General features: G+C 39.6%; 3 protein-coding genes and 1 non-coding gene across 4 annotated transcripts; 1 reads left to right on the top strand and 3 right to left on the bottom strand.

The window, feature by feature from the left end:
* Positions 1–16,717: 16,717 nt before the first annotated feature.
* Positions 16,718–62,131, bottom strand: LOC134646673 (tensin-3-like). Its single transcript, XM_063500536.2, has 22 exons — positions 62,051–62,131; positions 61,679–61,791; positions 60,742–60,802; positions 60,571–60,646; positions 59,870–59,999; positions 59,576–59,641; positions 54,983–55,087; positions 49,642–50,601; positions 45,403–45,530; positions 44,159–44,267; positions 44,004–44,072; positions 27,197–27,344; positions 24,934–25,367; positions 22,830–22,913; positions 22,554–22,682; positions 22,251–22,346; positions 21,933–22,010; positions 20,596–20,673; positions 20,335–20,503; positions 20,171–20,239; positions 19,183–19,212; positions 16,718–18,819 (listed from the first exon to the last, which is right to left on the bottom strand). Exons 1-22 carry the CDS (start codon positions 62,104–62,106, stop codon positions 18,678–18,680), a joined length of 3,330 nt encoding a protein of 1,109 aa, XP_063356606.2. The 5' UTR covers positions 62,107–62,131; the 3' UTR covers positions 16,718–18,677.
* Positions 49,063–49,190, bottom strand: LOC134616086 (U6atac minor spliceosomal RNA). Its single transcript, XR_010091427.1, has one exon. It is a non-coding gene; the product is annotated as a U6atac minor spliceosomal RNA (small nuclear RNA).
* Positions 62,132–69,898: 7,767 nt separating the features above from the next.
* LOC134646837 (PH domain leucine-rich repeat protein phosphatase 1-like) lies at positions 69,899–90,695 on the top strand. The gene is made up of 17 exons (XM_063500820.1): positions 69,899–72,347; positions 75,989–76,185; positions 77,547–77,672; positions 79,609–79,757; positions 82,111–82,257; positions 83,743–83,970; positions 84,307–84,509; positions 84,591–84,651; positions 84,753–84,848; positions 86,120–86,275; positions 86,394–86,594; positions 86,868–87,030; positions 87,341–87,471; positions 87,562–87,678; positions 87,788–87,982; positions 88,068–88,305; positions 88,904–90,695. The coding sequence occupies exons 1-17, from the start codon at positions 70,772–70,774 to the stop codon at positions 90,047–90,049; spliced, it is 5,130 nt and encodes a 1,709-aa protein (XP_063356890.1). The 5' UTR covers positions 69,899–70,771; the 3' UTR covers positions 90,050–90,695.
* Positions 90,696–92,771: 2,076 nt separating this feature from the next.
* Positions 92,772–103,467, bottom strand: si:ch211-191a24.4 (uncharacterized protein LOC100150331 homolog). Its single transcript, XM_063460291.1, has 4 exons — positions 103,377–103,467; positions 102,871–102,964; positions 95,687–95,796; positions 92,772–93,705 (listed from the first exon to the last, which is right to left on the bottom strand). The coding sequence occupies exons 2-4, from the start codon at positions 102,960–102,962 to the stop codon at positions 93,047–93,049; spliced, it is 861 nt and encodes a 286-aa protein (XP_063316361.1). The 5' UTR covers positions 102,963–102,964; positions 103,377–103,467; the 3' UTR covers positions 92,772–93,046.
* Positions 103,468–113,248: the final 9,781 nt, after the last annotated feature.

Genomic DNA, 113,248 nt, shown 5'->3' with positions numbered 1-113,248 from the left:
GTTACAAGTCAGACTGATACTGTAAATCTGTTATCTAAGTGTCACATCAGGAGTCATATTTACAGTAATCTCATCTGTAATCATGGCAACATGCCCAAACCAGCACAGCCGCAAAGCAGTTTTTGATCTGACATCTTCCTGTCCAACAATTTTACGTTATTTTTTGCATCATGTCCATCTTACATCACTGTTAGAAGAATAAGTATTTGGATAACCACAAGATGTTGCATGTCAGGGATGTGCAGCTGAAGGCGTTGCAAGTATGTAAACATAGAATTGCTGCAATGTAAAAGGGCTATATTATCATTTTATCAGACTACAGCATGTCCTGCATTAAATTTGCATTTTTATTTATTAATTATGTGGATAATGGGGATGTTGAAAGCAAATTTTAATTTTGCTAGACTTCAAATTTGACACCTTCAGCAATGTCGCCCAGCATAAGTTCATAGAGATTAATGTGAAGCACATACCAAAATAACGCTTATGAGGTATGCTTGCAATATCTTTCCTTTTCCACAATGTGAAAGTTATGTAATTTACACAGCATAATGTACATGTATGCACACAGCTCATCTTACAGACACAGAGATACAGATATATCACACACCCTGTAACACATAATCTTCCCAGTAAGTGTAACCATGCAAAACTGAAGGCTTTACATTCTGCAGAGGTCTCCAGTGCCATGACTCCCCCGTCAGCAGCGCCTGAATTTACTCAGTTACTTTTACAACGGAAACAAAAACATGGCCTTGGGACTTTGTGACAATATATAACACACAGCAGTGGGTCTCAGTATGTGTTTCCCTCCTTTGAATACATGTTTAAACATGTGTGTGTGTGTGTGTGTGTGTGTGTGTGTGTGTGTGTGTGTGTGTGTGTGTGTGTGTGTGTGTTTCTGTGTGTTTGAATTTGAAGGATAAAAGGTAGTTAAGAGTTATATTATTTATATAAGCTAGTGTAGATTCCTTGGAGTGAGATATGTATGAAAAAGTAGGCCATGGGATAATAAAAGATACCAAAAATGGACTAAGCAAACAATTGAGAAAATGAGAGGCAGAGTCATCTGGTGGAAAAGAAAAGATATTAACAAGAGCCAACAGGGAATGGCTACACGATACCTATTGCTCTGTTTTTAGTCTGCTGAGTTTCTAACTTTAAGTAAAAACACCAAATAAGCTCACTAATACTTCCTTGCAACAAAGGCACCTTCTTAAATGCAGTGAAACATTGGCTTTAAAGCTCTGTGTCCTTATAAGGGACTATCTGGATGGTGCAGAACTGTGCAGGGGTGTGGCGAGGTTTATCAGATTACTTTTGTGCCACTAGCAAAAACACTGTAAATCTGCCAGAAGTAAGATGACTTCAGAATAAAAAACAAAAGGCTTTATGACACATGACTTGACGTGGATAGAAATCACATGACTTGAAAGGTGTGATATATATTTTCTGAGCTTAAAGAAGAAGAGTCTTTGCTGGTGCACAGGGTCTGAGCATACACTGCTGATGGGTCAGTGCTCAAGCTGCAGAGTGATTAGTACTTGGGTTGATACATAAAGGAAAAATTACTTACAGCTACTTATACACATTTTAATTACAAGTTAGCTGTGTGAGGTTTATCGAAGGAGGAAAATAAAAGGAAAAATTGGTTTATAGTGAAAAACAAATTGCAATTTTTGTACAAAATACATAACGCAATGTCAATTAAATCAGTTTTTAATTTAAAATTGTTTTATTAATAAAGCAATAATAATAAGAATAAGTGCACTGAATCTTACATTTGTTGAATTAATATTTTTTGTTGTGTCCTTCTGTAACTCCGCAGTTGCCGGTCCCAAGCCCGGATGAGAAAGGAGGAGGGTTGGGCGTGGGGCTAGCAACCCCACCCTGTAAAACGACTGCTACGGAATCAGCAAACGAATCTCAGTATCAACTGAACCAGGGCGAAGATGATCGGCAACCCTTGATGACAGCGGTGGAGAAAAGCTCTCGGGTCGTCCATTGCCCGATGCGTCAATCAATTCTCGACCCAAAAGAAACTACACGTTATGGAATATGGAATGTACGGACTCTGTACCAAACGGGTAAAGTGGGCCAGCTTCTACATGAATTCGACTCGTACCACCAGTGTTGGGCAAGTTACTTTGAAAAAGTAATTCAATTATAGTTACTAATTACTTCTTCAAAAAAGTAACTGAGTTAGTAACTGAGTTACAATATTCTAAAAGTAATTAATTACTTGAAAAGTAACTATTGCGTTACTTAAAAAAAAACCGTTTAACCCTGGGGCCCAGGGTATTATTGGCCATTTTTTACTACTTTTGATTTTTCCTCCACATTTTACCTTTAAAGACTATTTACTTTGCCTTGTTTGGTATCATCCTTTTCAGCACAACCTCATGTGTCTGAATTTACAGTTATGTTTTCATTTTGACATACTGTATTAACACAATTGATCTAAAATCAGACAAAAACCATAAAATCAGAGTAGAAAAAGTAATTTTTTTTACTGTAACAACCACAAACATGTTTAATGAATCATATTTCATAACTTTAAATGCAAATATAAATTGTCAATTTTAAAATCCTATGCACAAGTTTTGCAAACAAAAAATGTTATTTGCAGCCATTTACCTTTTACCCTTTTTTAAAATAACCATTTCAAACTATTTACAGAACAATCAGCTGTTCTGCATTCAGTAAGATGCCACACAAATTATTTGTGCCACTCCAAAAAAAATAATTTCTGTCCACTATAAAGGAGAACATCACAGCCTGATACCTGCAGGTCTGACAGCAGCAGGTGTATCACTCCTGTTTCTGCCAGCAGTCGCCTCATTGTTCTGACACACAACACAAAACTATCCACAACACTACACACTAACTACACAAGACAACACATTAACTACACACTCCAAACACACTAAATGTCACAAATCTCCCACATCTCAAAACTCGCTCTCTCTCTTTTACTGCTCTCTCTCTCTCTCTCTCTCTCTCGCCGTCAATCTTAAAACTTCCCGTTTTTTTTTTAGGTCACTCTAGATCGACCTAACAGACGATCTAGAGTGAGAGAGCTGCAATCGATGTGTCAGTGCTAGCGCTAACGTGACGAAACTATTGAGGAAAAAACGCCGCGTATATATTGTTTATCATAACTCTGGTTTTACGTGGCCTATCAACACAATTTAAAAACTGGTATATATCACCTTGTTGCTTTGTCTTTAAGTGGTCATGTGATTGGCTTACCACGACTACTTTATTCTTCCTCAGTCAAACAGCAGCACTCATGCGATTGTTTTGCCCCCTTAGCTCCAGGTGTTGTGCTAGACAGTAGAGCAGGGCGATATGGCCAAAAATATTTATCACGATATATATTTGAAAATTTGCGATAACGATATAACTGACGATATAATTGATGCGAGACAAAATACAACTCCACAACATTACTAGCGCAAAAAGACAACCTTCCATTTATTTTCACTTAAACAAGAAGCTGGTTTTTATGTGCATTAAAGCTATATAAAAATTTAACAGTGTAAATGCAAATTCCTTGCTGAAAGTTTAACCAAAAGGCATTTCCAGTAGAAATGGGCTGACATATCCTGAGCATAACCATGTATAATATCCACTGCAGTTAAAAAGAGGTGCTTTGCAACATTAAACTGCAGTGTGCAGTACGTATTTTTCGGACCATAAGGTGCACGGGATTATAAGGCACATTAAGCGAAACAAAGCAGTTAGATAAATCAAACTTTATTAAACTCAATCTTCTTGCTTCCTTCACTTCTGTACCATTGATTCATTAATGCTGTATTCTATCACAGCTGCTCGATTCCCATGTTGTTGCAGTATATTAATGACTAACCTCGTATTGTGGATGGATTATCTCAGTTGATCTCCTGACTGAAGTTTGGTCCGTTTACAGCATCCTGCCATGCGATTGCATTTGTCTCTAACTATCAGGAACCTTAACGTTAACTTTTATAAGTGGAAAAGTGTTAGTGTTCATCCTCCAGCTTCACTGTTTATGTTATGCTAACATAGCTGTGTTGCTAGCGATCACGTAGCACATCATTATATACCAGCTAGCCCAACTTCAGTAACCCTACAAACGTCACTGCTGTTTAGTTTCCTGTCTTCATTTATGTTGGAAGTGATAGCAGAGCTGTACGTTTGAATTTTTTCAGAAATCTCTCAGTCAGAACATGCTATATCATGCTTAGGTAACTAGCGAAACTAGCGAGCTAACTTCCGCTAGCTTCCTGCTAACTTCTAACTCCGTTAAATGTAATAAATTATGTTTTCATGGATGCCTGGAAGTTAAACTTCATAGTTACACCTGGTAAAGCAGCAACGCTGATCGTTTTATTAAAGATGAAAGAATTTAGACAGTTTTTAACTCTCAGTGATGCTGCAGTGTTCGTTTAAACTGAAGCATACGGAGTTTAGGACCCAGATTACTCCCAGATTTAAGAGCATCTTAGTCCGACAAATACGGTAATAACGACGGCCCGCTTGCATGTTCTGCAAAAAAATGTGCTTTGTCGTGTATCTGACGGACAAACACCAAATCAGTTCCACATCACTGAAGTTGCACCATTTTTACAAACCAATTCTGGTTCATCTGTTTCACTCAACAATCGGCCATGTGCGTATGAAAACAAAGGCACTGCGCATGCGCATTTTACTCATATTCTATCGCGATATTTCATTTTCCTATCGTTGCCTAACATTATACCGGTATTACCGTGAACGGTATAATATGGCCCAGCCCTACTAGACAGTGATCGTGATTACCGTCCGCGGGAGCGCGCAGCTGCTTAAAGCTGTACTTACGTAGTCAGCTACTTCCGTGCAACTGATATAAGCTGAACACAGCTTCAACCGTCTGATTGTTGAAAAATAGTAACGGACCGCATTTTCTTGTTAGTAACTGTAACGGCGTTGTAACGATAGGAATAGTAATTAGCTAGATTACTCGTTACTGAAAAAAGTAACGCCGTTAGTAACGCCGTTACTTGTAACGCCGTTATTCCCATCACTGCTCGTACCGGATGGACATCTTGGGCATCTCTGAAATGCGGTGGACATGAAGTGAGAAAATGGTAAGCAATGGAAAGACGGTGCTCTACCCTGGCCATTCCATTGACCATGTGCACGGTGTGGGCTTTGTTCTCTAGCGACGCTGTTGCTGGGCTGGAAGACCATCTCAGACCGCCTAATCTTGGCTCGTTTCCAAGCTGGGCATGTGAAAGTCACAGTTCTTCAAGTATACACTCCAACAGAAGAGCAAATATGGCAGCGGAATTTCAATTCAAATTGAGAAACCGCTTCCAGCTCCTCGCCAAGGAAGGAAAGGAAGGAAACAACAAAAATTCAGCTACCCTCTGGGATGAGCTAAAGGAGGCTGTTGTCGGTGCCGCAGAATCGAAGATTGGTCGCCGACAAGGTGGCTTCAAAGAATGCTGGATCTCCGACCGTTCATGGGACCTTATCGATCGGGGTCTTTTGGCAAAGTTGCTTCAGGACCAGGTGGCCTCCAATCCGCATACTCCTGCAGAGCAGTGTGAGAGTGCCATGGCTGGCACAGGTCAAACGCAGCTGCCGGCATGACAAGTGGATGGAAGCTAAAGGCATGGAAGACCAAGAAGCAGCCGATTGGAACAATGCCCAAACCTTATATCGCATTGTACGAGATCTAACCAGGGCTCATGGTGGCCACGGCGTCCCAATTCAAGACAAAAATGGATGAGTCCTCCTTACTGCAGCTGAGCAAGACCAACGCTGGGCCGAATACTTCCGTGATACTCTGAACCAACCCGAGCCACTCCACCTGTTCGAGGCCGAAGACCTGGCACCCTCCATTGACCTTCTTCCTGTCGATATCAGACAAATCAGCATTGCCGAAGTAAAAACAGCAATCCGACTCCTCAGGAGTGGAAAGGCAGCTGGCCTGGACGAGATCCTCCCTGAAATGCTGAAGCCCAGTTGGAAGCCGCCCTTACAAGACTTCTAAACACATGTTGTTTAACATCGCGTGTACCCGATGATTGGACAAAAGGCATCATTATCAAACTTCCGAAGAAAGGCGATTTGGACGACTGTAACAACTGGCGGGGCATTACGCTGCTGTCGGTACCTGGAAAAGTGCTTAGCATCGTTCTTTTGAATCAGCTACGACACGCAGTGGACAAACGATTGCGAGAAGAGCAGGTTGGCTTTTGGAGTGGCCGGTCGTGCGTTGAGCAAATCCTCACCCTCCGCATGATCGTTGAACAAACATTGGAATACCAAAGGAAAATTTCTATTAATTTCATTGACTTCAAGAAGGCTTTTGACAGCGTCTACCGGCCAACTCTGTGGGCTATCCTACGTCACTATGGAGCCCCCCAGCACTTTGTAGACGCCTTTTGTGATCTCTACTCCAACTCCCGCTGCTGCATCCGTATGGATGGTGGCTGCACGGTTTTCTTCGAGCTCAATACTGGTGTCCAACAGGGAAGCGTGCTATCCCCTTTCCTTTTCCTGTTGGTAATTGACTTCATCATGCGACGATCAATTGACCAAGCTGGCATCGGTGTCCCCTGACACAAAGCGCATAATCTCACGGACTTGGACTTCGCGGACGACATCGCCCTGCTGTAAAGTAACACGTTTTTTAAAAAACACTCAACACCGCTGACTTCATATCCCGCCCTTTTCTTCTTTGTGTCTTTTTTCCTTGTTTTCGTTTCTTCCCCTCATTTTGACTTTGACGTTCCTCAGTTTTTGTCCACTGTGCTTTTTCTTTGTAGCTTCTATAAGCATTACATTTGCAGATTTTCTTCGATCTCATTCTCAATAACACAATCGTCCAGGATGAAACTGCTTTGAATCTGAATTTGATCGTAAAAGGTTAAAGGGTGAAGTATGTGACCACTTTACTCACATTTTTAGCATTTGCTCAAGAATTCATGAGTATATTCACAAAATCTATAATAAATTTCAACAAACATGAAGAATGAAATGGTGAGATTTTTTTCTGTCAAAAAGGTCAAGGGTCAGTTTCATAATAACATCATGATGTGATCATTATTCAATAATGTAACTCAAAAACAGATTAGAATGAACTGTTGTCAGTTACCTTTCATGCTCCCCTTGACTTTGTCGTGACTGCAGAGACCTGCCCTTCGGAACTTGTGTGTGAAGGATGTTTTATAGGAGCCTCGACAGACTAGATGTAAACTGCAACTTGACTGACTGGCAGACATACACCTGCATGACGTTAGTTATAGTTTGTGCTCTTTTTCAACTTCCTTTGTTTGTCATCTACCTGCTCTTCTCTGTTCCATTGTCTTTAAAAAGGCATCAGGATATTGTTTTGAAATGAAGCCCATTTATTCATAGTTACCTTACTTTACGAGGTAAGAGGACAGTCTTTTCACTCCTCTTATCCCTCTTTCTGTCTTTTAACCCAGTGTTTAGTAGTCTGTTTGGTGCTCAGCCACTACCTCTGCCCTCCATCGTCCTGCTGGGCAGAACAGCTGAATAAGCTCATTGTCGACCCGTGGAGAGCGCAGGTGCGCCTCTTCTTTTTCACCTCCGACCCTCACCCCTCGACCCCACAAAGCCTTTTGTCAACTCTATTTACTGGCAACTCCAATGAAACTGCAGTCCATTACCAACATCTTCTCGCTGCCTTTCTCTCCCCATTTTCTACTCCTCTCAAGAAACTAATTAGCAACAATACAAGTAGGTTAGACTCTCTATTCAGAGTGGGCATTGTTGAATACAATACCAGGAAGCATTGTGAGCTAACAATTAGTGGCAATGGTGCAGTGTAGAGTGTCACTGACGTTGTTGGGAGTTGCACAAGGCTGGGATTGTTCCCAAAGAAGGAGTTAGACAGGGGTGGAGGACCAGAGCGGACGGTTTCCCAGGTGCTGAATTAGCCCAAACTCAGCCCATGATCTGCTTCACACAGGACGCTTATCAGTGGCACAGCTCAGGATACAGGATACAGGAATGTGTCCCTGAGAGGGAGCGTTGTTTTCTTTGGGTGTAGATGTTTATGTTAAAGGTAACTCTACCTGGGTGGGATTGCCTATGCATGCATGTGTTCCTGAATTTGTGGCTGAATAAATGTGTGAGTTCACATGAGTGAATGTGCATCAAGTTACCTGTTTTTCTGTTTTGTTTCCTGTTTTATGTGGAAATGCAGCTGACTGTATGCAGTCATGTGAGGACTCAGGAAAGGAAGTGTTGGCTGAGGGTCTTCCCTCAACCTTCTGGCCTTGAGGTCAAGCGCATGCTAATGCTAACAGCAGGCTAGTTGCCATATAAGGGATGGTCTGCTGAGAAGAAGCTCCACCTACCAGCTGATTCAGTGTTAGAGGGTCACGACAAGGAGGTCAAGGGTTCAGGCATCATTGTTACACAGCCCATGTGCCTTCCACCTCTAAAAGCCCCCACTGCAGCATTACATCATAGCAGAGTCTGAAGGAGGAGGGCCAAATAGCACTGGGGGACAAAACGTCTGACAGCTGACACTGGCTGGGCTCAAGCTGAAGGCTCAAGTTCAGTAAAGAGAAAAGAGATTTCATCAGTTCTTTCTGACATGATTAGCTGTTCCAGGTAGGTTAGATGAGCTCTAATCCAGAAGCCTCTGATAAGACTTTCTGACACAAATTAGCCATTTCAGGAGCACATTTGGTAATTCTCAGTATTTGATTATTTGTAGTGTTTTGGTGACTCATTTTCCTCTAACACTGGATGGCTTACAGAGGTTAACAAAGTGAAATAACGAGAATAACATCAGCTGAAGATCTGGCTTGACTCATCTTAAACAACCGTTGTAATTACTCACAGTCCTGCGAAGCCTAATTTGAAAACAGTTCGTTTGTTTGTTATTTTCATTTAAAATTACAGTTGTGAAGCAATAGTTAGTGTCACAGCAAGAAGGTTCTGGGTTCAAATCTTCTGGTCAAACTGGGCTTTTCTGTGGGTTTCCTTAGGTGTTTCAGTGTCCAAAGACAGGCTTCTTACAGTAGGTGAAGTAGTGATTCTAAATTGTCCACAGGTGTGGATGCGAGCGTGGGTGCTAGGCTGTTTTAATTTAAAGAGTGATTTTAGGAAACACTCCAACCTAATGCAAGTATCAGACTACACACATGTTTATCTTTCCATACTTTTCCTGTGTCACATATGGCTGCTATAGTGCCAGCAGCAGGGATCATGACTCAAAAAAAGTAATGTATTACAAATGACTGGTTACACTTCTTAAAAGTAATGCTGCACATTAATTACTATTAAGATAAAGTAATTTGTTACACTACTCATTACGTTTCTTTCTCATTATTACATAAATTGACCTGAAACACATTGTCTCATAATTACAGATAACAATATAAATCATAGGATTCAGTCCCACACAAATCCCTTCAGTGAGATCACCACATTGATTCCACCATAGAAACATGTACAGGGTCAGATAAAATCAGTAAAATCAGGCTCTGGCTGCTGAGCTAATGTCTGCATACATCACTGTGGGTTCTTTGCTAGCTTTGTATTTGCATACTATTTGTGCAGACGCTTGCAAATTTGTATTAACAATAATGATTCTATCCTGTATGCAATTTGCACTTTACCATCGTATTTTTGAAATGTTGTCCACAATTTCTAACAGTTAGCATAGCAATTTACTCAAAAAATAGCGGCAAAACAAGAAACACAGATGATCAGAAAAGTTGGCACCAAGTTTCTGTAATCTGTAATTTCACATGTCTGTCCAAGGTTATGGATAGACTTAGCCTGTAATTGCATAGGCAGGCCAACAAAAACAATCTGTCAGGGAACTAAGTCAGGTTCTTGATTGGTTCTCATCATGCCTTAAGTGCAGAATTTGTTATGTTTTAATTAGTACTTTGCATCTGCAGAAATACAAATTTAATCAGGGATTCTCGAAGGGTCGTTTCTCCTCAGCTCTACTCTTTTTAACCTCTACACACTCTTGCTTGGTACTATGATAAAGATAATAATGTCCTCCCATTCCTATGCAGATGATACATAGCTGTACATATTTTTCTCTGATGGTGTACAAACTAATGAGCTCCACTGCTTGACATTAACAGCTGGATGTCTTTCTAGAACTGAACAGAGGCAAGACATAAATACTGGTCCAGGTTCAGAAAGTCAGAGATAGAAAATGTGTCCATATTTATAATTTATCATCATCTATTTCTCTAAAACACAGCGAGCAGGTCAGGCACCTTGGCATCATTTTAGACAATGATCTCAGTTCAGTTCAATTCAAATGTATTTATATAATGCCAAATACTAGTAACAGTTTCTTCCATGCACTTTATATTATAATGTAAAGGCCCTGCAATAATAATAATTAAAAAATAAATATCAGTTTTGATAATCATATTAATAAGATTACCAGGATTTCCTTCTATCACTTAAGCAGGTTAGACTACTGCAACTCTTTATTTGCCACATTATCCAAAATGTCATCAGGATGACTTCAGCTTGCTCAGAATGCAGCCAGAGTTCTGACACGTACACAGACATTTGAACATAATACCCCCAGAATTGAAGTCACCTCACTGACTCCCAGTTCAACAGAGAATTATATTTAAAAAAAAAAAAATACTTAGATTACTTTGTAATGCTCTCACTAAGCACTGAGCACAAACTGACTGAGAATCTCTGACTACATTCAAAAACAGACTCAGAATCTTTTTAATCTCCCGGTAATAAATCTGTGTGTTTGTGTTGTATGTATATTTGTATTTATACTTGCATTAGATTTCTTTGTAAAGTTTTGTTTTATTATTTTTTATTCCCTTATGGAGCTACATAGATTTTTTAATATTTTGTAATGATAGGCAGATTATGTTTAATGCACATTTAATGTGTAATGAAATGTGCTAGGTAAACAAATGAAATCTGCAAACAGAACCTGGTGCTTGTCACCAAACACATCCTTTTTTTGTTTGTGTGGAAGTAGTGAAAACATACTTAAACATAATCTATTCGAGTATCTATGAAATATTTGTTTTATTTTGTTTGTTTGTTTGTTGTTTGGAAAAAACTCCAAACTCCAAAATTATGATAAGAAGTATTTCAACATCAGCTCATGTTGGGCAGGTAGTATGTATGAAGTGGTGACAGAAGGCTGAGGAGGACAGGAGCTGATGTTATCATGGCTATCATCCAGGTGGACTTTAGCGAGTGAATCTCATCTGCTTTATTAACTTAAATTTAAATAGATGTCTCCTGCCATTCATTTTGAACACCACATTCACTCTGCAGCAGGCCACCATAGTCCTCTACAGCAGACTTCATCACAAGCTTTAATTAGTTAGCTTTAATTTTTCAGTTTACCAAATATCACTGAGGGATCCTTACCTTTAAAAATAACTCTTTTTTTTTTTTAGTTCTTCTTCTTCTCATGTCCTGTCTTTGTTACATAGTTCTCAATGTCTAAGTTATCTCACATTCTTGTCTCCTTGGGAAACATAGAAGCTGCATCTTTAGCTAATAGATACACTTTGCAACAAACTACACAGAAACAGTTTGTGTGTTTGCTGATATGTTTTGAGCTGTTAGAAATATTGCATTTAAAATGACCTGTCATTTAAAGAAAAATGTTCTTCCCTTTATGCTCGCTCATCTTCTCCAATGCTAAGTAGCTGCTAAATTGCCACAATACAAGTTCTGGACACCTGCACCAAAAATAACATTTCAGATCATTCCGGCACACTTTAACCCCAGAGTATAGTACAACACATCATCTTGGTATGTGCGATAAGTACCAATGATGGCTACATCAACAGGATTGTCTTTGTTATTGTCCCTTCTTTTAGTTGAATTCAGTTTGAGGGCTGGAAGGCATGCAGTGACATGAAACAAAAACTTCCCTTGTATGCAAACCTAAAATAACAAGTTTGTTATGAAAGTGTAAGCAGTAGCAAGCACAGATGATTGTGTTAAAATTTAAGGAATACAAGTTAAAAGTTGCCTGAAAAATAAATGCCTAAAGTAAAGAACATATACCTCTTTTTAAGTACAGTAACAAATAGGCATGGGAATCGTAGTCACATTCCTTAGAATTGTTAATCTGCTCGCCTATCGATCCTGTGTGCTACAATCAGCTGATTTCAGTTCTTCTGCTGGAGGAGGAAATTAGTGGCACAATCTTCAGTGCAGATATGAAAAATATTTTAATTTTAATACACAAAAGTACGAGGGCGTGATGGTAAAGTGAAAACTGCATCAAGGACAGAAACAACTGCATGATGCTGCTAACACAACTTCAGCTCTTTGCAAGCGCCAAGCAAAGACAGCATGCTAATGCTAAGCTCGCCAAGAACCCAAAGTGATTTTCGTATCTTTTGTATATTATCGTATGCAGACTCCAGCACAGCAGAGCCTGATCTTCTGTGATTAAAAGGCAGTGATGAGTAGTCAGGCTGCAGCCTCCATTTCAGCCTGTTCATATTTCTAAACTAGAATCACTGTGGCGATCGTTTCCATCTTTGCTCGTGGTGTTAGTGGCTTCGTGTTCTTGCATAAATACTAAGAGAAAAAACATATTATATGTGTGTATTCATTAGGATATGTGTTGATGTGTGGGACTGTAGCCTCAGCTTTATTTTGTTAAATGCTAATTATGAAGTTATGAAATATGTGTTACAGGTCATTTTACACAGAAATGTGAAAGTAATGTAATGTGAAATGTGAAAGTAATGCACTGAATTTCTTTCAAGAAAGGTTTTCTGTGTAATATGAGTAACAATTACTTTTTCTGAATAACAACCCCAACACGGATCACAGGAAAGAGGGCAAATACCTCCTACATGCACAAACATTTGCATGAATGTTTTTATTGCTGCTTGATGGTGGTGATACTCAAAGCGGAGCCAATGAGAACCCAATGAGAATTGATACATGAATCAACAAGGAAGTTATATCGATAATGGAATTGAAATTGTACTTTTCAATTCCCATGCCTAGTAACAGAGTACTTTGTTGTTTCCCACCTCTGGTGCAGCTTCAGGGGCACACAGTCTACATGTTAAGATATACATCTGTGTGTGCTTCTTAAATTTGCACAGCTGAATGGACGCTGAATCAGCAAAAGTGAGTCATCGCATTTAATTAGTGATGCAATAGTGCCAGGAGAGCCGACACACACATTTACACACTCAGGCATATGGACATAATCCCTCCCTCATTAGGCGTATTGTGGAGATGCTGATGTAATGCAAGTTAATCTGTTGGCCTCTGGTTGGCTCAGCGGCCCAGCGGGAGCTCTTTGTGTGGGACATTACCCTAGCCCCGCCCCCTGGAGACAGGTTCATTAAGACTGACGCTGATACCCAAGTACCAAACCTTTTGTGTGTGCTTGCGTGCCTGTGTATGTGTGTGAAACAGTGTGTTTCAATCAGTTATACTGGAGACAATGCAATGAGGAGGACAGCCATAAAGGCACTGTTTTCTCAGCATGTGCCGGAGCTCACGTAGGCCACAAACCTTGATTGGTGTGCAAGTGGATATATCACTTTGTGTGTGTGTGTGTGTGTGTGTGTGTGTGTGTGTGTGTGTGTGTGTGTGTGTGTGTGTGCGTGTGTGTGTGTGTGTGTGTGTGTGTAGCTCATGAGACATAGCTGTGTGAAATCTGTGAAAGTGTGCCACACACACAAAATACTGACGCCTGGATGTCTCAGAGCCATAAATCTATGATGCATTCATGTTCTGTGTTCATCAAATGGGAATGCAAAGGGTGCATTGCCAGTAAGCCACTGAATAAACAATATGTAGTTCCAATGACCTGGTTTGCCGGGTTTATAAAGACATTTTCAGTATGCGCTTCAGACCGTAACTTCTCTAGTAGTTTAGAGGTGTAAGAAAATGTGAGACACAATTGTTTCAGCCTTCCTTTAACCTGCTAACTTACATGTAAAAGGTTAGAGTGATGCCAGGTTGCACAGCTTATAGCCTCCTGAATTTACTGCTACCGAATGTGCAGCCTCATGCAGCTTCAGGCAGCTGAACTGTTGAATCCTTATGGAGTATTTCCCATAGTAAGAAGTCATCAGCTGTGGAGTGAGAAAAGACAACAGTGGAAAATACTGCAAAAAAATACTGAAATACTGAAGTTCATGTTTAAAAATTGCTTAAGTGGCAAATCATAGGTCAAGGTTACTGGGTTTCACACTGACTGTGGATGTTGTTTTAAGATACACACTAAAACATTACAACAAGACTGTCTTCTTTATATGCATGCAAGACGCCAGTAACCTTACAGCAAGCTTCTTCTGGTGGTCTTCAGCTCACTGTAACACTTACGCTGCCAAAAACCTGACTAAGGAATGCTTTGTGCTCACGTTACCAGTATAAGGATCCTAACATCCTATAAAAGATACTAGTTTTAATTTCTGCTTCATCATTTACTCTCTACATCTACGCAGTGTGGGGATGCCCCAGACAGTTGAGAGTCAGTGCTAGCAATTTTTTACATTTACAGCCGGGGTGTTTGTCCTCAGTTGCAGGAACTGTTAGTAAAACCTGGACTTTACTGATGTGCCATGTTTGTTTCATTGTTACGTCTACACAGCTAGTCTAGTGATCGAATGATTACAGGTTGTTTTGTTTTGTTTTTAATTCAAAGGGTAAATTGCAGTTACCCTTTCAGCAGCAGTCAACATATCTTTACACCTTGAGCAGTCACCACACACCTATGCCAGGTTCTTTTCTAGAGTGCCCACTCGAAATTAGGAGCTAAAAAAACCCAATAAAGTGGTCAAAGTAATAAAGGGTTCCAAGTAATTTGATGGTTGGTAGTTCCTGTTACGTTAAAACACAAAGAAATGCACACTCCACTCTAAAAATGCCTAATGACTGATTCCCCAAGCTGATTAAAGACAAGTTTCTAAATATAATTCTACATTTGAATGATCAGAAAATTTAGTAAGCCAATGTTGTACATTTCTAAGTTGAATGTGTTCCTTATACAATATCTCTATTCAACATGTTACCATAGCTGTCAGATAAAAAACAAAAATAAAAAAGTCAATATTTAAATATTTAGTCATGTTGGTTACTTGACTTTTTTCCCCTGTAATTAGCTGCTTAGTTATTATATACCGTCTAATCAGCCAGGGATGATCATGAAATGACACATAAACAAAATCAGCCCATCTTTCCAGTCATCCCTGCAGGCTATATCCCTTCAGCCCTGCTCAAAATAAAAATAGGAGAGGGATTATTTGTGGTGTGGTTTTACCGTGCGAGATGGAGCGTGTGTTTGCTTCCCTGTGCAGCCAGCAGCACACTTAGCATGGGCTTTAAATAGCTAACTCAAATAAAGTGAGACGAGGCTGGGGATCAGAGGCTGAGAGGGACTCTGTGAGGGTGGCATTCCCCAACGGAAGCTGGTCTTTGGATTTCCAAACACCATTCGGGGCGAGCAATGCCAGGAATGTGGTGTCGTCCAGTAGCGGCGGCGGCGGCGGTGGTGGCTACTGTGAAAACCACCGTGCGACCAGGTGCCGGCGAGCTGTCTGACAGGAAGTGCAACAGGAAGTGCAAGCAGATGTCCAGCTGGGAAACAAAATGGCAGCAGGTGACTCAGCAAAGAGGGAATGAGAGCCGGGTTGAGGGTCGCTGCTGTGAGCGGAGTCTATGTCAGGCCTGTCAGAGTGAAAGCAGAGCCTCTATCAAGCCTCCAAATCTCTGAATTGCTGAAAAGGGAACACGAGTCCCTCTTCGACACAGCCTCTTTCTCATCCACTAACTGTTCTTCCGCACTTTGCCTCCTTTTTTACACACTGTGTTAAATTTCTATTCTTTCTCATCCTTTTTACCTTTTGACGGCCTTCTTTGTGTTCAGGCTGTGGGAAAGTTTCCCCTAATGGTGAGGTCATCCACCACCAGCAACTACCCCCACCCCAACACACACACACACCATAACTACCCCAACCCCCCACCCCCACCCTCCATGCTGTCCTTCCAAGCCAGGCAGGACTGCAGGACTGCAGGACGGCAGCGTGTCCCACTTCCAGTTCCTCAGCACTCCCCACTGAGCAAGAACTTGAATAGAGCCCGATTCAGAGCTGGTATCTGATGATCTGGCCTCCTAAAGCAAGGCGCGACATACAGACACAGACAGACATCAGTCAATCTGTGAGGCCCCCTGAGTCCTAACAGGCATGTAAAGCACCCTTTTATGACAAGTGTCCCAAGGATACTCCTCACCCTCTTGAGACGCAAGCTTGGACACACACTGGCATCGGCTGGTTTTCAGGAGGGTGGTTCCTCGCGCATTTGCGGACCTGCTCAGTTTGGTCTGCAGTATTCTAATATGAAAACGAGTGGAGTCAGGAAAACGAAACCAAGAAACATCAGAAAATTAAGCAATACTTGAGAGTTCTGGATTCAGTATAAGATATGGCGACTGACTGCTGCCATCTGTTGACAATGCTGCAAACTACACAATGGTTTTTAAAATCCTCACACAAAATTACTGAACATCGTTTTTCACATTATATACACCAAACACACTCTTTCTAGTTAAATAAGCAAAATAAACTAATTCGGGTTACATACATCAATGAAAAATTGCTCTTCCTTTTTTATAACAACGGTTATATGTATTCATCTATGCGCTCAACTCATCCATAAGGAGGCTTGGTAGAAATATTAATAAATAGTGAATGGCATTTAAATCATCTTTATTTAATAGTTTTTTACTGCTCAACTGTTTCTGATCAGTCACTCAATCATTCTCAAAGTGTTAAAAACCAAATTAAAACTTGATTAAATCAAGCAGAGGGAACATTATTATTGCTCCTAAGAATGAGAGGAAGAGGAAGCTCTTGTGGGATTTTATCATATTGTAAAATTCAGAAAAGGAAGGACATGGAATTAATCTCAAAAGGAACTTCAAAATAATCATCACAGTTAACTAGTTTTTGCTAAAAAAAAAAAAAGAAAAAAAAAAGAAAGAAATTTTAGTCAATAACAATATAGTTAAAGAAGAATGGCATTTCCATTCTTTTATACATTTCTGACACTCATCCAGACTCGGGCAGCTGTAGCTCAGAAGGTAGAGAAGGTCATCTGCTAATTTGAAAGTTGGTAGTTCAAATCCTTCCTGCTCCGGTCTGCATGCCAAATATCCTTGGGCACGATACTAACCCCAAGCTGCTCCCTGATGTGAATGTCAGATAGAAAAAGCACAGAAACAAGTGCTGGTGTGAATGAGGCAAGTTCTATAAAGCACTTTGAGTGCTCAGGAGTTACAAAAGCAGTGTGTAAGAATCAGTCAATTTACCACTCCACCATCTCCAGTTTGATTGCACTGTCCCCATTTAAATCACTTCCACCTGCAGTGATTAAAATTTTGCAGTGATCTAAGACTTCTCACATGAGGAAACCAGCACAGGGATGACAGTGATTAACTCAGATGGAGCTAGAAAGAAGGATCTGAGGGGAAGGTGGGTTGCAAAACGGCTTGCAGATACATAACTGTAGACAGGCTACAGGAGCTTAAATACTGTGACCTAAATGAGTGAGCCAATGTGATGACATTGAGATCAGTTGATCTGAAGTTACTTTCAGCTTGCTTAATCATAAGGGGTCACTACACCGGGTAGCTCTGCATGTCTGATTGGGCAGAGTTTGAATGGGCAGGTGAAACTGTCAAGGGACATGTGTCTGCTCTCAGGATCAAACTGTTAAGCTGCGGTGGACTGAAACGGTACACTCTATTTTTGGCTTTACATCAGAGCGACAGAAACAAACAAAAGTTAATCTTTGACATGCTCCAGTAATTGAATGGAAAAAACCATTTTGTAACATGGAAACAGTAACAATACATCAGAGATTCATCGACATTCATCAAAAGATCCAAAGAGAAAATTTAGGGCATAATAACTGTACACAAACTGGATCAATAAAAGACACATGAACAACTGTATATGTAATAGCTCACTGTGTAAAACATTACAAAGTATTTTTCCACAATTTGTAAGAAAACTCCATAAATTCTTAAGTACACTTCCTTTAATGCTAATGTACAATATGTGTTAATATACAAAAAATATATGACAAATATATTTTGGGAAAATAAAGACAATGACACATCTTTAAAATGGATAAATATCTCAACCAATACATAAACATGACATAAATGATTCATCTTAAGTACAGGGAAACCAAAATATTGCCTGTCATGCTAAAATATTGTTGGTTTCACTGAACATAACAATTAGTTTACACAAAGCTGATGATGAAACCTGTTTTGACTCTTTTTACAAGTAAAACACAGAAAAATCAGAATTGGAATTGTGTTTAGAAATATGTGTTTGTGTGCGGACTATCTAATATTCCTTGATTTGAAATAAGTGTGTTACAATGGGCAGTTTTCACTGTCTGCCACAAGCAAGATCAATGTCATAAGTGCGTTTAGAATAAGTTTCAAAATAAAGGTTCAATAAAATAGCCAAAATGTGAACTGACTTTCTAGCATCCTGCAGTGCAAAAGACAAATGTACTCCGCAGGTAGGAATAGGAGCTGAAGGCGCTGGAGTGTAAGGATTCAAAGTTTTTCATATTTATATGACTTTTGGGCAGGATTCCTATAAGTCCAAGTTCTTTACTCCACTGCTCAAGTCTCTTTCTCGCTACTTCTTGTGCGACCCGATCATGACCTTCGAGACAAAGTTGACAATGGCGCTCGCCGGCTGCTCAGGGTCGTGCTCAGCAAACAGATGGCACACATTTTCAGTCTCACTCTGAGATTTTCTTGCAACAAATCCAAAGATCCTGGAAGAAAACGAGAGAGACACACAAGAGAAATTTACACAACAGCAGGGAAACTTTTCACCTCTCAGAACAGAGACTTAACGCCAAACATGGATTAGATGGAAACGAGCTGTGGTCCTCACCAAAGTACAGTAAGACTCCATTTGTTTGACATTTTTAGCAATAGTTCAAAGATTAAACAAAACAACTGGATTTTCAAAATGAGTACCACTGATATTGATTGATATGGATATTGAACCTGCTCTACAGTTTAATCAGCTTTAGTACATTTACAAAAGAAATTCATATGATTTTTCTAACCATGATGCACACTCTGATTAACTGACAACATGCACGAGAAGACCCTTTCTAAAGCTGACTTACTTTGCAGTGGAGCCGCTGTCTCGTGTCCACCTGTTTGGGACAGAAGAAATTAAAATCATGACACTTGTGTCAGCTTTCGACACAATATGTTCAGTGAGTTGAGTTTAGATAAGGTAACCCTGATGAATGAAATTAAAGTCTCATTGATACGAAAAAGGACATTTCAGGTACAAACTGAGGATGTGTTTTTCACCACTTTTCCATCAAACGTCTCCCATTCTTCAGTAATATAACCTGTTCACTTTTTTGTACTCATTTTCCTGTAAACATTGGCCAGAGTCTGTTTCGATTCTTTAAACTCTGTGAATTCTTAAAAATTTGTTTGCTGTTTTGGAAAATATTGCATTCTTCCCAGGTATCCATCCGCACCCATCTTAACATGGCAGTAATGCTGGACTATTAGGCTTTTATAACTTCAGTTGCTTTACTTGTTTTATTTATTTTTTTAGTTTTCTTTGCAAGAAGTGATATATGGTTCTTCTCTTCTCTTTTTAGAATTAGTGTTGGAAACAGCATGGCTTAATTATCCATTTACATGAGAAAAATACTGAATTAAATAACAAATCATATTTTTCTTCAATCATTTTGAGAGACGTTTTAGACTTGGAAGTTATATCCATCTTATATATGCAGTTTATAGAAATGCATATGTGGATATGCACTGATATGCATGCTGCTACCATGGCTGAATTATACTAGTTGTGTTATTCCAAAGCACACTTTCTGTTCATGTTGTCTTTAGTAGCAGTTAGCATCCTATGTTTCTCACACAATGACTTTAAAGTGGGTCATGAAGGGATGTTAACAGTGACCCAAGAAGCTTTTTTTTCACAGTTTGAAAGCCATGTTTCAGCCATAGTCCTGTAAGTATCAGACGCCTACTTCATGAGTACAGACTGAACCTGGAGAAACCTCTCTTTGTTTTGTTACACAGATGCCTTGAAGTGTGTGCAAAGCTGCATTTTTGTTATCCATGTCCAGTACTCACTTCCTGCCCTGCGGGTCCAGAGAACAGAATATGACAGTGTTGACAGCGTAGTGTCTCCTGAAGAACAACCTGCAGGGTCAAACAAAGAGTCTGTGTGAACACATCAGATTTCTAATCGGTGTGTGTTTGTGTATGTTTGGCCTGCAGGTGCACAAAATGCTCACTTCCGCTGGTTGTCTGTGAGTGTGATTCCCTGCGCTGAGACTTTGAAATGTACGACAGTGGAGGGAGGTGGAGGATCCATGGAGAGCGTGACTGTGGTCGCCTTCTGGACCGCCTGGTGTCCCGTGAGAGATTCCAGCTCTACGGAGCCCAGGTACCACACATTGCACGCTACAACAACACAAAGAAAGAACAAGTCTGACAAGCTTCTGCTGAAAATAAATGAATATCCTGTGCGCACAAATTAATTTAAAATGTCGTACCTGCTCCTTGTTTGAGAAGCTCAGCTGCTGAGTTTGTTGCTGTCTGTGTAGAGGAGTCATTCAGCTCCTCTAGTGGATCTGCAAACACAAGATAGTGATGAGCTCTCTTGGAAAAACTCACAAATTACACCAGTGCGTTAACAAAACAAACTGCATTTGTAACCAAGCAGACATGAGGTACATAACTCCTGCTTCATCTCTAGTACATGGTAGTGTAAAAGTTTGTGAATATTCAGAAGTGTGGGGATAAACCATCTAACTGAAGTATTTTTCTCAGCTTGGGCTTTTTGAATATATCGTAGTCACATGTCGAGACGTCAGAAAGAGCATACAACGACTGTACATGGCAACATTCTTTAGCCCAATTGTGGCCCGTCCAGTTTTCTTTGGGCCATAGTCAGCCTTGACTGATGGAGTTGATTCAGGGTGAGCTTGGTGTAAATGAATCCCTAAAAATACAAGCGTACTGACACGCTGGGAGAATCTGTAACCATAACTGTACAAAAATATGCAAAAAGGAAAACAACAATTGGTTTTTAAAAATCAAAGTCTTGCTGTTTGCAAACAACGTAAAATCCACTCATAAAATTCAGTTCCTAATAACTATGACAAGCGTGTTCCAGATAAAATGATTTGGAAATCCGAGTGACTTTCAAAGACCAGGAACTAATTTGAAAACATTTGTCTTGCATATTTTGCAAAAAGTAAACAAAATGAATATATAAGAAAATATAGATGGAAATAAATGTAAGCCTATATCAGCAGATTCAGCTCCATCCAAGCAAAGTGTGGAGAGAAATTTAATAGCGTGAGATATGGCCCATGAGTTCTTCAGCAAAATGTATCAAAGCATTTTTCTTTTTGCTACACTCCATTTGGAAATGTATTTAGGTATTTACTGCACTGTTTTATTCATATACAGATGTCAAACAAAGAATGAAAACATTTAGGAAAAGCAGTGACTTTTTATGCTAGAATGATTTAAGTGGCTTCATAAACAAACAAACAAAAAACTTGCTCTGAAAATGGTCAGGGACGAGGCCTGGGCTGAAAAAAAGCAGCCAATGTCCAAAGTAAAACTTTCACAGCCAATCAAAAAGCCCAAAGAACTCCACTTCTACTGATCAAGACCATTTTGAAAATGACAAGAAAGTCTGGATCACTTGAACCAAATATACAGAAATTAGGGGTGGCTCAGGAGTTTTGCACAGTACTGTATTTAAAGCATCTTCATTGCAGTGCCCCTTTTGTAATATCCTGTGCTTAACTGACTGAGTTAATCGATTCCCAGCTCCACTTGTGTTCCCATTCTGTGATATAAATTCATATTTCGTTACCTTTGTCAGGCAGGATGAGTTTACAGGGCAGAGCCAGTGGTGTGATGGAGTGTTGACACACCAGCGCTGTGAGACTTCCTGTCAACAAAAATCATCATGCGCATGACTATTGAGATGAGTCAGCTGCACTCCAGTGTGCTGACCAGTAGGGAGCAGCATGGTGCTTGTCTGTTATGACCTGGGATGGACTTTAAACAGCTATGAGGAAGCATGCTGCTCTCCTAGCTGTAGTTAGACTTTGATCAGGTCAAGGCTGTTATGTTTTACTTTTATAAAAAAGGTATTTAATCTGGATCATAGCGTGTGCAGTGTTCTCACCAAAGTAAGGCTCATTGGGGCATCCTTTAAGCCGAACACCTTTCTGTGTGCACTCTATCAGGAAGTGTCTCACCAGCTCATTAGACAGATCTCCTCCTGCAAAACATGGCCTCATCAAAGGTTAATATTTAATTAACATGAACTGTAAATTAAAATAGTGATAAAAGTCCAAAATACAAGAAAGCACACTCCCATTTAGCTGACTCACAGTGCTGAGGTTTGCACCTTTAAATATCATTTTTGCAGTGCTCTCTTGGCAGCTCACAGAAAGTTTGTGTATGCAGAACATGGCATTCAACCCACCTTTTTTGCTCTGTACCACTGATGGAGGAGGTGTGGCCACCTTCATGGCCAAACCGTATGCGCCGCGAAATGAATGGCTGTCTCTGACAATGAACGAACCCGGCTCTTTGTCCTTCAGCACCGCGATGGCTGTTCAGTAGGTCAACAGAAGGAGGAAGCAGAGATAAGCTAAAGTTAGACTCAGTCTGCATTGTACATAGAGGAAACCTTTGCACAAGGGTGTATTATCTTCTCACAAGTGGCCATTAACCGCTGTGGTCCAAGACCAATATTTACCTTGGTCTCTGGAAATGTCGGGCTTGTACCAGAACTTGGAAGTGTCCTGAACAAACTTCACAGTGTCCTGCTTACTGCCAGAGTCTGCAAGACACAGGTTAAAGCTCTCTGTTAGGTTTCACACCTTTGAGCCAAATATGACCAGACTCACAGTTAAAGGGTGAGTACACCGTGTAGCCACACAAAAAAAAATATCTTCAGTTAGCCTGATTCGTGATTTTTGGTGCCACCACTTTACAACTCAGATTAAGATTTCTCTTAATCTTTCTGTAACAAAACCTAACTAGTGACCAACGGTAAGTTAACAGCCAACATGTGGTCACGTTTGAATCATGTTCCTAAATAGCCTTGATCATTTTAACATATTATAATATAAAACATGAAATTAGCTAATTGGATTGAAAAGGCAAAAGACCTGTGAGTGACTCAGCTTTTTCTCCCTGAAATTAAACATGACTATGGTTGTTGAACTGAGTGACTATGCTGGACAGACAGTAATGGGATATCATTCCCATTATGAAACAAATTCTGTCTTCCAGATTTGACTCTGAAAACAGCTTTACATTATACACATTATTATTTTGGGCTCTTTGTTATTACATTTCAAACACTCTTACACCTTAATTAGCTAGCTGTTCAAACATGCCTGTTTTGACATATTTGAGCTTTCGAAAAACACTTCTCATTGTAAATGAGGAGAAGTGCCCATCTTATCTTAAAGACCTCATAGTACCATAATATCACCCCAACAGAGCACAGACTGCTCTCAGACTTCTGGATTACTGTTGCTCCCTCTATTCCTACAGCATTTAAAAGAAGAATGGGAGGCAGAGCCTTCAGCTTTTAGGCTGCTCTTGTGTGGAACCAGCTTCCTTTTTGATAAAACATATAGTCAGAGCTGGATCAGATGACCCTGAATCCTCTCTTAGTTACACTGCAATAGCTGTAGGCTCCCGGGGGCTTTTCCTTAATGCAGAAGTGTTTCTTCTTCACTACCTTTCTCACCCGCTATGTGTTTACACATAGCGGGTGAGAAATTTATTAGTTATTAGTTATTATTAATCTCTGGTTCTCTTCCACAGCATCTGTTTTGTTCTGTCTCTCTTCTCTCACCTCCAAGTGGTCATAGCAGATAGCCACTCTTCCTTGAGCCCTGGTTCTGCTGGAGGTTTCTTCCTGTTAAAAGGGAGTTTTTCCTTCCCATCGTCACCAAGTGCTTGCACAAAGCGAGTCATCTTATTGTTGGATTTTTCTCTCTATTATTTGTAGGGTCTTTGCCTTACAATATTGGACTCATGAACAACAACCATATGACTGTTCGCACCACTAACACATGACCCTACACTGTGTTCACTGCATCATTCCATTTTTGCACTGATCACCACCTGCATTCATGTATATATCTATCTACTTAGCACTTTTAATTTTTATTTTTATGTTTATTTAAGCATTGTGTGACAGTATGTTTTGCACTAAGTACCGCAGCAATTTCCTAATGTTGTAAACCTGCTCAACATTTGGCAATAAAACCCTTTCTGATTCTGATTCTGATAAAGCACCTTGAAGCGACTGTTGTTATTTGGTGCTTTCCCTGATGTGTGCATTTAGCCTTTTTTTTCTCCTTCAACTGTTGTCAACTCAGTGAAGCATTTTCTGTTTTACTTTAATGTAAACAAAGATTCTTTTGATATTAGAATCCACCTTCAATCCTGAGGTGGAAGCATAAAATGCCCCACTGGATCAACTTTGTAATATAAATCTCTCCTGTTTTTACCATATCCTGTAACATCCCCAGCTCAATAAACCAAAAGGATAGTTTTGGATGTTTGATTTGACAAGGACAGTTCAAGAAAGCCAATTGGTGCAGTGCACAGTCTGATGTATCTGGTCAAGGAAATGAAAGTCATCTTCAGTTTAGGATGCTTGCTGCATTTGTGTGGTTCTGGTTCAGAAAGTTGTTAATAGTAAGACTGGGTTTGGGGTGGTGAGAAATTTCCATATGAAGTTTAATAAAGCTATCTTTATAGTTTGAAATGTTCATGTCAGGAACAGAGAAAATAAATTATCAGTGCCACATTCAGAGAATCTATGTGGGACAGTTTACCTGCTCCAGGTGACGAGGCCCCACTGATTCCTCTTAGGGGGTCAGGGGTCATGGAAGATGAGAAAGGGATGCTGAGACTGCTTCCACTACGAGGGCTAGAATATCCACTCAGTGAAGGGGAGCGGGAGCTAAGCTCTCCCCCTTCACCTCCCCTTCTTTTCTCAGGCAACAGTGGAGCAAGGCCCTCCTCTCCAAGCAGGTTAAAACTACCAAGGCCCTCCATTGCCTCCAGCAGGCTCTCCTCCAGGCCACCATTCCCCAACAATAATGAGGACAAGTCTGTGCTGTCCCTCCCCCTGTGGGCCCCTGCAGGCCCATGAGGAGAACTGTGGGCATTGGGAGAGTTGAGAGATAGAGGAGGTGATGGCTGGGAAGGATACGGGGAGTTCAGGGAGTTTGAAGTATGGTCGTGCCACACTGGAGGAGGAGTGGAGCTGTGGGAGAGAAGGTTATGATGTGGACTTAAAGGCATACACATAAAAAAGACAAAAGAAAAACACAAGGTCAGGCAATGCATCAGTGTGAAGTGTTACAGCCAACATATACTATATTGCCAAAAGTACTGGCTTCTGCCTTCACAGGCCTATGATCTGGAGTGACATCCTGTTCTTAATCCACAGCCTTTAAAATGTTGTCAGCCCACCCTTTGCAGATATAACAGCTTCAACTCTTCAGGAAAGGCTTTCCACATTTAGCAGTGTGTTTATGGGAGTAGTTGACAATTCTTCAGAAGCGCATTCATGAGGTCAGTGATGTTTGATAGGAAGGCCTGGCTCACAGTCTCCACTCTAATTCATCCCAAAGGTCAGGACTCTGGGCCAGTCAAGTTCTTCTACACCAAACACCCTCATCCATGTCTTGAAGGATCTTACTTAGTGCACTGGTGTGCAGTCATGTTGGAACAGGAAAGGGCCATCCCCAAACTGTTAGTCAGACAAGTACCATTCTACTGGTACCGCCAAACCCAGACTTGTCCATCAGAGTGACAGATGACAAAGCCTGATTCATCACTCCAGAAAACTTGGTGATGTAATGCATGGATGCAGCTCCTTTGGCATGGAAACCCATTCCATGAAGCTCTCTACGCATTATTCTTAAGCTAATCTGAAGGCCGCATGAAGGAGTTCTGTACTGACTGATTCCGCAGAAATTTGGCGTCCTCGCCATACTATGTACCTCGGCATCCACTGACCCCGCTCTGTGGTTTTTAAGTGACCTACCACTTCATGGCTGAGTTGCTGTCATTCCCAAACACTTCCACTTTGTTATAATACCACTAACAGTTGACTGTGGAATATTTAGTAGCGAGGAAATTTGATGACTGGACTGGACTTGTTGCATAGGTCGCATCCTATCACGGTACCATGCGGGAATTTACTGAACTCCTGAGAGCGACAGATCCTTTCACAAATGTTTGTAGAAGCAGTCTGTGTGTCTAGGTGCCGGATTTTATACACCTGTGGCTATGGAAGTGATTGGGACACCTGATTCTAATGATTTGGATGGGTGTGTGAATACTTTTGACAATATAGTGTAGGTTAAAATTAATAATTAATATAATTATTATTACTATCTCCCATGATCAGTTTAACAACGTAACATCATTAAGAAGATGAATTATTAACACAGCATGTTGTAACTTTCAAACCTTCTTGATGTGAGGTGACAGCGCTAACTGCCGTGCAACTATGCAAGATCTATCACACTTTTTTTTTTTAATCAAGTCCACACTTCATTTTTGAGGCTGTAAGGTACAAGTTCACAAGAGGGTAATCTCTACTAATCTAGATTTCTGCTGAGGCTGCAGATTTTAGAATTTGAATTTGGCATGAAGCGATCCATGACCCCAGCATGCCTTCTATCAACAGTCTAGCTTCTGCTCCTGCTGCTGATGGATTGGGGTGGGGAATGTTTACTTGGCAGAATTTAGGCTTCTTATCAACCAATCAATCATGTCTCAAAAGCCACAATCAGTTTGTTTACATTTAGCATGTATCGTTATTGACTATGTGCATCATGTTATATTGGCTATTTTCATTCATCCTAAACTGGTTCCTTGAGCATGAAAATGGGCTTCTGTGGCTGGACCAGATCTGAACTCAAAAGAACACCTTTGTGCTTTTGGGGTGTGGTAGGAACGGAGACTCACAGCATTTGCAGCTGTAAAACTTCAGAAATGATTCTACCCAGCATTCATATGGTCATTCAAAACTGCTCGTTGGAAACATACCTGGTGAGCATGGGTATGGAAGTGTCTGTGTACCTGTCTGCGTGTGGGAGGGGGCTGCCCGATGACACTGAGCACATGGAGCCAAAGATCCTCTGACAGGAAGCAGGAACATCTGATCTGAATATCTCTCCCTCTGTGGAGCTGCTGCCGTGGTTCATGCTGTCCAGGAAACTCCGGGAATCTGGAAAAAAAATAAGGAATACAAAATGAAGTGACTGCTATTCTACTGTGTTTAGTGTCCAAAACAAAACAAAAAAACATACCAGGGTTTGACGTAGTTCCAGAAACTAGCCCACAAAATCAGTGCTAACTGGTGCTTGTTTAAGCTTTTGTTTGGGCCCTACCTTTGTTTGGATTATAGACTGAGAGTTGAAACACACCTGTTGAGGTTTGACAGAAACTGTTCATTTAAGGAATAATTCTTTAAAGTATATTAAAGTATTTATTATTTATTTATTTATTTGTTCTCACCTTTTATGGAGACTTGCTTAGATTGTCTAGATTTCCGTTGTTATATTTTATTCTTGGACTCTAGTAGACTAGCTTTGCATGATTCATGATTCAAAATAATTTTTGTTTGTCCTAAACTGAATCTTGCGCAGCTCACGTCACACAGTATATTAAGATCACACAACCTTTAAGCCAACTTTATTCTGATTGGCTGCCTTTTGCAAACAGAAGGTTTGAACAGCACTTGGTTATTTTGTTGGACACTCAACAAATCCCAGTTAGAAATCTCTGGGAGAATTCTGCATTGATAAAGAGAAAGCTGACTCTCCTTTCCTTCGCCCAAGAGAACCAATCAACAGCTGAACTACAAAAATATATGAGCCAATTACATCGTTGCACAGACACATGCACACAGTTGAGGTTGTAGTTCACAACAGTTTGGCCAAGATACATACTGTATTTGTAAATGTCCCAGTCTATAGTTGTTGTGCTAAAGATGTAGGTAAGGTCAAACTTATGGTTTTTCTTGGTTGACTATCGATAATGTGAATTGGCAATTGCTCAGTACTGCTGGGATGGACTATCACCTTGGATTGCTAAATGGCCAGACTATCACAGAAAATGAGGAAAACATAACAGGCCCACATGGCTTCTGTTTTTAATTAGGTTGCTACATAAAAGAGCTAAACGTAAAGTATACATGACTGATATTTCAGTAGTGCTGACTTTACCAAACTGACCATTTTTTAAGCTTTGTTTAAGAAAAAATTCTGTGTAACCATCGGGACTAACATTCAGTTAAAACTCAAATCGCACATATAGAAGAGAGTTAGTGAGAGGTTATCGGAGCCAATCTGCCAAGAAAGTACATTTCTGTGAATTGACAGTGTGTGTGTGTCTGTGTGTGTGTTCCAGGAGGGATGGAGGTCACTCCAAACATCCATGCTGGGCATTCTGATCATGCAGTGTGTCATTCAGCAAACATGAGGGCAGGCTTCCTCAGGCTGCAGACAGGACTGTGAACTACGATGAGTCACCGTGAAAATAGTCAGTCACTATAAAGAGCTCCTTGTTTGGCTGGCTGCCCCCCCCCCCTTCCTCTCTTCCGCTCGTTCTCTCCATTCAAGTACTGGTAGACGGAGGCATTTTGACTGAGCTTTGTTTGTGATCATACTGGACAAGCGGCATCATCTCAAGTGGATTATATAATCCTACATGCTGACAGTGAGTTAATGAATTCAAAGAATTTGTTACAAAGAAGGCCCAGTGTGTAAAGTATACTGTGTGTGTGTGTGTAACAGAATAAACTGTGCAACAGTTTAAAGAGTAAAACTTAAAGTTAACTAGCTTACATTTTCTCTGTCCCTAAATTCCTAAGGTAACCTAAAAAACAATATCAACTCTCTGGGTGACAAGTCCTGTTATTATTAACTAACCGTGTCTGGATTCTGGTGCATATAAACAAAAAAACAAAACAAACAAAAAACATAGTGGTATAAAGGAACATTTCTAAATTAAATCCAGGAGTAATATAGCAAATAATGAGCGTATTTTTCATCAGCCACTAGTGAAATGCTATGGCTTCTTGCCATGATGCTATGAATTTCCCACAGCTTAATGTTCACATACATTTTTACAGTGCCAACACTCTGTATGGCATAACACATGTCCTAAAATTTAAATGCAAAGTTTCAATATAATGGCAGCTGCTGTGGTAATGACTCATTTCAAACATATCAAAAAGTTTCTTTTGTATGCTTTAAACTATAAACTGGTGCCACTTGAATTGGCACTTCTCTGGTCAGTTGGTGACTGAATTTCTAAACGCATCTGACAAATAACAAAATTTGAATAGAAGCTAGGTACAGCTACCTCTGCTTCTGCTAAAATGGCTTCCTTTTCTTACAGAGTTTTGAAGGACTTTTGTTTGTGTTATAGAGTGACTTTTACAGAGTCATATCTGAATGCTTATTCATCACAGCTATTTGTCTGCAGGTCTTAGAGAAAATAAATGGATTCTTGCATATGCAAAGATGCTATTTTTATGTTACAAGGAAAAGTGCATCACAGTCCAGAAAATATACTAATAAAAGTTAAAGATAAAAGTAGTTCATGCAAAAAAAAAATAGATTAGTGTTATAATATCATTACTTATTGCAAAAGCACCCACATCAGATACTTAGAGTCAAAAGGACCTCTTCAAATTAATTGTTCAGCACAACTAAGAACTTAAATATCTAAATTATTTTTGAAAAATTAAAAGACTGAAGGAAAAACAGTGAACCCTTCTTCCTGAAAACCTAACACCATGAAATAGTTGGTATGTTGCCTGAAAATTAAGAAACAATCTTCTGTGAATCAGTTTTGTAGAGGAATAAGTGCGACACCAATCACTGAAATGTGGTGCAGTATCAGAAATATAAGATGTATAAATATGTAAAGAAATGTACTTATTGACAAACACCACATTCCCACACAGTATCCGATACACCAAACAGTAACAGTTGACACTCAAATTGAACTCTCGAAGGTTAAAGGTCAAGAGCTCAGTGCACAAAAAGTTACATAAATAAAAGCAGGCGCACACAAACACACACACATGTACACACATAAGCGATAATGTGCAGTTCAGAAAGCAAAGATAATCCCGGGTTGTGTTGGTGTTGTTGTCTCTTACAGGGAACACACGCAAACTGAAGGGAGAGCAGCAGCCATTCCCACAGTCACTGTCTATATTCCTCTCTGGGGATGATTCCCAGAATGCAGCCGATTCTCATCTCCCCACCGTTCCCACGGTCGATTATCTTCACCGTGATTTTTCACATCTGTGGCTCATCGCGCCTCATCCCAGCACGTTTGCTTAATTACAGAACAGCCATACGTGTGGCAACACCAGCTGACCCCAACCTGACCTCTGACCTTAGATTCTGCTCTGTGACTGAATCCACAGCCTGCTATTACACCTTTCACTGGCAGTAGCTATGCTACACAGTATCCATAGCTACACACTTTCAGGCAGGTACAAATTAAAGATGAAAAAAAAACCAACCTGTGCTACGTATGAAAATAGAAAACTGATTTTTCTTGCAATATATTTCTTTACAAGTTTCTTATAAGACTGCATTGCAGGACAGGACATGTATTTTTAAGAGCATATATATATATTAGGGGTGCAACGATACTCGTATCGATATTGAACCGTTCGATACAGTGCTTTCGGTTCGGTACACATGTGTATCGAACAATACAAAATTTTTAATGTATTTTATCAACTTTTCTTCTGACGATGCTGTCTGTGTTGAGAGCTCAGTGGATCTGCGTTCGACTACTCCGCCTAGGCTGCACTGTCGAACGCAGATCCACTGAGCGCAGCGGAAGCTAGCAAGACAGAAGCTAAGCTCGTTGCAACATAGCAAATTGAACCTCCCCCTCCCTCATTCAGATCTGGCCTTTGGAACTATTTTGGTCTTCATGTGAAGTATGAGCCTAAAGGTAAGCACGTCATGGACAAAAGTAAAACAGTATGTCGGATGTGCCACGCAATGCTCAATTACATGGGTGGGAACTACTGCGTTAGCGCAGTTTGCTCGTTAACGTGTTGACGTCGTCCAGCCCCACGCACGGGGCGATCCGCGGTAACTCGTTAATGGAGATTTGCCTTGTTGTGGCATTAACGTCATTTCAACGAGATTAACGCTGACAGCACTAGTGGGAACACAATGAATATGACTGCACATTTACGCTGACATCATCCTAGTGCAAAGACAAGTGGAAGCAGACAAAAACAGCAAGCACGCATGCTACAAACTTTACCCGAGTCATTTAGACAGCCGTTAGCACATGATTCTCCTTATGGAGACCTGATATGTTTAATATGCTGCTGAGAATATACCCCAGAAGAAGCATATAGTATAGCTTTTATTTTGGAAAGAGCCATTTCTCTGTAATAAACTCTCTTTTCCAAAGATGAGGGATTTTTCCATGAGATATTTATTTTTTTATTACTTTGTCGTTTCAGCAACATTAAATTTAAAAACTGTACTTTTGAGTTAAAATATATATTTATAATTTTAATAAATGACAAATTAAAAAAGCATGAACATTTTTTTGTATCGAAAAAATATCGAACCATGACACCAAAGTATCGAACCAAACCGAACCGTGAATTTTGTGTATCGTTGCACCCCTAATATATATATATATATATATATATATATATATATATATATATATATATGCTCTTAAAAATAAAATTCTCCACTTAACAGTCTGTTATTACTGATCCTTTGCTTTGTCCATCTTTGCATGATTCTCAGTTCAAAATAAAGCTTGTTCATGTAGTACTGGGCTTTGGTGAATCTCCTCAGTTGTTTTAAAGATACAAAAATATAACACCTTAGACCAACTGTATTATTCTATTAGTCAAATCATAGGATATAACCTTATGTATAATTACATACAAACAGACTGGATAGACCGAAACTACAGAACCCAGAGCACAATTTCCAAGCAACAAAGGTGAGTTAATCTGCATTTATCTTTCCGGATAGACTGAAGTGCATGAACACATTTTTATTTGGATTGTGTCTCATTCAACATGGATTCACTTGAAGCATCTACTGAATAAATAAACATAAGCTAAAACACAGGTGCAGAAGGTATAACAAGAGCAGGCTTAGTGCTAACTGTAACAGAGTGTGTAGGCAGGAGGCTGCTTGAGCGCAAAAGATGCAGGAAGATGACATTTATAGATGTACAATGAATCTTGCCAGTCTAAAGAAGCCTGGAAGAAGGTAAAGCAGAAAGAAAAATAACTCCAGGAAAGAGCAGCTGAAAGGAATTATGTGTGAAACATCTGTCCACTGAATTTTGATAGACAGCTTTCATCCAAGTCCAGGAAGATCACAGCTATCATCCAAATAAAGGCAGACATAGACATACAATAGAAAAAAATGTATAAATTAATGGACTGAATGTTGCCATTGAAGTCTAGAGTCAAATATACTCCACAACAAACTAAATGGTAAAATAAGTAAAATGATAATAATTTGATGTTCAAAAAAAAAAGAAAAAAATCTGTTGGCATGTAAGACATCAACTTTTGTTAATAGTGTGGGTTAAAAGAAGAAGAAGATGTTTTGGGAAGGATAGTCACCTCTTCATTGGAAACAGAAAAAGCAACTAAATCTTTGCCAAATCTAAACTGCTGAGCCAACCTCCACTCTCAGCAACCTGTGGTTCACACTGTTTCATGTTTCTGCTCACAGTAAACAAGAGACACTATCAATGGCAGCTAGAAGTCTCAGTTATTTGCTGGAACTAATGATTTAATCAGATTCCTTGTGTCATCCTTACTCATGTTCAGGTGAAAAATGGTCTTTTGCTAATTTGCTAAATAAATCAATCAATAATCAAGTATACTTCTGACTAAAATCACCATTTAATAACGCTAGACTCTTGTTAACTACCATACAGTGCACATATTATTAGACCACCACCCAGTTTAAGGTTTATACCACAGCTTCCCTAAATAAACTGTACTGGTAATTACCAAAACAAATTCCAAATTTACAGTTTTACAACATAGGAGAAAAAAAACATAAAGTACATTATTATTTTTGATTAAGATGGTAAAATACAGTTATTTACCCTGAACTGCTGAACAGAAAAAATAGTTTTAGTCTTTGTTGTGCTTTATTAAAAAGAAGTCAGGAAACATGTAATTTCTAGCTGCTTAAAGTGTTGCATGAAAAAAATGTTTCTGTTCCTAAAACAGTAGCTCACGATACCAGAGTTATATTGGTGGGTCCATCACTTTGGTCCAGACCAAAAGAGCTCAAGTTTTCACATGACATTTTGTGTTTCAGTTCCTTTCCTGTTGCACTGTAAATTTGTTCATTTCATCAGTTTCAGCTCTTAGCGTGATATGCTAAACTTGGTTGGTAACCAATTGAGCGGCTGAACAAACTATGCATTGAAACTTTAGGATGATTTTTTTTTCCTTTAGCGTTTTCCTGTGCACTGTTTTGCTCTCACTTGAACAAAGCCTCTTCAGTTTACCATTAAACCATGCAAAACCTTTTCCAGATGGCACAAGCCCATGTGGGCACAACTGCCAAGCACCTCCACCCCTCCAACTCCAAATGCATGCACACACACACACACACACACACACACACACACACACATATATACACAGGCATACACACACTTTTCTGATCACAGTGAGTGATGGTTAGGTGGCTCAGACTGTGAATGCATGTACCGTATACCTTCTTGCTTAGAACAAATATGAATTCTATTCAATAAAATAAAACCTGATCTGGAGATTATATTTTCCTCAGACTGCAGAGCCTGCTGAATAAATTAGGAAAGATACAGCGGGCTAATGTTTTATCTGACAAAGAAGAACTTTGTGTGATGCATTATTAGCAGAGAAGGCTGAGCCTACGCACATACATAAACACAAGGATGCATGCAGCTCTGCTGGACAAACGGCATGCTGACCACAGGAATGCAGAGTGCAAGTATTCAATACACACACACACACACACAGAGTGACTTAGGCTGGCACGTCTGGAGTTTCACAGTATGTTACAGTACAGCTGTTCACTGAGATCACAGACTGCAGCTTCTCAGAGAAACAATGGGGGAGGAAGACACCTGCTGCTACCCATACACCCAGTGAGGCTATGTATTATGAAGAAATAATAATGTCAAAAATAGTTTAGCTTAAGTAAGGTTCTTGTTCATTCCGGTCAATTTAAAAGTTAAGCCCTGACAGCAGAAACCTTAACTTTAATGAGAACAAGTCAAACCCTGAGTTGAAGCTTAATTTCTATATATAAATCTGCCAACGTGAGTTTTTGGATGATTTAAGTACTGGTTTCCTGTTTATAAACAACTCCAATTCTGAGTGTGCAACAGGAAGGCTGAAAATATGCTGCGGTCTTAGAGATGGACTTTTTCTGTGCGTACACAGCATTTCTCAAACTTTTTGCCTGTTTGATCGATACCTGACAGCATGCAGTCGAATTTTGATGATAAATAGCAAAATACTTACAATCACTTAAAAGACAAAATGAAATCTGCATTTGTTTAGAAATCAACAGCAAATCTATTAAATAAGTTCAAAGTAACATAAGCATATTTAAGTTCCAAACTTCTTGTAATTTACCAAAAATATTTACAAACTACATACAATGGATGGTATATATGTGCAAAAACTACAGCAATTTTAAAGCATATTGAACAAAGCACATGAATCACCATTTCCATCTGCAAACTGATGATGTTTAGGTTGGGGGAATAAAAACTGCTGGTGCTAATTCTCCAGTTGAGGAGTATTCGTTCATTACAGAAGAAGGAACAACAATTACTACATCTCTAACAAGACGTCTGTCCTCTAAAAGAAAGGCAGAAGGCATGATGGAAATATCTTTTCAGCTTGTTTAATATATTTCTGTGAAGAATCTCCATGCACATTAGATGTATTTTAAGTCAGTTTTTGCTATGTTGGCTCTTGTTATGTTTTCTTTTTATCTAAAAGCCAAATTTCAGTATATAGTTTCATATACTCTCATTGGGAGAAATTGGTTGCTGTGCTAAAAACCTGCTAATGTTTGCTTCTGGTGCTAACAGATTTTAATGGCTGCCTATAATTTTTCATGTTTGTCGCCAAACACTCACTAACTACTAGACGAGCAGTAGTAGCACTTGGAAAATGTAGAAGGTTTGACTTCAAGTTAAAAGTTAGCTAATGGGCTTCAAAAGATACTACTTTTACTTTGAAACCAAAAAGTGTCAATTTGCTGTTCGTTTTGCAGTTTTCAATACAGATCAGTGTTTGTAGACAAGTCAGTTTCTTCCCTTCAAATGACAACCACAGCAATGTGCCAGAAACCAACGCGATCCACATCTAATTCATCTGGCACATGTAAAACATTTGCTTCTGTTTTTCTTTCTTGATTTTCTAAACTGAACAATACAATTATGATTAAGTCTCCTTACTGTATGGGCAACTTAGCCAGGACCTAACCATCAATGAAGATGATAAGCTGCCAAAAGTATCTCCAAAAACAACTTTTAACAAATTTAGCCCATTTTTCTGCAGTCGGATCAACTGTTTGTCTGAGTCTGGGGAGAGAAGGGCATGCAGCTTTCTTCTTGGTATCACTTGGCCCTAAATCAGAATGCAATCAGCTGTCTGGTAAGGCCTTACTTGGAAAAAAAAAAAAACCTCAATCAATTTGAGTTTCTGCGGTGTCTTCCTTCCTCCTCCTCCTCCTCCTCCCATTCAGCTATTCAGAAACTTAGTGTCCAAGTTGTGGGGAGGACAAACTAGTAGGAGGTTGTATGTGAAACAGATTCCTTTGCTCTCTGTTAGTGTTCAGACTGACAGTTTTATCAACTCAGTAAAATGGCAAAGGAGAGGGAGTGAAGAATAACAACACTGTAAATAAAGTCCAGTAATCAAGATTGTGTTTGAAGGGACTAGACCATCGCTCAGGCTTTTATTAGAGAATTGTCATGATGACAATGATTTTATGGACCACAGTCAGATTCAGTGCTATGGTTTCACTCATAATATGATGACATAACTATGCAAATCAATCATCACATGCTCATGTTATTCAGTTTTAGCTCCCTCAAGGTGAAGATGAATATCAGTATTCTTCATGTATCAGTAAAGCATGTAAACAACCCAGATATTTGATCAGTTCAAGTGAAATTCCTCAAACTTAACCCGTCTGGAGAAGTAATCATGTTTTTTTTTTCTCCTGGTATTGGATCCACACATGTTGGTAGTTTTAAAATAGCAGAGACCGATTTGGGAATTGTTTTTTACCACTGCCGAGTTGCATTTGCAAACTTTTCATTTTCCTGGATTGCAGCCTTTCTAACACCGTGGAGACATGTAGTAGTATGATGCTAACTAAAAAGCAACTTGTCAATTGATTTTTTCTGTCTCAAATCACTGTAGGTCAAATAGACATGTTGATAAGTCTAATACAGCCATTCATTCAGTTTAATTCAAATTAAATTCAAATTAATTTAAAACAACAAGTAAATAAAATGCTGCACCTTTTTTAACCTGTCTGTGTGGAAATAATGGTTACAGCAAAATAATGAATAGCATTTCTGCTGCTCCATAAAAGTGATATGATTGTTTAGTTCTTCTGAGAGGTAAACTTTACCCTGTTCACCTCTGCCCATAAACTCCACCCTTGTGCAAAGATCATGTCATATGGACTGCCTATAGATTCCATACTTCCTGCTTTGTCATATGGTTCCAAAGTGCAGATGTACTAAAAATGATTGCATCATCAGCATTTGCATGCTAGACAATGTATGCTCTGGTAAGTCTCACATAGCCAGAGCTTTAACACAGACCAGTTGTTGATTAATGGAGGAACAAAATCCTTGTTTCGGTTTTTCCATCTTGGTGCCTGTGTCCTGAACAGGCCCTCTGTCTGCTCTGTTGTCAAAAGTTTCCATCTTGTGGTTTGATTTTCTCCATCTTTGCCCTTGCTTTCCTGCGCCACAGCAAAAGTCAAACATCTGCACAGTGTCTCTGAACAGCCTTTGTCAATAAATTTGTCCCATAGGGAAATGGAGCTTTTTTTTAAACTTCTCTAAATTCTGAACCTGTTATTGACACTGTGCAGCTACTTATGCTAACAACAACTATCTGCAGATTCCTTGATATTTTTGTCTAGTCCTGTTCTGTCTTCCTCCCTTCAGCCCCAACTGGTTGCAGCAAGTGGTGCTTTGGTGTTAGCTCACAGGACTTATCTGGTTGTTGGGGTTTTCTGTTTTCTCTGTATTGTTGTCCAGACTTTACCTTACCATATAAAATGCTTTGATGTAACTGTTTTTGTGATTTGGCGCTATGTAAATACAACTGAACTGAAAATTTAAAAAACAAACAAAAAACTTAGTGATTAGTGATAGTGCTTAATTTTAGTGTGCAGTATGGTAGTAAGTAAAAAAAATCCTTGAATTGCTCTACTTTAACCATAGTACTTAATTCTTACTAGAATAGTGAATAGTGAAGAATAGTGCCAAATTCTTTAGTGAATACACTTTTTTGGTGATTATTTAGAATTAATTAACTGAAAATAGCTACTTGTTATAGTTATTAGTATTTGAAAAAGCTACTAAAGTCAGAATACTTGGCCATTTGAGGGCAGCAAAAACATATTCCGAATGCAACATCGAGGAAACATCATGACACATCCACTTCACCATAACACTCAACCATTTCTGTGGCCGTGGCTTTTATTTCGGCATGTCATGCAAGAGACTTTTGTAAGTTGCCAGTGGTAACAAAAAGAAAAGAACCCACCTCCCAAGCAGTGCATAAATGTTCCATGCGACATAGTTTTGGCAATGATGTCTGGATACTGGAGGAGACAGATTTCAAAACCTGAGACTGCTGCAGTAGTTGGAAAATACACTGTGCCAAAAACTTTGAAACCACTTCTTTCACTTTTATCCTGACTACAGGGCAGTGCTGACATCATGCCAACAATTACCAATGCATCAACCATAACAGCATCATAACAATCGTCATAGAGAGATGACTCTGTTTATTTGTTAGTTTGTAGCTGTTCTTTCTCTGTGGTGTTGAGTTTTCATGTTTCTATCGAGACATTTCGTGCTTTTGGTATTTTACTCTTGTCTGCAGTTTAAAGCAATTTAACATTTTGTAATGGAATTACACCTGTTCTTTGCCTATGCCTGACAGACTATCTCTCTTTACCCATAAATGTTGGACTGTTTTCATTAACCACAGGTGGGTAACAAAATAAAGGGAAAACAGTGACCCTTTTGACCCCTATTATTTAGGGATCTGGTCATCATGCTGTTGGGGGCAGTTTCCTGTCTATCCTGAAGGGACAAGTGAACCAAAACTGCACTACAAATCAACCCAAAGTTGTTCTGAGTGATCACCTTTATTCTGTGCCCAAGGTAGTGCTCTCTTTTACGATATACCATGCCCCCTGTTCATATAGGAACAAAGACTCACTGAAAATCCAAATCATGTGAATGATGTGAAATCCAAATCACGTGAATCATAAAACTGGATCTCAACCCAGTTGATTGCCTATGGGAGACTGTGAACCACTGTGTTTGGCAAAACTCTATACCAGTAAAATGATGGATCACTTCTCGACAGAGATGTGGAAAATCCAAGTCAAGACACACTGAAGCTGTTCTGGAGGCATATGGTACACTCAAGACCTGAACTCTTTTCACCATAAAGAAGTACCCTCAATGATCAGTTTTGACACCTCTGTATACATAAATAAAGATTTTGTTTGATGATAATTAGAATATTTTTTTCTAGGATAGCTGCATAGGCAGAGATCCCCCTCACTAACTTCTGATGTAAACTCAGTCATTTTGTTCTATAAGCTGGCCTGAAATATGGCAAAGAAACCACCCATTTCATAAAAGGGTTACTCCTAGTAGGCTTTCAAGGGGTGATTTTGATAACGAAGCATTTCAACACTTAGAAATTAAAACCAAGACAAAGATTGTTCCTGGAGGAAAAATAAAAATTGCTGAAGTTTACTTGTGGCTTAATTTGTTGAGTGTGACATCCCGGGGGAATGCTGGGAGCAATAAGCACCCCAACAAAAATGAAAATCTTCAAAGACTTTTCAGTTCAACCCAGGTCAGTAGGGCAGAAAAAAAGGGGGAAATGGGGCCTCCTTCGGTTAACCACCAATACATCAGCCTCCATGACTGCATAACACAGGCCATAATAGCCTTTAAAGGGATGACATCATGAACACGGCAATGGAACAAACCACTTCACCATCCCACCGAGTGTGAGATGTCAGACGGGCTGCACGCTAAATCGTTTTTTCATGCACAAAAAGAGACAGAATGTGGGGTTTTTAAGGAGGGATGGGGGTGGCTGAAAAGGAAAAAATTCCAGAAAGTGTTGGCAAATACCAGAGACCTGGATTAGAGAGAAGAGAGGGGAAGTGTTTCTCTGCATGTGCGCCTCCTTAAAAATTCCGCGAGGGACTGAGGGAGAGATAACGTTTCATAAACAAGAGACAGAATATAAGGAAAACTGGGAAAATAAAAATAAAGAACACAAGGAAACCTGTTAAAAGCTCACCAATGTATCATGACTGTAGGTGGTTGCAGCCGGTGTGTACGCACACTTGTGAACAAAACTATTCAATCATACACAATCATTCAGGCTTTCTGGCATGTGTGTGTGTGCACGTACATACCAAGAGATGCAGTCATGACGGTGACACTCTCAGAAGTTGTCCTCCTGTTTGTAGGTTTCCTGTTTACCCCCAAACTTCCAGGATCTCCCCTTCCTGTTCCAAAACCTCTATCTCTTTCTACTACGCTCTGCCTCCCTGAGTGAATGAAAGCCTCCCTGTGACCAAGAATCTCCTCCTCTCTCTCTCTCCCTTTTTTCACTTCTGTATGCAACAAAGCAATGTGAACTCAGCTCACTGGAGGTTTCTTGTGTGTGTGTGTGTGTGTGTGTGTGTGTGTGTGTGTGTGTGTGTGTGTGTGTGTGTGTGTGTGTTCAGGGGCTGGATAGTTTCGCTGCCATGCCCAATTCCTTTCGTATCCCAGATGGAAAAATGAGCTCCCCTGTTTGTTCCTGGCGTGTTGTGACTCCGCACAACTTCTGGGTTTGTATGAAGGGAGGGACAGAAAAGAGAGGGAGGGAGAAGGAAGAGGTAGGGAATCCCCCCCGCCCTCCCAACCCCCCACTCCCTCCCTCTTACTGACCACTGAGCATTGTTCCTGCTGAACTACTGTGAGCACTTTCCCCCAATCAGAGTGGATACCAGAGGGGTCAGAGGTCACTTGTGGCCTTTTATGGACCATAGAGAGAGAGGAGGAGGTGGTGGGGTTTGAAGACTTTCTATGAGCTCTCTGTCAGGGCATGTGTGTCCACTCCCACCATCTGCTCACTACAAATGCAAAGGAAAAGGCATGCAGACACACTGACAGTGTCTCCTGCCATGTGTCTAATCTTAGCACCTCGTAAATTACACCGTAAAGCTCCTGATGAATTGAATTGTGTTTACTTTTGCTTGAAATGGAGCATGCGCTGCATGCCTGGTTTTGGCAGGAAATGAGATGGAATGGATTTTAGTTTTATCTTTATTGTTTGTTTTTTCTTTTTCCTTTTTTATTTGTAAAATGCATGCTAGTTTTACTGCTCAATTTGCTATACACTGGTGTAACATTTACAGTGATGAAGTTGACTTGAATTGCTGACTTCAATTATTCATCTACACACGCCTTAAACAGCATCAAAAAGAGTTATCGAGTGTTGCATTAGCTCAGGCATGCCGCATAGTCACTCAAGCTCAGCCTGCAAGCCACTTTGAAGCCCACCTCCAGCTGCTTTTTGGTGTAAATGATTTCATCTTTGTCATATCTCTTATCAGTGATGACTGCTCTGTTCTGTAATGGGATCTTGCTGTTGCTCTGCATGTGGAAGAATGTGGAGTTTTATGGCCAAATATAAATTACTTCAAATGAGAAATCAGTCTTCTTTTGACTATCAGACTCCAAGCTGAGATGCACTGGGACACCCCAAGTGTGACAAACTAAGCAAAGCACTTTAGTTGCTTTGTATATCCATCTTGTATATAATCATAACTTCTATGAGACATATGTGTAGTGAGTGAAATGATCACATTATTCATTATGCAAGCTATTTTGCATGACACTGTGCATACTACAGCCTGTCAATCACTCTCAAAGCAAAGGCAACTTTCAGTCTTTTGTTGACATCTGGATCATGAATAGTGTTTAAAAAAATGTAAAAACTGCTGACAAAAAAACAAACAAAAAAAACATACTGCATGTCTACACAATGACAGTTGAAATATTTAGCTAAAGACCCTTTAGCTCACTCCTATTCACTAAGCACAACAAAAAGCAACCGTTTGAAGAGGTCGTGCTCCCCTCTGTGCTATACTCTTTGACTTTCTCCTGACCTTTCACCCCTGAGGTTCAGAAAGTCAAGTGTCTATCTGAGCAAACCATCTGACTCTGTTAAACCTCAGCTCGTAACTACATCTACATTCCTTGGCTAAAGCCTGCTTCCGCTGGCTGAGACCTTCTGTATATATATCAGTGTTTATTTTGATTCATCCAAAAGTACACACAGAAATTATCATTACATAACACTTGAATTTGAGCTTGCCATCACGAGGATATGAAAGTACACAAGTGCAGAAACCGCAGCAGAGTTCATCTTTAGGTTGATGATTGCCTGGTACTGTAATGTTGGTTTCCCAAAGGCTTAGATGTGGGAAAGTCTGCTGTCCATTTTAAAAATCTTAGTGTTGTTACTCAACAGCCTTAAAGCATATAGCATGTGTGGGGTATCTCTGTTTTGGTAAGAAATCTCTGTAGGCACTCATATAGTAGCATATATGCAATGCATTGACTGGTTAAAACACTTTTTATAACGACATCCCATATGTTATATGCAACCTAACTCTGAAATCAACCCTAGTTCTATCAAATGTTTTACCCTACTATCATTTCTGGGTATGGTCCCCAACTTTATAGTTTTGGTTCAGCTTTATGATGCAGCAGCTCTTCTCTTTTGGCTATTTAGAAACAATATGTTGTTTTCTGCTTTATATTATACTTTTAGATTTGGCTTTTGTGCTATTAGGGTGCTAGTAATTGCATTAAGTGTAACTGGCAAATTCTGTGACTGCTTTACCTGTTTCACAGGTTTCTTTTCTTTATCAGGAAATGAGAAACACTATAGTTAGATCATTTTTATGGTTAGGTAAGACTTTCAAATTCATATTCTGGTGTATTATCTCTCTAACTCTATATTGCCTATGTGTAGCTGCATTTTATCTTTGTATACTTTTGCTCAAGTGCTAACTGCCCTCTAACTCCAGAGATATAGAATGAGTAATAGCATCTCACTAAACTCTTGGCAAAGAAGTAAAAGACGATTCCCCCTAATTTCTATTTATTTAAATAAAAAGAACTTTCACATGTTAGTTTAATAAACTCAGTTTTCCTTTTAGACTCAAAATAGAGTAGACTTTAAAAAAGTCTATCAAATTCACTGGAATACTAAAATGTACACTATAATTCTATGAGCTTCATAAAAATACCAGCACATATGACACACCAGGATCTGTTGTGAATACCTTGGTAGTCGTAACTGGAGCGTTAGTGTGTCTGACTGGGTGCACCGTTGTTTTTTAGCTGCCTGATGCTGTCCACAGCAGTAGCCTCAGGTCAGACTGTGATTACAATAATGACTGTAAACATTAAAAAAAGATTTCAAATGAGGTACGTCACTGTTTTGTCCAGACAAGGCAAACTGTTTCCCAGACTGCAGTTTAATTTTAATGTGGGTAACAGGAAACTGTTGTCTGACCCCCGAGCGAAAGATATTTTGTGTTGTTTGTTAATTCATCCATGCAGTAAAGAAAAAAAGCCTTTTTTTTTACATAACTGATGATTACTCTTTCAGCAGCTATTACTCCATCCTGCTGCCACTCTGCTTTGAAAAACGTGTTTACAATAAACAGGCAGACCCGCTGTTTGAAAGCTCAAACTAATCTGCCTGCAATACAATGCAAAATGCCACCATAAATATCACTTTAATTACTATCTCTATAATAGGATATCACCATTGCAACCAGTGTTCTAAACCGCCTCTGGCATTGCCATCAGCACAAGAACTGTGCACCAGGAGCTTCACAGCATAGTTTTGAATAGCAGAGAAACTCCTGTACATATAATGTGCGGTTGGCCTTGAGACAACATCACCATGTTGCCTTAGTATGATTAAATGCTCATTTTTACTGATTTCTGACAGCACAATAAATTCCTCCAGCAGCTATGTGGTACACATCTCCTCAAGCAGGATGTCCCAACAACAAAAGACCCTCCCCTCTCCCCCTGTCCCCTCCCAGAACAGGACATGAGTGGACATCCTGCCAGCAGTGGTCTCTTCCTCTGTTACCGAGAAACTATTATTAGCGGATATCCAGCATCAGCTGTCCTGCATGACAAGATATCGAAATCCTTTTGGTTTAAATAATATAAAGACATAGATGAAAATAATGAAGACAAAGGTCTAGAAATCAGCCATATATCTACCCTGACCACACACAAATGACCAAAAACAAAAGCCATGCCCGCATATGCAGCCAATAGCAACAAAGCATAGGGTAGGTATGTGTATGAGTGTGTGTTTTGGTACCCTATGCCAGAAGGACATTCCAGCCAACTCTTGAACCCTGTCCAACAGCAATCAGGAGCTCAAGTGTTTGGATTGAGTGCTTTTGTCAGTAACACACTCATCTATGTTTTTGGTCTCTCACACACTCCTGGCAAAATGTACCTTGTGTCAAGCTGTGTTGGTCAAACTGCCTGCCTGTCCTGAGCTGGGAAAACTCTGAGAAATGTTTCACTGGAAAGAGAAGGAGAACACTGATAAGACTTCCTAATGCGAACACACTCACGAGCACAAGTGTTCATTCTGACATTATCTCTTACCATAAGGCGTTGGAGGAGACACTGGGAAGGCTGGAGTGGGAGGGACGATGTCAGAGCTAACTGTCCGTCCTTGATAGTCCACACTATTGGATTTATAGAGATGTCCGTGCTTTTTAAAAAGAAAGAAGTAAGAAAGAGGTATGAAAAAGGGGAGAAAAGTAAAAAGCCCATTTTTTTCCCCCAAAGTCTTAAAAGGTGACAAGACACACACACAAGCAGACATCAGTCTTGTGATCTGTGTGTGGCTGCAGCCTGTGTTTTGGTGTAAACACTTGGGCCATTCATTCCACCCAGCTGTAAGACTGAGTGCAAAACTAAAAGACTGATAATAATAATAAAAATAAGAGCAAAGACAAAGAAACATCAACATTAAGATGTAGACATTGTTGCACAATCAGGATCTCTTTATCTCCTTCTCTGTAACAAAATTGAAAGTGCTACATCTGGTTTTCTTGATGTAATTGAGTAAAGCCCTGTCCACACAAACATGGGTATTTTGGCCGTTCACTAGTGACGAATGAAACATGTACTTTTGGAAAGAGGGCATTCATGCATTTCATGCGGTTGCCAGCAGGTAGCATAACAACAGCAGTCACTGGAATAACCCCAGACGTGCTTGTAAAAGAATGGGTCGAGTTTGACTACTGATTGGGCAAATGCCTTGCATTCAGAAGGAGACACATTGACTACTTTTACTCAGGCATGCATTTTAAAATTTATAGCATGTTTCTAGGGTGATTACTTCAAAGAATGTAGCTTTTTGAAAGCAGATGATTGTTTTTTTTTTACACCCTGTTTATGTTCAAACTTTAATAACTTTACATTTCCAATGCAATGTTAGCTTTATAGCCAATTTGCTCATGCTTTTAGCTTACCCCTGCTTGACTTTGTGACCTACTGTATTAGATTTGCTGATTCTCTAGCACTGCTTATATTTTCTTTGCATTGTTTCAAATTAGCCGATGATGATTTGCTGCTTTTTGCTTAGTTCCACTGGTGATATTTTAGCTTTGCATATTACATTTATAGTAATGTAATCTGTTTCATTTAATGCTACATTTCTAATAACCGACTTACCATAGCTTACATCTCATTTCAGATTAAGCTCCTTAACTGAGGCTAGATCGTTGGCAGGTTTGCTGTGCTGTTATTTTATGTGTTATTTTATGTATTAAGGTTTAAATAAAATTGTTTTTACAGATATATCCCAGTATGTAGTATATATTTTACTAAAGTGTGTTTACCTGAGAGGGCGAGGAAGGACTGTAGCCTGGGGAACTCCTTAGGCTCTGATGTCCACCCTCTCTCCATACTGGACTATGATGACCAGCGTAATCTGTAACATCAGTGACCTGCTTCTGTTGTATCCAACCTGATTGGAAAGCAAAGTGATAAAGAGGGTTGAGGTTGGGGAGGGCAGTGGTGTGTGAGGAAAAAAGGGAGAGAACAGACAGTCAGTCAGATTATGATCTGAAATGCAGTCAACCACAGATTCAAATTCAGTCATGCCTTTTTCTTCTCCATTGCATATGCTTAAAGTTTTGTCTGTTCTAATACAATCAACACTGAACAGTAGTTGCACTTTATTCTGACCGGTTGCAAATTAAGAAAGAAAAGCTGATGACGGTGATTCCTCTTTGACGTGTTGCCTCTGATAAAAAGCTTCTATTAGTATACATGTATCAACAAAGCAGGGAGATTATCATAAGGGCAGAGCTTATATGACTAAGCAAGACTTCACTGTGACCAGATGGTGGAACATCGGGGCGGCTTGTCTGGAAAACATCTGCTGAAACAATCAGTTGTTCTCTTTTCAGATATGAGTGGATAGCCCCCTGAGCTGGATCTTATCTAACATCAGAAATACTTCAATGATCTTTCTCAAGAAGTACAACATTTGTTGTATGGAACTATGAAGAGAGTATAGTTGATAGCTAAAGATTCAAAAAGAACCAAAAGTCAACCAATCGATAAGGAAGTATGAGATCCCTACAATATTACTGTAACTTAAATCATCCTAAAAGCCTGCAACAGTTAGCTTAGTATTGGCCTCGCTGAGTGCACACAGCTTAGAAAAACAACTAGATACGTCCTGAGCTGACTAACCAAATGTAGACTGTATGAAGCCTCTCACCATTGGCTTATTGCTTAGCGCATTCCCCTTTCCTTATGGTTAACCTTGCAGTTTCAGAAATCACATCACTTTAAGAAACAACAACATCCAACCTACGCACATCTGGATGGAGCAAAAAGGCACTGCTTGGTTCTTTCAATGAACAGCTTTAAAGTCTTACAAAGTATTAGTCTTGCAAAACCTGATCTAACTCCACAGCTTTGTTCACAATGGTAGTGCTTGCCTCCCCATGTGCAAAACTCATCAGCAACCCACGCCACCAACCAACCATTCACTAGGTTCTTCTCTCATGTGTTGTAATAGAGGATTGTATCCCTGTTTTTTGTTTTTTAAATAAAATATTGTAACTATAAATCAGTTACCCAAATTTGTTGACAGATATTTAAAGTCAAAGTGCCACAAACTGACATTTGTGGAATGTCTACATTAAAGAACACAAAAAGTTAAAAAAAAAAAAAAAAGAAACAATTCCCGAGTTGGAAAAACAAAGCCAATGGTGATAGCTTCTGTCTTGACCTCTGTAAGCGCTTTTCCTGATGAGTTTGTGGGCTCAGACACTCATTTCGGGTCATTGTCCTAGTGAGTCAATTCCCATAGGTTCCCATATTAAAATGTACCACTTCGAAGCATTAAAAAGCATATCTACAGCTAAAGAAAGGGGGGAACAGAAGGATCATGGTTGTTTTCACTGAAACAGGCACTGATAAAGTTAAATTCTGTAATTTTTATCTTTATATTTATATGTTTACGTTTACAGCACTGCCTGCAGCTTGCTAACATTGCTTAGTAACACTAGTACACACTGAGTACACTCCTTCCTCTCACCACAGCATGATCCCTTCTAGGTACGAATTACAGCAGTCAGAACACTGACACTGAGTCCAGAAATCAGTGTTTTATGCTGTGGAGATTACATCAGTAGATTACACACAGTTCTATATGTTTCAACCAAAGAAGAAAAATATTTTTACATGCAATTGTGACCACAAAGTAAAGGCGGATTTTTTTAAAACTAGACTTGGGCAAATATTTTGGGATTATTGTAAGTTATAAAACAGTCTTACTCAACAGCAGTCACCAAACCACACCATAACACAGCAACCACAGACTGATGTGAGTCATAATACAGATATACTGTACATGAGATCACCCTCAGTTGTGGATTCATGTATAAACAGTGACAAGGAACACTGTGAGCTCAGCTTTCACTGTGAGTATTCATCATCTCAGAATCACATGAAAGCAAAGCTAAAGTGGACCAACTGAAACTAATCCAGTTACTGTCTGTCACACACCAGCGGGGCTGCCGAGGGAGCAGTGTCGAGTATCACTTCGTGCCCACCGTGTTTGTGAGAGGGCTATTCTCTTCTGAAGATGATGAGAGGGAGAAGGACAGCAAAGTGTTGTGTCGCAACTTCAAAAGCATTCCTGATTGCTCACAAGTTCCTACCTCGAAACATTTCCACAGTAATTAAGCAAGTGAAGTGTTAGTTACTGATCAAAATATGCCCTTGAGAAAGATCAACCTCCAGCCTACTGATACACTTTATCAGCTACAAACATACGTTTTAAGAACTGATATGAACGATTTAGGAGCTGTCAACCTTGCAAGCTCTCAAGTGTTGGGGTGGTCTTACATGAACCACTGGTGGATGATAACATCACTTGTACACTTAAAACCCACTGACCACAGATAGAAAATGACTACCAACTCAGTGGTTGGCTGGTAAATGCATTGAATTCTTTCCCATTCAGATTGCAAGTAATTGCAGCAACCATCTGCTCACCTAGCGGTTGAGGGTGCTGCACGTTCAACCTCTGTGCAACCACTTTCAATTGCGTTACACAAAGATTTCAGAGTTAAGCATGCCAGATATAAACAAGCCAATCAAAACTTACGCACCCATCAAGTAGTCTGCTGAGTTAACCTGTGGGAATAGGGCCACATCAAAGTCTGTAACTATTTAACAACAAGTAAATCAGTAAACCTTAGTCCTAAATCTGCAATAAGACTAAACTGTCTCCTGACAAATGTATAATATCTTAACTTTTTCCAAGAGCATCTGACATTCCCGACTGAATTTTGATAAAATTAAATTATGAAAAAGGATTGTTTTGATTCCTTTCACTGGCAAGAAGTCGAGTATGTCTGTAACCACACATACCTTATTTATGTAACCTTTTATTTCTGCCTCTGTATATTTCCATTCAAAATAAGACAGACTGGAGGGCAAACACATCATTGCATAGCAAGCAGTGAGGGCCTGATTTTACACTGCTTACATAGCAAGAATATGTAAGGCTGTTTAATCAAATGCTTCCTCCTTCTCAGGAAATACACTTACAAACACACCTTCTATAAGAAATGCAGATGTAGCTCACAACCAAAGAGTGCATCGGCACTGCAGGCAGGGTTATAAAAGCTTCCATGTGTTCAGACTGAACTGAGCTTAACGATATATAAAATACAAGTTTCATCTGTCCACAAGCAATTTTCACAGGTGTGGTAATGGTAAATGAACTGAATCTTATATAGCGCTTTTCTACTCAAAGCACTCTATACAACATGCCACATTCACCCAATCACACCCATTCACACCAGCACTGTCTTCTAAGTTTCTTAGTGCTTCCTAACTACCATTCAAACACATTCATACTCCAATGAACGCATTGGAGACCAATTTGGGGTTAGTGTCTTGCATGCAGACTGGAGGAGCCAGGAAACCACAAACCTTCTGATCAGTAGATGACCTGCTCTGCCTCCTGAGCCAAAAAAATATGGTTAGAGATGCCACGCTGTAGGTGGCAATGCCTTAACCATATGTTTGTTGCAGGCCACTAGGGTCAATTCCATCCTTGTCAAGGGGAGTGCTAACCTTCTCTCTTTTCATACAACACGAACAAATGTGTATTGTATTTGCTACATCTGGCTTTTTTAAAATTGTTTTTATCCATCATTCTGACGTCCATCATTTGTCCTCTGATTGCCAAGAATCTCGAGAACAATTTTATAAAATGACCTATTCTGAACAGGTTAGATGTTAAAGTCAACACTGATGCTAATCAATATTTTTCACTTTTACAGTAGTATTCGCCACACTTCTATGTGTACAATAAGTGGAATTTCCATTTATTTGTTCACAGAATGTATTAAACTTAATCCTTAGGGGAACATAGTTACAACTGTGTGGTGGTCTTTCACTCCAACACACAAATGTCTAAAATGTCCCTCTGGTGTTGGAGATATCTCGGATATAAGAGAGGAATCACTAAAATTTGAGGCTTCCCATTCATTGATGAATGTATTACTTTTAATAGCTGATGTGCCATGCATTGTGTTTGCTTTTACCTGACTGATGAGTTCTTCCCTTGTTGCTGAGGCCATTGCTGTGTAGGGAAGCAGAGCGAGTTAAGGGGGAACAGCAGGTAGGAACAGGAACAAAGGTGGGATCCAAATCCAGAATCAGCTGATTGAGCTGCTCTATGGACTCATCAATGTCTGTGGATAAAGACGCTAGTTCGTCTTCTTGACAAGCTGTCGTTTGTGTGGTATTAGCAGAGTGTATGTTCTGTGTTTTATCTATGATATGTGCATCATTCTCATGCACCAGCCCTCTCTGCACTGCTTCCCTGCTGCTGAGTCCTCGAGGTGGAGTATCTGGAGCAGCCACAGATGCAGCCAGAGGTGGTGGCCTCCCTTTCTTCATCCTGCTCGACTTCCTATCCCCATCAACTGTAATGAAGTTATCACTGACAGCAGCCTTTTGTTGCTGCTGTACCCAGGAGTGCGTCAAGTACTCACTTTGGGCTAGATTCTGAGTTTTGGGCAGATTTTCGGACGAGAGGGAGCAAATACTACTTGAGTTCGGAATGTCTAGAGCAGGAACTGCACCACTATCTGCTTCATCCTCATCATCCAATATGTCAGTCTCCCTCTCGCTGGACGAAGCCTCTCCATTGATTGTGTGTCCCAATCCAGACTCATCTCTAGCTATCTCCTCCCTTCTTCCACTAGATGAAGCCAGCTCAGTCATGACTTCCTGAAGAGGCTGAGGAAGTTCAAAGTCCACCTCAGAGAACAGCTTCCCTGCTTGGGTGCACTTGTCCTGGTTGGCTTCTCTCTTCAGTCTGGCTCCAGTCAGCCCCTGTGAGGCAACAGACAAGCCAGAATCACTGCTGGCAGACGGAGCTCGGTCACTGCAACTACCACTGCAGGTAGTTAAAGGGAATGAAGCTCCTTCCTCACTGCTCGTCTTCCTCTCTCTGCCACTCAAAACAATGTTTCCAGGGTCCAGGGCATGGGGGGGAGCTGTGGGTAGATAAAACAGAATTATACCATCAATTTTTTAAAGCAAAATAAAATAGAAAGTAATTTAGTCAGAGATAATATGGCATTCATATTTCTGACTTTTTTATGCCACTGGAGTTCTTAATGTTTAACTGCCATTACAGGAGAGTACAACAGACAACTGGCTAATTACCTCTGTTGAAGCAGATTTTTTTTTTCAAATTGCTAAACTGTACTACGTCAGCAGCACAATCAGAGGACACAGATGTGATATTTCAGCATAAAATGGTCAAAGCTGCATTCGGAAAACTGTATTTAAAGCTGAAAACAGCACCTTGGAATTGAACATATTCCTGCTACCTGTGATTCTGTGCCTGCACAACTACTGTACATGACTCATTACGCCAGACACACTCCATGGAGATAACACAGAGCCCCTTTGTGTTTGCTGGTAGATGCATGTGTCACACAAAGGACGTGTCTTTCATAGACGTCTACCTTGGGTCAGATATAACCGATAGCATGGTCACGCACACAGCTTTTCTATCCTTTAACTGGGTGTAGTAACAAGAGAATGTATTTGTCTTCCTGCAATTTCTAAATAAACTAGTTGGAACTAGTTTATTTAGATATAGCTTCAGAAATGGGACAAATTGCTAATTTTTGTCATACACGGTGCTTAACAAATTCATTAGACCACCTGTCATAAAAACAACAAAAAACAAATATGTTAGAAATCTGTTGAAAACCTGTGTAAAACTAATAATGACTGAATTCATGTTTTTATACTTTGCTGAGAAGTCACAAATTAGGTAAGTAAGGTTCATTCAGGTAGCGCTTCTCACAACAAAAGAGTGCTTTGCGATACAGAATGAGTGTAATTCAGTGTAACAATCATTACTGGTAGTTTTATTTTAGCATTAAAAATATTATTTTGATTTAAGAGCTTATCCATGCTGGTGGATTAACCACTAAAGTATTTAATATAGCATCATATTATATTTTCAATACTTTAAACATACTTTTATGTATAAAGTATTTATGGTTAGAACATAAAAGCAGTCTAATAAATTTGTTAAACACTGTATATCATATGACAGTAAGCTAGGTCTTTGACATTGTTATAGACCAAATGAAAATATCTGCAAATTGTATCCGTGAAACACAGAAAACTAAACAGTACTGTATGACTAAAAGAGCAAGTTATTTTCCAAAACAGGTTGCTGCACTTCGACAGGACTGCCCTGTATAGTAAATACAACAATACGTACAGTGCATACCAGAGCTGTATGAGGATAGCCTCTTAAGTCCAGAGAGGCAATAAAACTCAAATACCAGACATGCATGGTAAACCCTCACAGCTGGTCTAATAGCTCTCTCACAGAGAGATGCACACAGTTTCCAAACATGCTGCATAACTCCACAATTTACAGAACTTCATCACTTTAATAGAAGTAAATAAATTAATTAATGAAGTCGAGCTTACTTTTTCGACTGCTAGGAGTAAACTTTCACTGGCCCCACTGCAGACTAGAAACAGGATGGAAATGCTTTGCTCAAGCCTAACCTCCGGAGTCACAGAAAGAGGAAAAGAGGAACAGATGACAAGCAGAATGGAAAGAGACACAGGGACGAGGGTAGAATGAAAAGGATGGAAGTGAAAGCAAAGTGAAAAAAGATTTAGGCTAGCTTCTCTTCTTCTTCCAGTGTTTATCGTCCTCACTGTCTCTCAGGCTGCCACAGGAAAACAAGCAAAGAACATTCTTTCTCTTAAGGTGCTAAGAGCTCTCCAGTGTCCCCCCTCCTACTCTCTCTTTCCCCTCTCTCATGTCACTCTTGCACTCAGTCCCTGCACTATGAATCTCCGCCTTTGCCGTCAACACGTAATTCGCTCTGCTTTGCCTCCTATTTTTTGCCCTCCCCCCTGCATCCTGTCCAGGCTGCGACAGGTAGGCAGAGAGAGAGTGCACTCATGCATTTTTATGTCCAAAGGGGAAACTGGAGAGAAAGGAAACTGAAGGGTGGATCATTCACTAGACTTGCAATCACACACACACACACACGAACACACAGGTGGAAAAGTGTGTACAACACACATATTGCACTTTCAAGGGAAAAAAACACACACACACCAAAAAAACAAAAACAAAAAGCAAACAAAGCATAAGGACCTTGAGCTCTCCAAATATGGAGAGGGGAATGTAAACATGGAGGCGGGCTTTGGAGAGATTGTCTGGAAAAGGGGGATGGGGACACATTGGACAAATTGCAACCTGCAACTTGAACTTGAAGGTAAAAAGAGTGAGATAGGAGATTAGATAAAGGAGACAAGAGGAAGGGAGAGAGTACAAGAAGATGAGGAGATAAAGTGAGGAGGAGTGTGTGGGAGGGCAAAGCAGAACCACCTGTGATTGAAAACAATGTTCTTGCAAGTGTCTGTGCGGCTAACCGGCATTGCACCTTCATTACGCTTATGTGTAACGTGTAATGGCTATTTATTTGCATTCATGTGAGCGTGTGTCTATGTGTGTTTACATGCCGCTTGTAAAAGCTCTATCTAAATTACATGGCTGACCATGGGCAGGTTTAGCAAAACAGCTGGAACCAAAACCTTAACCTTCCACTTACAAGTGATTGTTTCAGCTGTCTCGATTTTGAGGTCTTGTTTTGTATTGTTTATTTCCTGTGTGCGCACATTTATTCCACCTAATGGAAACTTCATATAAAAAAAGTTTAAAAACCCACAACCGCCTCCAAAACACACAGCTCTGGTCTGGCTGCGCTCTCAAAGATTGGCATTACACCCGTTCCCAGGAATGTCAAAGAGGCCTTTGTGACCACAACAGTTGTAAGCTGTCACACTGATGACCAGGCAATTACCCACAAGACTGGCCACAGCAAAGGCCAAACAGACAATCTCGGGGATCTAAGGGTATTAACTACTACATAACAGCCAAAGGTACTGTAATGGAAAGGTTACCAAAAAAGCTACAAAACACACACAGATATATAAATATTTGACATATCATCACCTTATAAAAAATTCTGGGATTGGACCTTAAAATCAAAAGATATGCTTGATGCAAATTTGGCAGGCATGGTCTCTTCCATCTCCAGATTGCTTGGAAGAACTATGTTCCTTGGACCACTTTCTTAATTGCATTTTCAGCACAACCTTCAGACAGCAAACATCACCTTCTCTTTCAAATTGAGATACATATTATTTAAAGGGTATCTCTGGAATATTCCAGTAGTTTTCAGCAAATGTCAACAAAATACTTTTCTAGTCCAAAGGCAGCACAACAGGTTTGGAGTGGGGACAGGAACATTCTTCTCCTTATTTTTGATATCAACAAATCAGGGCACCATACATTGGTCCCTTGGAGAAAAGGCTCTTGGCAGGAATATGGCATACAGGGGGTCTCTATTTTGCAGAAGATTCAACTCACATGGTAGAGGCGCAGATAGCCATAAAAGGATTACAAGGACACAATTTAAGAGTATGGGCTGTGATAAAAGCTGGAGACGGAAAAGGATATAATATTGAAGGGGAGTTCATTGAAGTCAGAGAAGTTTTCTTTTAAAAAAGTAACAACACAAAGTTACACCATTCCATTTGGATAAGCAAGGCCACCAGTCCTTGCCCAGTGAAATCTAACATTGGACATTACTTAAAAACACATTAAATATATATATCTACTAATCAGAAGGTTGGTGGTTTGATCATTGGCTGCTCCAGTCTACCTGCCGAAGTGTCCCAAAGCAAAATACTTAATCCCAAAGCGCTCTCTGCTGTGTCCATTGGAGTGTGAATGCTCTACTTGGGTGTAGAAACAAGGGCTTGTACAAAGGTGTGTGAATGGGTGAATAATATAAATCACAAATTCTCACTTTGGACAAAGTTAACCCAGATATTTTTTATGCTTTAGACTGGTCTGCTTTATTTCATTAAAAGCCTTTGTGTGAACATGAGCACGATATAGAGGGATAATGTAATCCTAGATTTTGTAACATTGGACAGGGTGGCTGTAAAGCAGGTAGTAATAAGTAATCTGTGTGCCCATATGGAAATTGCATCTTTACTGGTTCACTACCTGCTTAGATGTGTGTAACGTTTTTTTTTAAATGTGTTTATTTTTACGTTTATTTTGCGACCGCTTCTCTATCACAGACATAGCTTTATTGTTTTTTTCTTGTTTTATTTATATATACTATGTTAAAGCAGTGAAGACAAGCTAATCTATCTCCCAAAAGGGGTATTCAGATAAAATGTTATCCTGTTCAACCCTGGCTAATAATAAATTCAGAGGAAGTACAGAAATTCAAAAAACAGGAAAAGAAACTGAAAGAAGGAGAAGAATGTGGGGAATTTCTGATTAAGAAATATTAAAATACACCTCACCTGTTTCTAGACAAGATGTGTCCTGATAAGAGTCTCGTCTAACCAAAGGGTCCAAGGTGTCATAGTCCACTGTCACAGAGCGTCCATTGTGCCACAGCTCTCTGCCTGCACATGACAAACAGCGCTGGTCAGGAGTCAGTGAAACAACAACAAGACACACAAACTCAAACACTGGTGTTAGGGCAAATCCCCAACAGCCGATCCTGCAGCAAATCTGTTTCAAATATTGCTGTGAGCCTTATTTTGGGTTTGACTCTGATTTCTATCAGCTCATTAAGATCTGTGTGTGTCTGGATGTGTGTGTTTGTGAGTCCGGCTGTATGTATTTCCTGTGTGCACAGTATCTACAATCTGAATTCCTGTCAGATGTGTGTGTGTGTGTGTGTGTGATAACTCTGTGTATTGCTTCCTGTTGAGAGGAAAGGAGTGTGACTACAGTTGATGATGGCCAGTTTGGCCGGTGTGGTGTCCAACACTGCCCCCACCTGGCTGACCGATCATTTCATTCACAGACAATGTGTCAGAGTGTGTTATTCTTCAGTTTGACGCCTGTCTTGTCTGCTTGAATTAAAGACACATTGAAGCCTGGTGCAGCCTTTTAATCCAAATAATATGAATATAGTCTTGCTGCATCAATTAGAGAGGCTACATGTTTGGATTTTTAAGATTTTTCACCAAACAAGAAAATAAAAGTCAGAATATCTGAGGGGTATCACAGAGAGACAAAAACAGTTCATACTCACATTCATGGCCAATTTAGAATAATCAATTGACCTAACTGTCCTACATAAAAGTCAGTATAAGATATTGTATAAAATCTTTATTCCTCAACACAGTCTGAACTCTCTTAGGCAAGCTTTGGTATAATTTCGTTAAGTAGTCTTCTGAAGTAGTTCTCCGGGCATCTTGAAGGGCATTACTAAGCTAAGGTATGCTTTTACTGCACTGGCAATGTGTTTGGGGTCACTGTCATGATCCTGAATTCCAAATTTGGATTCATTACTCCAAAGGACCTGTTGCCACTTATTTTCACTTAAAATTAATAGAAAAGTGGCCAAAATCCAAAGAAAAGTTAGAGAGCTATTACTGAAAACCATTTTAAAACTTCGAACAAAGTCCAAATGTTGCCATTAGGTTGCAGACTGACCAGTCTGTAAGCCAAGCTGACTGAAGTTAAGTTATGATAGACATATTTCAGTGCTTAAAGATGGGTGTGATAAGTGACATTTTGGGGCATATCATTGCTGGTATGATTGCCATAGAAACACCCCCAAAAAAGATCTAGCATAGTTTTTATTAGCCATTAGCATGAGCAAAGCTAGCTATCCTTTACTAAGCTCATTTTCTTCTTCATTTCCTCTTGGAACATATTTATAATGTGATTTGACTAGCTAACTGCAGCTCTGGAGCAAATGACTAAACATAGTTTGTTTGACTGGCAGCGCTGATGCTTGAAAAACTGAAAATGAAAACTCTAAAAGGTTATCTATATGTCATCAAAGGCTACACAACAATCAAACAAATTACAAGTAGGCATGTTGTATAGCTGGTTGCAATACTTGTCTAAGTGTCTTGTTTTATCATCACCATTGGATTTCATCTTATGTGTCAAAATGTGAGACTTTGCAGGAACGCTTGGAAGTATACATTTAATGCAGTCCTTATGCTAGAGTTTAAGTTGTTTAACTTGTTCCCTCAGTGCTTTTTCTGTGTGGACCTTCAGGTTATTCATTCTATAAAGTTCTTGTCTCTGTCTATCTCTATTTCAGTTGTTGTTTCTCACTTCCTCTTTTATTTAGGTAGTCTTCTGTCTTGCATTTTTTGCTTCTTTTGCATCACTGTCTTGATTAATTTCAACCCTGCCTGGTTCCTTTAAGTGTGTATTTATAGCCAATTTCTGTTGTTCTTTTTCAGATCATCTGTTAAGCTCTCCTCATCTGCTCCCTCTTTTCTGCAGAATTTTGGATTTTTACTTTTCCCTCTGTGGACATTTGCTTTACTGTATTACAGACTTAATTAAAGGTTAGTTTTTGGTTTAATCTGCTGGTTACCGCATTACCGCATTTGCATTCTTCTGATTCCACACTTCATGACAGCTCACAAACACATATACAAAAGCAAAGAGCTGTTACACAACAAAATGCACAATCCATACAAAGATTACTCATTTTTAGTAATTTAAACATTAAAAATGTAATAATACAGAGTTACTATCTAACTTAACATGGAATCAATATGTTCTTTGTAAATTTCCACTATTTTATTACTTTTATTGGTAATATATGAAAAAAGCATATCACAGTAGAGTATATGTTTCATTTTTTTGGATTATCAATTTAATTCAAGTGTTAAGCTGAATGCTGACCCCAGACAAGCAGCTATCACCTAAACTCAAACAGGTAACAGGTAGCAGTAGGACTTTGTAGCTTCCATTTCCAGTACAGTCGCTGTGAGGATGGCTGTGAAGTGCTCTTTGTGCTGCTTTTCAACTTTGCTGTTGGGTTTTGTGTTGATATATAAACACTAAAAGAAAGACCTTGTGCGTCCTCATCCTCAGGATAGAGATTTGTGTCAGTGTGTGGGACTCTAGCATAACTTTTGTACTGTTAACTAATAATTATACAACGGTGCATTTCATGTCCTGTTACAGAATAACACTAAAGTAGTGTAAGAAATTACTTTCTCCAGGAAGTAACTGAATAATTTAACACATAATTACACATTAGTTAGTAATAATTAGTAAATAATAACTAATGTGTAATGTGCTACTTATTTGGAGTAATGACTCCAAGACTGATTAAAGAACACTGACTCTGGATCTGGCATTAACAATCTAATCTAATCTTTTCTGTATCTTATTGTGTTATTACTGATTTAAAGAGTAGCAAGACATATTTTCTCATAGCTAGTGTGGTGATATGCAGTGTGTTCTGTGACCTGAATTATAAATGCCTGTAATAAAGGCTGCAATCAAATACTATTTAAAAAAACAAAAAACAAAAAAAACTTCCTCTGCTTCTGTAAGACACCAAATATTTCATCTCACTTTCTCCATCGCTAGGCCAGTGAGATTTAAAAGACTGCAGCAAACAGTGAACAAGGAGCTGGTGATGCTAATGTTATTGGTGCTGTTCCAGAATTATTCAACTCCAAATTTGGAGTGGGGATGAGTTGCAAAGTTGCTTAAAGGCACACAGAAACTGTGGGCAAGCTAAGGTGATATAGCATTTATTTATTTGTGAAATCCAGTGCAAGGGTACAAGCTGAGCCAAAAGTATATATATTTAAAAAAAAGGCAAATGTGGTTTGGCAATTAAATCAGTGCAGGTGAGCTTGACTTGACTTGATCTAACAGTATGCTTGACTTCTAGGAATCTGTGTATGAGTAATGCTTTCATATGAGTAATTTCTTTCTACCCTGACACTAATACCCATGTGCGGTACTGACCCACTATGTCTATGCTCCTCTAGGACAACTGTCACGCAGCGTTAACTTGGCACTAGTACATTCGTGAGTCAGATCAAGTCTTATATGAAGAAGAATATGTGCAAGCCTACTTTTGCTTGAGACCTGCAAATACATTTCTTTTAAGATACAGTACAATGTATCTTGGTATATAGTATTGCTTTATATTTTCCTTCCAAGGAGCCAAAGTGCTCTAGAGCAATAGTTTTCCAGGCATCTGAAAGCCTTAGAACGTTTTTAGAAGAAAGTCTGACTCATTGGTGGAGGCTCTGTCATGGTTTGGAGCTGCATTTCAGCCAGTGGTGTTGAAGATTCTGACAACACCGATGGAAATATGAAAACAGAAAAGCACCAGCTGTTTTTGATCAACCATCTGGTATCATCTGAAAAGCATCTGATTGGCAACAGCTTAGTTTTTCAGCACAACAATGATCCCAAACACACTGCCAGTGGAGTAAAAGCATACCTGGATAGAAAAACGGAATATTCTCAGTCATGAACTGGCCTCCCCAGGCTGGCCTCCCCACACTGCTTCGATAATGTACTTCCACATTATCGAAGCAGTGTGGGCTCATCTTGACAGAGAACAGAAGTCAGCCAACATTCAAAGAAGAGCTTTGAATGTCCTTGAAGAGGATAACTATTCCTGGAGACTACTTAAGAAATTACACCCAAGCTTGCCTAAGAGAGCTCAAGCTGCGTTGAAGAATAAGCTGTCATAGCAAATATTGATTTTCAAGCTTATTAGAATTGCACAAACTCAGTTTTTTCCTTATATCCTGTATTTCCATACTTGTGCAAATATTTCAATAAAGTGCTAAATCTTTTTTCTATTTCGTAAAAAAATATAAAGAAATGAGGAGTGGATCAGGAGTTTTGAACAGTACTGTAGTTATTCTGCAAATGGCAGCTGCCAAACGATCTGCTTTTAATGAGTGGTGGAGTATATAAAAATGTTTTATGTTTCTAAACAGGATCAAAAGACTTTAGCTGGCTCAATGAGAATTCTTAATATCCACCAGAAACTGCAACACCTGCATCATATTTTAACCAGAATTATGATTATGCATATACAAGCTTTACTGAAGAACACATCAAAGGAAAGTTTTTTGTGAGAGACAGCCTACCTGCAATTTTTTCAGGACTTTCAGAGAATAGCAGCTCTACTTTTCCATCTTCTGGGAACCGGGCATCTGGAATGTTAAGGGAGAGATCAGAGAGCTGGACAGTTAACTTGGCATTCTATGCATATTTCCATGTGTCCTTCACACCTGCAGAGCTGATATGGTTCCAGGGTTAGTTCAGGTAGATGGAGAGCAGACTGGCTGATAGATTTATCAGTTACTGATTAAGCTTGATAGTGGCGCGGCACTAAGACAGCACCTGGCAGTGTGTAGGCTGAGGTAGCAGGTCATAAATACCTTCTCTGGCACAGTCAAGGTCCGCCTTTGAGAAAGTGAGGGCGTGTCCAGATATGAGGCCCGTATGAAACTGTAGCCGGAAGACGACCTGACGACTGGCTGACCGGCTGTTTTTGTCATAACAAACCACCTACAAACAGACAGTGAGACGATAATAAAAACAAATAAAAAATAAAACATGACTGTTCATTTTTTGTAAAGAGTTTTTTAAAAGTTACATTTAAAATTTAGGCAGATTAAAACAAAGATAGGTTTGGATCTGGCATTAGACAGAATGGTCAATTCTGTTTAACTTGTCCTGTTGGTGCTCAAGTAAAAAAATGTACACTCATGCAGATGCACAAATAAACCATTAAAACCGTAACTGCAAGTGTAATATTCAAATAATGCAACACAGATGTGTCCTCCAATTACAGAAATGTTTATTATTATTAGTAGTAGTAGTAATAGTGCCGGAGGGGTTAGATATGGGGCTAGATATTCAAAAACCAGTCCACAGGGGGAGCATTCAATTCAGGTGAAAAGTTTTAGTAAACTTTTCATTCATGAAAGTTCATATTTCTTGAAGAATGAAAAATTCAAAATCAACACATGTTCAAAAAATTGTTTACAAAATTAAACAATAGCTCCTTACTCTTGTGTAAACATCTGCTCATCAGTTAGCTGATAAAAATCTAAATATACAGAGTATCACAACTCACCATGATGTCCCCTTTGAGCAGCTGAGCGGGCTGAAGCACAATGTAGAGGCGATCTGTCTCAGCTGCATTAACATGGCTGAGATGAACATGAGATGCATATATTAGTACCTTATGCTTTATGTAAGCTCCACGGTTACTGTGTTTACTGTGTGTAAATTATGTATTTCTTACTAAATTGGAGACGTGCAAACAGCTTGTAGACTTTGGTAGACCCTCAGGAACAGGAAACATCCTGAGACAACATCAACAGAGATATTATAATTCCAGTTAAATAGGGTAGTTTAAGAAAACTTTGACTAAAGATAGACAGATAAAGCAAGTTCACAACAACAGTGACTCCAAGGCACTTTATATAGCAAGGTAAAGACTTAGACCGTCACTTTTCAAGCACTTCACAGTGGACAGCAGCAGTCTTTGGTGTACAGGCTGGGCACACAGCCTTACACTAGGAACACTCAGAGAACCCTAAGAATCCATTTACTGAATTTTTTTCATTTTCTGTTACAATAACATGCAAGGCTCACCTTGGTTTTCACTACCTTGCTGAATTTTGAAATTGTGTCATGTTATGTGTAAAGATCTGATCGAGGTGTTGAGGATCTCTAGATTAAAACAATGGGTATCTTGCTAGGCTCATAAAGGCTCAAATCACATCTCTCCTTCCTCTACATTGCAAGGAAATGCCACAAACTGCAGTTGGTGAAATAACCACTTGAGGCTCGCTCCAAAACAAAAAATCCATAGATTTTCATGTCAAAATGGCTGAAATAAACAGACTGGTATAAAAAAAGGTTTTGATTTCTATGGCTACTTTTTCACTTTCAATGTTTATTTAGCTCACCTGTTTTCATTTTAATAAGCCATAAAGTTATGCACAAGTTTACCTTGTTGAGTTATACATTCAGTTTTTTGGGGTGTGTCTTAAGTCTGTTTTTAATCAGCTAATATCTGCGTCCCATAATCTTATAGTGAACTACAAATGTGCTTTGCTAGCCCAGCTATCCCAGGTTAAATATATGGTCACAACTAATTGAAAAAAAAAGAAAAAAAAGAAAAAAAGAATCAGGATTGCATGAGCTAAAATGCCAAACCTGTTTGTGCTGCTTACCTCCATCTGGTCTTAGTTTGGGGAGACTATAAAGAACAACACAGAGCAGGAAAGATGGAGAAGGAGACATCTTTAGTCTGCCTTTTAATATGCTGCCCAGCATCCATACATACCTGAAAAAGCAGAAAGAAAGTCTGTATCTATAACATTATTAGAAATGGAAGACAGTATAGTTAGATTTTCACTGAATTCCCTGGTTCCATTGGTTCACAGTAGCTTTATTATGTTAACTGTTTCACAAAACGGTCAATCAGGTGATCAATGAGCATGCGATCTGAGGTCAATGGCAGATGTTTTGGTCACAGAGCAGAGGTTTAGAGTTGAACCACAGTTGAACTTTGACCTCCAGGAATCAGTCATGCAAATCTTTACCGTTTCTGTGAAGGGGTCATAAGAGCAGAGAGCGTGTCATTGTAGAACCTCCTCATGGCGAAATGGTCGAGGGAAAGGTCTGCACTGAGAGACAGACACATTTTTAGATAATGTTCTAGTGTTTCATGTTGATGTATATATATATGTATAAGAGTGAGCTGTTCAAGTATGGAACACATGCACTGTCAACGTGTCTGAAGTTTCCTCTTTTTCTGCATTTTTTTTAGTGATTTGCCTCAAATTGAACTTTCCCAACATGCCATAATAAGATGTGGCAAAACAAGGACATCATTTTAATAGTTCAGCTGTGGACCATAAAATCACACATAAGCTATAGGATGATGCTATGAAGGCTCTTGTGTTTGCTCAGAGTCGGTGTAAATGTATTCACTGGTGTCCAACAGAAACAGGATCCCTGCCCAAAAATCAAACATAATCACAGTTCAAAGTCTCTACTGTCAGCCGTGCTGCCCTTTGCCTGGTGGAGACACGCAGCAGATCAGCCACTATTCCCTCTGTCTATTGTTCAGTCAGCACTCTTTGATCTGCAAACATGTCCAGCAGTAAATGTCACTACTGGCGCAATACTTCACAGCTCCATTTCCTGCACTTTGATGTAATCAGAGATAACATTACCAACATGGGAAGTCCAGAACCTGAAAGGTTTTTTGGACACAACAACATATGAAAATATTCTTTTTGCATCACTCCGAGAAGTCCATTTTATGAGAATTTAGGATGAATCCTTTGCAAAACTTCAATATCTCTATCAAAATTTAAGGTTATACTCCCAAGAAGAAAAGAGGCCTGTGTTTAGGCCTGATCCCAAATTTTAAAAGACAGTTTATTGATCCAGCTATCCGTGCATAGTTTCTTGATTTATTTCAGAACATAAGATGTGAGTGAGTTCAGCAGCCAAACACCAAAATGAAACAAAAAAGTTCATACTAACACTGTTGCAGAAGGTCTCAAAAATGTTTTAGACCTGCTTAGTTTCACTCTTCTCTCTAGTTCATCCAAAAACCAACTTAAGGTTTGACCCTGGAGATGTGTAACACTTCTCTCATATAAAGCCTAGACCGGTGTTGGGCAACCAAGCCTCTGGAGAACTTCAGGACATGTTGAGGAGGTTGTTTAGCCATTTGAATCAGCTGTGTTGGATCAAGGACACATCTAAAACCTGCAGGACACCGGCCCTCAAGGCCTGGAGTTGCCCACCCCTGGCCTATTATCTTGCTGTAGGATGAACTCCTTTGAAAAACCTTGAAAACTGACAGCAGGCTACATTTTATAAACAAATATGGCCTGAACCCAGTATGATGACTAGGGTGATCTAGATCCCTTTATATTAACTCCACCCCAAGGAGACTAGTGTAAGATGAGACCTAAGATATGTGATATTGCTTTGTTTTACATAATGGCAGTGCAGTTATTTAGTCCCTATGCACAACCAATATCCAGCACAGCAGAAACTTTCCCTGCTGTTTAAAAAGTCAGTGTTACCTGGCTGAGATGGAGGTGAAGTGAATGTAGGATGCCACCAAAACTCCAAGTCGGCCTTTTCCTCCCTGTTAGGGACAGTCAAAAGCTCAGGATAAATAAAGTTTAGGTGCTTACGTACATCGCACAAATGCCTTTAGAGAACATGCCAGTGTCGGTGACTACAGTGATGTTTACCCTGCAGTGTAACACGAGGACATGCTTTAGATGGGCGTTCAGCCAGTTCTCTATCGCTGTGCACACACTGATGATCTGATCCAGGCTGGGAGCCAAGAGATCCACCCATCCCGTGTCCAAAACCTGACGGAAAAAGCCCCACTTGCGCTATTGTACCTGCTTACAGTTTTACATTGTGACATTTAAACTGAGTGCATTAGAATTACCTTGTAGTTGATTCTGCTCACAGTGTCATGCTTCCGGGAGAGGTTGATGAGCTGAAAAAAGGGTTGTTTGCATGAGATAAAATAAATAAATCACTTCTGCTGGTTGCATGCAAGATTTTTCTGTGGTTTAACATTTATTAACTAACATTTAACCTTACAGTTACCTGAATGTTTGCATCTAGGTATGAGGAACATGATGATTAGGGAAGCAAGGTCAAGTACGGAACTTTTATAATATTTATCCTAATATAGAGTTATATGTAACTTATAAAACATATCCAGTCATTCAAGGACAGAAAACAAAGACTTCCAAACATAAGACAAATTATACTACAACGAAAGGAAGAGTGTAATGAGAAAAAATGATAAACTAAATAAAATGTTTTAAGTTTCTCATAGTATGCATTTGATTTGTGTTATATGGTTGTTTTGATGCTTTCCATATTGTTTTGGAATAAAGAAATGAGTAAAACAACTGAATGTACGAATGGGAAGCTTCATAATTGTTTAAATTATATTTAATTCTTTTATAAAAGCAGGCCACTGTCTCTCAAATCTCTGAATCAGTTTGGTTTGCTTTTCAATTACCTTTAAAAATAAAATTCTTCTGCTATCTTTATCTCATCTACTTGTCTCACCATGTAGTTTTGTCCATGCTTGGACTGCAGCATGGGAATAATCTCCCATAGGTTCTGCAGATAGATCTCCTCTGGACACCCGGGAGGGGAGTATATGGTGATGATACGTTCAGTGATGTAGGTCAGATCCATTCTATGTGCTTCCTCCATAGTTGGTTTCAGTCACACAGGTGCCTGCAAAGACCCAAGTAGTGATACAGGGGGTGAAAAAAAGAATAGCTAAAGAAAATTTGGAGAAGTGAGACTTGCTTGTGTCACATCGGCTGCACTTCTGCATTTCAGCTTACACAGCATGGGACTGAGTTCAAATGCGATCAGTCTTACAAAGCCTTTTTACATGATGTGTTGCTAAAACAAAGCGAGGTCATGGACAACCAAAAGCTTAGTCACTGGAAGCCTTACTGATCTTGCAACCACAGAAGAGTTAACAATGAGCCACAAACACCAAATCTTAACCTCATTACTCATCAGCACTAAACCTGAAAACACTGATTCTGACAAGACATGGAAAATGTGACTGAGCTGTTTTCAGTCTCATGACTGGAACAGCTTGTCAAAGGTCTTTTTTTAAGTTTTAAGCATTACTGGCCCTATATTTCGAAAAAAGAAAAGTCATATCAGCAGGAACTTTTTGACTAGCTATGCTACTTTGTTTTCTGTTCCGTTATTTAGCTGACAAAGTCAGTCATTTCACTCAGTTTCTCTTTAAAATAGGAACAAGTGGGTACTAAAAATGATAATTCTAGAAAGACAGTAGCACCTCTTAGAGTTTTTAAACATGTTGATATCCATTTCAAGTGTATAAATAAATGTTTTGAACCTGATGAGATTTACTACTAAAAATGCTTTTTGCTAACTAACACTTCACTATGTGGACAGCAACTAATATTCATACTATATTACACATGTAACATTAGTATAAAATGTAGAAGTAGCTTTCTGTCCTTAATAACATGTTTTAGATATTTACTTTTGACACCATTTTTAGACCATATATGATGTTAACAACTCAGCAAGTCACATATCAAAATTTTGTCACATTAATGCAAATATTGTAATAAGTTATAGAATTCTTCATCAAAGTTATTGACAGTGATATAGTGGATAAGTGGATATAACCTGTAGTTAGAAAAAGGCAGCTTCCATCTTCTATGACCTCAGTAAATATTTTAAGTTTATGGGTTTTACTGTTACTTTCAGGTCAACGAGAGAACATTATGTCAATTTTCATGAATTTCTAAGAATTTCAGAGAAGAATCATCCTTGACATGCTCAACCAATGAATGTGCCGTTTCAAAGTAAGAACTCATCACCCCTCGTTTAAAAGTTTGAAATTGCTCAATTCAAGGCTTTAAAATGGATCTTCCCAAACCACAGGGTCATGTCACAGGCGCCATGTTGATCTTATTTATCTTTGGAACACAAGCTGTTTAGAAGTCCAACAGCGACAAAAAAGGCTACTATCTTGTCATATTTACAATTCAGTAACTATTAGATAGTGATACTAGGTTAGGTTCACCAAATGTAGACATGGCGAGGTGAACTGTAGCCTGACATTTACTAGGAATAGATGGCTAATTTTGCTAGTTAGTAGCCCAATGCTAATTATGTTATGTCTTTATTTTGTTTATAACAGTGCTGCAGCTGACACAACAAAACAAAAATGTGCAGCGAACAGGACAATACCAAAAAATATATATTAAAACATGTTAAAAGCAATAGCAGAGAGGTATCGTTTGACTGTTGGTTTAAAGTGTAAAATAATATGTTTATATATATATATATATGTTTATTGTCAGTTGTGAAAGTGTGAAAGGTTAAGCTGAAAAGCTGCACATACAAAATTATATTAAAATTAGAACAAAGAAATAAAAGGTCTACCCTTTAAAATCCATTGGATAGTCTATAGGATAATCTAGCCTTCTGTTCAAAAATTTTTTTTTATGTTTTTCCACACAATATAATTTGAGATCCGAAACAATGTGATTTCTTTGCCCATTCTTAAATCCGGATAATTCTGTGTTTTCAGAGGGGTTATATGAGTATATGGAGCATGGAAATTACATTCATGCCCATGTATGTCTACAGGAGTGATACCCACACACAGTAGAAGAGAAATTAGTGTGACAAGAGCAGTGGTTGACCTGCTTTTATCTTGACCATGTGACCACAGCAAAGTAAACAGAGACAGGCATTTTCATTGAAACAACATACAGGAATAATCTACTGCAGCAGCAGCCTGCGTCATTAAAGGAACTACAATTTTTAAATTTAGCTGCCAAAAATTAAGCTCTAAGTTATGCTGTGTGTCCAAGAACTGAGTCAAAAAAAAGTCTTCAGGACGTTTTGGAGAATGATACAGTTTTTTTTTTTTTATTATGTTGTCTCCAATTTTGAGTGTAGTAAGCAAAAAAGACCGGCAAAGGACCAGGATTTGTAAATCACAAGCTGCACAAGACTGAACCTGAGAATCTACAGTTCTTCAACAATGAAAGAAATGAATATGCTAGGATAGCTGATAGCTTTACTGTAGCCTCTAAAGACTAAATGGCAGCAGAGAGATGCAAAATAAGTGCAAACAGACATGAACAAATTGCAAAGAGATGCAAAATGAGCTGACATTGATGCAAAATGACTCCAAAGAGACACAAAACCACTAAAGCAGAAGCAATAGGCTGCTACAGCCTATCTCAGGTACCACAGCCCAACAGGTGGGGTACACCCTGGACAGACCAACAGGCCAACACCTAGAGACAGACGACTATTTTCATTCACACCTGTGGGAAATTTAGAGTCACCAATTAACGTAACCACACTAACTCCATGTCTTTCTACTGTGGGTTGAAGCCGGAGTACCAAAAACCAAGGGGAGAAGATGCAAAAACATAAAGACAGACTAAGAACAACACAAAGACAAAAAAAGGACTAAAAAGAGATAGCTAATGCTTAAAATGAGATACAAATCAGATAGAGTTACAAAATTACTATAAAGAGATAAAAAATAAAAAAAACTACTCAGCCATAAAGGTAACCAAGAATCATTAAACTACTACACACACCAAAAAGACTGAGGGGCTGGGGTGGAGGGGTGGGGGCTTTTACACATCTGAGCTCAGGGACCCGTTGGCCTCAGAATGCACGCATACATATACAGCGTGGTGGTTTAAATCTTAAATGTCTGTGAACTGGACTTGTTGCACTGCTGTTTTCGAGTGAGCCCTTTCTGACAGGGTTGGGCAAACAATCTTAATGAGTGACTGCTCTCCAATGATGTATTTCTGGGCTGTTTTTCCAACGTTTTAAGACTGCTGCAATCTAAATTTGTCCGCGCTCCGCCTGTGGAAGCAAAACAAACGGAAGTGTGCGACTTAACCGCACACATGCATATACACATGTTGCCATAGGGAGCCCAAACTGGTCACATCCAATTACAGCCTCTCTTTCCCCTTTTAAAGGAAGGCATTTCAAAATGGATTAGCCATCTTTATTTCTCTATTTTTCTCCTCACAAGTGAAAGACTTCCCTCCTAAATGCAGAAGGAGCAGAGCCAGGGTTTGATTTGTTAACTCAGCCAAACGGGCTGTTTGAAATTGAAAGTGTTTGCACAAAATACCACAAGTGAAATTGACAGCGATGTCCCACCATGGTTGTGGTGGTCAGGATCTATTGTCCAATCCTGTGCTCTCCGTTAAAGTCCCCTTTGTCCTGAGCTTTAAGCTAATCTCCCTTTAGTCCAACTGATCCCCACAGAGATTTTTTTATTTTCTTACACATTCTCCCACCCCAACCCAGAGATACACTGAATTGAATCCTGCAGCAACATTTGTATCAAAATCATGTCACTTCACTCAAAGGAATTCTCAAAGCAAGTTGTTAGCATTGGAAATGAGTGGAATTATCACAGCCCCACTGGCAATGTAGGCAAGATTTTAAGACTTAATATAAGATTAAATGACTTAAGACGGACTAAAGCCCAGTGGAAACACGTCTCCTGGGGTTCAGTGTCTTAATGTGTCAGTGGGTTAATCTTTGCGTCTGCGTGGGAGTGGTAATCCTAGCCCCCCGTTTTGAATTTACCATCCATCACATGCTACCACTAAAGTGTTTTGGACCAGCATCAGAGGCTACTGAATTTCAAGGAAAGCTTTCAAGCGGGAAAGCAGGGTGCTGGTTAACACTGCCGCACACTTACTGTAACGTGTTAAGAGAGAACAGGAACAGGCTTACCTCGGCCTCTGGTGCTGCAAACAAGAAGTCAAATGTACAGCCTGATGAGTGAAAGTCTGTGTACATATATGTGTGTGTGTGTGTGAGAGAGAGAGAGAGACTTCACAGGAGGTGGGAGGAGGGAGGAATGGAGAGCAAGAGAGAGCGTGATAAACTGCACTGTTACAGCACTGCTTGCACTTTGCCCTCTGTTGGACTGCAGTGTGACTTCACTGTGTGTCCACCCCTGTTTGCGAAAAAGACAGCTGGAACAATCCAATCACAGTACTCTTAAAAAAACAGCGAGCAACACACATGGGAGCTGACAAAAATGTTTGTTCTGTTATCTCCACTCCAGGGTAACTCTATTCAAATCTACTGCATAATCTCCCAACATTTCAATGTTAACTATTCACATTTTTTTAAACTAGAGAGTGGAGAAACAGAGTCCTCTAAGATATGATTTATCTTGTAACTTCACTTCTTAAATTGTTGCTTGTATGATTTATGTCTGTCAAACCCTTTGAACCTTCATGTGTGATAATGGGTTATACAAATAAACTGAGTTAGGTTGATTTGACTTGTAAAACTCAATAGTTGGTGAAAAATGACTGTTTTGCATGCAGTTGAACAGTTGTAATGTTAAATCTAATGTATGCAAGACCCACCACTAGATAAATAGCACAATGTTTTAGCACTGATGTGGCTACTTCAGTGGATGCTTACATTTTACTGCAATAGCATTTTAAACACATATTTTTGGTTCTATTGGACACTAACAAATTTATTCTATAGCCAGTTTCATACAGATTAAATGCATTTCATAGTGCTTTACCAGAGACTGATCACTGATCGTTATGGTAAATCGGGGTTAGGAGGACAATATGTATAATGAAAAAACAGTACAACGACTATGATAACATAGTGTCGGCAATATCTCAATAATAACGTCCATTTTCCACTAGATGGCGCCAGATGACGGGTTATTGATTAATAAGACCTGTACGGCATTTAACACAAATATTATCGACAGAACAATTTTAAATCTGTGTTGAAAAATTAAAGATCATTAATACCAGTAAAAAGATACTTTTACTGTTGAAAATTAACACGCCGGGTGTGTTAACACAAAATCAACTAATGTAGCTACAGTTTATGTTTCCTTCACTGGCTCCTCCGAAGCGGATCGTAAAGTGAATTAGATGAAAACATTTCTGCAAATCATATAAGAACTGCAACTGGCAATGAATTCCCCTCTTTGTATGTCTGCTGATTGTATTCTTTTGGATAGTCTTCAAAATATTGTCAGATCCTTTAATCCCTAGCTTGTTTTGTACAAAGCCCCAAACATATAATAGATTTGCAAATATTTACTTCTAAAAAATAATTTCATCTCCATATTGTATTAGACTAAAAAAAAAACTACATAAAGCCAAGTAAATATTTCGTAATGTCAGAAGTAAAGGTTTAGGGTGTGGTGCAGAGCTTTAACTGTCAGGTCTTTTTGTTCCTTAAAAGCCAGCGTTGGGGAAAATATGATTTTCCCAGTTATTTTAACTACGTTGACTGATGGTGAAGCTTTTCGTACGTTCACTGGGAAAATTCCGAGCATTCTGGTAGCAAGCGAATGTGTCATAATTCATATCCGATGAGACCCCGCCCTGTCCACGGTGTGCCTCTGACCATTCGTAAGCAGTCTGTACAGTAGTGGTCGCGCCAGCTTCCATGGCGACCAGCTAGAAATGCGTTTTCTCATCTCCACCAGCCGGTAAGCTCCCGTTAGAGAGCTAACGGGCGTCCTATGTCATGAGAAGATGTAGCGTACTAATTCTTTAGAGCAATTGCGCTGTACATTAGTATGCTAAGCTAATGTTGAGCCGTTTACGTTTACCAGCCAGCAGTGACTAGGGCGAGCTAGCGGCTCTAAGCTAACTGCTAGCGTTTACCTGCGGGCTGCTGCTAACTACTCTACGCTGCTGTTGCAAGCTAACAGAATGGAAAGTGTGAAGGGAAACGAGTGTGGAGCGATTTCGTCTTCTTCGACACTGCAGGGAACACTTGACTCTAGCAGTGACAGTAACTCTGTGAAGCCAAGCGGATTATCGCCGCAGCACTCTGGAAAGAGACCATCTATCGGGGAGGATGACGGAGGAGGCGCAGAGGCGAAACTCTTCGGGAAGGGGCTTGCGGCCACCTCCCTTCTCCAGATTGCGATAAGGAACGGGATTTATCAAAGCCAAGTTGCCAACGCTATCGGTGGAGCGGCCAAAAACGCAACCATGTCCGTTGTGAAAACGGCCAACATTTACAGTCTGACATCGGTGAACAGTTCCACCTCGGTAAACTCTATGCTGAGCAGGAGGCGGCACAGGCACAAGAGGAATCTGTCTCTGGGGGCTCCGCCGACCACCGGTTCGACCGGAGCGTCCTCTGCGGAGGCGGCCTGCCCAGCTCCCTCATCCTCGCCGCTGAGCACCCTCAGTCTTGATCGAAAAACCTTCCTCCGACAGAAGCAGTCGAAGCAGCTTCAGGCCTCTGATAAAACATGGGCGAGATCGGACCTCCGGCGGGGTTGCATTCACGTCCACGACTGGCTCACGCCCTCCTACCCGCGACCAGTGCTGTGTACAGTGGACACTACTTCTAAAGAGGTAGCCTGTAAGCTCGAAGGAAGTAAAGCTGGGGCTGTGTTGAGAATTAACTGCAAACCTACTGCTTTAAGTGACCTCAGCGATCTTTGTAAAGATACTAATGGCCATGCTGATGACATGAAAAGTCTCAGTGACAGTGTGGATATTAAAAATCTCCAAAGTGAGGAGAATGAACTCACAAAAAATGTGGAACTGCCTTCTAACTTGCTACTTGATGACAAAACTGCTAGTAATTCTTCATCTGAGGTCTACCTGAATGACATTGGCGTGGATTTGAGTACTGGAGACTGTTATGGAGTCTACTCAGGCTCTGACATAGAGAGCAGCACCTGTGAGGACTTCAGTGCAGGGGGACCAAGAAGCATGGAGCACGGGGACTCACTCAGCGATGGGTTGGGTTTGGGCACCGACTCTTCTGTTCTGAGCCCAAACTGTGACAGCGCTCCAGAGGGACCTGACCCATTTGAGAGCTCCTCTGATGAAACAGACCTCATCTCTTCTCCCTCACATTCAGCTATCTCTCTCCCAGACATCCCCAAGACTTCAAACCAATCCACAAGACCAAACGTTGACACTGAAGCTGGGGCTGGTGACCACACAGATACACACATATTAATCAAACCTCCTTCTAAATGCTCCAGCAGCTCACAGGCTCGCCCTCTGACCAGCCAAGCTTCTGTCCAGCCTGAACAAGAGGTCCCTGGGGGGAGCAGAGGATGGCTTGAGCCCATCAATACAAGCCCAATGCCGGCCCTCTACATCCAGCTGCACGGTGGAGCTGTGAGGCGGCTTGGGGATGATGAAAGACCCCTGCAGATCTTAAATGAGTACCTCACTAATCTGGGGTTTGAAGATCCATGGCGAGTGCAGGAGGAGGGCATGAATCCTGAAATTGGCTGCCTGATCCGCTTCTACTTTGGTGAGCACTTTATTTTTAGTGAGAAGGAAAGGCATCTTCTCTCAGTAAAGACAACAGTTGTCCCAATTCTTATTAAAACATCCTGCAGTGTTAGATGTCAGAGCACCACAAACTACTGCAATCCACTTTAGTTGTGCTTGGCTTGTCTCTACACAGTCATTGTTCTTCTGTTCTCACCATACCATGAGTGCTGTCTTTATGTTTGGTCATTCCTGACTGTTAAACAAGTGGATTCAATTGTCCCAGCAGCACAATAAGCTGTGTTGTGTGTGTGTGTAAACTGGGTAAGGCAGGGAGACACATCTGGAGGTAACAGGTGTGCTCTTTCAGCAAAGACCAAATCCTGAGGCATTATAGAATCAGTTTGTCTTCTTCCCTCTTCCTCTTGTTGTTGTTGTTATTGATAAAAGATCCTGTTTTGTCCACTGTCATGGTAAGAGGATGGAAAAACAGGCATGAGCTCTTATGGGATTAGCATTGCTGGATATTGTTTTTTTGACCTCATTTTTGACATCATCAGCAAAGACTGCAAAATAAGAGTCGGGAGGAAATGATTGGACTTTAATATGTGCTAAAATTCCTTATATTTTAGCCCCCCCCCCTCCCAAAAAAAGAATAAATAATTAAATAGACCATTACACATACCATTGCAACCCTCATAGACACACTCGTGACATGCTACAAAACTGGTTTCTCTGCACTCTGAAAATGCAAAATGGACAGATTCCCCTGCCCTTCATTCTCCTTTTATGTCTCACAGTAGTAACATAACACTAAATAGAGTTGTGCAGCTGACAGTGAGGGCCCTTCTATTAATTCAGGAGAAGACATTTTTGCTCTACGTTTTTTTTTGTTTTGTTTTGTTTTTGTTTTTTTGTCCCGTATGTGTTTGCACAGCACGAGTTGGTTAATTCTGATGTCCCGAGCTGAGCCAAAGAAGCTTGACTCATCTGAAATCCCAGCAGCCAAATGCACATTGCCACGTTGTGCTGACGCTAAGAGAAAAGTGACCTTAGTGGAACTCAAATTTCACCTCCTCAGTGTTTCGGTTACCTCTGAGACAGTTGCAGCTGCAGGCTCCTCTTCAGCCTCAAACTGCAGCATCCAGAGGTCGCAACTTTACTCTCCCAGACTTTACAGCCTTTTTTTTTTTAAGTCTGAGTGGCATTTCCAACTTGAAACTACAACTCTCATTCAGATTTGGCTAAAATTCAGCAACTTGACACGAGAGTTGGCTCAGGATGTCAGATGCTTTTTTTTTTTGGGACACAAGCAAGAAAATGTTGAGGTCTAGCATCAGTAGGGTGTGGCTGTTGCCTGCTTCATGAGAGACAGGATGTTCCCCATTCAGAGAACTAGACGGACGGAAAGGGCATGTATGTGTGTGTATATTAACAACCAACATCTTACCTCCTCCGCCTAGGAAAGGGTGGACACACACAATGCACATTCCTTAATGTTGTTTAGTGTAAACTGGGCTCTGTTCATTGTGTTCATGTTTATGTTAATTATATATTATTTTTTGGACTAGATACTGATCAATCTACGAATAATGACAACAATTTTACCAACCAATCATAAGGTTTGTTAGTTTAAACCCAACAGTTCACACAGATCTTGTCTTCTAAAGCTGCAGGCTAATGAAATGAACTATAGTAACTCTTGGCTGTCTTCTTTTCAACATTTTGTTTCACTTTCAGAGAAACTCTTCTCCTTTATTAGGTTCTAGCTTATCTACATTTCAGTGCACCATTGGTGTCTGCAAAGTCAGACCTCACTGTTTCTGTTTGTAATGAGGAAATGCACAGAACTTGGAAAAGGGGAAAAGGACATGTTAGTAGATCTTAATTATATGTCAGTCTCCTAAATGATTTCAAACACGAGTAGTGTTGAATGATATGTTAAAATAATGTTAGCTATTTTAATTATGATTATTTAAAAAAAAATTTTTTTTAAATATTCCAGACATGCTGCCTCCACCTTCTCTGGGATTTGCTCCTGTTTTATCTGATATTTAGCAGTAAACTGAAATGTTTGGTGTGTAAAGCAGCAAATTAAGTATATAATCTTTTTCCATTGAAAGCATAACGTATTTTACAATATATAATAAGAACATATGTTATAATATTAAAATATAATGTTTTGCAGATAGCAAATTAATTGAGTTTCCTCAGATTAGGTGTGTTGCCATGGCCAGCTTTGCATTTTGCACTACAAATGTCTGCGTCAGGTTTTGAAAAGTGTAATCACACCTGAAGTGGCGTTCAGCTTGCCATTATTGCACTGTGTTTTTGTTTGATTTCGCCACACTGCAGAAGTGACATCACGGTGTCACTCTCCATCAGATGGTACTGGTACTAAAACTTTGCTGCTAATTAGGGTAGAGACGTAATTCAGTTGGTACCGTTAAAAAGTATAGAGTTTGGTAACCAACTGATGATGGATGATAAAATTTGATTTGAAAAAACTGATTGCTCCATCAGTTTAAATTGGAGATAATACAGTGACAGTGAAGTTCTGGAAAACTTTTTCAGGGTTGTTGTTGTTGTTGTTTTTTCTCTTTTTGTGAGATTCTGGTTTTAGCTTTCCAGGTGTGCTGATTTTCCTCCCTTATTTGGTATACTGTAATAGATACAAACCTCAGTGTTAGTGCTGATCACGGAAAGCATACAATTGGAAGATATTGCACTGATATAGGATTTTTAAAATTGATGCCAGTGTTTGGTGATTTAAAAATCCAATATGAATATTGAGGTCTAAAGATGTAAATGATTTTCAAATGATTTGATAAAGAATATAATCTCCAGCAAGGGCAGGAGTCAGTGAGTAATTCATAAGATATATTTTACATGATGATACAGCGATTATATGATATGTTAGAACACAATAAATCATGATGTGCGTGAAGCTGAATTGGAAAAAGTAGCCCAAACACTTAGTTTGCATGCTTGAATTAAGAGTCTAAAACAGGTTTAATAAAAAAAATAAAAGATTCAGTTTAAGACTCTATATCTGACAGATTTAAATCCTTTGCACTTTACAGATTTCATTCAGTACCATTAAAGCACTGAGGTTCACTGAGGCATTACTGATGAGTCAGCTAGGGCTGGTGAAACCTAGGTGATGTTGTGTGTAAGTCACTGGAGGAGGCAGTAGGGAGGATGTAGGTGCTGGCATTGTAGGACGTTACATAACAAGGTAATCTGATTTCAGGCCTCTCAGTGGCTCAGACTCTTCATGTGTCTCCCTTTTTCTTATTCACTGGTAAGAGCATATAAAGTAACTTTGAGTTTCCAAGAATTTAAAAACTCTGGACAATTTAGTCAGTGCTTTAAAAGACCTAGAATGTATTCTGGCTTATACTGGCAAAAGTTAGCTCCAATTCATTACTGAAGCTAATTTGTGTCAGCAAAGGGTTAATGTAACAAATGATGACTGAGTGACTGCTCTCTCTGCCAGCCCACAGGCTATTGAGCTACAGTTCTCTTACATAACCACGCAGCTCTCACTTTGTGAAAGAGAAGACCATTGAGAGAGAGTTGATTCACAAAATCCCATAGAGCAAACAACAACAAAAAAGACCTCTATAACGCTGTTATGAAAAGTCTGTTTCTGTCATACTGTCTTCTTTCCCTCCGCAGGTAAACCTCGTAGTGTGGGAGGTTCTGAGCGCGTGCAGCTGTCCGGGGTGTTTAACGTGCGGAAAGGGAAGCTGGCACTGCCCGTGAACCGTTGGTCAAAACGTCAGGTCACTCTGAGTGGAACCTGCCTCATTGTCTCGTCTGTGAAGCATGCCCACACTGGCAAGATGCACATCCTCCCTCTCATCGGAGGAAAGGTACTTTGTGAGACGTTTCATGTCTTTGACACACAACAAGCAAGTACTGTGGCTGGGTATCTGTTTATCAGGGACAAAAATACTCTGTGGTTTAGACCAGAGGTCTTTTTGTTCCTGCTGCATCAGGATGTCTTCGTTCTAGCTTAACTATAAGCCTTTGTTGAGATTTGGCCAGAGAGTAGTGTTTCCCACATAAAACATCTGTGCAGAATGGCAACATTAGCAATATGTTCTCAATCTTATTTTGAAAGTTCAGTCACTGTTAAGCATCTCAGTCCCCACCACTTTTGAATGTTTTTCCCGCATGGGCAAGCTGCTCAGGTCTCAGGTTGGGTTGGTTGTTGATGGTATTTGGCTCTCTTCAGTCTCTTGTCCTGTGATGAGACAGACTGCAATTCCACATCTCGTACTGTAGCAGCCTATGGCAGTTTTTGTTCTGCTATGTAGAGCCGCTGCAAGGGTGGCCACGCTAATGTGGATTTGCAGTTGCTGTAGAGCTGGTTTCCTTACACAGAGCTCACCAGGACTACAAAGCAGAACAAGGACTACTGTGACAGCTGTAATTTAAGACAGTGAAGTTAGTCTGTCCGCTGATTTGGGAATTTACTGTAAAGGCTACATTATTACATTTATGAAACTATAATGTACTGTAAAAAAGTCTTGAGTCACCCTCATGAGCCACCCTCATTTCTTTATATTTCACTTTCCAGGGGCCAGACTTTCTAGAAATTGCTTAAAGTGGTCTTGAACAATAGTTCGCCAGGCTTTCTGAAAACCTTTTAAAGTTTTTTACTCTTTTTCAGTCTAGTCCTTGTACCTGACCATTTCATGAATTAATGATTTTTTTGTTGTTGTTGTTAAGGGAATTAATACTGACCTAATGAATCATTCAAGCTTAAAAAGTGTTTTCTACACATAATAGACAACTTGCCAAAGAAACAAGTTTATATTGCATCTTTAGGCATTAGTACTTGTTGCAAAAACACATCATTGGTTCCCATTTCTTCAATTGAATCTACAAAAAAAAATCCCATAGGTGTGACAAGTGTAAAAGGGTGTTTTTTCGCCAGTAAGGTGATTCCTGAGTGGCTGTTAAGAAGGCATTTTAATGATGGAAACAGGGAGAAAATATATTAAAAAATATAGACGGGAAATCAGTGGCAACAAGGTATGGAGTGACGAATCCATATTTGAAATTTTTGGTTTAAATTGGAGTTCAGGAGAGAGGTACAACAGTGATTGTTTACAGCCATATGTAAAACATGGTGGAGGCTCTGTCATGGTTTAGGGCTTCATTTCATTTGAATGATGAGAATGTCATTGGAGAGATAGATAGTCAATAAATGTAATTTTTAATGCAGGTGGAGGAAGTGAGAAGACACAGCCACTGTCTGGCTTTCAGCTCAGCTGGTCCTCAGAGTCAGACCTACTACATCAGCTATGACTCCTACACCGAGTACCTCCGCTGGCAGAGGACAGCCTCAAAGGTACAAAGTCCAATTGTAGTCAGAGGCACATCTGAACATTTAAACAATTTACTGTCATCATTGCTTCTGTCTGTACTGGTTACTAGTAGTTCCCTTGCTATGTGCTTTGTATGCAAATGTAAATCTAAAGCTTCTGAAGTGCAGAATCGCCTTTTTGTGTTAGTATCTCTTCTGCTAAAGACTAATACTGGATATTGAGTTTCAAACTTAAGGATGTGTACGCTGTCCACATTTCTAAAGAAAATACATTATTATCTTTGCCCTCCCAGAGTGTGTGAATTTAAGGTTTGAATTTAGGATTAAAACAGTATGAAACTATGGATTTGTGTGACTAGTAGACTATGTTTAAGCATTGCAGCTCATGCTTGTTGGTTCCAGAAATACTCTATAATTCCAATTTCATTAATGTATAGTGGCAGAATCTGGTTTAGAGATGTTACAGGGTTAGGGTTAGCAGAGTGTTTCTGTGGCTCATACGGACCTATTTACACTTACATACCACCGAACAGTGATCACCATCTTGAGCAACATGTGTCTCAGTTACGTGCTCAAAGGACAGTTAAGCATGTGAATGAGAGGAGTCAAAGATTAATCTATGAACTCATTTGACAAATATGAGCATTAGCCTCATAGTTGACATACTTTTGGAGTGTTGTGTAAACAGGAAAAATAATTCCAGTAACACAAAACCGGTTTTGGTGTTGTACGAGCACCTTGCTTTCATTTTTGAAAGGCTTTTGAATGTTTCCTTTAAATGGGACCGATTCTGCTTTTCATTATTTCCTGTCACACCATTGTTACTGTTACAATATCAGAATTGAATTAATGAGTTTAGTGTGTGTACGAGTAATCCATGTGATCTAATAATAATAATAATAATAATAATAATAATAATAATAACTTTATTTATAAAGCGCTTTCAAACAAAGTGCTGTACAGCTATTTGAAAATGAAGACATAAATAAATAAAAGCGATACATACAAGTTAAAAACACAATAGCAAGTTAAAAACATAATAAAAGTTAAAAGCGATAAATATTTAAAAAAAACAAAATGGCATAGAATTAAGACATGCAGGATAGGGTAAACAAGTGGGTCTTCAACTTAGCTTTAAAAACCTCCACAGAGCATGCCTGCCTAATATCTTGAGGGAGGTTGTTCCACAAAAATGGGGCACGAAAAGAAAAAGCATGCTCCCCAGTAGTTTTTTTTCTGGCTCTAGGAACTTTTAAAAGGCCAGAATCCTGGGATGGGAAAGCACGGGATGGAACATAAAGGTGCAAAAGATCAGAGAGGTATGAAGGTGCCAAACCATTTAAAGCCTTGTAGGTGAGCAGCAGGACCTTAAAATCTGCTCGAACCTGACAAGGTAGCCAATGGAAGGATTTCAGTACAGGGGTAATGTGCTCAAATTTTCCAGTTTTAGTTAAAATGCGAGCAGGTGCGTTTTGCACCATCTGTAAACCTAAATACTCACACAGTTTCATACCGTTTTGTTTTGTTGGTTTTTTTTTCATTAGTAAATCTTTAGTAAATATTCAGTAAATATTCCTAATATGATCATCTCAGGCACACAGATGGTTGTAAGCACAGCAGCCCCACTCACTATTCAAACTTTCTGTTTATGAGGGGTAGCCGAGGGGTAGCCAATGGGAAGAAACTTAGCTGAAAAGCAGAGGAGCTAAAAGCGTGTGTTGAAAACAGAGGATTAAGGGCAGCACCAAGGCCTATTATAATGAAAATAAGGATTATTTTGGACTTTGAGTGTATGTATGTTATGTAAAACTAGTTTAATAGAGTCAAAGAATAAAAATTAGTCTGAAATGAACTTAATGGATCCCGATTAAGGCTAGTTTGATGTGTCATGGAAGTAACTGCATGGCTGTTGTCATTACAAGGTATGGTATGGTCCTATTCCTCTCTCTCTCTCTGTCAGATCGCCTCTCAGAGGGTGAACTCGGTTGACCTGTCATGCTGCAGCCTGGAGGAGCTGCCTGCTCAGCTGTTTTACAGCCAGGACCTTACCCACCTCAACCTCAAAAACAACTTCATGTCCCCTCACAAAGGTGTTCCAGCACTCACCAGGTCAGTTTCTCTCATCAGCTCTCCTGCACACACCGATTCTCAGAGTGCGTCTCTCCCTGTGTGTTTAATGATATGGCACGGGGAGGATCTGGTAGTAAACATTTTGTGTAGTTACACACACACACAAATAAAAGAGGTGTGTGTGCGTGCGTGCGTGTGTGTGTGTGTGTGTGTGGTTTCGCGCATGGTTATCCATGGGTGGTGGAAGCATGATGGTTTTTGGGTGTGTGTGAGTGATTAAAAGAGAGCTGCAGCAGTGATGAGAGATATGACATCAGCTGTCTGGCCTCTTGGGCAGAGGGCTTCTCTGTGTTTTCCAGGTCAGATTAGGTGACGTCAGCTGCCGATGTCACGGTTTTATGAGGTTTAGCAATCTTTCTCTGACTTTCTTTTATCTCTGGCTTTTTTTTTCACACTACCTTCATAACAAAATATTAAGTATAATGTGGCTAAATTTGGAAAATTGTCTTGCACATTTTTCCTGGTGTACAAACAAGCTTTTACAAAAGCTTGATTATGAGGTCTTGAAACCCATTTAGTATCAAGGAGGAAAAACTTTTCCAGGTCATAAATATGAATTAAATGTAATTACTTTTTAATTGGTTCATCATGGAAGTTTTCATCAGTTTTTCTTATCTATAAACAACAAACTGACCTTATTTATTTCCCGCTTCTGCTATCATATACAGCAGAAGTGGGAAAGTGAGGTTTGGTGCTTTCATGACTCACAGAGAAAGCACCAAACCTTAAAGTTTGTTTACACAGTGAGATGCCAGATCTAACATATCAGCTGAACAGATAAAGCACTATTAACTCGCACTGTAAACTCATCAGGAAAACACTAATAAAATTTGCCTCGCTCTTTAGTCCCTTGCTTTATTCCGTTATAGTTTTTTTGGAGGCTGTTTTTATTTTGAATTTTTAAAAATAAAAAACGAAAAGCAGGTTTTGTTTTTATAAAGTCAATTAAAAAAGAAACTCACTGACTAAAACTCAGAATAAGGTAATTGTATAATGCTTTACTCTCAGCAGGGAATCAAAAAGTTGTTTTCCCCAACTGTACTTTGCCATGGTAGTGTGCTGCTCCTGAGCTTGCTCTGTTTAAATAATGGATTGATACATATAACATATAACACCACAAACTGACTGATTATCTGGAAATGCCCTTTCATTATTTCTAGAAAATCACTTAGACCTTATTGTGCAGATAAGAGCATTCCTAGTTTTTAGAGATGTTCTCACTTTACTCTTTTTACAGCTGAGCATCAAAGAGAGATGTATTCTCAGCAACTTAGAATTGGTCCTTGTGTCATTTTGTTATCTTGGCAGCAATTTTAAAGGCATTTGACCATTCCGTAAGCTTTGATTTGCGACGTAGAGCACGAAAACTTTTCACTTTGGATGAAAATGACAACGACAGGGGTTGCACATTGTTTTTGACATGTGCATCTTTTCAGAATTGACAGTAGTGCAGGTGTAGTCTAAAAAAGTGTTTAGTAATAGTTTTGTGCTAATGAGGACATCAGTATGAGACAGTACAATCTCTATTTTCTTACGTTTTGGTACAAAATTTGCATGTTGAGTTCTAGATAAGTAAAAATGCCCTGATCCTCAAATATAGCTTACACCTCTAGCATAAACTGTCTGCAGATTGTCTTGTAAAGTGACCAGCTTTACTTTTTATGGTAAAGTGGGTAAGTAAAGTGACCAGCACTGACAAACCTATTATGTACAGTCAGAGATTAGCAGCATTCATCTGAACAGCCTCGTTTTCCTTTCTGTCTGTCTTTATTTTGGCTTCTTGCATCCATGCCTGTCAAGGCAACATGACATCAAAACCTGAAATTTGCCTGATGGCAACCTCTACACGTCATTGTTTCGGCACAAACATATGCATACCATGCAGTGTTTTAAGGACTGTATTCTTGCTGTGGTGGGCAGGTGAGTCTAACTAAGAAGAATGTGGGCCTGGATCAGCCTTTCACTCTGATTGCTCTGTGAACTGGATTAGGAGGAGAAGAGCGCCATGAATATAAACAATATACACAAGCTTCTTACCTGAAGCACAGGCTGCGTTGTTCTGTTGAAAACTTGATACTTTGTGTCCTTGAACCTTTGTATTAGCTTCTTCTGTGCTGATTTTACTTTTTTAATCTGGCAGGTGTTATGTAAGTAATAGTTGTTCACTGTGTGTGTTTTTTGTGTTTTAAAGAAGGCCAGAGTCTTATTATAGCACAGAGATGAATATCTTTGTCTCTCTTTGTCTGGCCCTGTTCCTCTTGCCCCTCCCTCCTTCTCTCTCACACACTCTTGCTGAATACTTCTCTCTCTCTTTCTCTCCCCTTTTCTTTAGGTTTTGTAAACTGAGAAGCCTTAGTCTGTCAAATAACGCTCTGTCTGAGTTTCCTCTGGCCCTGTGTGACATCACCTCCCTCACGGAGCTAAACCTGTCTGGAAATCGTCTCTCCTCCGTGCCTGCAGAAGTAGGAACAATGCACAAGTAAGTAAATGATGATCCAAGGTTTGCAGTTTCATAAGAATGAAGCTTAAAATGGGATGTGTCCTCACTGACCTGCATTTTGCTGACAGAGACATCAGTCTGGAGTTGTTGTTAGTACCATTACGGTACATCAGCGTTGATTAATCCATCTCTGTATTGAGCGAACAGCTGGCTGTGCACCAGACTTCTGTCATAAGCATCTAGAGGTGTTGTCCAGGTGCCCATAGTACACAGTGACACTAACAATGTCTCTGTGTGATGTGGGAGTTTGGAGTTTCTGCGCATATGCTGGCTTTTTTTTTTTTTTCTTTTCAAATTTTCTAGGAATTTCAAAAGGCAAAACACAATTTTTATGTCTAACTTGGAATCGGTGTGTTTATTTGGAAACGGTATTTTACTTTTAATGTAAAATACTCAGCTGTGTTCCATAACTGAATATAAAGTAATATTTAAAAGTTCCAAATTAAGCTTGTTTATACTTACAGACAAGTCAGTAAAAAGTGTCAGAGTCCTGTTTAGTGTCTGAAGTCTTTTCTTAACACTATATTTGCATAACATTTGCCTGCTTCTCCTTTTAGAGATTGATGCTGGATGTTTTATGTTGTTTGTTAAAGTAACTTCTGCGCTCTCTCTGGTTATCAGCTGATTTCTAAAGCTAAAGTTGAAAAGCCTTAGATTTTTTGGATTTGTTGTCTGTCTTGCTCTGTACCTTCCCTACATCTCTCAGCAAAATGATTTTCTGCTGCTGTAGCGTATCTGATTCAAGGTGCTGTTCTGCATACCTCAGTTGTAACAAGTGGTCATTTGAGTTACTGCTTCTTTTCTGTCAGCTCGAAGTCATTTGACCATTCTCTTCTGAACTTTGGCATCTTTAAGACATTTTACCCAGGGAACTGCTGCATACTGGATATTTTCCCTTTTTTCAAGCCATTCTGTGTAAACTGTGTAAATGTTTGTGTGGGAAAATCCCAGAAGTACTTAATACTCTGACCAGCCTGTCTGGTACTGACAACCCCAATTTATTGGTCTGTTTGAACCTCAGCAGGTCATCTTGACCATCTTTAAAGCCCTAAAGGTTGGCTTCTTAGGCATTTATGTTATCAGGCAGTTAAACAGGTGTACCTAACAGTTATTATACAGTGAGTGTATAATAACTGCTGCTCCTGCAGCATTTGACTTAAACACTTTGTGCTGTGCGTACATTTGATGTCTTTAACTTAACTCAACTAACTCTGAATAAGTCCTCAGCAGGCCTTGTGCTGTATCCCTCGATGATAATGAGTTGGAAGGTCATAGGGTTCATGATGACCCCCATTTTTTTCCCCCTTTTTTAACTTTAGTGTAGTCAGAGTTAATCAGATAATAGTCAGTCTTTCTTGTTTTGTTTTGATTAAGGAGGGACCACAGTATTGGTGTATGTTTTTTACACACAGTATCTGTATTAATCCCGACTAAATGCCCCTCCCTCTGTTTGGCTCTGGCCAGCCTGCAGACTCTTCTCCTGGACGGTAACCTTCTGAGTTCACTGCCTGTGGAGCTGGGCTCTCTGGAGGGCTTGACCTACCTCGGCTTATCCTTCAATTGTTTCAGCTGTGTGCCCCCTGTCCTAGAGAAACTTGGAGGGATGGAGAGACTCTGTCTGGCAGGGAACCAGCTCTCTGTCCTGGACTTGACTGGCCTCCAGTGGCTGTCTGCTCGCTACATAGATCTCAGGTAAAAATGTCTGTGCAGTAGCTTACATTTTTAGAATTGCCAATGACAAATACTGCAGTTCTGCATGACTCCCCTTTTATGTTTGGTGGTCTTTGAAATGGCAACAAAGGTTTAATTTAGCCTTTTGAAGTACAAAATAAAGACAGACAGTGAAGGAAGGGAACCTGTCAGTTAATTATTTTGGTCAGTCGTACTACGAATGCCTAACAACTTCTTCTCAGGTTCTGAAATGTGAAACGGGTCAGAGGTTAAAGTGTTTGTTTCTTCTGGTCCTTTCTGCCCTCTTCCTTTACTTCCCCCTTCTCTGTTCCTCTCTGTGCTGTCTGCCTCGAACAGGCTGAACCAGCTTCAGAAGGCGACAGTGGCAGATGTGGAGCAGCTGGCCCACATTGTTCATCTGGACCTGAGGGATACAGGTCTAGACGAGCTGGATGTCAGCTCTCTCTGCAAGCTGGAGCTCCTCCGCTGTGACAGAAACACTCTTGCCCTCCTCAGAGTCTGTGGCCACGCCCTCAAGAGCCTGCATGCTGCACACAACAGTACGACCACTTAATTTGTTCTAGAGAGATATTAAATCCAGAAAGACGTTCGTGCCATAAAGAGTTGTGTTATGTTTTTAGAGCTGAAGCAGCTGGAGGTGCATCCTGTTCCAGAGAATCTGACTGTGCTGGATTTATCCTGGTATAAAAACTAAGAATACTTCACTGTCCTATTTACAATCTAGAAGAACAGAACATGTGCTTGTTGTAAGCTGGGTGCTGACTCTGTTTGTTTTCCTAAAGGAACAAGCTGGGATGTGTCCCCGACTGGGTGTGGGAGAGCAGCAGACTGGAAGTGCTGGACATCAGCCATAACTGTGTCACTGAGCTGCCTGTACGGTGAGCATCGCACAGACACATGACTCTTATGCTTTTCATGAAAGAACAGGTGGGGAAATGACAAAAATCAAAGTGAGGGACAGCAGCTTGGATATAACAGCTGATGATAATGCATCACTGGAACTTACTTGATCTTCAATGTGCCTGTGGTGAGGTTCTTAAAATATATTAAATTACGTTTAAAAAGACTTAAGAACCAAACTTGCAAAAATTAAACTAAACTGAAGAGAAAGTTATTACTGAAAATAAAAACTAATGAAAAAATACAAAACTACATCTCTGTTTCAGGCAGTTCTTTTTTCAAATCGTGACTCTGTATGATATTAGAGTGAGGGATATCACCTAACATTTTTAGCTACAAGGAGGACAGCTAAACGGATCCACTGACTGCATGTGTTTGTGTGTCCGTGCATGTTACTTTGTTTAGAACGTGGCTGTGCAGAATGAGGAGATTGTGGGTTGCAGTTTTCTGTAGAACTTTTCATCCAAACCACATGAGTGGCTAGAGCCTTTATCACAGGAAACCAAAGACATCAAAATGATGCATTTAAATAAAACGCCTTGAGCTTTTTCTGTGAGAACCAGTTTACATTTTTGCCGATTGGAATTCTCAAAATTTGGAAGTTTTAACTTTTTCAAATTTTGCCAGCTCCAATTTTACATCTCTTCAGGGGCCTGTGTTAGGGTTAAAACATGTTTTTAAAGTTTATAATTAGAATTATATTAGGTTAGTTATTTTGCACTTATTTGTGATGATTGCAATTATGGGTAAATATGGCATTATTATCAGTGAATGTCTTCACACAGGTAGCAAAACAAACGTGTGTGTGTGTGTGCACCTCTCCACATACAGAGTGGCGTAGGCAGCAGTCACAGTAGGGGAAACACTGTTCTTTCAGCCATAATATGAGAACTGCTCATCAAGTCTGGCGTAAAATCACCACTTCATTTATTCAGACCTAGAGCAACACACCTGCCAAGTGTTAAGCAGATCTTATGAATAGTTGTTGAGATGGGTGAAAAACAGATGAACAGACAGATTTTCTTTCATTCGTATGATGTAATGCTGCATTCACAATCACAGTTATTTGGGTTCATTCATGCTTGATGATAGTTTCCAGCTACATGTTACATGAATCTCAAGCATAGATTAATTGAATACAAAGTGAACTCATTGAACCTCCATGGGAAATCAGATGGTGCTCAGCATGGTGGTCCCACTAACAGATGTACAGCACACACACTGAGTTGGCTGTGCTGTTTGTGTTTAGGCTGCTGTCCAGTGGGAGCCTGAGAAAGCTGCTGGCAGGCTGGAACGATGTGTGTCAGCTGGATGAGAGGCTGGAGCGATCACAGCTAGAAGTCCTGGACCTCCAACACAACCATCTAACTGAGCTCCCACACAACTTGTTCATCAAAGCGCAGAGGTGGACACATCTTTTTCTTCCCTCCTTTTGTTCTTTTCTTGTGTGTTTCTTCCCATCAGCATGTATCCGTTATTTATCTTGTACTAAATTTGTACCCTCTGTTGGAAATTCCTCCCAGCCTGCGATACCTAAATGTGTCGGCCAATAAGCTGGAGAACCTCCCTGCAGCCAGCCTATCAGAGGATGCCTTCAGCAGCCTACAAGAGCTCTACGTGACCAATAACAGCTTGACCGACAAGTGCATCTCTCTTCTGACTGGACACGGCCACCTCAGAGTGCTTCACCTCGCCTACAACCAGCTGCAAACCTTCACTGCCAGGTGAAATACTGCACCTGATATAAACTGAGCTTTAAAATGTGACCATAAAGGCTTCTTTACATCTGGAAATGTTAGATTTAACTGTAGGGTTCCTTTATCATTTCAGCTCCACTATCCTCACTCACTCCACCTCTAACCACCAATTCTCACATTCCTTTGCTTTTACAAGGTGTTCTATTCCTAAGTAAATGGTACACATCCTTCATCATCCTGTATAAAATCTGAGCCTTGGTGCAGGTCATGATTACTCCTTTTTACCTCCACGTCCTGCAGTAAACTAGCTCGACTGGAGCAGCTGGAGGAGCTGGATTTGAGTGGCAACAGGCTGAGAGCGGTGCCCACGACCATTCTCAACTGTCAGCGCCTGCACACGCTCTCTGCCCACTCCAACTGTATCAGCGCCTTCCCTGAAGTCCTCCAGCTGCCTGAGATTAAGGTAAATCTTAACTTAACTCTTTTTCACCTAGTAATAGGGAGGTAGCTGTAGTGTACTAATGCCACTCACTGAATTAATGCTTACCTGCCAGAAGTATTATTTGAGAGGAGGAGGTAGCTGTGGTAATGCTAATGCTGGATAGATTATCCAGCGTTACAGAACAGAAACAAAGAGAAAATAAAAGAATTGCAAAAAGAAAATTGAATTTATGCAGTTTATAAAACAAATTGGAAAAAGATGATAAATTAGACAAAACAATTTAATCTGACTTGTGTGCACATGTCAGGACTGACACTGTGTTTCTCTTCAGTGTGTTGATCTGAGCTGCAATGAGTTGACTGAGGTGACTCTGCCAGAGATCCTTCCTTCAAAACTCCAGGAGCTCGACCTCACAGGAAATCCTCGACTCAGCCTCGACCACAAGAGCCTGGAACACCTGAAGTATGAATCACTCGCATAAACACACCACCACCTGAGCTTGGGAATAAAAGAGCAACTGCCTGACCTGTCCTGTTCTCCCTCTCTCTGTAGTAATATCCGATGTCTGAGGGTGGATCCTTCACCTTCAGCTCCTTGTGTGAGTGAGAGCCAAGGAGTCCCTGCAGTCTGGAGTCATGGCTACACGGAGGCCTCTGGAGTGAAAAACAAGTCAGTCTTTCTTTGATGCTTCAGCCTTTTTTGTTTTGTTTTTTATGCCCCATCTCTGGCTTTGTGTCATTGTTCTTGTTCTAAACTGCCTCCTTCTTGCTGTTCTCAGGTTGTGTGTGGCTGCTCTGGCTCTGGACAGCTTCTGCGGCATTCATGAAGCTCTGTATGGAGTTTTTGATGGGGACAGGAATGTCGAGGTGCCTTATCTGCTGCAGTGCACCATGGGAGATGTGCTCGCAGAGGAACTTCACAGGGGCCAGAGGCAAGAGGACTACATCATCAACACTTTCCTCACCATGCAAAGGTAAACACTGACCTCCAAACGACGTGTGATTTGGAAGGAAAACAGCCTCACCTCACTCAGGATGTTGTGTGCCCATCTCCTGCAGGAAACTGGGCACAGCAGGCCAGAGGATGGGCGGGTCAGCAGCTCTGTGTCACATCAGACATGACCCGGTAGCGTCCAGTGAGCATGGTGGCTGCTTCACTCTGAAAGCCGCCAACGTTGGCAGGTGCCAGGCTGTTTTGTGCCGAGATGGCAAAGCTATGCAACTTTCACACATCCACACTGTCAAAGACAAGGTCGAGTACCAGAGGGTTCGACAGCATAACGCTATTATCACTGAGGTAACGACACGTTTCATATGCTGCACAAAGTGCTGAAACAAGTCCATTTATCGACACCTGTGATTCTCACTTCCAGCTCCATATTTGTATTTTTGGACTCTAATAGAGTTGTTTTGCATATTTGAAACTTTAGCCATGGTTAATATGAACAGCCAGAATATGCATGCTTATACTATATAAATGGATAATAGAAAATAAGAAAAAAAAAAAGCAGAATTTGGCCATTTAATGGAGCTAAATATTGTCTGGCTTAAGCTGTTCTCTGTCTTAAACCACACCAGTTTTTGGACTACTGATGGGGCGAATCTATTCACAGACTGTTTTGTAATGTTTTTTAAAATAACTGACAGTAAACTGTTTTCAATTCATTTAGTTTGGTGAGACCAACAATATAAAGCACACCAATACTGAATCTAAACAGACAAAAAGAAAAATTAACTTTGGAACAAGAGAATATTGGTTTTGTTTGACAGCTTGTTACTGAAACAGTCAGCAGTCCATTTTCAACCCTACAAAACCATAAATAAATGTCATTATTGTCGAGTTTTGTCCGGGGGGAAAATACAAACGCTTCTGTTTGTCCTTTTCCTCCCTGCAGGATAACAAAGTGAGCGGTGTAACAGACTCCACCAGGATTATGGGTTACTCCTTCCTCTGCCCATCAGTGACACCTCACCCCCATGTTTCCACGGTGGCGCTTACCCCGCAGGATGAGTTTTTTCTCCTGGGCAGCCGGAGACTGTGGGACATGTTGTCGCCCAGTGAGGCGGTGGAGGCGGTAAGGAACTTACCAGATGCTCTGGCTGCTGCAAAGAAGCTGGTGACTCTGGCTCAGAGCTACGGCTGCTCTGATAGCCTCAGTGCCGTCGTTGTGAAGCTCAGCATCACTGAAGAATGCTGCTGCTTCTGCGAGCCGCCGCCGCCGCCACACAGCCCTGGCCCGGCAACTCAGCCCGGTTTACATCCTTATTCGGGAAGCAGTGATGGCAGCGTTCCGTTGCCACAGCCGCCACCCACCTCTTCAGCAACAGTGAGCGAGTTGAGCAGCGAGTTCAGCACATCTGAGATGAGCAGCGAGGTGGGATCAACGGCGTCCTCGGAGGAGCCGCTGACGCAGGCTGAACCCCCAACCTCTCACCTGAACCCCCCGGGGCGAGCTGGCACGCACAGGCCTGCCTGTAGGGGGAGCAGCTTCCACAGGCAGTTCTCTGGAGCACTGTCTGATCACGGGCTTGACAGCGAGGACGAGGAGCCCATCGCTGGTGTCTTCTCCAACGGTAGCCGTGTGGAGGTGGAAGCTGACGTCCACTGTCTCTTACGACACAACTGTGCTCAGTCTCAGCAAAGCACAGACAGCCCTCCCCCTGTCATGCTGCAGAGTGAGTCTTTGCCTCTGGCCTTCCCTTCCCCATCTGCCTCCCCCGTCCCGCCCTCCTCTCCCTACCTCGGTGGGGAGGCTCGGTCAGGAACTCTGGGCCGGAAGGCTCGAGGTAATGGCTCTGTGGCCTGTCAAGGCAGGAACCAGGACCTCATTGAGGAGGCTGCCGATGCTCCTGTCAAGAAGCAGGGGGGCTACTTCAACGCCCCTGCCCAGCCAGACCCCGATGATCAGCTCATCATTCCCCCGGAGCTGGAAGAAGAAGTCCGGCAGATCATCCAGCAACAGCAACAGCAGCTACAGACACACAGCCAGCAAGCACACAACTACCAGAATCCTGCAGACTACTTCCTCACACCCCTCTGACAGCTGCTCTCCACAACTGGAGTCAGTCTGTTTCACACAAGACCACAGAGTCTCTGTGAACGAGCTCAGCATTAAGTTCACTCCAAGACCTCAGAATACTCTGACCCGGCTTTGACACTGTTTCCTTACAGCTTTTGTTTTGTTTACTTCACCTTGAAACCAATGAAACTTTTCTAACACTCGTGTTGATGAAATGTTCACCTGTAAATTCATTTGTTCCACATCTTTGATTTGAAGCACTTTGCTTTGTGTTAGCCTCATTGATTTTATGTTCAATGGTACTTAGAGTCGGACCTGTCTGTTTTTGTCTTAGAGCAGACTGTTTCTCTCCTTGCTCGCCGTGGCTGATGGCCTTACAGTTACTGGAGTTAGCAAAACGTTTGGACTAACTCCCTTAGGAGTTGAATACTTTTAAGTGACCTCGTCACTGAAGCGTGCTAATGTTCTCTGAGAGAAAAGATGATTATTTGTGAAGGCTGATATTCCAGATGTTTGTTTTTCGGGGTGTGCAGAGTCTAGTGGTGCTGCAGTGACTACATGCTGATCAGTGGTTGACAGCTTAATGAATGTTCTCAAAACAGTGTTACAGTTTTCAGCAAACCGCACAAGAGAGCTACTTTTGCTATATAATAAAGTTTTCAGATAACCAAAACATGTCGGACTTGGGTTTATCTGTTAAAATCTTTCTCATTCAGAACCATCCACACAGTATCACTTTTATGTTTTTATGTAATAAGATTAAAACACATCTGCTTCTCGAGCTTCCAGTTGTCACCTGCGTACAGTCCACACATGCTCACTCATTTCTTTTAATTAATTTAACGTGTGTATGTGTATAGCTGCACTGAGAAGAGGAAATGATTGTATTTCCAGAATTCAACTTGTAGTGCATTTCTTCTACAAGCCTTATTCACCTAATTTCTCTCTCACACACAAACATACACACACACTTACAATTAGGGCAGGCCAATATGGCAAAAATATTTATCACGATATATATTTGAAAATTTGCGATAACGATATAACTGACGACATTGACGCGAGGCAAAATACTTTACTACTCCACAACTTTATTAGTGCAAAAAAACCCGATCAATGTGTTTTCACTTATTCAAGCAGCTGTTTTTTTATGTGCATTAAAGCTATATAAAAATTTAACAGTGCAAATGCAAATTCCTTGCTGACTAAAGGCATTTCCAGTGGAAATTGGGTACGTATTGGGTGCGTATGAAAACAAAGGCACTGCGCATGCGCGTTTTACCCATATTCTATCGCGATATTTCATTTTATAATTGCCTAACATTATACCGGTATTACTGTGAATGGTATGATATGGCCCAGCCCTACTTGCAATGCTTTTATATTCATTTTCTTACATTTACACACCAATGCATTGGGGTCACTCAGGATTCAGTATCTTGCCCAAGGATACATGGTCACCGTGTATTTGAAGAAGATTAAGTCAACAATTGTCTAGAGGTGAAATGACTTTTACTGTTGTCTACCACATTTTTTCCTTGATTTCTAAAGATGATGGAAAATGCTCATCACGATTTTTTTTTATTGTTATATATAATTTAGATATTTAATTGTTAATAGCTTTATATTTTTTTTCTCATCACGTCCATTTGCTGACAACACAGGAAATTGGAGCAGGAGAACATTTGCTTGTCCATCAGTTTCCTGTCAGCTAATTATTTCAGTCTGATATTTAAAATAAGAGTTATCTGCAGCCTTATTATTATTATTATCTTAAAACGGGTATGTTGGCAGAGCTGAGCATTTTTAAAACCAGAATATCCAAACTTAAAAGAGCATAACCAAAAGAAGAAATTTGTTAGTGCTGCTGTGATGGTCAGGCTGTCTGAAATGGTAAATTTAGAAGTTGGGTCATTTCATCACTCTGGGGAATTTTGACAAGTTTGTCTTGTCAGAGCAGTTATATCACTGCTGTCCTTTTGTATGTGTGCGCTCCACTGTGTGACAGCAGTGATGTCATGGCTGGCACAGAACAGGGGGACACAAACAGCAGGACAGGCGCTCAACAGACTTCTGTTGCCCCCTAATGACAGTCGATTCAGCTTTTAAATGGAATCATAGTCAGTTTAATTACAGTAGATAAAATGCTGCAAACTGGTAGAAAAAACATTAAGCAGTGTACATGTTACAATTAGAAAACTAGCTCCAACAGTAAAACAGGCCATTTTGAAGATTTGCTCAGCGATTTAAATTACTTGAATACACAAGCTGGTCATGTTCAGCATTACCTGAGATAACTGACACATTTGAGAACAGAAAGTTACATTTGGATAAAAGATTTTTTTTAAAAAGATGCATACAAAAACTTCTACATAAAAATTGACAAAAATGAGAGAAAATTTGCATAAAAAGCCAACAATACATTTTTCATTTTCTGAGCTAACTAACAATATGTGGGGCTGATGAATGATGGCTGAGTCTTCACTTTATTTCTAGTTCTCTCCGTAAGTGGAAAAGCTTTAATATTCATCCATGTATTACAGTGTCTGAGGGAACGACATTAAATTCACTAAGTACTAGGCAGCTTTAGTTGTCATACATTAGTTTTAGTGTTCAACTGTACTGTTTTAATCCTAAATGTATTCTAGCTATGCAAAATTTTTCATTTTTTTTTTATCCAACTGAGCCATATATATAATTTTTTTTTTTTTTTTTTTTAAATAGGCACCATTACAGTAAACTATATTTCATTCCCTACACAAATGTGTCAAAGCCCCAGTGAATCTGAAAACTTGTGAGAGTGTGTGTGAGCTGTCACTTTTGGGCAGTAACACAGAAGTAGTTTATACTACAAAGTAGCTGTGTCCATGTGGGGACAATGAAGAGTTGTAAGTTTAAATGTTTCCTGTGATCCGTCTGTCAGTCTTACACATTTGGAGCCAATCCTCTTTCAATCAGTTCAGGTGTCATTGTAGCAGAAACTAAAGTGTCCCCTTAACCACAGTACACAAGTCTCCCTCACACAGATGTGGTCTCGGCCCACAGCGGAGCCCTCTGTGGGTTGTTCCGATCCTGCTTTTTCTGTTCTTCCCGCCGCTTTTGTTCCTGTATGTAACGCTTCACGTGCTGAATGGTCTGGAAAGTGAGCACTGTGCCAGCAATGTACAGAATGGCGGTGATGAGTCCGAACAGAGCCACAGCTGCATCGGCCCCACTCACGTTACAGTTCATCCAGGTGTAGCCGTTCCGCGAATACAGAATCTCCCGCTGCTTGCACACATCTGTGGAGTTGACTTTGATCATGAAGTGCAGGTAGAGGCCGACAGCCACCACATACACCACTGCGCCCACCGCCTGAAAGACCAGCGCTCCAAACAGGAGCTTTCGCGACATCCGGTGGGGGGGTTTGTTCCCAGACACCACGAACAGCAGTGAGACTATTCCAAAGGTGAGGCTGAAGGGGATGCCGCCATAGATGCTCGGTGCCCTCATTTGGTTGTACTGCATGTCTAGTTCTCGTAGCTTCTGCAGCTCAGTACCCTCAAAGTTGATGTTGGAGTTGAGGTTGAAGCCACCCATGCTGGCTGCCGAGGACATTCCCGACGTAACCATCTGAGCTGCGACCACACAGATGAGGACCAGGGCGTTGGTCAGCACAGCACAGATCAGGATGATACCTTTGTCAGCACACAGAACAGGCATTGGAGTTCATTTTACAGAGAAATCAATCTTTCAAATCATTAAAAAACAAACAAAAAAAAAAAACAGCACCAGCGTTTTGTGGTGAGGCGTCCTGATTTTTTTTTTGCCTCATATGATCATTAATTAAATATCTAAGTTTGGAAGTGGTGCTCGGACACATACAGTTTAGGACTACATTTGATTCAGCTCTTGGCACTGAAACCAATTTAAATCAAATTTTAAAAATTCTCAAAATAACCCAACAACAAAAATAACAAACAAGTCTGTCCCTACAGTCACCAAATGTGTTTAATAAGAAATGTCATGAATAGTTGCTACAAACTTGGGTGAAATCTTATAATTTAATTATTCAATTACTTAGCACCAATCAGCAGGTATCTGTGCTGTTGTCTGTTTGTGAATCAAACCTACCAGCAAAAACTCATAACATTAACACTGCCATCACCATGTCTATGGTCACTTATTCCTCAAAAAGAAAAAAAAACAACAACAACAAGGGTCAGGGTGAGAGGCTCAGTCTAAAACCAGTATGTGATGTCCATCTTTTATAGGATTTCTCAACTACTGCTACTCCCTCACTTTGTATTTCAAAATGTTGCACTGAAGTTTTTTACTCTACCTGTTAGAATTGATTTATAGATGTTAATGCTCACTTTTAAAATATGTCTGTGTGTAGCTCCAAGCTACAGAGCAGTTTGAGCCAGTTGGCAGTCTTACATTCTCAGGTTCTAAGGGCTGAGGCTTAAATCGAAGAGTCATCATACTTGCTTTTATTCTTCTTACTTGTACTTTTAGTTATTGACATTTGAACTTTTTAGCTTCCTAACTGATTTTTTCTCCCGAGTACTGAAATGTTTAAAGAGGCTAAAATCAATAAACTGTTATGCATCATATGGGCTTCAGAGAACTATAATGATGGCACTTAGACTTTATTTGACTTGAGACCTAACTTCAGCTGTACATTTGAGGTTGTTATTAGTGTTCTCACAGAAGAAAACTAATCTGTGAGGCTCTGATTTCAAGTTCCCAGCTTCCTCCTTCTTTAAAATAGTGTTCCTCTGCCTAACCTCTGAAAACAAAGTTGAGTAAACACATGAAAACCGGTCAGTGCAGTTTTCATAGAAAGAATGAAGTACACTGAAACTCAAGGCCGCCATTAGACGCTACAGCTTTATTTCACACATACAGTACTGTGCAGAGCTCTTGAGCAACTCCTCATTTCGTCATACTTTGCTTCCAAGAAGCCAGACTTTCTCTAAATGTTTAACCTGGCATCCACATATGTGGACATCACACTTTGGGTTGTCTAGACCAAAATACTAAATTTTGCTCTACAAGGGCCTGATATCCACTTACGGGGACGTTATACTATGAATGTCCTCATATGTGGATCTCATTTTTCTCAGAAAAAAAAAAAAATCACGTCATTCTTTGTTTTTACAGGTCCCAATCAAGGTCTTAGGAGGTTAAAGTGTGCTTGGGCAATAGTTTCCAGAAGCTTTCAGAAGGTATTTCAAAGTTGTTGGTTTTGAGGGGGGGGGGGGTTAAGTTGGACATTAACATACCACAGGAATGCTTTTTATAGAAAGAAACCTAACTCCAGATAAAAGAAATTTGAAATTATATCTTTAAACACTCTTACTGGCAGCTTGTTGTAAAAACACAGATTAAGAAAGATGTGTTCCCATTTCTTTAGTTCAATCTATTAGAAATTTGGTTACAATTTTACAGACATATAATAGTATATAGTATGTGTAATAGTCAATATTTGTGCTCACAACAAAATATTGACTTTCAAGCTCATTAGATTTGTACAAACTGGTTTCGTCTTATATACTGTCTTTCCATATACACTTCTGGACATGTTTCAATAAATCACTGTTGTTTTTTCCAAGCAAACTATAAAGAGTTGAGGCTTTTGCACAGTACTGGACATCCATGGAGATCCTGACCTACCTCTTCTGGAGCAAATGTAGTTCCATTTGGAGTCACTGTGATTCACTCGTTCCCGTGCACTTGGATGTGAGTCAGCTTCTCGGGGGTAATATGGGGGTGATGAGGAGGACCTGAAAAAGATAACAATGAAGGAAATCCTCAGCCAACTAATCTGAAACACTGACAGAAAGGCCAATGAGACAGGAACATGTGTTTTTAGCCTTTTTCCCCCTGACTTCAAAGTCCATTTTTCAGGCCTTTTAAATGTTATAACAAAATTATAAACATGGTTAACTGCAGTAATAGAATATTTTCCCTACTGACAAAATGAATTTAAAAGAAGGTGCTTTTAATGCTGTTTTGGAGCTTTCAACAGACCTTTCTACAGCATGCAGTTTCCTCATTTAATTTCATTTCAATTCAGTTTTATTTATACACCCCCAATTCACAACAACAGTTGCTCCAAAGTGCTTTATATTGTTAGGTAGACCCTACAATAATACATGCAGAGAAAAACGCAACAATCAAATGACCCCCTACGAGAAAGCACTTTGGCGACAGTGGGAAGGAAAACTCCCTTTTAATAGGGAGAAACCTTGAGCAGAACTAGACTCAGGGATGTCAGCCAGGTACCAAATTTCCTTCCGAGCTGCTTCTGAGAACAAGACTAATTGTTAATAATTATTGTTATTTTAGTTCATTTTTTTAATAGTCTCCAAGTATAACAATAATATAAATCTTTTCTAAACTAAAATAGAGTGAATCACAATTTGACAACTACTGTGAAAAGGCAGTAATTAGAAAGATACGTGTGAAACAATGTTAAAAAACATCACAGCAGCCCTGCCCTGCAGCCTGGATCCTCACCAGTTTGCCTACAGAGCAAACCGGTCCACGGAAGACGCTGTAGCCACAGCACTCCATGCTGCCGTAACAAACCTGGAAGAGCATGGGAGCTATGTGCGAATGCTCTTCGTGGATTACTGCTCAGCTTTTAACACCATCCTTCCACACAAACTGGTGGCCAAGCTACAAGACCTGGGGCTTCCATACAGCACCTGCATGTGGATCAACAGCTTCCTCTCGGGCCGTAGACAAAGAGTCAGAGTTGGCCATCACACATCCTCAGCCCTAAATCTCAGCACTGGCTCACCCCAGGGCTGTGTGCTTAGTCCACTGCTCTACTCTCTCTACACACACGACTGCACTCCTCTCCACCAGAGCAACATCTTTGTGAAATTTGCAGACGACACCACCGTGGTGGGGCTCATTTCCAGGGATGACGAGTCTGCATACAGAGACAAGGTGGAGCAGCTGTCATTATCGTGTAAGGCCAATAACCTCCTTCTCAACACTTCAAAAACCAGAACTCATAATAGACTTCAGAAGGAAAAAGGCAGAGATCCAACCACTATTCATTAATGGGGACTGTGTAGAAAGGGTGACAAGCTTCCGCTTCCTGGGAGTCAACATAGAGGAGAACCTTTCCTGGAGTGCGAACACCTCCGAGCTGCTGAAAAAGGCCCAACAGAGACTGTACTTCCTGAGAATTCTCAGGAGGAATAACATCACACACAGACTGCTGGAGTCCTTCTACAGAGCCACCATTGAGAGTGTTCTAACCTATTGCATATGCATCTGGTACACTAGCTGCACAGTGGCTCAGAGAAAAGCACTCCAAGGGATCATTAACACCGCCCAAAAGATCACTGGCTGCCCTCTCCCCACACTGGAAGATCTACACAACACCCGCTGTCTTAAAAAAGCCCAAAACATCATAAAAGATACCTCACATCCTGGCCACTCCCTGTTTGAACTGTTGCCCTCAGGCAGACGGTACAGAGCAATCAGTGTAAGGACTAATAGACTCAAACAGCTTTTATCCAACTGCAATAACACGTCTGAATACTGCTACAAAAAAATGCCAATCACGCCACTCGTGTATTAATCTATGCGCTGACTGAAGCATGTATGTGGGAATGTATGTGAATGTTTGTTGATACTTCTTATTAGTACTTTAAGTATTCTATTTATTTTATTATTGAATTTTATTGTTTTATTTATATTTTGATATCGTTAGGGATGATGCAATGATCGGGGACCATTTTTAATTTCGTTGTACCTGTGACAATGACAATAAAGACTCTGATTCTGAAAACAAGTCCTGATACACTGCCAAATCTGAACTCTGGATTCAGTACTGGAATTCAGATTTTTATGGCACCAGTGGACAAAGTACTCAGAAAAAAAAAGCAACAAAGCAATATAACAATAATGAATTACAAGTCAGTCTTCCTCTGAAAACCTTACATCTCTGAGGCTTGAACCATGAGTAAATTGGGGATTGCTTTACTAATACAATAATATACTGTAATAAAACCAGCAAGTGAGAATTGAGAGCAGCATTTGGTTGTACTCTGGTGTAACCAGAAGCAAAAGATTCATCAATTATAACAAGACTGCAAACTCTAACTCACAGCAGAGCCCATAGGTATTAATAAAGTCTGGTCCATGACCAAAAGAAAAATTCTTTCAAGTTCTTGGACTAGGCTCAACAAAGTTTGGAAAAGTGGGTTAAAGTCATTTTAAACAAAACGTTTCCAAACTTCAGAATGAATACTTCTAAGCTTGTCCAGTTTCCTATTAAGGTCAGTTTGAATGTTTCTGTTTGACAGCTGGTTATAAAAAAAAAATATATATATATATATATATATATATATATATATACACATATATATATATATATATATATATATACACACATGGGGCATTTTTCTGATTTTTTGTTGTTGTTAAATATTTGTGCAGACGTACAACAAAATATCAATCCTCTGTTGCTTCTGGGGCTCCCCTTGCCACATTCATAGTGGTATTAGTAGAAAAGACTGAGGCCAGCTGCAACATTTTCTTCAGTGTCCTTCATTACTCACAGACTACCTGAGACTTCATGTTATCTTTTGATGAAAGGACATGTAAATAATTGCGCTAACAGTACAGCTTACATTTTTTCACTAATAAAGACAGGACTACAACATTCATTTTGACGCAAGAAGTCAGAGGGTCACAATTGTAACGCTTAAAAAAAAAAAAAAACATATTAAACAAGTGAATAATCAAATTATTATAATAACATCTCATACTTTAATTTAAATGGACATCTTTACATGTCTATTCAAAAGCAAAAGAATCAAAGGGATATTTTCTGTCTGTACAAATACAAGAATTATTATGAAAATGTCTTTTTTTTAAGAATTTCCCAAGTGCTGTTAAAAAGAGCAAGGAATTTTGAAAGACAGTTTTTCCAAACATCCTGGTTTTACTTGGAACACTTGCAATATTTTAAATAGAAATACAGAAAGATTTATTTCACAAAAATACAAAACGTACCAGGATCAAAATTATTAGCTCCCCTTGGTACTATCAGTTCACCACACAGATTTTCAATTAGATTCAACTCAGGGCTTTATGCAGGCCAGTCAGTAACATTCACTTGAGTCTTCCGGAGGTAGATCTTCACAGTAGTGAATTATATTTTGGGTCGATGTTGTGTTAGAGAACAAAGCCACGACCCAGATCCAGTTTTGTTGATGTTTGAGGTTTTCTTTGGAAATTTTCATTATATCCTTCTTTCCTCATGATTCCTTCCACCTTGACTAGACTCCCAGTTCCAGATGCACCGACGCATCCCCACAGCTTAATACTTGCACCACTGTGATTCTTTGGGTTTTATGCCTTCTGGACATAAGCAGCATCTTTATCTTTCTTTCATCAGGTTTCCCCAGCATACTTCAGTCTGGCTTAAAGGTGTATCTTCTGCAGACGTTTAGTTTTTCTTGATCTGCAACCTGGCAGTCCATTCCGCTGCAGGGTTCTACTGATCGTCTTCTTTGAGCTTAAAATTCCCAGCTTGGTCTTTACTAGTCTTTTACTAGTGTTGGCAGTTGCTCCGAGCCCTTCACACAGATCTCTCACTATTTTTTTTTTTCCCAGGGTCTTTGAAGTCGCTCACTTCATACCTCTGCCAGGCTTGTTCTGTACTGTGTGGCTCTCTCTGAATTTCATTATATTTTTCACTGCATTCTTGACACTTGGAAACACTGTGATAACTTTGTAAATCCATCTGCTCCTTAGTGAGCATTCACTTTTTTCCCCTTAAGTTTAAACTGATTTCTTTTGTTTTTTGCACTATGCTTACAGCTCACACTTAAAGTGGACAGTAAATCTCAGTTTTAATGATTTTATATGTTTTGAGAATTATACAGTTAAAGCACATCATTGCACAGCAGAGGTTTGTGCTGCAGTTCAAAGGTCAGTGTTTCAGGGGCCAAACAATATTGACCCTGGTTATTGTTGTTTTGTTTCTTGAAATAATTATGTGACTGTGTGTCACAAATAGATATAATCTATGCTTTCTCAAGAAATCTAGTATGTTTAAAAATGCTGTGTTGAAAATTCACTCTTCTGTTAAAAAAAAAAAAAAAAAAAAAAAAACACTGATAGAGGGGGGGTTAATAATGTTATCCTCATCTGTATGTTATATTGCTTGATAAATATGGAGCGAGAGTGACATTTATTTTGTGTATGTCAGTATGTAGGCTGATACTGTTTTAACACATGTAAAACGTGATGTTTGATACAAACAAGTATTTTAATGTCAAGACAGACAAACAAGGTGTCCCTAATATGCCGTCCATGTTTACAATCTTTTACCCAGCAACACCTATGTAAACATGGTTGTTCTCTAAAGTACTACCTTTAAGATAAACTGATGGAGATTTAAATCCAGATTTAGGGAGGAAAAAAACACTCTGTGCATCAAGGGCGTCGATTTGGCATGGACGGAAGGGACACGTCCCCACCAATATCCAGCGATTACTGAATTGTCCCCACCAATAATTTGATCTCTTCGAGTAAAGAAAAACAAACCCGACAGAAAGAAAAAAAAAACCCCGATCTGTCAACGTCTCATTCACCCAGCGGTGCAGAAAGAGTTAAATTACGTTCTCTACCTCATGTGACAAATATGGCCAATGTGATTGGCTGTGCCTTTCAGGGAGCTCTGTTTAGTTTTAGCAGCGGCAAGCCTGCGCTGGACCTGCAAGGAGGAGAGGAGGATGGCAGCAAAAAGGAAGAACCTCGATATACGAAAGTATTTTTCAAAGAAACCTGTAAGTCACTTAAAGTCAAGTTCACTCATAAAATGTGTCCGTCATAATAACGTTACAGGCTATGCTAGGCTTTGGCCCACATCAGTCTAAAATTGTATGTAACCATAAATAACGTGTTTTGGAAACTAACTGCACAACAGGCAGCACTATTAGTTATCTCAGTCTCAGAGCAGCATTTCTAATTTTGATTGAAACTGTCAGAGAAAACGGCAGCCTCGAGCAAGCCAGGATATTAGTTTACAGAGGCCGTTAAAATTATTTGTTTAACGTTAAAATGTTGGTGACACAATAATTTCATCCTAATAGTGTTGACATATTCATAGGGTTCATTTTTGAGACAAAATATCATGAGGTAGTCGTGATTTTGCAAATATTCCACCTTGTGGTGCAGTTTGCACAAATTGTTTTAAAAATGCACTCATGCTACAAACATTACTGATGAGTCAAGAGCTGCACAAATTGACAGAAACACTGAAGCAGCTACACATTTTATTCTTATTGTCATGTATGTCCTATTTGTCAGATGACAGAAGAACTAACACAAAGCTCAGAGAGTAACGGTGATACAAGATCACAGGTGGAATTGGATGATGACTTGTTGGTTCATGACTGTATTTGAAGCACATGTGTGACTGCATGTATTTGTAATGTCTCACTGTTATTTATCAGGTGACAGAGGCAGCTCTGCCATGTTGTAGCTCGGACAGAGGTGAAGAGGCGAGGTCACAGGTGACTGACTGATGTTTTGGTGCTATAGATTAACTAGTATTTATTATCATGACAGTTGTTAGGCTGCTGATGTAAATTGATTCATTAGTGTATATTTGACAAAGAATGTGAATTGACATGTCTCACTTTTTATATGGCACGAATCAATGTGTTATTTTATCAGGTGGCAATATGTCCTAGTGCAGTCAGAGGGGAGGAGCCAGGGCCAAAGGTGAGGCACATTAAGCACAGAATAATAATTTTAATCTGAGGATAAAACGCATGTACTGAGGCTGAAAGAAGCTTCAGTGTCTCAGAAGACTAAAAACATGGCTAAGGTTAACAATGACTCAAATGAGATTAAACAATGCTGCTGTATGCCATGTTCACCAGGAGAGACTGGACAGTATAGATGTAAAACAAATATGCCAGCAGTTTATCTCAGTTAACAAGAGGAGAAGGCATGCGTTTGGCTCCTTCACATACTGGACATTGAGTTGTTGTGTGGGGCACCAGTAGTCCATGTCTGTTGCTGTAACAGTAGTTCATGTTTAGAATAAAAAATCCCAGCTCACTGATTTGATCGGGGCAACAGTGTGCCTAAACTGTTGCATGATTTTGCTGAGAGATCTTTTACTTTGTGGTAATCTTAGATGAGTAGTTTTATGGACAAAAACCACGAGGTCATTCAGTGTTCCCTTAGTGCTAATGTATAAGAGATGTTGGTGTACTATAACTGAAGTAATGTTGTTAAGTCCTTAAAGTCATATTCTTTTATTGTCATGACTGTATTTGAAGCTATTTTTATGTTTGTATGATACCTGATTTATATGGAATATAGCTGAAGTAAACTAAAGCCTAAAATACTTAGTCATTTGTTTAATAGTAATTTAACATTATATAATTAACATATAAAACTATGAATTGTGATTTTTAAATGGTTTAAAAGCATGTAGAATTGCATATGTAGGCAAGTATATTTCTCCTCTTTTTTATTAAGAAGCAAAAACAAAAAGGAAAAAAAAAAGAAACAGGGCAGGGTTCCGTGGTTGAATCATCCGTCCCCACCAATGCCAGAACCAAATCTACGCCCTTGCTGTGCATTCATAAAGCATCTCCCTTATCTGAAAACTTGTTTTGTCCTTGGGAATTTCTGCAGAAATGAAGTACCTGCGCTTCTTCCACGGGCAGAGAGAATCCTAATGAGGGTGTGCGGAATAAGTGTATTTACTCTTGTTTCTGATCTGAGGAATTACATGGTGAGACAACTGCCCCAGTCTCCCTCACTTCACAGTCTGGGTTTAAAACAACGGTGAATGCAATGCGCACCTGTTGGATGGTGTTGACCGGTCGCCATTGTGCTGCCGGTGGTCTCCGTTCCTCTCCCGGTGCCCCCGGTCTGATCGCGGCTGCTGGCTCATTCCTGCTGACGGAAAGTGACACACTTAAACACAAAAACGACGTTTGAAAAGCACGAAAACTGTCCAGGATACTACAGGATGAAACGTATGACTCTAGAGGTTTTTATTTATCTTGTTTAACAGGAAAAAGAAAAGAACAAAAAGAAAAGGCTTTAATGTTTTAGCTCCTGTTGGCATGGAAATATAACCTACAACTGACGTAGAGCCCCCCACCCCACCCCAACGTGAAAATTATGAAAACTACTAACAAATGAAAACTAGGCTGAGAAAGCGTGTAATTTTACATGAAAGCTTATATTTCCCGTCAAGCACCCAAAGAGCAGGTACTTCCAAACCAAAGCCAAGCTTGTTGCGATACGTCAGCAAAGTAGCCAAAATGTCTGATTCAATTAGCGTTATCAAAGACAAACTTACTGTGATGTCGATAAAAAACACTTCAGACTGAAATAGCATTACTGAATCCAAATATAGTTATTCTGTCTGTTGTCAGAATCCAGGTAGAAACAACTCCACCCTACAAGGAGAAGGCGGAGGCGGAAGAGGAACAAACAGGTGAACAGAGGAGTTTCTGGTATGAGGTCAAAGCTACTACGAGCTTCGTGCGCCGTCAGTCCCGTCTCTCACGCCACAGAAGCCTCTGTTTACTCGCTGTTTGAGGGGGTGTTGGTGGCCTTTCATTACCAGCACGCTGCAGCGGTGACGTCGAGCGGCACACCATTGGCCAAAAGCTGTCGTCTCCATCTACGTGTACGTACGTAGATCTGCCAGAAGGGGGCACTAAAAGATCTGTTTTACACTGCACAAGATATCAGACTATACATTATAATGCACAAAAAAGAAATAAAGGCACTTTTGCAACAGTTATTTACACAGTTTGAATCAAGCATAGGCTATGTGGGCAATTTAACTTTTCTTACCATTTAATAATATCACTGTGTTCTCACACACCATTGTTTTCATCATCTTTTAGTAATAAAACATTTAAAAATAAATAGAAAATCAGAAAGTGTCATATTGTGGCCCTAAAATGTGATGTGTGCGTTCAAGTGTATTTTCTCTTTTCTCCCTCTCTAATTAACTGCTGTGATTGGATGATCAGCTGATGCTGTGAGGTGATCAGCACAACTGATATCCCCCACCTTTGACATGGACAATGCAACAATATTGTTACACCCATCCACCAAGAGAAGCAGCGTGGAGACTCATTTATTGCTGTGGAGTGCCAAGAGAGCCTAGATGAATTAAATAAATATATCATTAAACGATTGAATGTTTCATTAATTAATTACAATTTGAATAATTATTAAATAAATATATGAATAATTAAATGCCAAGTAATTTCATTTAAAATATTTCAATAATACATACATTAATTATGGACACAATAAATATTTGATGTATTTAGTGAATTCATTTGGCACCCCTGGCCCTGTGGCTGTGTTCATGAATTGAGTTTATCTGTCAGCACTCACCCAGAACATCTAGAGAAATTTTCTTAGGGTGGCGTGGAAATCAAATTAGGGTGGCAAAATCAAAGTCATTATTTCTTTTACACATATGCAGGTCATACATTCTGTAATATGTGATATAGCATGTTCTGACTGAAAGATTTCTGGAAAAAACTAAAACGTACATCTCTTCTATCACTTCCAACATAAATGAAGACGAAACTAAACAGCAGTGACTTTTGTAGGGTTACTGACGTTGGACTAGCTGGTATATAATGATGTGCTACGTGATCGCTAGCAACACAGCTATGCTAGCATAACATAAACACAGTGAAGCTGGAGGATGAACGCTAACTTTTTTCCACTGGATAAAGGTTAACGTGAGGGTTCCCGATGGTTAGAGACAAATGCAATCGCATGGCAGGATGCTGTAAACGGACCAAACTTCAGTCAGGAGAACAACTGAGATAATCCATCCACAATACGAGGTTAGTCATTAATATACTGCAACAACACGGGAATAGAGCAGCTGCGAGAGAATTCAACAATAATGAATGAAGCAAGAAGAATGAGTTGAGTAAAGTTTGACTTATCTGACTGTTTTGTTTAGCTTAACCCTTTGAGTCCTATCCTGGCCATTTGTGGCCACTTCACTTTTCTTTTTTTCAACCATTTTTGTTCTGTTAATGCAAATGGAATGAAACTTCCCAAAGGTGTGTATTTCTTTCAGATTTATTAATTTTCAACATCAGCTCCTTAATAATGTCAATAATATTCACTATACACTAAATTGTTCCTCTTGATTCTATTGTGGCCATTTGTGGCCAGTTGAAACCCATTATAACCACCTTTTTTGATTCCTTGTTACTGACAGTACTATATCATGCGATTTAGGTAAAATTGCTTTCATTCTAAACTCAACACGTGAAAATTGTAGTTTTTAATGTTTTTTACCAAATTACATCATTTACCCATTTTTGGCCAAGCAAGCAATTTCATGTGATATTCTGAGTTTCTAGTAGCGGCCTTTGATGGCCTACCACACTCCAATGGACCAAAATAATGAAACAATTTTGACATAGGTTTGATCTTAAGGATCTAATAGTTTGTGTTTGTGCATGACATTGCAGTACAAACATGTATTTGCAAGATAGACTGGAATAAATTCAAACATTACATAGGCTGCAGTGAATTTCTGTGGATGCAGGATATTGAGCTTTGAGGTTCCCAGTCAAACTTAGCTTTGAAGCACATGTTAAAAGCACTTTTACTCTTGTATTTTTCATCAAAAGATACCATACCCAAAATATCAACTCAAGAAACAAAAACAAAAAAAAACCCCAATCACAAGACATTTTGCAGAGTTCAAACCTGCAGCTGCAGCTGGAGCGCAAACAACAACAAACACTATTTGTAAACGTGTCCTGGAGTTTATGCAGGTGCAGACAGAGCTACTGCTGTAAGTAAGCCTAACAGCTTCCAGATCATTTATTCTGGCAATATGGCAATTAGATAATCACTGCTTCAAGCACTGTCTATATGATCTGGTCAGAGAGCAAGGACAGCAAGCAGTCCTCTGCCCTTGAAGAAAAGACATCTGCCCAAGATGAAGAAACCTCCTCTCCAGAAGATGAGGGGACAATCTTCAAAGAGGCTGACTGCATCACCACTGATGTTGAGTTCTAGCCAGTGCCCGAATCCTCTTCTTTGGGGGAGGATTGGGGTTGGGGGGCATGGAGGTGGAGCCCCCCCCCCCCCAAAAAAAAAAGAACATAGGAGAGGATCCGCCATGAAAGGAAAACCATGTGGGTCCCACTACTGAAGAGAGACTGCACCACAATCCAGTACCCACTGGTATCAAACTAGGGGTCACCCTGTATGCAGTTTCCTGCATTAGCAGCCTGAGATCTGCTTTTGACTTTTTTATAACAAAGGAGATCTTTTAGCTGCTGTGCACCCTTACAAACCTGCACGGGAGGCCAAGGTGTGAGGATTGGAGGATTATAGATGAAGTGGAGATAAAACCTACACCAGAATAAAGCAATACATAGCATGTTGGATGAAAACACTGGAAGTTCTCAGGAAGTAAAAAAGGCATGGGGTTCAGACTCCAACTGACGGAGGAGCTCTGAGGACAACGTCTTTCCTTCGGTCACATTGGCAGAGGAACTCCTCAGATGAAAACCGGCACAGGGGAAACAACCCAGAGCTTCCTCCTCAGCTCCTCCAGTTGCAACAGAGGAAGATTTTGTTGTCTGTCTTTGGCTTCACCAAAACTACCACAGCAATATCCCACATGCCAAAGCAACGGAGGAATATGCTTCTTTTAACAGCAACACACAAGGAACCAGCAGTCGGTGATGGGGAATAAAGGATGCGTGAAAGGAACGGAACAGCAGCCCCTTGAACCAGGTGTAGAAAGTGTGCCTACAAAAACCACTCTAATGTGGTTAGTACATCTTGCTGCTAATGAGGATGCACACAGAAGCACACAGATACTGGAATATAAATTTTGATCATTTTATTGGTGATTGCAGGGATTATTTGGTCATTAAATTGCCTTTCTGGGCACTAACACACCATGTGTGACATTGCTTTTGGCCATTCATTCCCCCCCCCCCCCCCCCCCCCCCCCAAAAAAAAAAATAAATAAATAAATAAAGTAAAAAGAAATCATTGTAACAGTTACTGTTACTGACCTGCAATGATGATAAAAAACATATTAGGTTTCACCATTTATATGCTAAAAGATGTGAACTTTATTACTATTTTTACCATAATAATACATAATCTGACTGGTATTCAAAGGGTATAATATCAGAATTTGAATTATATTTTGGTTTTTATGACTAGAAGCGGTGCTAATTTAAAAAATCAAGTCAATGAAAGTAGAAAAATGTTTTAATATATATGAATGTTATAGCATTTTGTAAATGTAAACAGGGGGTGGCCATTTTTGGCCACAAACAAGCTGAGAGGGATTTTTTTTGTTTTTCTCTCACTGCACAAAAAAACAAAGATGCATAAAACTCATTGATACTTTTAATTATTGCTATGCATAAATCAGTTTGCATGTATTATTTAGAAAAAAAATTGGGATTTTTTGATTTTCTCTATTTATGAGTTGTTATGATTATGTGCTCTACCTGGTATTTAAAGGGTTAAATTTCAGAATTTTAATGAAATTTTGATTTTCATGAACAGCCCTGATGCTAATCTAAAAAATCATGTAAAAACAACTGGACATTTTTCTTAATATATATGAATTTTATAGCATTTTGTAAATGTAAACAAGGGGTGGCCATTTTTGGCCACAAACAGTCTGAGAGGGAGTTTTTTTTGTTTTTCTGCCACTGCAGAAAAAAACAATGTTGCATAAATGTCATTGATGCTGTTAATTATTGCTATGCATCTAACCTTCATCATGGTTAGCAAATAAATCAGATGGCATGTATTATTTAGAAAAAAAACTGGGATTTTATGATTTTCTCTATTTATGAGTTGTTATGATTATGTGCTCTAACTGGTATTTAAAGGGTTAAATTTCAGAATTTTAATGAAATTTTGATTTTCATGAACAGCCCTGATGCTAATCTAAAAAATCATGTAAAAAAACTGGACATTTTTCTTAATATATATGAATTTTATAGCATTTTGTAAATGTAAACAAGGAGTGGCCATTTTTGGCCACAAACAGTCTGAGAGGGAGTTTTTTTGTTTTTCTGCCACTGCAGAAAAAAACAATGTTGCATAAATGTCATTGATGCTGTTAATTATTGCTATGCATCTAACCTTCATCATGGTTAGCAAATAAATCAGATGGCATGTATTATTTAGAAAAAAAAACTGGGATTTTATGATTTTCTCTATTTATGAGTTGTTATGATTATGTGCTCTAACTGGTATTTAAAGGGTTAAATTTCAGAATTTTAATGAAATTTTGATTTTCATGAACAGCCCTGATGCTAATCTAAAAAATCATGTAAAAAAAAACTGGACATTTTTCTTAATATATATGAATTTTATAGCATTTTGTAAAGGTAAACAAGGGGTGGCCATTTTTGGCCACAAACAGTCTGAGAGGGAGTTTTTTTGTTTTTGCTCTCTCTGCACTAAAATAACAATGCATTATGATCAATGTTGATGTGAATCAATTATATGCCCCAGACTCTACTATTAATAATACAAGAAATTTCAGTAGCAATGCAATTATATAAAATTGCGAGATTTGAGGTTGTCGTCGAGCTGGTGCAGTGGACAAACAAACTGGTGTTTAAAGGGTTAAAAAATAAAAAAGTAATAATTATTTTATATTTATGGAAAGAACTGAAGTTACTTAAAAGCTTTATGCAAAAAAAATGGCAAAAAAACAAAAATACTGAAAATTACAGACATAATCTGTAGGTGGCCACTTTTGGCCACGAACAAGCTGAAAGGGTAGTGATTTTGATCAGACTCAGAGGGTTAATGCGCTTTATAATCTGGTGCACCTTCTGGTCCGAAAAATACAGTACACATAGTCTTTAACTTTATTATTTTTTTTAACCCAAATAATTAAATATTTCAATTGCATAAAACATGTAAATTTTGATTGTATGTACTGTATAGGCTTATAATAAATAAGTATGTAGCCCAATATAAAATCCAGAAAGCTACACAATATGAGGTGCTTCACTTTTTTATTAGAAATAATCAAATTGTTACATGGTTAAATTTACACAAAATTCCAGAAATCTGGACTGTCACAAAAACATTTTTTACGAAACATTTAAATCTGATTTTTCACTATTTGTTGGGTAAACCCTTTAAGATCCAGGTTATAACTGGCCATTTTTGACTACTTTTTATTTTGACCTTATTTTTCACCTTTAAAATTTGTTTTGCCTTGCATTGTTGGGATTATTATTTTCAGCACAATCTCACATGCCTGAATTGACTGTCATTTTTTTCATTAACATACTATATTAACACCCATGAGTACACAGGTGTACACATGGGTGTTCACAGACACAAACTACACCTTTCTTGGCTGCTACCTTAAAGCACATTGTGCGCTGTCGATCTTGCGTGCTGCACAATAACATTTAATATTTAGTATCTACTGTTATCTACTGTTAGCTAGATTATTGTGATGGTTTTGTATTTAATATGTTGCTCTTTTTTGTTTGTTTTCTCTTCTGTTTTCTCGACAGGTGATCCAGGTGTTTTTCTGTTTTTGTTTGTTTTTGTTTTTTGTTCTTTTTTGTTTGTTTTTTCTTCCCCCCTTTCTCACTATCTCTTCTCCCCTCTGTCTGTCCCGTATGTAACAACTGAAAATAAAATAAAATAAATACAGAATTATAATAAAGGTCAATCAAATGGACCAATATGGAAAGGCTATGATGATCCACTTGGTAAAGTAAATCCGCTAGGCATCATTCTTGGCCTTCAGACAGCAATTCTGATGGCTAAAGATCCAAACGGGACAGGCAAAAAACAAAAAAACATACTATATTAACACTGATGATCTGAAATCACACAAAAACCATAAAGTCCTTGTAGGAAAAAGGTTTATTTTTTACTGTAAAAAACACAAACATGTAAAGTGAATTACTGTCATAACTTGAAATGCAAATATAAATGGTAAATTCGAAAAATGTATGCACAAATTTTTGTAAACAATAAAGTCATATATAACTACTTATCTAAAAATTTGAGTTAAGTTTAGTGATGTTACGTCTTGATGCATGCTCAATCATCCAGGTAAGTAAATCCCCAAAGGTTGATTCTGTTCATCTGGACGTAGCGTTTTCAGTGGGGGAAACGTTTCGTCACTCATCCAAGTGACTTCTGCAGTCTCAGCTGACTGCAGGTTTTCCCAATCTTATAACAGTACATTTGCATAATCACTGAAACCAGCCCACTGAAGGAACAATGGGCTGGGAGGTCAGTTCCCTTATCATTAATATGCAAATTCTCATGACCACTGATCAACAACCACTGATGAGTGGCCATGCACTTCATATGATTGAACAGTGTCCACATGTCCGTATCAAGAATTCTATCTCTAGTTTTTTGTATTTAAATACCAATTTTGCAGCAGTGCGTGAGTTGATGCTGGTGGAGCAGTTTCAGAGTTTTTCCTAATATATAAGTAGCTTTATCAAGCATGACATCAGATTCCCCTGAAAAGGCAGTTAACAAATCTGCTTCCATGTGCAAAAGAACCAGATGAAAGTTTTAACTCTTTATCTCCACAGGGTTTGTGTCAATAACAGGGAAGACTGGATCAACACACAGTTACTATGCTGCATGATTCTAGTGATTCACAGTTTCTCATTTTTTCCAGTGTCTTGCCTCTGAGTTGGTGTCATGTTTGCTTGTGAAACAGGTGGAGTAGTGACAGGTCTTGGAAAGAACAGAGTCAGACCTAGCCGCTGGCACATTCCTAGTAGCTGTTTGTAATGCATTTCCAGTGAAATACATTCATTTCATCATGGGTGTGACAGCCCTCTGCCTTGGCCAGGCCTCCTGTGTTTTCCTCTGTTCCTTTGTGTTGTCTTGCAGGTTCCTGGTAGGCGGGGTTAATCAGTGCAACTGGGAACAACTGGCCAGTCTCCCTGGAGCACTTGTGAGCTGGGTGCTCTTGACTTTTTTTTCTTTATTGACCCAGTATCAGGGTATTTGTTTGGTTGGCTTTGCCTTGATTGTTTAAGGTTTTATATTTTACAACACTAATAATACTTATAATACTAATAACATTCAGGCACAGATCCACGTACAGATATGCTGACAATAGCGATTAGCACACCTCATGGAGTATTTTAGTTTTCTACTTTGTTTGGTTGATATATTGACCCAAAGGGTTGGAAAGACTAATCAGCTTGTTTTGACCTTGTCTGAAAAGTTGCTTGCCACTGGTCAGCTGGGAAATGATATTTCCAAAAACGCGTGAATCTATGATGCAGCCTGTGATGTGACACAAAACATGAAGCCCTCATGATGACTGAGAAACATCATCACAATTGAGATCTTCTGATATTGGAAACAGCAGGCCCAATGTCAGAGTGGAAGAGGTCAGATTGATAATCCAAGTGCAGCCTTATTGGCCAGTGAATCTGGCAAGTTCAAAAGAATATTTACAGGGTCTCTTTAGCCTTACCCAAACAAAGAAGAATAGAATAGAATAGAATAGAATAGAATAGAATAGAATAGAATCAATTCCTTGGGGAGGTCCCCTTAGGGAGATTATGTTTCAGAAATTGACTATGCAATTGTATATGATGACTGCTTATGGGCTAAACAGCAGAACCTGCAAAATAACTTAAATTTAGTTTAGAGGGAAACAAACAGGGGCAAGTGTAATATTTATAAGAGTGTGACCTAAATGATAAATTTACTGTTCTTATATGGTGCTTTTCTACTCCATGAGCACTCAAAGCACTTTGAAAAACTTGCCTCATTCACACAAGCACTTTTGTCTACACACATTCATTCATGCACTGGAGAGCAAGTTAGGGGTTAGTTTCTGGCCCAAGGATATTTGGCATGTAGACTAGAGCAGACAGGGATTGAACCACCTTAAGGTTAGTAAGTAACCTTCTCTACCACCTGAGTGCAGGGGCAGATCTAGAAGGGTAGCATGGGGTGGCAAGTGCCACCCTAAAATGGTCTCTTGCCACCCTAAGTGCCACCCTAGTTTTGCATATGACAGTGTTGTTTATTAAAATAAGATAGCATTAACACTTTGAGCATAGTGACAGTTAACAGTGAATATAAATGCTAAAACTGAATATATTGCATAGTGTTACCCCCCTCCACCATTAACAAATGGTTCAGCCCATAGCATGGACCAGCTTTTTTCTTGTTTTTTTAGTGTTTTTAACAAAAAACAGTGAAACTTAAGTTAGACTTGTGTTTGTAAATAAACCGCCCCATGTTGTGTAGCTTTCTGGATTTTATACTTATTGGGCTACATGTTTATTTATTATACCGGCTATACAGCACATAACATCGCATATTTTATGCAACTAAAGTGTTTAATTATGTTGGCTACAGAAAATAATTAAGTTATAGACTATATTTATATGTAAAAAGGTGTATGTTTACTGCATTTGAATCATTTTAACCATATGTAACAAGCTGCATATGTGTTTGGAAAAAAAAGGCTTTGATTTTGCCACCCCATTTGATTTCTTTGCCACCCTCATGCCACCCTAAGAAAATTTCTCTAGGTCCGCCCCTGCCTGAGTGACAAACACTGGAATTTTAAATGAGGAGGAATAAGCAATGCATCTACAAAGGAATCATAGCACTTCACTTGTTCCACATTTCCTCATATTATAGCTTTATTCCAAAAGGGATTCAATTCATTTTTCACAATATACTACACATAAAACCCAATAATGGCAACATGAAAAATGTCTGAAAATGGTTTTACAAATCTATAAATCATAAAATGAAAAACATAATGTGTACTAACTAAACACTTTTTAAGCACCTTTGACAGCAACTACAGCCTTCAATACTCTCTCCCTCAGCTCGCTCATTCTGTCTGCTTGTTTTTCATACATTAGTTTGTGCTGCTCCTGACAGAATGCTAGTTATTGCTGAAGCATATTGGCTGGGACCTTGTGTAAAAATTATAGTAGATATTTTAGTACATCACCCTGCCATTGCCTTGTCATAAGAGGTTGTCCTGTGCAGTATAACTGCTTCACATCCTACTGACCTCATGAATGCAAACTTAATTATACAGAACCTTGAATGTACTTTTACCAATAAATATAGTTCATATTCTAGATTTAGAAAGCCTGTAAAGATCTATGTTCTTTATGCAGATCTACTTGTACTAATGGG

This window comes from Pelmatolapia mariae, linkage group LG17, assembly GCF_036321145.2.
Source record: "Pelmatolapia mariae isolate MD_Pm_ZW linkage group LG17, Pm_UMD_F_2, whole genome shotgun sequence".
Taxonomy (NCBI): domain Eukaryota; kingdom Metazoa; phylum Chordata; class Actinopteri; order Cichliformes; family Cichlidae; genus Pelmatolapia; species Pelmatolapia mariae.
Note: the sequence above shows the minus strand (reverse complement) of the source record. Positions and strands in the feature narration are given on the sequence as shown.

Excerpts from the sequence above, each read along its gene's own strand:
- LOC134646673 (XM_063500536.2), bottom strand. The coding sequence starts at position 62,106 with ATGAGGAGGTTCTACAATGACACGCTCTCTGCTCTTATGACCCCTTCA. Across the intron at positions 60,803-61,678 it reads CAAACTAAGACCAGATGGAG|GATGTTTCCTGTTCCTGAGG; the intron begins GTAAGCAGCACA and ends ATGTTGTCTCAG. Across the intron at positions 22,914-24,933 it reads GGCCTCGTCACCTGGAGCAG|ACTCTGGCAGTAAGCAGGAC; the intron begins GTAAACTGTCCC and ends TGTGTCTTGCAG.
- LOC134646837 (XM_063500820.1), top strand. The coding sequence starts at position 70,772 with ATGGAAAGTGTGAAGGGAAACGAGTGTGGAGCGATTTCGTCTTCTTCG. Across the intron at positions 84,849-86,119 it reads GTCACTGAGCTGCCTGTACG|GCTGCTGTCCAGTGGGAGCC; the intron begins GTGAGCATCGCA and ends GTTTGTGTTTAG. Across the intron at positions 86,276-86,393 it reads TTGTTCATCAAAGCGCAGAG|CCTGCGATACCTAAATGTGT; the intron begins GTGGACACATCT and ends AATTCCTCCCAG.
- si:ch211-191a24.4 (XM_063460291.1), bottom strand. The coding sequence starts at position 102,962 with ATGAGCCAGCAGCCGCGATCAGACCGGGGGCACCGGGAGAGGAACGGA. Across the intron at positions 95,797-102,870 it reads CGGTCAACACCATCCAACAG|GTCCTCCTCATCACCCCCAT; the intron begins GTGCGCATTGCA and ends TATCTTTTTCAG. Across the intron at positions 93,706-95,686 it reads CTACATTTGCTCCAGAAGAG|GTATCATCCTGATCTGTGCT; the intron begins GTAGGTCAGGAT and ends GTGCTGACAAAG.